The sequence below is a fragment of the Mytilus trossulus genome, chromosome 13 (genome assembly GCF_036588685.1).
Source record: "Mytilus trossulus isolate FHL-02 chromosome 13, PNRI_Mtr1.1.1.hap1, whole genome shotgun sequence".
In the NCBI taxonomy this organism is placed as follows: domain Eukaryota; kingdom Metazoa; phylum Mollusca; class Bivalvia; order Mytilida; family Mytilidae; genus Mytilus; species Mytilus trossulus.
Window position 1 is genome coordinate 34,477,950 of NC_086385.1, and position 111,943 is coordinate 34,589,892.

The window sequence follows — 111,943 nt, forward strand, 5'->3', positions numbered from 1 at the left end:
TTATTACATAGTCTCAGGTATAAAGTATGAAATAATAACAGCTGTCCTCTCAAAATATTGTGTGGATCAAATTTGTGAGCGATGGACAGACCAACAGACAGACAGACCTTTGACCTAGGAAGTTGTGCATACACCATGGCACACCCTCTAGTGTCTGTTAAAATGGATGTCAAGTATAATATTTGAAATCATAACGGTTCTCAAGATATAGAGCGGACACGATCTTCACCACAGGACACGGGGTTGTCAACTGAAACCAAAGTTTTTTTTACCTTGACCTTTGACCTAGGAAGTTGTACATACATCATGACACGCCCTCTGGTGGTGGTTAAAATGGATGTCAAGTATTAACTATGAAATCATAACGGTTATCTAGATATGGAGCGGACACGATCTTCACCACAGGACAGGTGGTTGTCAACTGAAACCAAAGTTTTTGACCTTGACCTTTGACCTAGGAAGTTGTACAAACATCATGGCACACCCTCTGGTGTTGGTTAAAATGGATGTCAAGTATAAACTTTGAAATCATAACGGTTCTCAAGATATAGAGCGGACACGATCTTCACCACAGGACACAGGGTTGTCAGCTGAAACCAAAGTTTTTTTACCTTTACCATGTTTACCTTTGACCTAGGAAGTTGTACATACATCATGACACGCCCTCTGGTGGTGGTTAATAAACATGTAAAGTATAAAGTATGAAATCATAATGGTTCTCTAGATATGGAGCGGACACAAAGTTAAAGTGTTACGGACAGACAGACTGATCACTATAGGGCGACCCGCCTAAAGGCGGGGCCCTAATTAAAGTTAATGCTTGCCAATTCTTATCTGAGTACAAAAGGGCATTAAAGTTCTTATAAAGTACATGTAATCAAAAAGACAAAATAAAAATGAAGATATATCTACCTATAATTCATACCTTTGAAGCCTTCTTCACAGGTTACATGTGTTTGTATTTTCCATCTGTTCGGATAATAATTTTGAGTCTGGTACTTTCTTTTGTAGCTCTAATATGCATTGACGGGTTGTTTAAATGCACAGCACTCTTTTTCAAATTGTTTGTTAATATAAGATAAGGATCTACAACTTAAATATCTATAAATGCATTTTGTGCTCTATCATATTGAGGTGTCCTTTACTTGAATTCAAATAAGCCACTGGTAATTTACACTGCATTGTATCTGTTTTCATCATTTCACTCATTTAATGTCTTCATGTGTATAACACACAATTTATAAAATTGAAAATAGAATGTGCATAAAACACAGTTTATGCAATCTAGAGAAGAAATCGCCTTATATAATGTTTATTTCCAGCTGAATCACAAAAAACAAACAGACCTTAAATAAAGATGAGACCTGTGGAAAAGCACTATTTATGTTGTAAGTCAACAAAACTCTCAAGTTTCATTTCCAACATGTTCAATTGGGAAGTTCTACAGAAAAATTAAACTTCCATGTAAAGGAGACAAATATAACATTTCACAAAACAATTAGGATTAAATTCTCTGGTGGACAGTCAAATGCTATATTTGCAGGATAGACTGAGAATTACATGTCAAGGTCAGAATATTCTATAGATTGGTTAATAGTGCTTAATAATTCCTCTATCTGCATTATATGTTGACCATTAACCTCCTTGTTATAATTTGCAAACTCCTCATTTTTCAACATATCTTCTAAAATATATTTAACTCTATGAATATCAAACAGAATACAGTCCTTATTCAACCAATGAGTTGTTGTTAATGTTTGAGTTATGTCCCCTTTGATTGACAATCTGGTATCCATATGACTGGTTTCAAGTTCATTTTCTACTGAATCAGTTGATTTAGTCTGTTGTTTTAATATTTCAATCCTTGGTAGAATAATTGTTTTCATGAAATCAAAGAATTCTGGATAGTTTATTCCTTTGTCAGCTTTCAACATTATCTGTAAAATAAATATTTCATATTTAAAAAGATACATCTGTCAGCCATCCTCAGTAAGAGATGAACTATAAATTCAGATTTTATTGTGAGGATTTCATTGATGCAAATAATGCAACTGAATGACCATAGCAATAATAAGCACTCACATTCTGAAATCTGAGACATATATATCACTATGCAGCATTTTTTCCTAAAATCAAATTATTAATCTCGCATTTATGCCACTTTGACAAAAATTTCAATGATAAATGCATGCAATACAGTAGTTGTCGTTTGTTTATGTACCGGTAATATATACATAATTCTCGTTTTGTTTATATAGATTAGATTTTTCCGTTGGTTTTCCCTTTTGAATGGTTTTACACTAGTAATTTTGGGGCCCTTTATAGCTTGTTGTTAGGTGTGAGCCAAGGCTCCGTGTTGAAGGCCGTACTTTAACCTATAATGGTTTACTTTTTAGATTGTTATTTGGATGGAGAGTTGTCTCATTGGCACTCACACCATATCTTCCTATATCTAATAATTACGTATTTACAGTATTGTAAAATAAATACTTTGAAAAAATATGTGGTTTAATACTTAAATTACCTAATATTGAAAGAACAAATTATGTTGTTTGTGAATTAAAGCTTATTCATAAAACAAAACATAATAAAGACACCCAGACTTTTGATATAATCATACAAATACTATTGTATTGAACCTACCAAAATATTATACTTAAAATGGCTTAAAATAATTCAAATCAGAGTTGTTTTTAGTAAAGTTTTTTCTGCTTGAAGGGATTTAATCTGATTTGAATCTTGTTAATATGTACTTAAAAATATACATGAAATATGCAGATAGACAATATTTGTTTATTGTAGGAACCGATAAAATATATTTGTATGAGATTTAGAAACAGTATGAAAGATGTGGCTCCCTGTTTCATAGCATGTACAAATACATTTTTTATTTTCTTACAAACATTGTTTTCATCCTGCACTTTAACATTTATGCTCTGAACCACCTATGGACTTTTATAATTAAAAATCAACATGACTTAAAGAGGAGACTGCTATGAGGACCCCAAATTGAACTGTGATGTAGTCAGTAATTTAACAAGTTACTCACAACAAAAGTGGGATACCAGGAGACTATAAACATTCATACTATATGTTTATCACTTTATGTTGCCTGTCAACCTGTACTTTTTTTTAGTAGAAAAGCCAATTACAGGATAAATATGCATTTACATCTTAGTACATGTATATAAAATTGAGAATTGAAATGGGGAATGTATCAAGGAGACAACAACCCTAGAAAGAGCAGAAAACAGCCCAAGGCTCCCAATGCCAGGATCTTCAACACAGCAAGAAAATCCTGCTCCTGGAGGTAGAGACTCAGTCTGAAACCATGGTACTACCTGACAATGCTGGTACCAGTCTCCATCTACCATTTTAGCCTCTTTCACATCTTGTATTTCCTGTTCTACGTCTATAAGTCCCTGTTTTAGGTAGTTCCAACTTATATCAACATTACAACCGTTCAACCAGTTATGATTTATAGATATAGTATCCTCCTGGAAATAAATAAAACCAAAATCTGTGTCATTTAGAAAATTTATTTAGGTAGATGAACAGTTTAACTTATTTCCTATTTCAATGTTGCATCATCTTAATTTTGAAAATTCTTATATCGATTCATCTTTATTTGTGGGTACCATTTTTCTTGGATTAAGGTTTTTGTGGATGTTTGTGTTCTTCAAAAGTCTGCATTCAAGGCTATAGAAAATTTAAGCCCAAACAAAATAATTTTATGGTTTTCATTTACACAAGATATCCATGAAAATTGGTATCCTAGCAATAATAATAAATCCACAGTACTTTTCTTCCTTTTTTATGTAATGCTATTGATGGAGCTTTTATTTCACAATGTTATCTGATTTTCATCGACTTGTGATGTGTCTTTCTCTAATTAATGCTCTCTGTATTGTACTATCAGTGTTCATAAAACGTGTACTTTAGTTCAGGGCTTCAGGCATAGTCTTTTTTCTAATTTCTGATTTCATTTTACACACAAGATAGAAATCTATGCAGTGCTTGGATCAATATTAGGTCAAAATTTTATAAAAATGAAAAGATTTTTTTTTTAATTTAGAACCACCTTAAAACATTCCATATGCTTAACTTGCCTGTATGGTATGCATGTCAACTGATCACGTATTCAACATCCAAATGAAAACAAAAATTCCAGTGAATTCATTTAATTTATGTCTGTAGACATATTTTTTGTAGATTTAGAAAAACTAGAATATTTATAGATACCGGTACATGTATTTAAATGTTTGCCTTTGCCACAGTTTGCATACAAGTCAATACAAAAAGTGTTCTTGGTTGAACAATAAACATCATCAGTCTGCGCCAAAAAAAAATTCATCTACTAGTCTACTAAATATCAAAACTTGTCCCTATATGACTATATAAAATTTTGAAAATTTTCACTAGTCAGAATCAACATTTACTAGTCTGGGGCATCAGACTAGTAGCTATCAGTGCAGACTGAATCATGGTTTAAAAAATTCCACGAGATCTACGAAAATTGGAATCTAAGGAATAATACATTGTAATAATGCATTCAAAGTTGTCAGAATTTTTGAAACACATCATAAGTTATCAATGAGATGCATCAAATAAAGAGAAAAGCTGTAATGACCAAGCTATTTTTTTTTTATTTGTATTTATAGTATAAATAATTTGTATAGCAACACCAGAAAATAAAAATTAACTTACAAGATTGAAAACTTGATGGTGCCAACCACTTGGCACAAATATTACCTCCCCTGGTAACTGTGTCACTTCTATTCTGTTTTTGAGTTCAGTAAATTTGGGGTATTTCTTAGCATTCTTCAAATCCTCAGAATTAACATCAAAAACTAGTTGTCCATGAACATCTTTCAAACATTCTTCTTCACCTGGAATTTTATCAATAGAAAAGCAAAGACATAGAATCGGTATATTCGGTCGGACCCACAATTGTCATGATCCCTTGATTTTTGTTGAATATAGTCCCTAGTGTTGACAGTAGTTTACTTGCCAATGTTTTTTTATCCCGCTTCCAAATTTATTTCTCCATGTTTTATGCCTCAAATTGCAAGTTGGAGGGGAAATTCACTGTAAAAAATGTAAAAAAATTTGGGTCCAGAATTTAAAGGAAAATAGTGATTTGTTCCAGCTGAAAAAGGTTAAAAATTAGCACTTTGGAAGCTGTCAAAAGATTTCAAGACGCCCTTAACATAAAATTGTCCATATTTTGAGTTAGAGCCGATGAAGTTTTCTATAATTTTAATATAATTTGTCCCAAAAGTAGTAAAACACACTGTAAAAATTTCATTGAGAAAGCACAAATGGGAATTTTTTAAATTTTAATATATGTTCTAAAAGAAATGCACTACGAAATAATTGTGGTCTCTGACCATATGCATTAGGTAAATGAATAGTTCTTCTACTGCTGTTCTTAATATCAGAGTAACTTCACCATTTTGGTTTGAATCTGAACAAAGGACATTGATTTTAAACTTGACTTGGAACAACTGTGTAATTTATATAGTCCAGGACTTTAATGAAAGAAAATAATCTGATGTTTTTGTAATTCCATTTTTCTGTACAAAGGGAGATAATTCTTGCAATATTATTCCTAAATATTTCTTTGTGCTACATGACATACTTAAAAGATAAATCAGTGTAGTGTAGTAACTTCTGTTTCTAATTCTTTGACTGAATAAGTTTACATGTCAGAACTATTGCAAACAATGTCCTATATTGAAAATTTACTGCAGTTATGATATTTTTAAACATGCTTAATCTTTATTTATATATTGTTTACAAATAACTGAAATGATGATTATGTTGTACATTTTGTCTTTCATCAAAGTTATAGATAAAACAAGAATGTGTCCCCAGTACACGGATGCCCCACTCGCACTATCAATTTCTATGTTCAGTGGACTGTGAAATTGGGGTCAGAACTCTAATTTGACATTTAAATTAGAAAGATCATATCATAAGGAACATATATACTAAGTTTCAGGTTGATTGGACTTCAACTTCATCAAAAACTACCTCGACCAAAATCTTTAACCTGAAACTGGACAGACGAATGAACGGACAACAGACCCACAGACCAGAAAACATAATGCCCCTCTACTATTGTAGGTGGGGCATAACAAGAAGTATAAAAACAACAGTATATATACTATGTTTAGCAACGCATAACTCACAACCTAGAATTATGTCACCATATGTTGACAAAACATACTTGACATATATGTAGATCATTGTTAAAATAATCATTTTGCAGTAATTTGCAAATGTTTAGGACGTAATTGTTGTTGTCTTTAATTTCATGTTATTTCCTTTATTTTAAATGAAATAGTTAAATTTAATATGTTTGCATTTTTAAACTAAGAAAATGTAAGATGGAACTAGCATGTGGTCATCATTCTTAAAAAAACACTACCTGGAGGGAAAAAGATCCACTTCTTCTTTCCACAGACATTAGCGGACCAACTGAAAGACCTGAACACATCAGCATGAAATGGTGTCCTGCAAGATAAAATATAAACATATCATAGGCATGGAAATATTAATGCAAATAATTTCAATAATGACAATAAAATAAAATTCAGAAAGGTAATGGGGAATAACTTGTAATTTTCTGATTTCCTGCTTTATAATAAAAGTCCTAGTGTTGAACTTTTTGATTCCTGGTTCTTTTAATAACATACCTTTAGATGCTTATTTTTGTTCCTACTGAACAATGTTTTTACTACAACTAGTTGTGTTTATTTCCTAAATATAGTAACACAGCTTTATTTTGTGCAATGTCAATTGCATCATAAAAAACTTTCTCCACAATCAAGGGTTCATCGTGGATTTAAAATAAGCTTGTCATTTGTGTTACGATTTAAAAAGCTATTAATGTATAATTTAAGTTGCAGTATAAAAGCTATATAACTATAAGGTCAGTGTCATAAAGATATAAACTTTTTTATATTGAGAGTAAAACTGTTTCTTAAGCCACATTTAAAAAAGTTTATATTTTTATGACATTGACCTAATATTCTATTTGTATGTTCTACAGATAATCAATTTCAAGTCCATGAATTTAATAATATAATTATTTTACTGGCAATTTATCATTCCACATTTCAATATGATATTCATTATTTATGAGCAAGTTTTTCCATTGATTAAAATATCTATCTCTGCATATTTCTAATTATTAAATAATCTAATTCATGAAATATTTTCTATACCATGTATACAGAGATGGCCATCGAGTAATTAAATGACATAAACTGATATATTTGTATAAAATTTTACCAAGAACCTTTAGGTCCCATGTAAACAAATCTGTAATCATCACAAATCTCATTTCTCTTGTCCCAGTATTCATTCATCCAATCTGAGGTAAAATATTCTGGAGTTTCATAGGCTTTGTAGTCTGGAAACTCTCTAAAAAAGATAAAAATCGGTGCTGGAAAACTTTCAAGATTAAGATTGATTTGTTTAGTTTGTTCTGATGGTGTGCTGTTACACCTGTCCTAATTCAGGGGTTGTTGTTCATGTTGTTGTTTCATGTCTTTAATATATTGTTTTTTTAATGAATTGTAATGTTATAATTTAGAACTTTAGTTTCCTTGTTTGAATTGTTTCATATTTTTCATGTTGGGACCTTTATAGCCTGAACTAAACAGTTTGGGATTTTCTCATTATTGAAGGCCTTACAGTGACATATAATTGGTTCTATCCACCTCATTTGAACTGCATTAGTGGCAAAATTTAGCTAGCCTGCATTTTGTGTCTAGACACATGGACACACACTATTATCAATCATGTATTAAGAGTATGCAGATTTCTGATAGCAAAAGAAATATTCATTAAGTTCCCTTCACAGGGGAAGATCTCAACTTTCTTTGGAATTACTATGGTGGATATATAGACTGTCTCATTTATGACTAAGCAATCTTACCACATCTCCTTATTTTTATAATGATCAGTATTAGCTATTAGATTAAGATGAGGAAAGTATTTTCAAACCTACCGATATGTAGCTTGATTACCGTTATAAATAGAAAAAATATGTAACTGAAAGGTGTTTTAGTACCTGTTAAAATGAAAATCTTTCAGATACAAGCAATCCATGTCCTCAGGGTAACCCCTTTCTTTATACTTCTCCCAGTAGAACATAAAGTCATTTATTGTCATCTCAGACTTTGGATGTGAACCATATTTCTCCATTCTACAATTGGCAACAGGTACACATGCATTTCCTGGAAAAACAATTTGAATATCTTGATGAATAAAAAATATAAATATTATTAATATGCAGTGACCTATTGTCAAGATAATTGTTAATTATGTTAATATACATAATTAGTGTCTAAGTATAATATTCAGAATGCTTCCTTTGCAAATCAATCCGCAGCAACTTTTTTTTTTTATTTCATGAAATTTCTTCTTTTAAATAAACATTATATATATGGCAATAGATATGACAGAGTTGGTTGAGAGGTAGGAGTGTCACGGAATAGAAGTTCATTCATAATGTAAGTTCAAATTGGAAAAAATATTCTGGAATATTACTTCCACAGGAAAAATGTTACAGTAGATGTTCCTAACGGAATAAATAGTATACATTCAGTCAGGGGTACTACTTGTACAAGTGTATTTTATTTACTTGAAGAAGTGAAAAAAAATATACACCTATAAGTAAATAAATAATGTTTGAATAATCTCCCCTTAATTTTCTGAAAAATTTACTTGTATAAGTAAATTTTTCTTACAATCCAACAAAAATCCTCAAGTTTTGAGATGTAAAATCATGCCTTTAATGATTTTTCCCAGGTTTGCTCAATTTTTTTCATTAAAGTTCAATGTTTCATCTCATTAATTCATCAAAGAAACTGATTGAGCAAAGATCTTGTATATTTGCGCAACGCCTTCAAAAATTGCTCCTTTGGGGCTTGTAAATGAGCAGTGTTAAGAAGATAACAGACAAATGGGACTTTCATTGTCCATGAAATTACACTTAAATGATTAGTTAAGACATCTGCAAAGGGTACATAATTTAAAATTCTATTAGAGCAAAGAAATATTCAGAATTCAAGAAAAGAAGAAAGGTTGATTTTTTTACCTATACAAGTAAAAAAATCTGAATGCCGAAGGGACATAACTCAGCCAATTTTTTTTTACCTATACAAGTAAATAAAATTCACTTGTATAAGTATCCTACAAATTTACTTATATGTGTATATTATTTTTTACTTCTTCAAGTAAATAAAATACACTTGTATAAGTAGTACCCCTGACTGACATTGTTGAATATTTGTTCCATCAGGTACAGGTATTATGACATTGTTTATAATAAAGTTTTCACTGGAACTTCTGTTAAATAGGTGGAACAAATATACGTTGACAGGATCATACAATCTTTCTAACAAAAATGTGTTCATTGTACATGGATGCCCCACTCTCACTATCATTTTTTATACATGTTCAGTGGACCATGAAATTGGGGTCAGTACTCTTATTTCATGAATTTGACATTAAAATTTAAAAGATCTGACCATAGGGAACATGTGTACTAAGTTATAAATTGATTGGATTTCAACTTCATCAAAAACTACCATGAACAAAAATTTTAACCTGAAGCTCATATACAACAAGGCCAAAACTTCCAACATATATAATTTTCAAATCTATATTTAATCAAGAACAGTAGGTAAAACTCAATTAAACCAAAGATGAACGACATTATAATTTTCTTCATGCATACATGTGTCAATCAGTCAGTGAATTGTAAAATTAGGGTCCAAACTCTAATTTGGGATTAAAATGATTAAAATTAGAACTTTAGACAATTTCATAGGTAACGTGTGTACTAAGTTTCATGTTGTTTGGACCTCAATTTCATCAAAAATGCCTTGACCAAAAACTTTAACCTGAAGCAGAACAGACAGACGAAACAAAAGAACGGACGGACAGACACACAGACCAAAAAACATCATTCCCCACTTAGGAACAAAATACCTCTTTTGACATCTAATAATGTACATGTATGTCTAAATTAAAAAAAATATTTTCACATAACCTGAAATTCTCCAATTATGTCACCAGGTCAACATCTTATTTTAATCATTAATTGTTAATGAGTACAATGTACGATGTACAGGATGATGTATATATTTTGAAACAGTTTTAGACAACTTATAGTCATGATCATGATGATTGTGCATGCAACAATTCAATTCAAAATATTTTAAGCTTTTGAGTTTGATTGTACAGTCAAAACTGTATTAAACAGATTGTCACATGATTGTACAGTCAAAACTGTACTGAACAATCACTCTTGATGACTCATTGATCGGAAGTGAAAAGGTGATTGTTCAAGAGAGGGTTTGAAATTGACCGGTTAGAGTCAGGCAACAGCATGTGCTGAACCGAGTAATTATAAGGCAGGTTCCCATTGATAGAAACTAGTGCCTGTGGCTTGAACAGGTGATCAAAATTAGATAAAAATAAAATTTTAATTGTGTATCTACATCATGTACATATTATACCAAATCTAGCTTGAAGAAATTCGAAATTTGGGCTTCCATCTGCTAGGCACCATTCTTTTCTACTTTGCCAGTGTTTAGTGAAGTCTGATGATAAGATACAAGGATAATTTGGGAGCAAATAGTTCAAGAAAAAGTCATGATAAGTTTGTTTCACTTCTATTTTCGGAATTTGTTTTAATTCTGTTGAAATGTTTCTCAATTGCACGATTTCCTCGTCTTTGTAGGGAATCATTTTCAAAAATTGTATTTCTGAAAAACGTCATATGTAAATACACAGCTGTTTCACAAAGTTGTAAAATGTTATGGGCGCAGACATCTTTAATTATGATATTCACGTTAAAAAGATTCTATCCATTTAAATATTAAAACACATATAAACTAGTTTATAATGTTCACATAACTGAAAATATATACAATTGTGAATAGGATAGTTGTTATATAATTTCATCGAAATTTTAACTATAAAATTTAGGACTTTTTTCTTACGCTGTACATCATTTTCTCAAAGTGAAAGTAGAACTTGCATTGTGTTGCCACAACAGGCACATACTGGAAAACAGACTATTGTCTATTATATTTGAAGGTAAAACAAGGTAACAAATCCACAAAAATTGTAAAATGGCACAAACATTAAGCTGGATTTTGATAGTTATTTTAGATAGTACAAGCAGAGACATATATTGTATTATATGTCTCTGGTACAAGGAAGTTAAAACTGAATGAAACCTAATGATGGATCATTATACCTTTTATCTTCGGGTCATTAGATAAGCCAAAGGCTTCTACTGACCCCTCATATTGGATTGACGTATATGATTTCTCATCTCATAATTCATAAATTTATATATGATACACTTATTTACTAGGTGTGCGCAGCTGAAACACATATGAATTTATATGGGTTCCAATTTTTCGCCATTTAAAGCAGACTTAAAATTATTCAGAGTCTTTGCCATCACCGTTAAATATGACAGGTTATTCCACTGATCCACTACACTAATTGAAAAAGCATGAATAGGATAGATGTTATATAATTTATATGGGTTCCAATTTTCGCCATTTAAATCAGACTTAAAATTATTCAGAGTCTTTGCCGTCACCGTTAAATCTGACAGGTTATTCCACTGATCCACTACACTAATTGAAAAATATTATAGTCATAGACTTTATATATATATTGTTAATATGTTTGTCTTATTCTAACCTTATTATTCAGATTTGTAGTTTTACTAATAAGTAACAATGTTTCTAGATTTTAATCGAGGAGTTATTTGTTTGATCTAAGTTCTTTTCAAATGGGTCAAAATTGAGTTATGACTTCCCAATTTTTCTAGTGTGCTTTTTGCACCTGTCCTAAGTCAGGAATCTGATGTACAGTAGTTGTCTTAAAGATGTTTATGTAATATTATATGTGTTTCTCGTTTCTCGTTTTTTTATATAGATTAGACAGTTGGTTTTCCCGTTTGAATGGTTTTACACTAGTGATTTTGGGGCCCTTTATAGCTTGTTGTTTGGTGTGAGCCAAGGCTCCGTGTTGAAGGCCTTACATTATACTATAATGGTTTACCTTTTTTTTTTTTTTTTTTTAAATTGTTATTTGAATGGAGAGTTGTCTCATTTGGCACTCACACCACATCTTCCTATAACTATTTAATTCCAATCGAGTAACTAAAAAATGTTATTATGTGGAAACTATGGCAATTTTTCCTATTGTAAAATGAATTCAGACCGTCTTGCTCCATTTTTTTTTACCAACTTCCCCCTTTCATATTAACCAACTCGTCCCACTTATGAAAAATATAGTTTACAATAGACAATATTTTTAAGCACAAACACCATGAACACATTTATATTAAATGATTATGGCATACAAAATTAAGACAATAAACTGACAATAGTTAAATTGATAATATAGGGTTATTGCATGAATATTAGGGAATATTGTCCCGAGTAGAATTTTATATTGCACGAGCTTGCGAGTGCAATATATGTTCTACGTGGGACAATATTCCCCAATTTTCATGCAATAACCCTTTTATTGTATAGCAATATAATATTTGAAAGTAAAAATTGGTTTAAACTAATATTTAAACGTTGATGACGTCATGAATTTTGAAGATTTATTGCACTAGTGCAATATTAGAATTGATTGCACGCTAACTTTTGGTTTCTTTCTGTTGGGAATATTATATTGCTATACAATAATAATTGATATTAGACATGTTAGAGTGACAGTGGTATTCACAGCGAGGGAAAAAAAGACTATAGATATCGACAGTTAACACATTATTAATGTTTATATGAACAAATAAAAAAAGAACACAAACAAAAATTAGATTGCATATTAAATGAAATACAAGTTATACAGATCATCTCAATAAAAAACAATCATTAATATACTTTATGGTGATTTTTAAAATGACTGGTAGACTGCTATTTAAAATGCAGTTACATGCTTATTTTGAGTTGAGCCTACCAAATTGTCCCACTTGCAATGACTTATGAAATGTAGTTTAATCCTGATGTTTTTTGGCCTACCAACTTCCCCCACTTGAAAGAGTGAACCTGACCTTTGGAATTAAAAAAAATAAAACTATATATTACCAAGATTACAATGATTACAGTTCTGCCAACTTCATGAAGCAAATGCGTGAGATTTGGCCAAAAATTGAAAAGACCAAAGAGAAAATACAATAGATCAAAGGGAAATTCCACCAAAAAATCATAAACATGTGTGAGTCTCACGCTAAATGCTTGAGACTTGGCAGCCCTGTATATTATACATACCTGGACTGACTACACAGCCCTTGCATTGACAGTACTGTATATACATTATATATATACATGATATATGCAGAATATTACATTAAAAAGAAATTATTACTAAAAATATTTGATGTTACAACAAACCACACCTGAACCATACACAACTTCTCTTATGTACAAACAAAGGAGATGAAAACAAAAAAAGGCTTAAAATAAAACTGACTTTATACAGTTGTAAAATGTGGTAGGGGTTTACTTCAGCACTACTATAAAATTATTTTTTCCAAGGGACATAATTTTGGAAAAAATAATTGATCATTGTTATTTTTGCAGATTTCTTTTAATCAAGACTGTACAACATCAAAGACAGCAACATGATTGTATTATTCCATGAACTCTATATCATAGTTCAGACAGTAATAAAATGGTTACGACCTAAACAGCTGTTAAAACAAATCAAACATGGCAAACACGTCAAGTTTGATGATGAATTAGATGGAAGGAAAGAAGAAGTTGTGGAGGAAATGGTGATAAAAGATGTATGTGGTGTGGAATTAGAAGGGAGGCCACCAGATTTTAGTGTCGATAAAAATGACAAAACTGTGAACTTTCCATTTCTGTGTGATGAGCCGACTATTTCACACATTAAACACTCTAAAACTATGTTTATAATGAGAGGAGTTTCTGGTTCAGGGAAATCAACACTAGTTAAATTGATTGGTAATATATATAGGGATAGTCGAATATGTTCAGCCGATCAGTATTTTATGAAAAATGGTGAATACCGATTTGACAAATCCAATTTATCAATTGCACATGAAAAATGTGATGAGAAAGCAAAAAAAGCATGTTTAAATGGGGTACCAGTGGTTGTCATCGATAATACAAATGTCAAAAGATGGGAAATGTCCAGTTACTTGGCGCTGGCCTTCACAAATAATTATCCTGTTGTCGTAGTACAACCAAGAACACCCTGGAGTAAGGATGCTGACAAGTTAGCCGAACTCAATAGCCATGGGGTAACTTCAGATATTATTAGACAAAAATTACGAAGTTTTGAAGATGTAGCGCCACTGTATTATGGATGGTTTATTGATGAACAGCAGTCTAACATGATATATCAATTAGGAAGAAAAAGTTTGGAAGAGTGCCTTAGAATTTTCCCCCAGTTTAAGGATTTGTTACTTTTCAAGTCTCCAGGTTTGTTTAACATGTTATTTAAATATAAAAAAAGAAGATGTGGTATGATTGCCAATGAGACAGCTATCCACAAAAGACCAAAATGACACAAACATTAACAACTATAGGTCACTGTATGGCCTTCAACAATGAGCAAAGCCCATACCGCATAGTCAGCTTTAATAGGCCCCGATAAGACAATGTAAAACAATTCAAACAAGAAAACTAACAGCTTTATTTATGTAAAAAAATTAACGAAAAACAAATATGTAACACATAAAGTGTTGTTAAAGTATTAAGTATGTGAATTGTATAGAGATGTTTTAAAACATTTGTTCCACAGAACACTGCATATTTATTTCCAAATGCTGCTGTCAGTGTAAAAGAGTATATACTGCCAAAAAGTCCATTTATTAGGAAATCTTTTGAGAAAGATGAAATTTTATTGTGTCTTTGAATTTTAAAACTGTTGACTGTATTCAACATGTTCAACTGGAATAAAAATCCACTCGATTCATAAAATAAATATGAAAAAATGTAAAAAAGAAATTTTAAAATTTTGATATAGAAACATATTTCAATCATGAAGATTATATTAAAGATCTTGTTAAATTTTCCAAAAATTCAAGGAAGGTTTAACAGAATAATGGTATAAAAAACAAAATTAAATAATAAACTTAACCTTAATGTTGCCACCACAGATGGTGGAATCTAGAATATAGGATCGCTGTGTCTTTCATCCATTATATTCTTCACTGGTAGAATAACTTTTAGGAATGTACTGTAAATTCAGAAATTACTGGGTGCATTTATTATTACGATTTTGTAATTTTTGACTAGAATATGCGATTTAAATTTTTGCAATATTGATACAAATCCTGTTTAATTCATATAAAACATTTCAAAATGCAAGTTTCAATTATTGCGATTATAACCCTGTCGCATTTTTCGCAATAATATAAACATCACAATAATTTATGAATTTACAGTATATGATTGAACAAACAAATTGTAATTATTCCAACTTTTATTTAGAATTTAAATTCATGGTTGATATGATTTCAGATCTATTAGAAGCTGTAGAGAAAGAATTGGATGACTGTATAATGAAGTGCACAGAATGGTATGGTTTGCATTTCCCAGAATTGAAGAAGCTAGTGCCAAACAGTTTGATTTATGCAAGAGTAGTAAAACAGTTAGGTAATTAAGAATTTTTTCTAAAGTACCCTTATTGAAAATCATACAATGATCTTTTCTGAGTTTTTTTTATGATTTGTTACTCTCTGGCTTTTCTTCTTCAGATAATGCTTTAACATTGATTTTTCTGAATAATGTTAACATTTAAAAAACCCACATTATCTTGACCTTATGATGATTTCTTATATAACCATAAGCAAAAGGTGATCTACCGGTATAACATATTTTAGATATAGAATAATTTATGGTGACCTTGAATGGTGACATGGACATTTTTCATTATTATTTGGCCAATATTAAATTTTAGTGATAAGGTCTCCTTCTAAGATTCTTTAAACAAAAGTCAACTGCATTTTAATTTGGTGAAAACAGATGTTAGGAGAACTAATCTTTTTTTGAAAGGTTCATCTGACCTTGAATCTATTTTCATTGTTCATTGCATTGGTCATGTTAGTATACATTACATTTTTGTGATTTTGATCTGTTTCTCAGGAGGGGGTTGGGGGTTGGAGGGGTCCTGATCCCGAAATCCTGGGCTTATAAATACGAAAATAAATTTAAATCCTGACATCCCAAAATTTGAAAAAATGAATTCCCAGATTTAGTAAGGGTCAATCCCAAAATATCGAGCTTAAAAACACTCTATCCCCCCTCCCTCATTAGACCAACAGTATTTGATGTACAGAATAATTGTAAGAGGAACAACTCCTTCAGACATACCGGTTTCCTCTGACATTGACTTAATTTTTCATGGATCATTGGTCAACAAGAGGTTTTTGCAATACGATTTTTTCTCCGATACCATAAGCCTGATAAGTGAAGAGAGCTGTATTTGTTGTATAATATGATTGTAATGTCTAATGTCTGTCTGACTTCTTCTAACCTTGACCTCATTTAGCTTTGATCATTAATAGAAATCAAATTTTATGGTGCCAGTAAAGCAGCAATCAAATTCACAAAAATAATTTACAAGAAAAAATATTTGGAAACCATGATTATTTCAGTATAAGTTTCCATAGATTTTTGTCGTTAGGTTATTTGTGAAAAGAGTCTAGGCAATTATTTCTGCTCTTTAATTAATTCTCATGTGTAGTCAAGGTTGTTAAAATTGAGACCCCCTTTGTGATTGAATGTCATCTTATAGATCAATCTCCGGCGCAGAGTTCTTATCCGTTCCGTACATGCTTGGCAATACTGCACTTAATATGACCTCTGCCTTACATTGTCCGACTCCATGAGGAAATTTCCTCATGGCTGACAAGCATTTGGTATTCTCTGCAAAGTCTGTTGCGTGATACACAACCTACCTAAGAATGTCAAATTTTTTTATGCGGAAGGTTTGGAGTAATCAGGTAAAGTGGCGATGGCGGAAATTATGAGAATCATCTCCTCACCTCATCTCCTTCAACTAGGATTTTGGCCAAATTAAAGTTTTAAAATTACTTATTTAATTATATTGAGGTAAGAGTTACAAAGAATGAATTGAATGGAACGAATATGTGATGTCTGCTTCGGAGAGTGCTTATAGATCAGCTTCTTTTTCAATCCTTTATTCCTTTGTCATAATTTATATCAATTTATTTTTGACAGGTCACAGAAAAAATGCAAACAGTAAAAATTTTAGTAACATTTTACCGAGGAAACAAGAGAATGATGTGAAATTTACAGCTAAACATTCAATGGGAAAAGACATTTCTGATGAAGATTTAATACTCATTACTGATTTATGTGTTCAGGTTAGTTTATTTCGCATGCAAGTAAAACCTAGACAACTGCCAAAATGAATGAGTTGATATTCATCACTTATGTGTTCAGGTTACTAGTATGTTACATGGAAGTAAAACCCAGAGGACTGCCAAAATGAATGAGTTGATAATCATGACTTATTTATGTGTTCAGTTTACTAGTATGTTACATACAAGTAAAACCCAGAGGACTGCCAAAATGAATGAGTTGATAATCATGACTTATTTATGTGTTCAGTTTACTAGTATGTTACATACAAGTAAAACCCAGAGGACTGCCAAAATGAATGAGTTGATAATCATGACTTATTTATGTGTTCAGTTTACTAGTATGTTACTGTAACATACTGACAAAAATGCGTTAGAATGACAAATTTACGACAAACAAACTTCAAATTGTGATCATTTGAGAAATACTGAAATTAAAATGTGAACTATCCGAGGGGGGACACTTTCAAAACTTAAGTGACAAAATTGATTTGAAATACTTTCTTCAATGAGAAAACTATGTTCGTAAATTATGAAAGTGACCATTCGCTAGCAAAATCACTGATGTTATGTAGAAGTAAAACCTACAAAAACTGTCAAACAACTTAATTGAAACCTACATTATAATATTTCAAAAATTCATGAAACCCAGTTAAAGTGGTTGGTTTAGAAAATGAGTGAGCCTAAGGTAAAAATATAAACTTCTTTCATTAATTGACTTGTTGAAGGTCATATGATTACCTACGGATTTAACGTCACCTTACTAATGTTACTTTGCCTCTGGTGGAGAGCTGTCTCATTGGCAATCATACCCCATCTTTTTTTTAAGGAACCTGGCTTGTCATGTTTTGGATTTTCTATCGTTTTATCCATTTGAATTCCTTGAAAAAATTTGCCTGGTGATCCCCATTTTTTTTGGGGTAAATCTTTTACATGTATAATTATAACCATCTGTAAAAGTCTTATAAAATTTTAATTACTTTTGAACAGTTTTTGAGAACTTCCACCTGTCGATGATAAAGCTATGAAAAGTCAAAAGAGAATATTTTCCCTCCAAAATTTCAATGGCTTAAATCTCGAAAACAAGCACGGTGACCTATATATTTTTTTTGCTATTTGGATTCCTTTATTAATTCCCTATCAATATTAAGTAGTGTTTTGAAAAGTAAATTACTTTGAAATTTAGAAGCGAACACCCTTAAGTTTACTCTTTAAGGGATGTATTGATTGCAACTCAGATTTGGCATCTCACCAAATATTGACCTATTTTATCTTTATAAAACCAAAACATATTCATGATATTGTAAGTTGGAAAAATTGTACATATATATCCCCAATAATTTAGACCAGGTACATTTATAAATTTCCATTTATTTGTACTTTATTAATTAAAGAAATGTTTCAACGGAAAAAAACTTCCTTTGGAACCACACTAGATTGACTTTAAATTAAGAAAATACATTCATAATGGTTTTCTCTTTTAAATTGCTTTACCATGTTAACATTTTGCTTTGCTGGTTTCATATGGTATTTTGAACTCCCTCAAGAGTGAATCATGGATTATAAAATACCATATCGAAAAATACCAGTTTTAAAAAAAAAATGGTTGAAAGAGTGACCTTTGTGTACTAATTTCTTTGTCATTTGGTATTTCAGATAATAGAACTAACAGATTTCAAAGACAACTTAGAAGAATTCATAAGAAATCCAATGACAGCAAACTCTCCCAAAGTAACAGAACATGTTGGTCAGGTGATAGGACCACTTCTTATTTCACATGCAGGTAAAATAGTGCAATTAAACTGTGATAGGGGTTCTAAATGTAATTCTTGGCCATGGATGGATATAGCTTTTGTTATTGATATCAAAACTCAGATGACTTTTGATCAATTATTTCTCAGTTTAAAAGTTTCCAACTTCTTGGTACATGAATTTCATCTTTTTTTATATATATTTAACAACTTAATTTGCAATAAGATTAAGGTATCCTCAATTTAAAATTTTTTGGAAGGATTTATTATTGTGATTGTTAAACAAGGGACATAAATGCAAGATTACTAGTAATTATTGCTATTTCAAGTAATGCTGCATACAAATAAGCAATCAAATTTTGTGAAAATTTCCCATCACAAATTTTTTTTATAATTAAAAGTAAAATTACTAAAATACAGAACTATGAGGAAAATTCAAAACGGAAAATCTGTAATCAAATGGCAAAATCAAAATCTCAAACACATCAAATGAACAGATAACAACTGTCTTATACCTGACTTGGTTAGGCGTTTTCTTATGCAGAGAACATTGCGATAATTTATGAATTTACAGTACATAATGTTCAAAATTTGTTATGAAGTTAAAAAAATATCGTAAAATTAATTATGATGTAAAAAACTTGCTACAAGGTTAAATGAAAGTTGCTTTAGAAAACATATTTACATTGATAAATTTTTTTTTTTAGATACTGTAGAGCAGAAAATGTATGAAAATTTCAAGTTAAATTCAACCAAAATTCTACATTGCACAGCTATGTTCATGGGAACCAAAAGAAATCCAGCTCCTAACAGTGATACATATCCAAATATGGACATAGTTCAAAGGTCATATGGGTCAGTGCATGACCTTGAAATCACAAGAATAACAGTCACCCCAAGAACAATAGGGGCCAAAGTGCAGTTGTCAAAGCAATGCTTGAAATTGTATGAAAAACCTCAGGAAAAAGAAAGGGAGATTAATCTGAGAACAATTATGAACCATAACTCTGTTTCTTTGGAATTTGGTAGAGCTGCACATGTTACCATAGGAACGGTACCAGGGATTCCCCCTGCCACAACAAATGAGGATTTGTTAGATATTTTAGATGCAGAAATGAAAAGTAAACTTGAAAATATCCCTATTACTGTACGGAAATGTGCCTTAGGGACAATACAGAATGTAGGAAAAGATTTGTTTATTGTTAATCTTGAGAGTCCAATTACTGTTCAGGGTTTATATACAGGGTTTTATGGAGGCAGCTTCAACAATTCTCCCAAAAAATGAATTGATATATACCTGGTGTTGTTTGATTTGGAATAAGAATTTGAGAAAAGAGCATGTTTGACCTGAAAGTTTGAAAATCAGACGAGGGGAGATTATATGGTGGCTGCTTCAATAATTCTCCCAAAAAATTAATTTGTTATATAACTGGGGTTTGATTTAGAACGAGACATGGACAAAAAAGAATGTTCCTTCTGAAAGTATGTAAAGCAGATAAGGGAAGGTTTTATGGTGGCAACTTCAGCAATTCTGCCAAAAAATAGATGTATTATATAACTGGTGTTTGATGTGGAACAAGACATGGACAAAAAATAACGTTACTACTGAAAGTCTACACAGCAAATATGGGGATTGGTGGGGTATAGAGAGGGTGGTAGGCACTTCAATCAATTTGAAAACATGAAATTTTGCAAGAATTCTAAGAAACAGAAAAAATTTGATGTTTGAGTGGTCAGAGTCTTAAAAGCATTCGTCCCATTCTCTCCATGCATCATGTGCATTTAATTCTTGAACTGCACTTACAGAAATCTTCATAAAATTCAAATGTCTGTCTGTTTTTTTCTGCTCTTTTTTTTCGTCACATTGTTTGTCCAATAATGAATTGAAGTTTTTGTTTTAGATAGAAAATCATGTTAATTATGATGTGAAATTTATATAAAAACATGCTTATACATGTACTAACATGGTTTTCACCTAGATTGTTCAGTTCACATGTACAGAACATAATTATAAAGTGAACATGATAAATGTGAGTGTCCAATTGACACAATTTATTGTAACATGTATATTTAATTTTTTAAGCTTTCTTAAATTTATGCTTATGGGATAATGAAAGCAATTATTTTTTCATTGTTTTATTACATGTATTATTTAGTTTTTATGTATATTTTACATATACTGTAAATTCCTCCTTATCATTTCTATTATTTTCTTAATTTTGCTAAGCATTAACTTGCTTACATTTTTGCATTGATATTAATGTATGTTTTTGTTTAAGAGAAAGCCTTGTATCTTTGACAATCTTTAGATCATACATACTGATGTTTAAGCAATATAACTATATTTTCTTAGACAATTTGTCTAATATGGTAGTATTAAATGTGTTATTGTTTTTTTAGCTCACCTGGCCCGAAGGGCCAAGTGAGCTTTTCTCATCACTTGGCGTCCGGCGTCGTCCGGCGTCGTCCGTCGTCCTTTGTCCGTCGTCGTTAACTTTTACAAAAATCTTCTCCTCTGAAACTGCTGGGCCAAATTAATCCAAACTTGGCCATAATCATCATTGGGGTATCTAGTTTAAAAATTGTGTCCGGTGACCCCGCCAACCAACCAAGATGGCCGCCACGGCTAAAAATAGAACATAGGGGTAAAATGCAGTTTTTGGCTTATAACTCAAAAACCAAAGCATTTAGAGCAAATCTGACATGGGGGTATAATTGTTTATCAGGTCAAGATCTATCTGCTCTGAAATTTTCAGACGAATCGGACAACCCGTTGTTGGGTTACTGCCCCTGAATTTGTAATTTTAAGGAAATTTTGCTGTTTTTGGTTATTATCTTGAATATTATTATAGATAGAGATAAACTGTAAACAGCAATAATGTTCAGCAAAGTAAAATCTACAAATAAGTCAACATAACCAAAATGGTCAGTTGACCACTTTAGGAGTTATTGTCCTTTATAGTCAATTTTTAACCATTTTTCATAAATCTTGGTAATCTTTTACAAAAATCTTCTCCTCTGAAACTACCAGGCCAAATTTAAACAAACTTGGCCGCAATCATCATTGGGGTATCTAGTTTAAAAATTGTGTGGCGTGACCCGAGCAACCAACAAAGATGGCCGCCATGGCTAAAAATAGAACATAGGGGTAAAATGCAGTTTTTTGCTTATAACTCAAAAACCAAAGCATTTAGAGCAAATCTAACAGGGAGTAAAATTGTTAATCAGGTCAAGATCTATTTGCCATGAAATTTTCAGATGGATTGGACAAACTGCTGTTAGGTTGCTGCCCCTGAATTAGTCATTTTAAGGAAATTTTGCCGTTTTTTGTTATTATCTTGAATATTATTATAGATAGAGATAAACTGTTAAGGGAAACAATGTACAGCAAAGTAACACCTAAAAATAAGTCAACATGACCTAAATGGTCAATTGACCCCATAAGGAGTTATTGCCCTTTATAGTCAATTTTTAACAATTTTCATAAAATTTGTAAATTTTAACTAACATATTCCACTGAAGCTCTTAGGCCAAGTTCAATATAGATAGAATGATTGTAAGCAGCAATAATGTTCAGTAAAGTAAGATATACAAACACATCACCATCACCAAAACACAATTTTGTCATGAATTCAAATGCGTCCTTTGTTTAATATTCACATAGACCAAGGTGAGCGACACAGGCTCTTTGGAGCCTCTAGTTTGTTTGTTACATATGTATTAATCAGTCTGTTTATGTTTTATTTAATTTGATATGATGATTCTGTAATGCAAGAAAAATTGTCCATTTGTGTTCATTTGTCACCCCCCTTTTTTTCCTTGAAAATATTGTTTTTACTTTTTTCCTCAATTTACTTTTATACACATATTTTAAGGTGTTGTTTGTGGTATCCATGTGTCATTGTTCTCGCTGTGGTGTTCTGTAAACACAAGAGTTCCCCACAAAATGTTTTTTTCCCTTTTTTATTCTACATTAATTTTATAAATATATTTTCGGTGATGTTTTTATAGCATTGGATATGTCAGTACAATTATCATAGTTTTGGTAATCTGTTTTTAGCTCACCTGGCCCAAAGGTCCAAGTGAGCTTTTCCCATCACTTGGTGTCCGTCGTCGTCCGTTGTCCGTCGTCGTTAGGTTTTACAAAAATCTTCTCCTCTGAAACTACTGGGCCAAATTAAACAAAACTTGGCCACACTCATCATTGGGGTATCTAGTTTAAAAAATGTGTGGCTTGACCCGTCAGCCAACCAAGATGGCCGCCACGGCTAAAAATAGAACATAGGGGTAAAATGCAGTTTTTGGCTTATAACTCAAAAACCAAAGCATTTAGAGCAAATTTGACATGGGGGTATAATTGTTTATCAGGTCAAGATCTATCTGCTCTGAAATTTTCAGACGAATCGGACAACCCGTTGTTGGGTTACTGCCCCTGAATTTGTAATTTTAAGGAAATTTTGCTGTTTTTGGTTATTATCTTGAATATTATTATAGATAGAGATAAACTGTAAATAGCAATAATGTTCAGCAAAGTAAGATTTACAAATAAGTCAACATGACGGAAATGGTCAGTTGACCACTTTAGGAGTTATTGCCCTTTATAGTCAATTTTTAACCATTTTTTGTAAGTCTTGGTTATCTTTTACAAAAATCTTCTCCTCTGAAACTACTGGGCTAAATTATTCCAAACTTAACAACAATCATCTTTATGGTATCTAGTTTGAAAAATGTGTGGCGTGACCCGGTCAACCAACCAAGATGGCTGCTGTGGATAAAAATAGAACATGGGGGTAAAATGCAGTTTTTGGCTTATAACTCAAAAACCAAAGCATTTAGAGCTAATCTGACATGAAGTATAATTGTTTATCAGTTCATGATCTATCTGCCCTGAACTTTTCAGACGAATCGAACAACCCTTTGTTGGGTTGCTGCCCCTGAATTTGTAATTTTAAGGAAATTTTGCTGTTTTTGGTTATTATCTTGAATATTATTATAGATAGAGATAAACTGGAAACAGCAATAATGTTAAGCAAAGTAGGCTTTACAAATAAGTCAACATGACTGAAATGGTCAATTGACCCCTTTTGGAGTTATTGCCCTTTATAGTAACTTTTTAACCATTTTTCGTAAATCTTAGTTATCTTTTACAAAAATCTTCTCCTCTGAAACTACTGGGCCAAATTAATCCAAACTTGGCAACAATCATCTTTGGAGTATTTAGGTTATGAAATGTGTCTGGTGACCCGGCCATCATATCAAAATGGCCGCCACAGCAAAAAATAGAAAAAGAGGTAAAATGCAGTTTTTTGGCTTATAACTCAGAAACCAATGCATTGAGAGCAAATCTTACATGGGGTAACATTGTTACCTGATCAATAACTATCTGCTGTACAATTTTTAGATGAATCTGACAACCCGTTGTTGGGTTGCTGCCCCTGAATCAGTAATCTTAAGGAAATTTTGCTGTTTTTGGTTTTTATCTTGAATATTATTATAGATATGGTTAAACTGTAAACAGCAATTATGTTCAGCAAAGTAAGATTTACAAATAAGTAAACATGACCGAAATGGTCAATTGACCCCCTAAGGAGTAATTGTCCTTTATAGTCAATTTTTAACAATTTCCCACTGAAACTACTGGGCCAAGTTCATTATAGATAGAGATAATTGTAAGCAGCAAGACTGTTTAGTAGAGTAAGATTTACAAACACATCACCATCACCAAAACACAATTTTGTCATGAATCCATCTGCTTCCTTTGTTTAATATTCACAGAGACCAAGGTGAGCGACACAGGCTCTTTAGAGCCTCTAGTTATAGATAGAGATAAACTGTAAACAGCAATAATGTTCAGCAAAGTAAGATTTACAAATAAGTCAAATGACTGAAATGGTCAATTGACCTCCTAAGGAGTTATTGCCCTTTATAGTCAATTTTTTACAATTTTCATAAAATTTGTAAATTTTTACTAACATTTTCCACTGAAACTACTGGGCCTAGTTCATTATAGATAGAGATAATTGTAAGCAGCAAGAATGTTCAGTAAAGTAATATGTACAAACACATCACCATCACCAATACATAATTTTTAAAGATTTACAAATAAGTCTACATGACCAAAATGGTCAGTTGACCCCTTAAGGAGTTATTGCCCTTTATAGTAAATTTTTAACCATTTTTCGTAAATCATAGTAATCTTTTACAAAAATCTTCTCCTCTGAAACTACTGGGCCAAATTAATCCAAACTTTACCACAATCATCATTGGGGTATCTAGTTTAAAAAATGTGTGGCGTGACCCAGTTCACCAACCAAGATGGCCACCATGGCTAAAAATAGAACATAGGGGCAAAATGCAGTTTTTGGCGAATAACTCAAAAACCAAAGCATATAGAGCAAATCTACCAAGGTTTAAAATTGTTTATCAGGTCAAGATCTATCTGCCCTTAAATTTTTCAGATGAATCAGACAACCTGTTGTTGGGTTGCTGCCCCTGAATTGGTAATTTTATGGAAATTATACTGTTTTGGGGTTATTATCTTGAATATTATTATAGATAGAGATAAACTGTAAACAGCAATAATGTTCAGCAAAGTAAGATTTACAAATAAGTATATATGACCGAAATGGTCAGATGACCCCTTAAGGAGTTATTGCCCTTTATAGTCAATTTGTAACCATTTTTGGTAAATCATAGTTATCTTTTACAAAAATCTTCTCCTCTGAAACTACTGGGCCAAATTAATCCAAACTTGGCCACAACATTTTTTGGAGTATTTAGTTTTAAAAATGTGTACTGTGACCCAGCCACATTACCAAGATGGTGGCCACGGCTTAAAATAGAACATAGGGGTAAAATGCAGTTTTTGGCTTATTACTCAGAAACCAAAGCATTTAGAGCAAATCTGACAGGGCAAAATTGTTTATCAGGTCAAGATCTATCTGCCCTCTAATTTTCAGATAAATCGGACAACCGTTGTTGGGTTGCTGCCCCTAAATTGGTAATTCTATGGAAATTTTGCTGTTATGGTTATTATCTTGAATACTATTATAGATAGAGATAAACTGTAAACAGCAATAATGTTCAGAAAAGTAAGATTTACAAATAAGTCAACATGACTGAAATGGTCAATTGACCTCCTAAGGAGTTATTGTCCTTTATAGTCAATTTTTTTACAATTTTCATAAAATTTGTAAATTTTTACTAACATTTTCCACTGAAACTACCGGGCCTAGTTCATTATAGATAGAGATAATTGTAAGCAGCAAGAATGTTCAGTAAAGTAATATGTACAAACACATCACCATCACCAATACACAATTTTGTCATGAATCCATCTGCTTACTTTGTTTAATATTCTCATAAACCAAGGTGAGCGACACAGGGTCTTTAGAGCCTCTAGTTTCATTATACTTTTTTTAGCTTTTTGTTTAGTCATTTTGAAATATTATTTCATAAATTCTTTTAGATAATTAAATGATGTTTTGTGTGTTTCTCAATGTAGCTATGCTTTTATGCTTTACAAAGAATTAAAACTATTCAATTATCAACAAATGATTTAAAGAAGTAAAAGAGGGACGAAAGATACCAAAGGGACAGCCAAGTAACCTTTTGCATATAAACCTAACAAAAGACAAGATCATATATACTAGTAGTAAATTGTTAATTCATGTAGAATTTTAGTGAAAGTAATTCACCCCATATCTCAAATCATGACAAGTGAAATTATTAATCCATGCCTTCATCTAAGTCAGGACTTTTTAGAAGTAAATCCAGCAATACTGATAAGGAATTGATAAGAAAAATGGAAGGTTTTAGCTTTTTTTGTGAGGTTATAAATATCCAACATAGGTAGAATTTAATCTTTTAATGAAAATGTTTTTATTAAGAACTAAAGTTTTTATACGACCGCAAATTTTGAAACAAATTTCGTCGTATATTGCTATCACGTTGGCGTCGTCGTTGTCGTCGTCGTCGTCGTCGTCGTCCGAATACTTTTAGTTTTCGCACTCTAACTTTAGTAAAAGTGAATAGAAATCTATGAAATTTTAACACAAGGTTTATGACCATAAAAGGAAGGCTGGTATTGATTTTGGGAGTTTTGGTCCCAACATTTTAGGAAAAAGGGTTCCAAAAAGGGCCCAAATAAGCATTTTCTTGGTTTTCGCACTATAACTTTAGTTTAAGTTAATAGAAATCTATGAAATTTTGACACAAGGTTTATGACCACAAAAGAAAGGTTGGGATTGATTTTGGGAGTTTTGGTTTCAACAGTTTAGGAATTAGGGGCCAAAAAGGGACCCAAATAAGCATTTTTCTTGGTTTTTCGCACCATATCGTTAGTTTAAGTAAATAGAAATCTATGAAATTTAAACACAAGGTTTATGACCATTTAAGGAAGGTTGGTATTGATTTTGGGAGTTTTGGTCCCAATAGTTTAGGAAAAAGGGGCCCAAAGGGTCCAAAATTAAACTTTGTTTGATTTCATGAATAATTGGGGTTCTTTGATATGCCGAATCTAACTGTGTATGTAGATTCTTAACTTTTGGTCATGTTTTCAAATTGGTCTACATTAAGGTCCAAAGGGTTCAAAATTAAACTTAGTTTGATTTTGACAAAAAATGAATCGGTTAGGTTCTTTGATATGTTGAATCTAAAAATGTACTTAGATTCTTGATTATAGGCCCAGTTTTCAAGTTGGTCCAAATCTGGGTCCAAAATTAAACTTTATTTGATTTCATCAAAAATTGAATAAATGGGGTTCTTTGAAATGCCAAATCTAACTGTGTATGTAGATTCTTTATTTTTGGTCCCATTTTCAAATTGGCCTACATTAAGGTCCAAAGGGTCCAAAATTAAACTAAGTTTGATTTTAACAAAAAATAAATTCTTGGGCCTCTTTGATATGCTGAATCTAAACATGTACTTAGATTTTTGATTATGGGCCCAGTTTTCAAGTTGGTCCAAATCAGGATCTAAAATTATTATATTAAGTATTGTGCAATAGCAAGTCTTTTCAATTGCACAGTATTGTGCAATGGCAAGAAATATCTAATTTCACAATATTGTGAAATAGCAAATTTTTTTTTAATTAGAGTTATCTTTCTTTGTCCAGAATAGGAAGCAAGAAATATCTTATTGCAAGAATTTTTTTTAATTAGAGTTATCTTTCTTTGTCCAGAATCAAGTTAAATCTTTGTTATATACAATATACAATGTATATTCACTTTTTACTACCAACTGATAAATTTAAATAATCTTTACCATTCAGTGATAACAAGCAGTTTTTTTACATCTTAATATTTTATGATGTATTTAAATGAGTAGTTATTGTTGCAAACTCCATTAGAATATTTTAATTGAGATTAGTTTTGGAATAAGGGAAAGGGGGATGTGATTAAAAATTGGGTTCAATTTTTCTCATCTGAAATTTCATAAATAAAAAGAAAATTTCTTCAAACATTTTTTTGAGAGGATTAATATTCAACAGCATAGTGAATTGCTCTAAGAGAAAACAAAAGTTTATGTTCATTAGAACACATTCATTCTGTGTCAGAAACCTATGCTGTGTCAACTATTAAATCACAATTCAAATTTAGAGCTGAATCCAGCTTGAATGTTGTGTCCATACTTGCCCCAACCGTTCAGGGTTCAACCTCTGTGGTCGTATAAAGCTACGCCCTGCGGAGCATCTGGTTATCTAATGGCAGCACAATCAGCATTGTAATGTTTTATGTACTATTTACATTTAAATACATTTTAAGAAAGATTTTACAATTTCAACATAATTTAATCAGTTTATCCCTTTTTTGCTGATTACAGTAATGGACAAAAGATGGCATAGATTTTTATTTGTCCAATTCACAAAAGGCTTACACACACATACAAAAACATTTGAGGCAGGCTATTTATTCCTGTTCTTTAAAAAAAAAAACTGATTAGTTTGCTTTTAAATAAGGAGCAAAAAAGAGAAGGAAGATGACAAGGCTCACCTTAATTTTTTTGGTTAAATCTCTCATCAATGATTATTTTGGCTTTTCAATTTATTTGAATGTTCTTTGAATCGTTCTATTTTCTTCAAAAGCAAAAAAAAAATCATTTTTTCCTATGTTCTATTTTAGCCATAGGAGCTATGTTTCTGACATACAAGGAAATGAAATATATAATTTATACTAGATACTCTGAAACTCATTTAGCCTAAGTTTGGCTGAAATTGATACAGCAGTTTCAAAGGAGAAGATTTTTTAAAGTAAGTCAACATGATGAACAAATTGTGAAAAAAGTATTTAAGGGCAATAAATCCTTAAGGGATCAATTGACATTTTGGTCAAATTGACTTATTTGTAGATCTTACTTTGCTTCACATTTTTGCTATTAACAGTTTATCTGTATCTATAATAATATTCAAGATAATAACCAAAAACTGCAAAATTTCTTTAAAATCATCTATTCAGGGGCATTTTACCTGAAAAACCAGTTCCCAATTCGGCTGAAAATTTCAGGACAGGTAGACCTTGACCTTATAAATACTTTAACTTCTTGTCTTATTTGCTCTAAATGCTGGAGTTTTTGAGATATAAGCCAAAAACTGCATTTTACCCTGTGTTCTATTTTTAGCCATGACGGCCATGTTTTTTGACGAAATAAAAAATAAAGCACAAACTTTATTTTATATACCCTACTGATCATTCAGTTGAAGTTTGGTTGAATTTGGGTTGAGTAGTTTTAGAGAAAAGATTTTTTAAAGTTAGCAAATATGATGAACCAATTGTGAAAAATTGTCATTAAAAGACAATAACCCCTTAAGGGGTCAATTGACAATTTTGGTCATATTAACTTATTTGTAGATCTGACTTTGCTGATCATTTTTGCAGTTTACAGTTTATCTTTATCTATAATAATATTCAAGATAATGACCAAAAACTGCAAAATTTCCTTAAAATTACCAATTAAGTGGCAGCATCCCAACAATGGGTTGTTTGATTCACCTGAAAATTTTAGGGCTGATAGATATTGACCTAATGAACATTTTTACCCCATCTCAGATTTGCTCTTAATGCTTTCGTTTTTGATATATAGGCCAAAAACTGCATTTGACCCCTATGTTCTATTATAAGTAACGGCGACCATGTTTTTTGACGGATCAAAAATCGAAGCACACACTTTGTGCAGGATAATCTCAGGAACAATCATGCTAAGTTTCATCCAAATCCATTCAGTAGTTTCAGAGGAGAAGATTTTTTAAAGTAAGCAAATATGATGAACACATTGTGAAAAATTGTCATTAAAGGACAATAACCCCTTAAGGGGTCAATTGACAATTTTGGTCATATTAACTTATTTGTAGATCTTACTTTGCTGATCATTTTTGCTGTTTACAGTTTATCTTTATCTATAATAATATTCAAGATAATGACCAAAAACTGCAAAGTTTCCTTAAAATTACCAATTAAGTGGCAGCAACCAAACTATTGTTTGTTTGATTCATCTGAAAATTTCAGGGATGATAGATCTGGACCTAATGAACATTTGTCAGATTTGCTCTAAATGCTTTCGTTTTTTAGATATAAGCCAAAAACTGCATTTGACCCTTATGTTCTATTTTAAGTAACGGCGGCCATGTTTTTTGACGGATCAAAAATCTAAGCACACACTTTGTGCAGGATAATCTAAGAAACAATCATGCTAAGTTTCATTCAAATCCATTTAGTAGTTTCAGAGGAGAAGATGTTTGAAAAATTGTTAATGACGACAGACGACGACGGACGCCAAGTAATGAGAAAAGCTAACATGGCCTTTTAGGCCAGGTGAGCTAATAAAAGGACAATAACAAATCATAAACCAAAGAGAAACAATAAACATGATAATAAGCAAAATTGGGAATACAACAAAAATACAAATATAGTCATATGGCTACAGAAAAAAACCCACACTAAAACTATAGACAGAGCAACACAAACAGCATAAAAAAGAGGATGATCTCAAGTGCAAATGGTTTTTTTTGTAGTGACATTTCAACTTACTTGCAAAATAGGCTCATTGAAAAAAAGTAAGTGAAGTTATGTTTTTCCAGATGTTAATGAGCAATCTAGTGTATACATTAGTTCTAAATTATAAGGGTCATCATTTTAGGTCAAATTTGCTCAAACCTTAGTATTCTCTTTAGTGCTTTTTGACTGGTCCTCTTTTTATTGATCATTTTGGTGTATAAAAATGTCACCTGGTCTATCTGTCAATCTCTGCATCCGCCTATGGCTCTGGCACTTATCGTTTTATACCCCTGCCACAGCTGAAGGGGAATATAGTATTACCTTTGCGTGTAAGTCCCACAATTGTTACTGTTCTTTAACTTTAGTTATCCTCAACCAGAAGTTAAAAAACCTGTACACATTACACCAATACACTTGTCACCTTTTACGTTCTTCAGTTATGACCTTTTTAAAGTTATATACAATTTGGGGCATCATATGTGTTTCATGGATACATTCTTAATTTATTAGACGTGTTTCCACTGCTTTATTTAAAAACACTTATACTATTGGAATATAAGGAGAAGAGGTAGTAATTTGTTGGTTTAGCGTGGAAATAAAACGAAAACAAAAGGAGAGGAAATGAAAAATAAAGAGTTACTTATATCTGAACTTTTTATATTTTAACAGTATTTATCTATCGAATTTAGCCAAACGTAATACTGAAAACATAATTTCTTTCATTTAAGAACATGTAAATGGTCCAAAGTGTGCTGGTGGTTGTACCACAGGATTGTGCATGCGTCTAGTGTGGTAGAGCCATAGGTTTTATATCACCGCTGGCTAGCCTGCTTGCAGGTGAAAAAGAAAGCCGAGTGAGTAAGTCTTTCTGCAGTACATAGCCTCTGCACTATTCAAGACTTCTGCAATGCCTCCACGCGACAGCACACGGTAACTAGGGTATAGTACCCTAGGCATAATTGTAGAGGATCTCGGAGCAGCAAGGGCCACAGAGATGCAGTATGTAGGCCCACCGGCGTGTGGATATGCCCTAGCACTCATCAACCTTGCCCCAGCTATGGGTAAATAGTTGGTCAGATGAGGATCATAGCTCTGTTAAAGCAGTTCATCTAAGAGAAGGTCTGAAGGACAACTTGATACAAAACCAATGGCTAGATGGGGTCATAAGCTTTGGTTAGCAGCTCATCTAGAGGAAGGAAACCTTGATTGATAAATCCCAAGCCCTACTGGTAAGGGGGTTTGGCGTCAGGCTAATCACCTTGCCCTGTAAAACAAAAGCTGATTACAGAAACTAATACAGTCGATATACATGCTTGCCCTTCTAGGGTTGGAGCAGAATTTGTTTTTAATGCAACTGACCGCCATGCGATGCAGAGAATGACGTCTAATAAACCGATACCACTGTTTTCGCTCAAAAAAGTCACCAAAGTTGCGCAATGGAATGTACGCACAATGTATGAATGTGGAAAATGTGCTCAGATAGCAAAGGAGATGAGAAATTATGATATAAACATACTTGGCATAAGTGAGGCAAGATGGAACCAAAGTGGAGTTTTGACACTGGTAACGGGTGAGGAGATTCTATACTCGGGAAACCCAAATGAAAATGATTACCACACTAAAGGAGTTGCAATAATGCTTTCAAACATATCAAAGAGCCTGATGGATTGGGAACCAGTAAATGAGAGAATAATGTGGGTGAGACTAAAAGCTAAATGCCAAAACATAACTATTACTAGTATACAGTGTTATGCACCAACTAATGATGCCGAAGATGATGTAAAGGAATGTTTTTATGAACAATTACAACATGTTTGAGACAACATCCCCAAAAGAGACATCAAAATAGTCATGGGTGATATGAATGCTAAGATTAGAAAAGAGAACAAGGACAGAGAGAAAACATTAGGAAAACATGGTATAGGAGAAATACATGAGAATGGAGAAAAGCTAGTTGAATTCTGTGAGATGAATGAGGATGTGATAGGAGGCAGTTTATTTCCACATAAGAACATACACAAGGAGACATGGCAATCACCTGATGGAAAAACAAAAAATCAGATTGACCACATCATGATAAGTCAGAGATGGAGAAGCTCACTACAAGACGTGAGAGTTATGAGAGGAGCAGATATCAGCTCAGACCACCATCTTATCATAGCCAAAGTTAAAATTAAACTTGCAAAAGGGACCAAAGTCGAACAAAAACGTATTAAGTATAATGTGGAGAAGCTCAAAGATCAATTCCAAATCGAGCTCAGAAACAGATTTGAAGTACTTAAAGATGGACCAGACCTGGACATAAATAATGAATGGGAAGTGGGAAGAGATATCATCAAGGAAGTGTACTTGATAGAAAAACTAACAAAAAGAAAGATTGGATGTCACATGGAAGGTGGGATAAAGTAGAAGAGAGAAGGAAAATGAAGGAAAAGGTTAACAATGCAAGAACAAGGGCTCAGAAACAAGAAGCACAAAACAAACACCAACTCCTCATCAAAGAAGTGAAAAAATGTTGTAGGAAAGACAAGAGAGAATATGTAAAATGATCTAGCAACTGAAGCAGAATTTGCAGCATATAAGGGCGACATCTAAACCTTCTACAATATCACCAAAAAGCCTTAGTAGACGAAAAACAGCTAAGTCTAAACCAGTAAAGGATAAAGATGGAAAAGTCCTAACCAATCTTAATGAACAGATGGAAAGATGGAATGAATACTTTGTCAATGTCCTGAATAGACCAGAACCAGACCAACCAGTTATAGTAGAGCCAGCTGGGGTAGATTTGAACATTAAAATAGATAACATCAAGAAATATGAAGTGAAAAAGGCCATCAAAGCACTCAAAAATGGAAAATCTGCAGGCATAGATGAAATACCACCTGAAGTTTTCAAATCTGGAGGCAATGACATAATCGAATACATGCACAAACTCCTGAATAAGATCTGGCAGGAAGAAAAGATACCAACAGAATGGTTAAAGGGTTTGTTAGTGAAGCTGCCAAAGAAAGGTGATTTAGGGCTATGTGAGAACTGGAGAGGCATAGCACTTCTATCAGTAGCTAGTAAAATACTGTGCAGAATTATACTCAGCCGAATTGAAGATGCAATTGATCAGGTACTGAGAGACGAACAAGCAGGTTTCAGATCAAACAGAAGCTGCACTGACCAACACTACGTACCATCATTGAACAATCGGTAGAATGGCAATCATCCCTCTACATCAACTTTGTCGATTTTGAAAGGGCATTCGATAGTGTCAACAGAGAAGGGCTGTGGCAACTGCTAAGGCATTATGGGATACCAAGTAAAATTGTAAACATGATCAAGGCGTTGTATGAGGATTTCACAGTACAGGTGATACATGAATCATCATTCACCAATCCTTTCCATGTAAATACTGGTGTGAAACAAGGCTGCTTACTCTCACCTACACTATTCTTGATAGCTATAGACTGGGTAACAAAGCAAGCACTAGACACTACACCAAGAGGTATACAGTGGAACTTCGCACGAAGGCTGGAAGACCTAGATTTTGCAGATGATCTGGCTCTGTTATCTCACCGTTTAAAAGACATGAGAGACAAAACCATCGAACTCCATGAAACAGGAAAAAAAATAGGGCTAAAAATCAACATCAAGAAGAAAAAAAATTTGAAAGTAAAGACCAGAAAAGGAGGAACAGTGTCAATCGAAGGGGAAGATATTGAAGAAGTAGATCAGTTTACTTATTTAGGAAGCATCATGGATAGAACTGGTGGGACAGATGCAGACATCAGGACGAGAATAAGTAAAGCTCGACAAGCATTTGCTATGCTGATGCCAGTTTGGAAATCAACAGCATTTACAGAAAACACCAAAATTCGTATTTTTAACACAAATGTTAAATCAGTCCTTTTTTTATGGCGCAGAGACCTGAAGACTAACAACAGGGGTACAACATCAAATCCAGGTTTTTATCAAAAAATGCCTGCGCCAAATTTGTAAATTTTGGTGGCCAGAAACCATTAGTAACAAATGATTATGGGAAAGAACCAACCAGGAATCGGCAAATAAACAGCTGAAGAGGAGAACTTGGCAATGGATTGGGCATACTTTGAGGAAACCTGTAGGTACCATCACTAGACAGGCATTAGAATGGAATCCCCAAGTACATCGGATACCGGGAAGACCATTTCACAGCTGGAGAAGATCAAGGCACAAAGAGCTGGAGGAAATTGGATATACCTGGACCGAAGCAAAAAGGATAGCCCAAAATAGAGTAAGATGGAAAGCGACTGTAGCAGCCCTATGTTCCACAAGGAGCGAAGAGGATTAAGTAAAAAAGTAAGTAAAATGATCCAAAATTCGAAATTCTAGACTCTTATATCTTCTTGGATTACAACAGTTTTCTATATGCAAAATTTATAATAATTTAAAAAGTAAGATTTTCCAAAACCCGAAGCTTAAGCTATTTTCGTCTTGCAATTCTCTTTGGCTTTAAATTTGGCCTCCATACTTTTGCTACGAGCGCTGCTGATGAGTCTTTTGTATACGAAAGGCGTCTGACTAATCTAATTAAAACTTCTTATATATTTAATGATAATTTTTTGTTTGACCTCATGCATTTCATTTTTAATACGTGTCACCTGCAGTAAAAACGTTGTCATCATTGTTGACAAAGTAAGTAACAAAATTGACATTTTGCCTATAACTCTTCACCAAAAGAAAAATAAACAAAAGCATAAAATGTCATTTATACTTCTCTATTGTACATACCATGTCTTACTACCGGATAAGACTATTTACCGGGTTTGTTACAACATGAGCAACACGACGGGTGCCAGGATCTGCTTACCCTTCCGAAGCACATGATACCATCCCCAGTTTTTTGTGGCGTTCCTGTTGGATAGTCTTTAGTGTTCTATGTTGTCTCTTGTGTACTATTTTTTTTGCTGTTTGTCTTTTTTTATTAGCAATTGCGTTGTCACGTTTGTTTTCGATCTATGAGTTTGAATGTCCTTCCCGTATATTTCGCCCTTCTTTTTACTAGACACATACAACTCTTCAACATTTATCAATCAGCACCTCATATTTCATCATGGCATCTTTCTAAACCAAATATTGAAACTAATTTAAAAAAAATAATACATTATATAAATTTGTATTAATTGATTTGAAATTAATCATCCTTGTGAAAAGTTTTCTTCCAACAGAAACACTTTGAAGACTTGGAATACATATTTGAATGTGTAACTTTAACATGTCTTCTACTTCCTACTTTATAATGGCATGCATGTTTGTCACTACTGTGCTTGTAAAATTTATCTAGCAAAAAAGTAGATTCCAAGTTTTTTTTTTGAATTTCATGTTCATGTTAAAGAATATAGATTACCAAACTTAATTGAATTGGCATAATGTAGTTATATATCACCTTTATTGGTATATTCCCTTAGAGAATTGCTTTAAAACGTTCAATGGAAGATATTACCTAACAAGTCTGTAGCGACCTACCATCTAACTTTGATTTTGTTTTATTAACTTCTGTGGTGGGATCGTAAAATCTCGAACACCTATGTTTGGCAATTTGCCAAGTTTTTTTTGGCCCTGCAACGAAGTTGTCAGTGCCATATAGTTTTACCCTTGTCCGTCATTTTGTAATTCCGTCCATCCAAAATTCCGTCATTCCGCAACAAACCATTATACAGAGTTTTTTTCTAAACGCCTTCAGATTTTGGGCTGATTTTTAAAATGTACGTTAACTATGATGAGTTACAGATCAAGTATAAGTTTTGTTCCGCTCCGCTAATTTTTGCCGAAATTACGGGCTTTGAACTTTAATAAATTGTTGAAAATCACAATTATACAGACTTTATTTCTAAACGCTTTCAGATATTGGGCTGTTATTTTGTATGTGAGTTACTCATGATGAGTTACAAATCAAGTTTTAGTTCCTTCCGCTCGGCTAATTTTTGCAAAATTCTAGTTTACAACTTTGAAAATTTTTGAAAATCACAGTTATACTGACTCTTTTTCTATACGCGAGATTTTTTTTGCTGATTTTTGACATGTGAGACTACCATCATGTTTGTGTCCACATGTGTTATAATGTCACCCTGACGGAGGTCCGGTGACATATTGTTATTGTTCGATTCTTTTTTATTATTCTTATTCCACACTTTTTGTCCAGCTTAGTTCTCGGAACTGAATGGACCAATGTTGATTGAACTATAACATAATGTTGATCACCATGTCTAGTTGTGCACCAGACTTTGGAATTAAAAACATGGCTGCCATTGCCATGGAAACAGCAAAAATATGAAAAATTCAATGGAACATTCCAGAACATTAGTGTTAAATTAATTCTACAGCCCTTAAATGTTATATGATGGTATAATATTACCGGGAGCACAATATGAAGCAGCAGTATGACTTTGGAATTTTCAAATGTTGCCATGGAAACTGTTCAAAAATAGCAAAATTTTGAAAATTCTTTAAAAATGTATGAAACGTTATAAGAATGTTAACTTGTAATTCTAGATGCGGCATTCAACTTTGAAATTTCCAAAATGGCTGCCGTTACCATGGCTGCTGTTTAGTGGAAATTGGTGGACCAGGGTGACATCCGCTATTGCTTGCAATGGCAATTCTAGTTGAAATTGAAATTGCAGATTTTTCAACTTTTGAGACAGGACCATTCGTGTCGCTTTGAAACATCTAGTTTATTTATATTCAAGCTACATATTATATAACAGTAGAACACTAATTTTCAAAGATTTATACAAAATTTCTTGATTTGTAATGTGTTCATACCTTATCCTTTATTTCTGGTAGTTTTAAATGGCAGTGTTGAACGTGAGTTGACATTTGGGGACTTTCAGTCTTTTATTATTAGTGCATGCACTTTAAGATGAACTTGGTATTCAGTTTTATTATCATTATAATGTCTCATTTCCATGGAGATTGTATGACTCCGTCCATCACTCATGGTTAATTGACTTTGAAATTTTGTGTAGTTTACATAGCATATGTTTTTCTTTAATGTTTGCTAATGCACCGACTTTGTATTTGTTATGTACAGAATTGTAGATTGTAGATTGTTACACACTTGAACACTTGATACATTATATTTTGTTATTGAACCGATTAAACAGGTACTTATTCGATTTAATTAACAACGATATAACTATAATATAGTAGTTGAGTAAAAACGGAATAACGAATCTTTAACAAAAGCTACGTATGCGTTTTCATTGCACAATTCTAATATCCCAAATTCTAGAAAAGCTAATTGATTTTTATTACAAATTCTGAGACAATTCATCATTTTGACATATTTACATCGAACAACAATATTTATACATATTACATATAATAGGGCTCTTCGCGGTCAGTTCGGCCATATTGGATAGGGGTAGATTTTTGTGAAAGAGTTGGAAATAGTATGAAAGTATGGAAAATCCTATGCATGTTTCTAAACAACTGTTCTGGTTTTTTTTTAATTTTGGACCCTCAAAGCTCTTCAACTTTGTACTTGTTTAGGTTTATACATATTTTTGATTTGAGCGTCACTGATGAGTCTTATGTAGACGAAACGTGCGTCTGGCGTACTATATTATAATCCTGGTACCTTTGATAACTATTAATGATGTTTTCTCGTATTTTTCACACCATCTTTACCTCTATCATGAAAATATGACCCCTATCCAATATGGCCGAAATAACAGTGAAGAGACCTATTATAAGTGACAATACAGTCCCTATAAAGTTACTCTGTAAAAATATTTTATTCGAGTCACTAGTTACAGTATAAAACTTTTCAAGCGGTTTTTTTTCAAGTACCTAGTTACTCAATAAAACTTGTCAAAGCATATTTTATTCGAGTCCCTAGTTACTGTATAAAACTTTTCAAACGTTGTTTTTTTTCAAGTACCTAGTTACTGAATAAAACTTTTCAAAAGTTATTTTCTATAATTTTTAATTAGTCGTTAGAAATTGTATGCCAATGTAACAGAAATTTAAAGATAAATGAACAACAAAAGGTATTTAGTCGTTATTTGACAGAATCTAAGAGATATTGTACAATGTTATCAAAAAGTAAAATCCCAAAAATACTGAACTCCGAGAAAAAATCAAAATTGAAAAAACCCTAATCAAATGGAAAAATCAAATGATAAAACACATCAAACGAATGGACAACAACTGTCACATTCCTGAATTTGTACAGGATAAAATGTAGAAAATGGTGATTTGAACCTTGTTTTATAGCGCATCAGAATGATACTTCTCCACCTTAATTTGAACGTTTGAAGGTTATAAATATCATTCTGCAATCATAGCACTTATGGACGTATGACATTTTACATTTCTTATGAATATTCTACAACATATACGACTAGGCTGACTTGTGTTTTCCTTTAAAATGATACCATCAGTAAAAATTCGTGAATTGACATTTTTAAACCTAATAAATATAGTTATTATATATCCGCTATACATCTTCCCATTCACACTATTTGTAAAAGAAGTTTTGAACGAAGATTAGATCTTCTGACTGTATTGAATGCTTTATGAATTTTCCATAATGGAATAACCTCTTCCAAAACGTACCAAATTGGTTTTACCTTTACATTTTTAACATACATATACTAAATAAATGCAAAGTCTAAAAAAAAATCAGATTTGACATAAATTATATTACAATACAGCATAATACACTTATTTTTCTGTAATTCTGAGGTATTTTACTGACCACCTTTTTTTTTTAAATGTTTAACAGTACTAAAGTTCAAGCACCTCTCAATTATCAAATATAATATTCAACAATTTTACATACACTGGCATAACAATTGATATGTTCATTTATACATTTCTTTTGGCAACATTTGACTAAATTCCACAATTAATGTACAACTCATTCGAATACTTTGCACGAAACACACACAATCCTTTGTACTTGAAAATAAACGAAACAGAGAAAAATTAACATATGAAACTACAATACATTACATTGAAAATACAACAAAAAATCTATTAATTCAACTGGCCAAGTAGCTTTCTGAGTGCGTCCTTGTAATAGCTGTCGCGTGTGTAAAATCTGAGAGAGTGAGCTGAATTTAAACCCATTGGTGGTTTCACATTAGCTTTGATAATTACAGGGACAACTAGTGGTTGTGAACCATATAATGCAGCAGTAAGATTTTTCATTTTGGAGATATCAGGCCAGCAACGTTTTGCAAACACATCCGATACCAGAATAAACAGCAGTACTGCTTTCGGCATTTCTTCATCAGTTCTGTTCAGAAATTCCTCAGTGGTGTTTCTTTCAATTATTATTTCATGTACTTTGTTTAATGTAACACTTCGAGGCGCTTCTTGCAAAACGTCAGACTTGAATGATTTCAAATCACTTTTGTTCTCTTCAGCTGCCATCATAAGTATCAAAGGTTCAACAGTTAACTCCTGTTGTACTGAAATAATTGGTGTAAATACATTATGTGTATTTTATATTATTTGTCACATTAGTATAATATACTCGAACACAACCTGCTTTATTTTTTAACATTCCAAATGAAATCATAGAAATTCATTTTGAAAACATATATCAGTATGTTTATAAAACTGTTGTAAAATTTAACAGATCTGACCTTTTGTCCAAAAAAACTATAAATTCCTTGACTTATGCTTATTAAAGATATTGATTTCCAAAAGAATACGCGAGAATAAGTTGGTGTATAGAAATTATATATATGGACTAATTGTATTATGTTATCGCCGATGATTGAGAGATTTACATCAAGAGTGAGATGATCGTTATGGAACATATCTGTCTACGATAATATGTACATAAACAGCAAAACATGTATCACTAGTGGAATACGATCTGCAAACCGTACCAGCTCACATATAATAACTCTTGGGTTAAGAAGGTACTTGGGTTGCTTAGTCTTTAGTGTTATATATGGTTAATCATAGACTTGGTTTTTTTTGTCTTTGATTTGTTTTGTCACCATATTATCAGTTTCTTTTTTAGCTCACGTGGCCCAAAGGGCCATGTGAGCTTTTCTCATCACTTTGCGTCCGGCGTCCGGCGTCGTCGTCGTCCGTCGTCGTTAACTTTTACAAAAATCTTCTCCTCTGAAACTACTAAGCCAAATGGAACCAAACTTGGCCACAATCATCATTGGTGTATTTACTTTTACAATTGTGTCTGGTGACCCGGTCAACCAACCAAGATGGCCGCTATGGCTAAATATAGAACATAGGGGTAAAATAGGAGCAAATCTTACATGGGGTTAAATTGTTTATCAGGTCAAGATCTATCAGCCTTGGAAATTTCAGATAACTCGAACGACCCGTTGTTGGGTTGCTGCCCCTGAATTGGTTATTTTAAGGAAATTTTGTGTTTTTGGTTATTATCTTGAATAATATTATAGATAGAGATAAACTGTAAACAGCAATAATGTTCAGCAAAATAAGATTTACGTATAAGTCAACACGACCGAAATGGTCAGTTGATCGCTTTAGGAGTTATTTCCCTTTATAGTAAATTTTTAACCATATTCCGTAAATATTCGTTAACTTTTACAAAAATCTTCTGCTCTGAAACTACTGGGCCAAATTAAACCAAACTTGGCCACAATCAACATTGGTGTATCTAGTTTAAAAATTGTGTCCGGTGATCTTGCCAACCAACCAAGATGATCGCTATGGCTAAAAATAGAACATAGGAGTAAAATGCAGTTTTTGGCTTATAACTCAAAAACCAAAGCATTTAGAGCAAATCTGACATGGAGGTGAATTGTTTATCAGGTCAAGATCTATCTGCCCTGTAAATTTCAGATGAATCGAACAACCCATTGTTGGGTTGCTCCCCATGAATTTGTAATTTTAAGGACATTTTGCTGTTCTTGGTTATTATCTTGAATAATATTATAAATAGAGATAAACTGTAAACAGCAATAATGTTCAGCAAAATAAGATTTACAAATAAGTCAACACGACCGAAATGGTCAGTTGATCCGATCCCTTTAGGAGTTATTGCCCTTTATAGTAAATTTTTAACCATATTTCGTAAATCTTAGTAATCTTTTACAAAAAATTTCTCCTCTGAAACTACTGGGTCAAATTAAACCAAACTTGGCCAAAATCATCATCGATGTATCTAGTTTAAAAATTGTGTCCGGTGACCCGGTCAACCAACCAAGATGGCCGCTATGGCTAAAAAAAGAACATAGTGGTAAAATGCAGTTTTTGGCTTATAACTCAAAAACCAAAGCATTTAGAGCAAATCTAACATGGGGTTAATTAGTTTATCAGGTCAAGATCTATCAGCCTTGATAATTTCAGATGAATCAAACATTTTGTTGTTGGGTTGCTGCCTCTAAATTGGTAATTTTAAGGAAATTTTGCTGTTTTTGGTTATTATCTTGAATAATATTATAGATAGAGATAAACAGTAAAAAGCAATAATGTTCAGCAAAGTAAGATTTAAAAATAAGTCAACACGTCTGATATGATCAGTTGACCCCTTTACGAGTTAATGCCCTTTATAGTAATTTTTTTTACATTTTTCATAATTTTTTGTAGATTTTTAGAAAATATTTCCACTGTAATTACTAGGCCAAGTTCATTATAGATAGAGATAATTGTAGCAACAAGAATGTTCAGTTAAGTGAGATCTACAAACACATCACCTCATCAAAACACAATTTTGTTATGAATTTATCTGTGTCCATTATTTAATATGCACATAGACCAAGGTGAGCGACACAGGCTCTTGAGAGCCTCTAGTCTAATGATGAGTTTGAAAGCCTCCGTGATATTCTTCAACTCGTATTGGTTTCATCATTTTCAAGTAAAGTAGCTTTGGCATTATCGATTATTATATACTTTATAGCATGTATGTATATGTTACTGTAACAAATCTGTGTGTTATAATTAATTTTCCAAATATACGCAAAAATATAAGAAAACGGAGATTAAATAATAAGAAACCAAGACAATAAACCAGGACATGAAATAACTAAATGACCTTTAAAGGGGAACATACTGTTTATCAATATCATACAGATCCTCTAATTTGTCCCAACCAAAGATCTTTAGTAAAAAAAAACAGTTATAATTTTGATCCAAATAAAGATGCATTTGTATCTGTTTAGATTCTGAACATCAGTTTTCATTTTGATTTTATTCCAATATCAAGTGTTACATAATCAGTTTTTTATTCTTAGCAATGTCTAATTTGTTTGTGTTAAACTGTACTTACGAGGTCTAGCTCCAGCCTCTACAAAGGAAGCGCATTGAGGAACTACTTGTACAGCTACTACTTCGTTTTGTTTGCTTTCGTCTCTCGTTATGTGGCATTCATATCTGCTCACAATGTTTGCTGAATATTATGAATAAAACACATTATCATATACTTAGACTAAATAACATATGATTTTTACTGTATGATAATACCATTAAATTAACATTAATTCCATATTTTTTGAATTGGTCCTTAGCGGGCTGATATGAAAAGTTTATCACATGCTTCGATTGTTATCACATGCCTTTCCGTAACGTTATCACATGGCATTCCGGTGATACTCGGCAAATTCCAGAAAATACACCCTAATGCTACGTTTTCAATGAAAACCATTACAAAATACTGTGCAAAACAATCATTTGGATACTGGAAAGTATATATTGTGAAATAATAATAATAAAAAAAAATATTAAATAAATACATCGTTTAAAAGTTTCAACCATAATTTAAAAAGTTGCCAAACAGTTTTAATTATGTGTATTGTTAATTTTTGTTTGTTTTTGTCGATTCGTCTATATCAAAATGTGTTTCTTCTCTGGTGAGGCAAATGATAGAAAAATTTCATATCGAATGTACTACATATGGGGTCCGACGTCCGTGAACTTTCAATCTTTGAAATTCTAAAGAACCACGTAAAAGTGTCAATGTACGAATCAGTTATTTTCCTCCATTGTTGAGGCATATGATAAAAAGATCATAACATGTCATTTTTCATATCGCATGTATTATCAGCCCTCGGTCAATATCAGCCCTCGAGCCATGCGGCTCTTGGGCTGATAATACATGCGATATGAAAAATGCCATGTAATAACCTGATAATATTACACACTAAGTCTTTTTATAAAATAGATTGTTGCAGTTCAATTTCTAATGAGACAATTATCCGTCAGATATAAAATCACAAAAATGTAATTAAGAAATTATTGTCCACCGTATAAGTATTATTATATGTCACATTACAGCCTACAGTATGATTAACTGATTGAATATTTTATAACGTCACGTTCAGCGATATTGACTATCTCGATTGATTTATTATTGGTTGCCTAACGTCGAGTGACAAATATTTCATGGATGTTTATTAGGAGGTGACAAATAAATAAAAGTTACAATTAAATAGTTCCTTAATGGATAAAATTTGGGATGAAGGTCGTACAATTTTGACTGTCCCTAGAGGGTTAAGTGGAAAGGGACAGTCGTCTTGTCTTGCAGAAGGCCACGATCAGGCAAATCCAAGAGATGATGCAAGCGTGATTAATGGCAAGGTCCGTGACACTCTGTCTACACGAGGCATCGGATTTAACATCCCAATTCTGACCGGACGACCTGACTGCGTACTTTTCGAACGGACGTGTGAGTTTTAATTAAAATCCTTTCAGAATATACCATTATGCAATTGTATACCATTTTCTTTAATTTACATTTAAAGGTCACTATTGTGATAACATACCTGGTTTGTCCTCATTGTCAAAGGGTCCATCTCTTTCTGTAAATTAATGAAAACTAGACTACATAAACAATCCGATTAAGTCTGAATAACTAGTCTCTTAAGATGACCCTATCAGATCGTTAGACAGTGTTAATCCTTATTTTGCTTTTAAATCTTGTTCTGCGTTTTCATTATTTTTGTCATTTAGTAATCGATTACCCATTCATAAAAAGGTGACTTATAAATTGTAAATTGTACTATCCATCTAATTGAATCTATAATTTAAATGATTGTATTGATGGTTATATTTATAAAACGTTTTGTAAATGGTCCTAACTTTTCTTTTGCGGCTTATTATTAGCAACAAACAAGAAAGTTTGATTACATTCTATAATGGGAACGTTGATCACAAAAGTATAACTTTAATTTAAATCATAAAAAAATAATCAGTGATCTTTGGATAATGTATAATATTTTTTATATTCCAAATGTCAGAGGGATAACTAACTGAGAATATTCTATAAAAAGTTAGGATTCTATTCAACGGAAAAACACATTGTAAGGATTTCTAAAACAGTCACAAATTCCTAACGTGTTTGTTTTGTTAAATTTGCGCGACAGAAATGCCACTATTCAGTAATTTACGAGTATTTTATCAGATCAAGAATTTGTATCGCATTCAAGATTATCGTTTTTGCCGCTTTAATTTTTGCAATATTGTTAAATGTTTTTGGTGATAAGTAACATCAAGAGTAGTTTTAAACCAGAATGTGTCCCAAGCAAACGAATGCCCAATCTGCACTATCATTTTCTGTGTTCAGTGACCATAAAATTGAGGAAAATAATCTCTAATTTGGCATTAAAATTAGAAATATAATATCATAGGGAACATGTGTACTAAGTTTGGACTTCAACCTCATCAAAAACTACCTCTACTAAAAACTTTAACCTGAAGTAGGACAAACAAACGGATCAGAAAACATAATGCCCATAAATGGGTCATAAAAAGGTCTAAATAAGACATTTCATCTACACAGTTGTTTTACAAAAAAGAGTTGTTCAGATAAAAAAAACATACCAATAGTAGGAGAATGCGGATTTTCTAGGCATATCCTATTCTGATTTTCTAATTCTTTTTTCTGTTGTGATTGATTTTTTTTTTCATTTTCCAACTTGTTTTCGTATTCTCTTTGTTTTCGTTTATGTAATTGAAATTTCTTTTCTTCTTCAATCTTTTTCAAATCTTCCTGTATTTTTGATTCTTTTTCCAACGCACATTTATAAAGATCTAATTCCGAAGTCTGTTGCTGATGTAGTTCCTTCTCTTTTTTTATCTCAAAATCGAGTGAACTTAGCTCCTTCCCTAAAGACGTTTCTTTAGATTGTAAATCATTTGCATCTGACTGCAACTTTTTTATCTGGGCTTCGATTTGAATGCGTTCTTTTGCACATTTTTGCATCTTCTGAAGACATGATTTAGACGTGGTTGCCAGTTCCTTCGTTCTACAATCAGTCTGTAATATTTCTTTGGTCTTAGCAGAAATATTATTTTCAATTATTCTAGTTGAATGAAAAAACTTTGAGTCAATATCCTCTAATGGTGGTAAAACATGGTCTGTACTTATACATGGTGACAGGATTTGTTTAACAGACAATGATTCTAAAACCGCAGTATAATAAAAAAATAAAAACATTATTAATGTCATGCGTCAAAATATGCGATTCTTAAACCTAAAAAATATCATCAAATATACCATGTATACAAGGATTATAAATGATAACGTCAGACGCCAGTTGCCTTTGAAACAAAACAGTATGAAGCAGAATCACTAAAGACCACAAATTCCCCAAAATGTCCCTAAACATGCTTAACTGGCTTAAACAATCTATATCTCGGGATTAAATATCTTGAGTGTTTAAAACGATTTAAACATATTGGGAACATCGACCTCGTATAAGCATCCGTACGATTCGTCTACATCAGAATCATCAGAATAAAAGAATTAAAAAAAAGTTAAAATCAAAAAAGTTTTAAGAGCAAAGAAAACTATTTTTTGTTTAAAGTTTTAACAAATCAGCACCCGGCTATCAATCCCTGGGATAAAAAACCTATAATATAGTTAATGTTTGAAACGATTGTTAATATCCAATTTACAATTTATTGAAGATAGAAAGTCTTCTTTATATCTTGTTTTTCCCTTGATAATTGTACAGATTGGACAACTTCAAGCTAGTATTCATAAAAACGTAATTCATTAATTTTTCAATTGTCAACTTCCTATTCTTTTACAGTACAAAAAATCGCAAGATACAAAAGGGGACATCCATACTCATAAGTAGACAACAAACCGAAAACGACAGGGCTAATATAGAGGAAGACCAACAGACAAACACACAAATAACAGTGCACAATTCTAAGATAGAAAATAAAAGACTGAGACACATGAACCCCACTTTACCCTATGACCCTTCATATGACACATAATATTTCATTGTATATGTTTGTGTACATGTTTACACTATCATTGTGCTCCTGACACAGTTACTAAGAATAAAGACTGAAAATGTTCTTTTATAAGTTCCGCAGACACAATCGTAAAGTGGTAACGAACAACATGCATGTGTCTCGATTCACTAACGAAATGTTTTCTCGACTTTAGATCTTAAAATAAGATAATTAACGTTTGATCTGTTAATTTACCAATTATATCCGAAACCAGGATGGACTTAATAGGTTTTGTCCCTCTTAAAGCTCATGGGATTTCTCAGGTTTTTCACCTTGATTTGCTCGGATTTATGATATATATATATATATATGAATTAAATCTAATTAATAAATTATCGAAATGCAAAAGTGGAGTTACATTGATACCGTTAATGTTAAATAAACGTCAAAATATTGGTATTGAGATGCTTGATTGTAGCCAGTTAAAGCATCAATAAAAGTGAAATTCGATTGGTCTATTTCAATACTCTAAACGGTCAATGGTTTTACACTAGTAATTGTGGGGCCCTTTATAGCTTGTTGTTTGGTGTGAGCCAAGGCTCCGTGTTGAAGGCCGTACTTTAACCTATAATGGTTTACTTTTTAAATTGTTACTTGGATGGAGAGTTGTCTCATTGGCACTCACACCACATCTTCCTATATCTATCTAAGGTAAACAATATAACAATCATGTCAGATTTGGATAACACTTTTATATAACACACTCGACAATATACAGTATACCATATCAGCAGAGTTCAAGCAAAACATAGCTAATAACTATAGCCTTAACTAGCATTCCTAATCCATATCATTAAACACATTCTTAATAAACTATTCTCTACCTTTCTGAAATACGAAACCTGGTGATTCCAATTCGGTTATCTTCACTATGAGATCATCTCGTTTCAAAAAGTGCAGAATAGATTTTAAATAACTTAAGTCGTCTTCTGTTATCAAACATGTCTCGTGGAGCTTTTGCATTAGGTCAACACCAGTTTGTATTTCTTCAAGTTTTTTTTTAGGGAATTTGTCCTTCTTTGTCTGACGCAAAAATGCCTTAATTTCTTTTAATTCATCTAAAAAGGAAATATCTAACTACATATGTTTCGATATAAGAAAAGTGATTTATTTCATTACATTTCTTAGCTTTTTCCATGGAAGAGAAATGCTATGGTATACTGATTAATGGCATGATAATGAAACCTTAACATATAAGAATGTATCAGGATCTATAAATGCATTATGAAACCTTCAAAACGGAGAAAACGCTCACCGCTCAATTTTGTTCTAAACCGTTCATGCTATAAAAAAGTTTGACGTTGACGTTGTTCCATTTTGTTTCCTCTTATAGTTGATGTGCTCCGTTAGTATTGGTTTGTGACCCGGGTTTGTTTCAGTGAACCACCGATTTATGACTATTGAACAGTGGCTTTATTTGACTAATATTCTCTATGCATATGAGAGGAGAATATTAATATTAAATAACACACCAATAGAATCCCCCAAAAATTGGAATTTCAAACAATCATGACTCAATTCCTGAAGGCGTTCATGTTTGATTGTTAAACGTTTATTATCATTTTCACACATGACCTCAAGTTACTTGATTCCGCTTCAACTTATTCAAATTGAAGTTTCCGCTACTTCCTTACAATTTTAACAAGAGGATGTGTTTAGCAGACGATAATCTTCTTCAGATTGAGTATGATTTGTACATGGTTCAGAAAATGAATAAAATGTATGCAGTTTGATTTAGTTTAGTTTAATTTACTATAGGAAGTCATTACATGTTCCCGCTCATTAATAACAGATAATATCCACCGATAGAAATTTAACACAACAACGTTAATATTCAATTTATAATCTTCTTCAGTTAGATTCTAAGAAAATATTTAGAAACTCATGTTGTTTCAGATCTTACATATTTACTTACCAGGCGTTATATTACTCCAAATATCTCTTTCTACATACATGATTTGTTCCTTTCTGTCTTTGATACAGGTTGTCTTTTCTTTATAAGATAAGTACTTTGTTTAATTAGGATCATTTTATTTTTACTTACAAAACCGATCATTATAATTCGCCGTTTCATAATCTAATGCATTCTGGGTAATATTTTTTCAAATGTACACCGAAACGTCGTGATTGGTTTAAAACGTCCAAAATAATGGAAATTCAACCAATGTAGTGACATTATTTTCATTTTCGGGTACGAACAATGAAATTATCCATAGTCCTTTAGATTCTGAAACGGCCAATCAACAACATAGTATATATTAACTTGATCTTGATATTACTTAATATACAGTTTAAAAATAAGAAACGTTGAAAGTCAATGAGACAACTGCCAACCAAATGACAAAGAAGTTTAGAAACTTTAAGGCACCGTACAGCGTTTCAAAATACGCAAAACCGATGACATATAGCTAGCGTTAAAAGTTCTTGAAATGAAAATGCAAAACAAAATATTCGTCTCTTTGCTATGCCTTAAGATAGATTAAAAGCATTTCTTAGTTATATATATCATATATCATAAGATTAAAAGCATTTCTTAGTTATATATATCATATATCATAACGAGAAAATATCTAGACTTGCAGATTCTTTTCTTGTTTGCAAAGTATTGTCATTCAATGCAGTGCGATTGATATTACTGATTGCTTGTTTAGAAGTCTTTTTTTCGTTATAGATTCCATGGATTGTTAACTGACTTAAGAAAACATGTTTCATTGTGAAAAGAAATCTTTAAATTCAGATACCGATGAGGTATTTATTTCAATGCTTATTTGGCCACTATATCTCATGGATACTCGACCAACTGCTTTAAGTCGAGTAATTCGTCTTAACAAAAAAGAAATGTGCAATTAATTTAAACAAAACAAAATGTATCAAAACTACAAAGCATTATCTTTCGTATTTTGCTGTTTATCTGTCAAACTTACTAACTTACTATTATGATTTGAAATGTCTATTTCAGATAGGTGTCCTTTAATGATCTCAAACTCTTGATCAGATGATGCATCGAGAGAATCTAAACGTAAATATACATATACATGTACATGATTATTTCGATATAAGAATCACACATATAGTCTAGAACGATATCGCCCATCACATACTTTGTTAGCTGTTTTCACAATATATAGTTATGTCATGATACTGGATCTAACTAAACTGTATCGTGCATCTTAATTTTCAAATAAGCCACATTTGATTACAACCAACCCATGGTTTTAACATATTGCAACATTTAGGGATTTTTTACTCGGTTCTGTAAAAGTCACATGTAATTATGTGGACCTTCCAAAAACATTCACAATCATTGCAGTTCGTGAAATGAATTTAAATGCTTTAAATTATTTTATCAATATAAAATATACAACGGTGACTAAACGTCAGGTAAAACGCAGAAAATCACATACAGTATTGAGAAGTCCAGTAGTTGCAGCAAGTTATAAACATGTTTGATAGCACTCGGTGTATGAACATATATTTTGTGCACTGCATTTAAATAATCGGGATAATTGGTCTATTGTTACTAAAGTACCAACTCTTTAAAATATTATCCCTATGGAATTCGTAGCACATCACAGTTAGAAATATAATGCCACCAGGAAGGATAAACGTAATGTTGGATATAAGATCTCCTTTTATTCTTTGAAAGTGTTCCTATCGTATTCCAATGTGTCAATTGTTGTTAATGTAATGCACAATTTATTCAAAAACAAGAAAAGGAACACACAATGTTACATTTTGGCGTTTAAGGATGAAAGTAACTATAAACAGTTAAAATTACGAAATTTTATAAATGCATACTCACCACTTTGAATTTGACGCTTGAATTTATCAATGAGGTCTTTGTCTCGAGTCTTTATTAGTGCTCTGTACATAAATTTAATTGGGTTGAATCCTAGCCGTGTGACTGTTTCAAGCCAATGTAATAAGTATTGATAGAAAAAATTGTCTCTTTGATTTCCTGGCAACTTTAATAGCTCTTTAGAATTGTATCCTAGATCAGCAAGAAATACAGTCCAACTTAAACAAGAAGTAGCCGTCAACTCAAGAAAAAACCTATGAATATTGTCATCTTCATCTGAAAGATAACACAAATAACTGTTTATATAACAAATTCAAAGAATCCAAGAGACGGAAAAACCAGAATGATGATTTCTTTTATTCACTGCTATTTCGTTAGCAAGAACTTTTAAAGCAGATACCGTCGGAACAAAACACTAAGCATTTTGGGGAGCAAAAAGTTAAAAAAAAAAAAAAAAAAACAATTAATCATGTCAAAACTCACTTACATTATTTTGGAATATGAAATTAAATCTATGCGGATACAGGAACACTTTTTAAAGAAGGATAATCTCATTTAGGATTGATTTTTCATCTGCAGTGGTGCATATCTAGTGGTATTTACATTGTGTTACATTGTAAAACTCATTTTTTGTTTTTCATTCCTATGTTGTTATTACGAATTTGGATTTATCAATTTGAAGTATCCAATACAACACATTTATTTTTTCGACCAATTTGAATTCGCTTATCCTGCAAAAACACACGATTCTTCCAACTGACCTTTGGTAATCTGGCTGCTTTTTCCTTTTTGGCAAGATGCACCTGTAAACAATGGAAATTATAAAATACGTGCATGTTATTACTATTGATATGTATAGATCAGTAGCCCTTGTGTCTTTTGCTAAAATGCTTTCAGGATTATGAGAATTGTAGTCCATTCGTTTGATGTGCTTTAGCTTTTGGGTTTGCCATTATATTAGAGACTCTCCGTTTTTTGATTTTTTTTTTTATATAATTTTGAATTTTTGGTAAAGTATTTTGGGGATTTTACTTTTTGTTATTCATGAGAGATATGTGACAAACATTTTAGAACTTACCATTTCATGAAACAAATACATGTACATAAATATGATATTAGCAGAAATTTAATTGGAAATTCTAACATGACGTCCTTCAAACGCTTTGAGTACACACCCGTGGTAAAATATGAATATATTGATAGGGCTGTTCCTATTGTACTCCCACGTCATATGTATTTTAATGAATGAGCTACCCGACGTCATAGAACAACGACGTCAAAATATAGGCATTTTACGGGAAAATATACGCTTGTGAAACCGAAAATCATCACAACTAGAAAACGTAAACAATCGATGCTAAAATGTGATATAAGTCAATTTTTTAAAAATATATAAGACATAAAAGTAAACTATCATTAAATTCACCCAAAACTATCTAAAAAGATTATTGTAAATAGTTTAGCATGTCACTTATTCAGTTCGTTCCGTTCTTTTACGCCAATTGAATGGTGCGTTTATTTATGGGAACGGCAAATATCAGCCTCTACCTAGAGCGATATGATATAACATTCGGTCGGAAACTAATGGTCCAAACAGTAATAATAATAAAGCTCCAAGTTAAATACAAATGTGTATCTCACCTTCCCAGCTTGGCATTTCTCGACTTGGATAACCATCACCTGTTAAGGAAAGTTAAAACAGTAACAGTAATTCAAAATCCATCATTTAATTAAACTTTCATGGTCCATTCCATCGAACATAAATTGTATAATTGTGAAGTGCAGGATACAACTCTGATTAATTGTCGTTTTGTTTATAGTTTTGGGGAAGTTGGACATTTAAGACAGCAGGCACTTTAATAATTTATATTGATTGTTATTTGCTCCCTTTTTATTTCAATTTTTCTTGGAGTTCGGTATTTTTTATAATTTTACTTTGTAAAAACTCTGTTGTCAGTAGCTTACTTGTATGTAATCGTCTACTAGGAAATATACAAATAAGCTACGAAACATAGACAAATGTTATGATACATGAATAGGGCAATTACGATAATTCCGATAATTATAGATTTTAGTTTACAATCTCGGTTAATGAATAATAAAATATCGATGTTCAAGATCTTTTTGTTCCTGCATTGTCACGAATTCAAAGGCTTCATGAGTACGCAGGCAAAGATTTCGATTTCATTGATTCGTGTTAGGATAATTTAAACAATAGCCTATCGAAGATCATTTTCCTGATTTGAAAGTTTGAAGATGCCTCTAATACGATTCTTTTAATTTGTTGTTAATGCAGTAACTCATGGTACAACGAAGTTCTTGAGAATATTTCGATGGTTTATAGCTCACATTTATTTGAATTTTTACTCACCAACCACCTCACCAACCACTGCAGAAGAATCATTGAAACGTTCCAAATACTCTGAAACATATATTAAAATAATACAATTTCAAGAAAAGAAGAAAAAAAAGAAAAGGTAAGATAAGGAGCGTTTTGGGGCTCCAAACTTATGCAATTCTATAAAAAAAGAAAACTGTTCAAACTGTAAAACAATCCTATGTTCAGTTAGTGCCATCTATTATTTTTTTTATGATTCAAGATTCCACTCAAGCAGTTTCCAATTATCTTACAAAATGGGATTTCAGTGGTATCAAATAATGTGAGTGAAATTTCTTATTAGGGGTAAGGCTTTTGCTCATATCTTTTTTTGTAAAAACTAAGTGTAAAACATTTAAAGAATGACTGTAATATGTTTTCCGTCTATGAAGAAATAACATAAAAAATACGATGCACATTGAATAATCTGCGTAGCGGGTTATTCAAAGTGTGCACTATATTTTTTTTTATGTTATTTCCAATAGGCAGAAAGGATATTACAATCATGGTTTATTCTCTAATTCTTAATTCCATTTTAAACCGTAATAAACCACATGAAAAAACGTTAACGACGTCACGGTCACATGAAAAAATTATGTCTATGAGCTGATACACAAAACGAAGTCACCTAATCAAAAGAGGCATTACATCCAAAATTAAATTTTCATAAAATAACTTTAAGTTAAAATATGCCAATTTCATTTCTTTCTATTTAATATCAACGTGACATCGGATGGCTGATAAATCGTTTTCTGTATATTTTATTACCTGCGAAAGAACTTGGACCGCTAGAGTCATTGCTTCTGTTTATTGCTAGATACTCTGAAAATAAGGTATAAGTGACATTAATTAGAGTCAAAAGAGCTCAATAAATATTTTTACAATTGTAAATAAGGTACTGACCTGATAATAGATTTGAAGTTCTAGCTTCAATGAGGGTAATAGAAAGTGATTATATATTGCAAAATGTTGTTGAAAAGATTTAGAAAATATTAAAATCATTATCTTTGATATAAAAATCTAAAAAATATTCTTATCATGAATTTCTTGCTTCTTTTATTGTCCTTTTTCAATTAACGCAATTTTTATCACTTATATTGTATTTGGCTTTCGAAACTTTTGTTCTCGATGAAGGTTATTCCAGAACCGTCTGTCTTCGCTCTGGACAATGTTTTAGAGTAAAGTGTGACGTTCATTTTCGCTGAACGAGTACACAATTTTGTTTAGGAGTAAGCTGAAGGTGAGGGAATTTCTTACTGTGTTGAAGACATATTGGTGGCCTTGTGCTGTTTTCTTCTATTCGTTCGGTGTAGCTGTCTCTTTGACACGCGGATTTCTCGTTTCCATTTTAAGTTTTATCATCTTTTTATTTTTTATCCGTTTTAACAAATTGACTAATGGATGTTACCAAGTCAGGAATAAGACAGTTGTTCCCATTCGTCTTTTTGATCGATAATGTTTAACATTGTCAGTTTTTACGGCCTTCTTCCTTTTTTTAATCTACTTTGGGAGTTCGATATTTCATTTTTTTACTAATGATACACACAGTGTAAATACTTGTTTAGAAGGAATTTGTTGCGTGATTGGATCCCGCTAACATGTTTAACCCCGAAACATTCTGTATGCAATTGCCTGTACCAAGTTCGGAGCCTGTTATTCAGTGTTTGTCGTTTCTTGATGTGTTACATATCTGTTTTTCGTTCATTTTTGTATATAAATTAGGCCGTTATTTTTCTCTTTTTGAATTGTTTTACATTTGTCATTTTCGGGCCTTTTATAGTTGACTATGTGGTATGGGCTCATGGTTGAAGGCTTTATGGTTACCTATAATTGTTCATTTCTGTGTCATTTGGGCTCTAGTTGTCTCATAGGCAGTTATACCACATCTTCTTTTATATAGATTTATATATAGGCTATTAATGGAATATGTTATTGTAATTATGTGACCTACCATTAAACACTGCACTTTCAGTCTCCTCAGGTGAGGGATTTTCTAAAAACAAAAAGATAACGACAAGATCAATAGCACTGTCTTAAAGTTTTTGATTTTATACAAAGCAATAACGTTAACAGAACATTATCCTAAACATGCCTGTTATATAATTGTTAAGGTTTTACACAAAAGGACAAATTTCCAATTGTCATAAAATCCTCATTTAATTTTTATCTAAAAAAAAAGGGGGGGGGGCAATATTAGAGCCATGTCGAACATACTCCTGTGCAACTTTTGAGAATACCTAGCTGACTTAGTTTGATGTCTATTGTCACTTCGTACATGTAGGTTCTGGATGGGTCCCCCCTTTTTTTTTTAATAATTCAACATTACTTATTTGCCCAGTATTCTATCATCTTTCCTTTAAAATTTAACACACCATTATTCATGTTATTCCTTTTTCTGTCTTTTTTCTTTCTTTTTTCTTTCTTTTTTCTTTACTATTGTTTGCCTTTTTCTTTATTCTTTTTTTTTTTTGCTTTTTCAATTCTCTTTTTTGCTTTTTCAATTCTCTTTTTTACCCTTTATTTTGTACATTTTGCCTACCATCCTCTGCTATATAAACAACATCCAGACATTCTCCACTGAGTACTTACCTCCATTTGCCTGTGGCTTGTGTTGTTCTCTGTATCCTGATAATTAAAAATATCAACGTATTAGAATTAAACAATATGTAATAGCAATGCATATATGACTTGTAGAAGAAAAGACAAGGTCGTGCGGTAACCTATTATACTAGAAGCAGTTGATTACTGCTACGTTATTGGTTGTCTTTGTTACTGAATTTCATTTAAAAAAAAATGTTTAAAGTTTCGTACATAAATCAGGACGTTAGTTTTCGCGTTTGAATTTATTTCCATTAATCGATCGGGTCATTTTATAGGTTGGTTTGCAGTATAGGCTTTGGTTAATGTTGGAGGCTGTACAGTTGAATTTGTACTACTATAGTGGTAATGCTTTTTGGTTGTCCGGGGGAGAGTTGTCTCTTTCGCGACCATACTACATTTTCGTTATTATATAACAACGGGAAAAAGGACAAAGGGACAGACACTCGTCTTTATATTTTAAACAGGAAAATAAAAATTGGTCGAAGCACACAAAATCCTAAACAAAAACAGAGAAATAACTCGTGTATTATTGTAAAGCACGGTTGTTCTATTTTATCGACTATATAAATGTAATTCAGACTTATGGTATCTACTGGGGACCTTAATAGTTATCAAAGGTACCAGGATTACAATTTAGTACGCCAGTTAAAGTTTGTTCTTTTTTTATTTCATTGTTATCATTTTTCAATCAACAAGGTATGGACTAAATAATTGAATTTACCATCATCAAACCAAAAACCTAGTGCCTGTACATCTTCAAATACAAAACTTCAATAACAATAGACTATCAATAATTATAATTAATTTATAATGCAAAAGAAATACCGCATCAGTTGTACGATTCATACATTTGCATGTGCATATTTTGAGGCCAAATGTGGAAGTGAAATACTGAAATTAGTGGGATTATCTTATCAAATTCAACAATACAAACAGCTAATGTGGCCTCATACTTCTTGAGTATGTGGCCATTGTCAAAAAAAAGATACCATGCTGGCTTCTGCATGGATAAAAGTTATAGAAATATGTATTTATCTATTTTTTTAATGATTAATGGTCTGAATGTAGTTAAATGCATTAATGAAAATAAATAAAGTCAAAATAAAGGTTAAAAAAAAACATGAAAAAATGTCAAATAAAAATGAAGAATAGAGATATAAAGAGCGCTAAAATATAAAGGATAGAGAATAAGGGGGGCGGGGAGATTAGAGAACACAGAAATAAAGCCCGCTCTCAGTTTCAGACCCTCATGACTAACAAGTACATGGTAATGAATACTCTACCTCTTGATACCGTGTTAGGTTTATAGTTTTCGTCTGAAGGTAAAGCATCAATTGAGATATCATAGCTTAGTGATGTCGCCATATTTACTTATGTCAACTGAAAAAGAGAGAAAAACATCTTTCGAGTTATATCACTTGCTTTCCCATTTGGTTTCAATTCCAAATAGGCAAACAATTATTAAAGATTCAATTTGGTTCTGCTCATTATGCAGTATGTATGGGTTTTGCTCATTGTTGATGGTCGTATGATGAGCTACAGTTGATAACTTCTATGTCATTTTGGTATCAGGTACAGAAATCTTCTTGTTTCTTTTAATGAAAAGATGATGACTTTAACGGCAAAAAAAAAAACACATGAAAATCTACGTGAATTTGCTTCCTTTTATTTCCGTTTTTATTTTAATCAAGTGAACATTTAGTAAAGTAGCAAAAGATAGCAACTATCCACACTGAACTCAAATCCGATATCAGCATAATGGTGTAAATATATAATTAAAAAAAAACAGTTTTTAAGCACAGGGTAGCTAAGTACTTCGTAATAATACAAGTTTGATGTTGTCTTCTGTATAAAAAGATATGTTTATCCTGCAATTGGGTGTCCTACTATACAGATACAGCCCTACATATATCGCTATGCTGTATCTGTATACTATACAGATATCGCTTGAAAGCTCCGCACACTGCCGGACTGAGTATTGTTTGAACCTATGTGACCTCAGAATGTTTATTCCAGTTGCATTCCAATGACGATGAAAATTTAAGAAATAATTCCTTCATGTCATGCTCTATGCTCATTTTAACATGGGTAGGCATTATATTTGTCGATATTTTACACTGAGCGTTAGCGAGGGGTAAAATGTGGTCAAATATAATGCCTTCCCATGTTAAAATGAGCAAAGAGCATGACATGAAGGAATTATTTCGATTCTAACATGACAAATACAATATATTTATAGGTCGAAGCGTACGAAAATACCGTAAGAATGTTTGGCTGTTCCCGTTTCCTCCCCGAGGAGTCTGTGTATTACAGCCCGTAACAGAGAAGTGATCGAATTGATGTTTCTTTACCGTCAAAATTAGCTACGTTATCGACAAACTTAATTGAGTAGTGACCGAACTATTGGTACTTTAACGTTAAAAAGATTGAAAATGCTGACAAACTTTCATGTGTCGATAATCAAGTTTAATACCGATAATATTGAAAATAATTCTAATAATATGAAACAAAATATGTCCATGCACCATTTCGAATGGGCGAAAAGTAGTTTTCAAAGTCAGAACAGAAAAAAAAAGATTTATGGAAGGACTTCTTAATAGTATTATTTCCTTTACAATTTTACCCAAAACTAAAAGAAATATGCTGGTAAACAATTAAAAAGGTGTTTGATAGGCATGAAGTCCTTTATTTTTTTCGGACTACAATGTGTACCGTATGTGTGATGGATTTGAATTCAATCAATAACTTTGAAATGTTTTCTCATATGTATACACAAAAGCGAGGACTAGTATTTGTACTACTGTTAGAATATTATGTCTTCGTCCGTTTCACATGTCAAACTTAATTCTAGTACAGTTTAAACGAAAAAAATTGTTGAGATTTTTTTTCATATGACAAAATAAAGAGGCAGCAGATTTTTTAAGTCAAAATCAGGGTCAGAATATTGTTTTCTAAAAACTACCAGGCCCCTTCCTCCATGAAAACCAAGAGATTCTGGTTTCTCTTTTTGTGTGTCATAAACATTCAATTCGGATTTGAATTTAATTTACCGAAACATTTCCGTACTTAAATCTTAGGACGATCAGAACATTTTAAGGACGCAACAGACACGAAGTACGCGATATAGCCTTTTTGTGCTAATGCGGCGTAAAGCAACCAACAATCAATCAAGCAATCGAAGTACAATTTTAAGTAGTACATAGATGTGCAATAATTCAGCTTCCTGTACATGTTCATGAAGTTTTAAATTTTGAATGCTGATTTTTTTTTACAATAAAAAATCTCAAAATGTCCGTTTACAATGAAAAAGTTTGACCATGAAAAATCACATATCTAAGAAAAGCTGTCGTTTAATTGATTATCAGAAAGTTTCAGTATATCATGTCAAATTTCTTTAATTTGAGAGTTTTCCTTTAGATACAAATGTAGCTCCATGTCTGATGGTGAAATAAAAATGAATGTCTTATAGACAGTGGTGAATTAGGTTCAATAATTGACAGATGAATTGGGCCAGGCTTAGTTACTTACAGTAAACAGACTACTGTAACATTGACGCACTCGTCGAACTGTTTAAAAGATTTGTGTTTATTGCCTAAAATTTATATACAACTTCATTTATAAATTAATCTGAATTTCATAGCGCGTCGTCACAAAAATGAAAGTTATGAAAAAAATCTATAACCAGCAGATCTATACTTCTATAAAGAAAGTATTCTTGTACAAAAGGATATTTATTATAAAATGGTCCTAACTATAGAATAAATAGTTTACCACAGAAATCTTAAACGGAAGTTTCAACAATTTTAAACGGAAGTGATTTGAAAATAGATTTAACTTTGAAATAATTTTAATACCTCGAAGGTGTAAAGAATAAACCAACAATCTCAATCTTTGAAAGTGTCTTCATTGCACTAACCGACGAGTTCATGTTTACAGTAGAAACAGTGGATGTGACTCAAATAAATTCATTATCATTGTATTCATTTATATTTATCGCTTATATTAAATTGATAAAGATTTTATCGAGGTCACACCAACTGTTTCTACAGCTAAAATAAAAAAGAAGATGTGGTATTATTGCCAATGAGACAACTATCCACAATAGACCAAAAGACCAAAAGGACACACACATTGACAACTATAGGTCACCGTACGGCCTTCAACAATGAGCAAAGCCCATACCGCGTAGTCAGCTATAAAAGGCCCCGATGAGACAACGTAAAACGTAAAACAATACAAACGAGAAAATTAACGGCCTCATTTATGTAAAAAAAAAAAGATCAGTTACATGAAACATGATCTCGTCGATTCGCACGACGAAGCCATTGTTTACGACAGAACGCACATTCTAGATTATATATTTTTGTTTCCGTCAGTTCGAAAGTATTTGATCATTTGAACTCCTTTGTATTTCATAATATGTGTCATGAACAACGACATATGTTCGATTGAATAATGATTTCCTCGTAACAAATGATAGAAATTTCGGAGATCCTTTACCGTTAAATGGAAATGCCAATGACAGAGGTTGATTATAAAAATGTTTACTGAGTTAAAAAACTTCGACTTAAACAATGAAAACTTATTGTTGGACATGAAATATTTTGTCGATGCAGAAAATTCAATTATGTCACTTCTGAAATAAGTTTGTCGATAACGTAACTTATTCTGACGGTAAAAAAACGCGAATTCGATCACTACTCTGTGTACATTAGAACACGGCTTTGTTAACAAAGCGTTATAAAGACGTCATATTAGAATGTCAATTTCAAAACTTGAATGTGTATGATTGTGTTACAAAATCAACCATGTCAATTTCAACATACATGTTTAATTAGTGAGTGTCAAGTCTGAAGCGTAGGACAACTCGCACACTTCTGTTTCAAATTTGACAATGTTTTGTTATTTGTTTTTAATGTTGAAATTAGTTGTTATATGTTAAAATAGATAATTGTTCACCTTGAGCGATGTATTATTGTTGACCATTCGAGATTCTTTTTTTTTGCGAACCCCTCTTCAGCGTCATGTGGGATTTTCATATTACTACGCGGGCCTCAGAGAATAACAAATCGAAAATAAATGCTAAATATGTTAGTTTCTGTGTCTTTCAAAACACAAACAATATACAGAATTTATTGCAGGATAAAGAAAATAACTGTTAAGTGTCTTAAAATATCAGCTGTATATGTACTCGGCTCGAAGCAGGTGTAATAGCTTGCTTAAAAAGCTCGCATACACATTGTTTCCTAGCTTCGTACAAATACAGCTGCATGATATTTAAAGACACTAAACAGTTATTGTCTATATAACCCATGATGGAATTAACAAGATACACTGAAACATACCATCATGTCCGTCTTTTTTTTTATTTGTCAATCGTAATGAAATTTGAGATAAGTCGGGACAAAGGTACAGAAAAACGAATAAATTGTAGGCTATCATTTTCTGTGGTACGCACAAGTGCTCCAAGGATCAGTCTGAAATTCCTATACGTTTGTTTTCTGTACCATTCTTTTTTTTATATATAACTTTATATCAACTTTCTTTGAATGAATAAGCCACTAACGCTCCAGCTATATAAATCATCTTTATTCAGATGGAAAACTTGAAAACTTAAAGAAGAAAAAGCAGTCATGTTCTTTTTCTCGATTTTGTCGAGTCGACACGAAAAATCAACATCAAAAGGTCTTTAATGGCTATACTTACTTTTATTTGTGTTTATCAAAAAAAATATTTGGATATTTTATTTGGGTTTAAAAGCGTTGACCCGTGCGATACGGAAGCTCTAGATGCTAACCTATAAAATCACAAAAAAAGATTTTTCTTATAATTACATTCATATCCTACAACCACAAAATGAAAAGTTATATCAAGTTTTATGTGTATATTTTACGCATTGTTGTGACGTTGCACGGGCGAATCCAGACATTTTAAAAAGGGGGTTCCAAACAATATGTCCATATTCAATTGCATTGATCAGCGTACAAAAGGGGTTTTATCCTACAACCCCTCCCTTTCCCCGCAACCAGGATCGTTGCCATTGAAGCACGTGCGATCATGTAGCATTTTATACAGAAATATTATAAAATTCTGGAATAACTCGTTACCAATGTTAGCCGCAACGAAACGTGCGTATTCTAAGAAACATCCATCTCATGTAATGCCTCGATCGTTCACACGTTCATTTAATTCGTATTCAGTTCGAATCGAATGCGAATCGAACTCGCTAATCGCATTCACAACCATACATTTAAATCGAATTAAATGAGCATTAGAGATTTAAATTTTGACTTACATTAATGTACGGTAGGGAACAACAAAAGCCTGAATTTTAGAGGAAAATACACGGAAATTGTCTAAAAACCTAAATCTGAGAGTTCAAGTCAAATCAACCAGCACGAATGTTGCATCTAATTCTGCTTATATGTTATACATGTAACTTATTTTACACCACAATGATAACTCTCTAACAACAATACCGAGACATGTATTTATAACATAAAAAACTTAATCAGCGTGGCATACAACATTTTATAAATACTAAGTGGTTTCCGCAAAACACTTTAGAAATACATTTATATATCGAAACTTATCATTCTTATCATGATTTCCCGAAAAAGTAAAAGTTAACAATCTTAAGAATCTTTGAGTTTCGCGCTATTAAAAGTGTTTATATTCGTGTGTCTTGACAGTTTGCTAGGAGCTCTCGGTGGAGGTCCAGGACTTTTAATAAAGGGGCCAATTGAGTGACATAAAAAGGGGACGATCTAGTCATGCTTCAGTGAATTCCCTATATAATCAGCCAATTTTTTTCCGTCTATGGCACTTCAATCAATAATGATACTTATACTTACCATTTGGAAAGAATTGTAAACAAGAATGTGTCCCGCAAAGTACACGGGTGCCCTACTCGCACTATCATTTTCCATGTTCAATGGACCGTAAAATTGGGGTAAAAATATAATGTGGCAATACAATTAGAAAGATCGTATCATAAGGAACATGTGTATTAAGTTTCAAAATGAATGGACTTCAACTTCACCAAAAACTACCTTGACCAAAACCTATAACCTGAAACTCAATATATCATTTTCTGTGTTCAGTGGACCCGGGGTCAAAAATCTAATCTGGAATTAAAATTAGAAAGATCATATCATACGGAACATGTGTACAAAGTTTCAATTTGATTGGACTTCAAATTCATCAAAAACTACCTTGATCAAAAACTTTAACCTGAAGCGGAACAGTATGACGAACGGACGGATGGACGAACAAACGGACGCACAGACCAGAAAACAAAATGCTCCTCTAATATCGTAGTTGGGGCATAAAAAACTGTCGTCCTGTATTGTGTCTAGTATTAGAAAGACACAAATGAATGAAAATATGGGGTTAAGGTTAATGTGTAAACAAACTCAAAAAAATGTAAGTCTATATTAAAAACTTATTTATATCAACTAAAGGAGATCATAATTTGTTTTAGATCAAATAATCCAACTTCATAAGCCAAACTAAAAAAAAAACATCAATTTTTAAGAGTAAACAAGTATGTATACCAAATTTAAAGCTTTAGATCGTAACGGTAGTATGTACACATGCACTTACTAACATAAAGGGGGCCGGGCCGACAGCCCTTCTGGATCTGACTATTGCGATCGTTTAACTTCAAACAGGGGTGGGGTATAAAAAGTTCTGGGTTCTCTTGTTGCTCCCTAGTGGAGGGCGTTATAGCCCGAATGGTTGTTTCTATTCTACACCACTTTTAAAGATGTTATTGTCAATATTTAGATTGATAGTTTTCAATATCTTAGGAGGGAGTTCCTTTTATCGATTTTAGCATATGTAATTGGAAAGCATGATAAATACAGGGTATCATTTCACGACATCCTTGTGTTAGTCCTTAAAAACACACACATTTTATGTTCTTCCGTCTATAGTTATGTCGGGAACACTTTGAAACAAATAATATTCAGTCTACTTGGAATCGATTTCTCACTAAATAGGACATAGATCTGATCGTAAATTATCCATCACAAACTAACAAAATATTGTGGAAGTCTGTTCCACGAATCCACGAATATGTTCTCCTACCGCCACCACAATACTCATTCAGTAGCTAAATCCAATCAACAAATTGAATATGCCTCACCTATTTTACAAAATCCTCATCCTTCATATGATGAATGTAAAATAAAACTATTGACCATATGACATTAAAACTTGAAATAGCTCTAAAAATACATACCACATTCCCCTTAAATTTATCCATTGTTTAAATTGTTATAAATGAAACAGGAAGTAAATTGGGACTTCCCGTGACATCTAAAAATAAAATAATACATGAACGTATAATATATTTAAATTTTCAATAACACGATTATTTATGATCATTTATAGCTATTGAATTGAAATATTCATTAAAAGGTTGATATGGTGTGGTACTCTTACGTTTTATGAGAAAAAAATAAAAAATAAAACTGAGCAAAAAAATTTATTTTCAATGTTGATTGATAATTTAAGGACATTTAACACGTGAAATTATTATTTCATGGGAAATACCTTCATGTGCCCACCAGTATTTGTATTTTATTTGCCTTTCAAAGTACAATGGGTATTATATTACGCATGTTTTGAAATTTAATACACCTCGTGAACTCATATGATCCAGAATATGATAGTGATTGTATTTTTTTTTTTTGGAACATTCCAAATTTTTTGTTCGAAATATTATTGAAAATTGTCCATTGTTTTACGCAAAAATAATGATTAATTTGAGATATGAAAGAAAGGCAAATGCTTGATGCTTCGATGTCACTTATTATATCAATCCTTAGTAGACGATACTCGCGTCTGGCGCAGCGTACCAATTATAATCCTGGTATTACGTATGTTTGGTGAGTTTATTTGACGCATAGCTCTAGGACGACCATTTGTTATGGGACACTAGGCAAGGGGGGGGGATTTTCTTAATTATCTGATAGTCTTTTTTTTTTACTGGGTTCGGATAAAAGTCTGTGGCGGCCTATTTTTACCCATATGTACCCGAGTCTTGATAATCATACATAGGCTGCCTTAGTTATATAGGAGTTCATCCAACCACAGCCTAGATTTCATATCCTATGTTAAAATAATCGCTTTAACGGAATAAAATGTATTTCATTGTATTTTCTGATCTGAATCAGTCAATCAGATGGTTCATCCTTGTTTGACTTTCAATTTTGACATTCTTTTGAATACATGCGTCCATCTCATGCTTAGGGGTTAAATTGAAGGTCACATGACACAGGCACGGTTCTCAGAAAAAATCTATTGTACCCTTATATTAAGGTATATGGTAAAAAAAAAATTCTGAGATAATTTAAATTCCTGTGTCACATGAAAACGGATTTAATAATGAGATCGAATTATTTAAAATTAATCACGAAAGTTTTTTAGCTTATTTGAGGAGGGATAGGAGGGGTCCTGATCCCGAGATCCCGGGCTTAAAAACTCGAAATCCCGACGTCCCGAAATCCAAAAAAAAAAGATTATCCTGATCCCGAAAGGGTCAATCCCGAAATCCAGAGCTTAAAAACACCCGATCCCGGAGTCCCGATTAAGGTACCGGTCCAACCACCCCAACCCCCACCCCTCTTATTTTGACGACTTGAAAATATTAAACCAAACTGGCTGCTAAAACTGAATTATCATTTCACAATTTCACTTCCATTAATGCATGTAATGATTGAACCAAAAATATAATCATATTTTATTTATTATTAAATAAGTCGTATCTATAAGGCCTTTGAGTATTAAATAAAGTATTGGTTACTTTTATGTCAATAAAACTGAGATTAAAAACGATTAATTGAAAGTGATAATTTGACCGTATGTCCTTATTAACTTCCTTTTTGAAACAGCGCGAGAATTTTTGATAAAGATTATATTTCAAGATTTTACTATATGCATTTAAAATAACAAACTGAAATTAAAAAGTTGTTTAGTAATACATGTACATACAAATAAATCACATACGAAATCAGACAGAACCTTGCTTCTGTGTATTAAACATGTTAAAAAAGTTTTTTTTCCTTCTTTCATCTAGATCTTTTTTTTTTTTTTTGGTTTTTGATAAGAAAGGGGTGTGAGTTGTCTTGTAAATCACGTTTGATATTTATCTCACAATTGAAAAAAAAGTTTAAAACATAATTATGTAAATTGTCCCATATTAAAAAAAAACGTATTCTTTTTACTTTTTACTCTTTGGTCTATGTAAAAATAGAGTAAATAAAACGGAGATTAAAAACGATAAATTGAAAGTGATCATTTGACCGTATGTCCTTATTAACTTCCTTTTTGAAACAGTTGTGTAAGTTATTTATAAATCACGTTTGGTATTTATCTCACAATTGAAAAAAAAGTTTTAAACATAATTATGGAAATTGTCCCATATTAAAAAAAAACGTATTCTTTTTACTTTTTACTCTTTGATCTATGTAAAAATAGAGTAAATATTGTAGAGAGAGAGAGGGACTAATTTGTTGGTATCCTGCTATTGTTCTCTAATTTATCTATAGGGTATATAACTTGTTAGATTTATTTTCAATACAAAGTTCTTTTCTTTACTGTGTATTAATTTTACATTAATAAAACAAATGAAATTCGTCCTCTTAAACATCTCAATTGGAACAATAGTCTTTTATCTCTGAGAATTTTAATACTATCAACATGGGCGTGTGCAAGTTGTTAATTTATTGTAATGCAGTAACATAGGGAACACAATACCTTTTCAAACTTTTATATATACATGTAGTACATGGTTATCTTATAGTAATGTGTGTGTGACTCTAGTACAAGGGGTTGCGGGTTCAGCAATGAAAGTATTTTATTGACAAATCATAATACTTCTTTCGTTATAAACTTTGGAGTGTCAATGTCTAAAACGATTTTATTTTTATTATGCGGAATCGAATTTTACAATAATAACATGTTTACGACAGTAGTATAAAGAAGGTATGAATAGAAATTAAATTAAATCGAATCTTATTGAATTGCAATAATTTTGATTGAATTGAATTTAATCAAATGTTATTCGTTTCATTACGCCTTTTGGACTGGTAATTAAGAACATGTAAGTCGGTTCATTATTAAACTTGAATTACACATTTTTATTACTTTTTTATCATACCAATTTGTTTCTATTAAATTTATTTTTTTCAATTAGTGTCTCAAAATAGATTAAGCATTGTCTTATATTTTATCTTTTTAATGTCTTGTTTTGACATTTTCACCTATAGATACAGCTTCATACAGTTTACAGCAAACTAAACATCTAATACAGAAAATGTGTATTAAACTAGGCATTTCAGACAGTTATTAAAATTATGTGTGCAGTCAAAGAAATATATAAGTATGTGGGTAACGAATTTGAATTGTTTAACATTTTTTCAGGATCAGTGATGGCTTGTTTATCTCCATTAGAAACACATATAATAATTTGTCATGTCCGGTCACGCTATGACACCTTTCATTTAATTGAAATGTATCGGATAATCATATAAGCTGTTTGACCAAAAATCCCGTTTGAAATGTTTTTAGAAATTGAAATCAAAAAAGAGTAGGATATATAACAAGGTAAGTCACAAAAATTGACAATAATTATCCAATGAAATGATTAAATGTGTCTGTCGGTAATGGGTTCTTGGATTTCGATAGTAAACTGTCTGTAAACCATCGTAATTTGATGTGCATGATACTTTAATTTGCTATATCCAACTTAACGGCGAATTATTTTTTTGGCGGTCTCTATTTTAATGGTATTTTTTATACAAGGGAAAATCCAAGTTTCGCATTCTTTCACGATGATTTGAATTCTCGTTATTTTTTTTAAGTATAATATTTGAAAGTCGCGAAAATTAAGTTACGTACAGTATGTATAATGTGATTTTTTTTCTGCATTTTAGTTTCTGAATTCACTCATTTTTATAGATTCAAACAATTATTGTTAAATGTGTGCTTCACGAATTGTATTATTATTATATAGGGAGTTTGATATGTATAAGATCAAAACGATTCAGTTTCTAAAGTCACATGGACAATGCTCGTTAGTTTAAACATATTTATTTATAGTGGATTGGGAAACAAGTTTTTACAACTTATATTAATCCCTTTCCACTTTGCGGGTGTGAGTGCTGCCTTGTAGCGGCATTAGCCTACTCTTTTTCGAAATCTACAAGGGTGTCTTTAACGTGCGAGAGATATGGCTCTCTCTTAACACGGGTCAGCCATTTATCGTCCCCGTCCGACGGACTATATCGTTTCCTCAAGACCATACTCGCAAATGGTGTCAAGGGAGAGCCGAAAATTGAGTTCCTGAAGTTTTCATCCCAAACGGGATTCGAACCAGGAACCTTTGTGTTGGTAGTCCGATGCTCGTTGTCACAGCTATTAAGGACTAAAGACTTGTGATATCTCAGGCATACATGTACTATGTACTATAAACTTAAACACAAAATTTGGATTAAAAACAGTTATTACTTCAGAAAAGATTGTTAAGAGTAGCTTACAACCGTTAACACTTGGTCTTTAATTTTAATTTAAAATGTTTTGCCATCTATCATATTATTCTATATTGCGCAATATTTGAACAAATCTTTATTAGTGTAATAGGAAGGATACGATCTCCTTAATACGATTATGGGTAACAATTATGTAATATTTATTGCTATAAATAGTTTATAAACACTGTAAATAATGTTTAAAAAAAGGTGAAGTAACGAATTTGAATTGAATTGCGAAATCTTATGTTCACAAACCAACCATTTGAAGAGTTATAAATGTTTGAATAATTACTTCAGAATGGCTGATCAATGGTAGAAAATTAGTTATAACATATCGAAATTATTTATTGAAGAATAACGAGTATCACAACCAACGATTTTCACTAAACTTATTAAAGGGTATTTAATGGTCTTGTCACCCATTTTATTATTTTTAATTTTGAGCATGTGATGTCGCGGATAATCCCAGGTCGGATAAAACCATTTGAAGACTTGCCAATTGACATTTGCTCCTTTATTGACACTAGTCCAGTAAGTATGCGCCATTACAGCCGATTGCATCGAGTGTCACGGTAGTTCAAGGTAATATTTTTGGTTAGCTTGCTTGCTAGTCCGACAGATAACCAATCTATCTGTCCGCAGGATTAGGCTATTTTGAAAGGAGGAGAGTATACCTTACATTATACTGAATAACTTCACGGTTCAGTTAGCAAGCAAGCTAACCAAAGATATTACTTTGAGCTACAAAGTCAATGAAATCTGCTGTAAATTTAGGAGCAAACTAAGACTGGTCAACTCATTTTTCACAAAATACAAGAACTGTGATGAGATATGGTGGCATATCTTCCCGTGCTGAAAGTTATCGTCGCTTGTTAACTAAAACCTTAAAAGTATGGCTTTAAATGTCAGTTTAGTAAAAAGAAAATATTCATATTATATTATCTTGTCAGGATCTGAGTGTAGTTGTTGTCACTGGACGCATACAAACGATCCACCATCGTCATACTTTCAATTGAACAGCATTGATTATTGTAAATTTAGAAATTATTGCGATTTTGTCATTTTAGCCTTAAATGCGATTGTGAGTTTTGCGATATTGGGAAAATCCTGTTTAATTCGTATTTTTTTTTAATCAAAATGCGAGTTTAAATTATTACGACTGTAATCTTGTCCATTTTACGCAATAATAAAAACATCGCAATACTTTCAGAATTTCTAGTAATCAAAACACATCCAAATAAGTCCAACTTTTCTTTTTGTCTGTGTTTCAAAAATTGCATCTTATTTTGAGTTGTTTTCCGAAACGTTTAATTATTTTATATTGTCTGTTTACCCACGCATGTATTACTTTTTACTATATATAATTTCTTGCTGTTTGTAACCTTGATACGGAGACGGTGCATTCATGTCTTGGCCTGCTATCTGAACAATATCCAGTATTTAAAGAATACATATATATATGGTAAATTATTAATAGTTATTAGAGTACTTCAATAAGGAGAATTTGCCTTTCAATTTGTGAACTACAGACATCTCGATTGTTCGATAGAAAAGACATATAAAAAAGACGATATGGTATGATTGCCAATCGGACAAATCTTCACAAAAGACCAAAAGACACAAAAATTAACAACTATAGTTCACCGTACGGCTTTCAACAATGAGCAAAGCCCATACCGCATAGTCAGCTATAAAAGTCCCCGATATGACAATGTTAAACAATTCAAACGAGAAAACTAACGGCTTATTTATGTAAAAAGCTGTTTTAAAAATACAACTTTATTTTTTTTACATATTTGTAATTTTTGTAACATACAGAAAATAACTATCATTTTTTTTTGCAGAACATAATGGGGAATTCTGTTTTCATATCTAATGCCAGTTCTCACAACTTGTACGTGAAAGTTGGTTGTGACATCGAATATCAGAAAGGTGCAAACAGAAAATTCGACGCTTTTGGTGGACTTGGAGTGCATGTTAATAAAGAGACTCAATGGAGTTCACCTGATAAATATGGATACACACTAGTGAATAGATATACTTCTATGGAATTTTTCCCTGATTCATCAACAGGCGTCTGCTATGTGACTATAAAATTCGGACTAGATGACCAAAAGACCATTTGCAAACAGCATCCGCTACAAGTGAAACGTGGATTAATAATTGATAAATCCTGCCATGTGCAAAATGTAAAGAATAGAAAGAAATGGACTGATACGGATGGAATTTATCATAAACCAGACCCGAAAAACGAGACAACCTTAACATCTGACGATGATGAGTTTCAAAAACCTGTTGAAGTCACAAGGAAAGGCAGTCTAGCAATAGTGTTAAATAACATCCGTAATAATGACTAACTAAAGATATAAAATTAAAACCAAAACTTCTCTCCACCTAGAATTCATGGGTATTTTAAATTTGTTGTAAATTGCTACTGAAATAAATATTATATCCTTCATATCTTAGAATTTCTATCTTGAGAAAACATGCTGTTTGCAAAGAAAGTTGGTGAAATCTGATCGTATTTATATAATAGTTTTAATAAACGTGTTTACTGAATGAGCATCGCGATTTAATACTAATCTTTACTGTCTCAAAGTAAATATAATACAGCTAATTAGCTTGTAACAAAAACATACAAATTATATAAATCATATATACAACAAAAAAGTCAGTAAAGCAATAGTCTATTTTTACTCGATTCCTATGACAGTTAAAAAGGAACTTAGGCTTCGTACAAGTTTAAACTTGTTGGGTTCAATTTTCCAAATAGTTGGTAGTTTTGTTTTTCAAGTGGAATTCAAAAGTCAGTATTTCGAGCAACAATTTCAGAGAAGTAATGTAGGTCTGACCAATGAATGAAATAAACGTATGCTACTTTAATTAGTTTGCTCGTTTGTATTGTTTTATGTTTGTGGGCATTTTTGTGGGTTATTAAGAGGAATGGGTTTTGCTCATTGTTGAAGGCCAACGTCATTTGGTCTCTCATGACGAGTTTTCTCATTGTCAATCATACATCTTGTGTATATTTCGGAGTTGAGTGTGACGTCCATTATCACTGAACTAGTATACCCTTTTGTTAAGGAACCAACTAGAGCACGACTACGGGTGCGGGAGTTTCTCGCTACATGGAAGACCCATTGGTGGCCTTTGGCTGTTGTCCGCTCTTTAGTCGGGTTGTTGTCTCCTTGACACATTCCCCATTTCCATTTTATCTACTTATTTTTACAATACCAATTGCAATAGCTGCAGATTGAGAATACAAAGCAATATAAACTCTAATGTTGCAACTTTTATAAACATCAGCACATGTCCCTGTACCCTAAGGTTCTTATCAGATGATAATCTGTCGGGTTTACAACAGAACTTGAAAACGATGGTTATTTGTTCATTTTCTTGATTTTTGACGTCTTTTTAGATTTTACTGTGTTTGGTCCTATTCATCCTTATTACATGTGTAGTCCAGTGCCGGATCCAAAGGGGGGGGGGCCGGAGGTTGGAATCCCCCTTTCTTGGGACGATCAGTGCATTTGAATGGGAGCATATTGTTGGAACCCCCCTTTTTACTCTGGGTTGGGACCCCCCTCTTTTTGAAATGACTTGATCCGCCACTGTAGTCCGATAATGTTTGACGCCTAGCGGGGCTAATTGGACATTAGGGCGCAATTAATACAGATACACACACTTACTTGCATGTTTAAGCTTCGAGGACTTCAAGTGTATGCTCACATGCAAGCACTTTTGAAAAAAATAGTAGAAAATGAACTAAGCTAATTTGCTTCAACGGATTAATGTCACATGATACCTGATACGTGATACCTGATAAAAATTATACAAACAAAAGAAATGAACTTCCTACAAGTTGATAAATATTTTTTATAATAAAACAAAACCACCTTTCTAACGATGTATCATAAAAACAATGCAGTGCCATGTTATTATATTTTCTAAATTAATGTGCTTGTTATTTCCAGTAATTCCTCTTTCTAGTTAGATGTTTGATATATGAAAAAAAAGAAGATGTGTACGATTGCCAATGAGACAATTCTCCACAAGAGACTAACATGACACAGATATTAACAACTATAGGTCACCGTACGGCGTTCAACAATGAGCAAAGCCCATACCGCATAGTCAGCTACAAAAGGCCCCGAAATGACAAAGTAAAACTATTCAAACGAGAAAACAAACGGCCTTATTTATGTAAAAATAAAATGAACGAGAAACAAATATGTAACACATAAACAAACGACAACTACTGAACTAGATAGTTTATTCTCATAAAACCATGCAAGTACAAAGGGTACAGAGAAGTTGGACAATAATATACATAAAAAAAATCGGATGAAATAACATATAAAAGAATACACTAACAGTCAAATGGAAACGTTGAAACTGTAAAAAGAAATATCTTTTGTGTATAAATATGATAAATAATGGTTGTATAGAAGGAGTGAGTTTATTATTAATACATCGTATACAATTGCAGAGGTTTCTGAGTGTCTTTGTTATTATTGATTTAAACATTTGTGTTAAATTTGATAATGTTATGTCTCGGTATTATAAAAAAAAGAAGATGTGGTATGATTGCCAATGAGACAACTATTCACAAAAGACCAAAATGACACAGACATTAACACCTATAGGTCACCGTAGTTCATTGTGAATATATCTTCTTCTTTCATCATGTAATGCTGGGCAAACAAAAATATAATGATATTCGTCCCCGATATCTTTATTCGTACATGTATTAAACATGTTTTCCCTTCTGTCAATGGTATGCCGTCTCCCATTTTCAATTCGCAGTAACTATGTGTTCTACATGGTACATGTGTGAGACCCTTTGCAAAACCTCAGGATTAATTCACAAATTTAACCGAGACATTTTCACACAAAAAGTTTTGCTATATTCCCTATGTATTGTGCTTTTTCACATGGGCAACATATATATGCAGTTTGTTGATACCTTCTGGAACAGGGATAGTGGATACTATTCATTTTTTTAGACGTTTAACATATTTATTCCCATATATTCACATTGAAGATAACGATATTTTTTTCACAAAATGTTTGTAATTTAAAACACATTGAATGATACCATGCACGTGCAGTTTAATTGAACTGGTTTTTAAGACGATTTCTGAAAGACAAGATACATTTTTTTCAATAGATTATTGGTTAAAAACGTCTTTTCCATTCAGATTTTGAATTAATACAATTTACCAAGAAGGACCTTTCTAAAACGGGCATCAAAGAGTTCTTGAGGAAATTAGCTCTTTCTCATTATAATAGTTAATGCCAGTTAATATGTTTAAATGAATTCTAACTACAGATTTACATCGGTTGAAAAAATGATTGTCATTCAAATAATTTAAAGTTGTTTTTGTTCACTGAAAGAAATACTGCGTACCAAACACTTGAAAGTAAGGAATAGCTTTCTTCCCTTAATAATGATTTCATAAACACTCATCAGTTGCCATTGTGCATTGAAATAATATTTTTAGTGGGAAAATACAATTGAGTTAAAGTAAAAGAAACTTCTACAAATTCACCCTATAGAGACATCAATTAAAATACAAGAACTAAGGCATACTACAGTCAATTAATCAGAATACGCAAATTACAATTACAGAAGGTATTGACGCATACATGTACCACAGTCAACCAATAAGAATACACAATTTACAAATACAGAAGGTATTGACGCATACATGTTCCACAATCAATCAATCAATCAGCATACATAATTTACAAATACAGAAGGTATTGACGCATACATGTTCCACAGTGAATCAATCAGAATACACAATTTACAAATACAGAAGGTAATGACACATACATGTTCCAGTCAATCAATCAGAAAACACAATTTACAAATACAGAAGGTATTGACGTATACGTCAGGCAATCATTTAGAAAACACAATTTACAAAAAATAGAAGGTATTGACACATACATGTAACAAAGTCAATCAATCAGAATACACAATTTACAAATGCAGGCGGTATTGACGCATACTTTATACAATCCATCAGTGAACAACATTTACAAATAAAGCCAATATTGACGCATCAATCAACTTCATGCAAATAATCAGAATATATAATCACAAATACAGAAGGTATTGACGCACACGTCAGGCAATTATTCATAATACACAATTTACAAATACAGAAGAAATAGATGAACACGTCACGCAATCAATCAGAATATAAAATGATTAAAAACAGACAGTATTGACGCATACATGCACTACATGCAATCAATCAGAATACAAAATTTGCAAATACAGAAAGTAATATTAGCTATTCCATGATCTCTTTCAAAACCTTTCCTAGTGCTTCCTTGTAATAGCCGTCACGTCTGTGAAAAGCAAGACAATGGGCTGATTTTAATCCCATAGGAAATCTGACATTACCTACAATTTTCACAGGAACTACCAATGGATTTTTATCAACTAATGCGGAAGTCAGATTTTTCAACTTGGAGACATCAGGCCAGCAACGTTTCACAAACACATCGGATACCAGAATGAATATTAGTTTTGCTGTCTGTATTTGTTTTTCAGTTTTGCCTAGAAATTCCTCAGTGGTGTTGTTTTCAATTACTACATCAAGTATTTTATTTTTCGACACTGCTTTTTCAACGTCACACTTAAATGATTCTAAATCTTTTGTATTCTCTACGGCTGCCATCACTAGTACCGCTGAAAAAAATTATAGATAATTTTGTATAAATATGATAAAGCTGATTGCCAATTAGACAACCATTAACAAGAGACCAAATGACACAGATATTTACAACCATTGGTCAACGTACTGCTTAAACAATGAGGAAAGACCAAAGCACATAGTCGGCTATAAAAAATCCCGAAATGACAAATATAAAACAATTCAAACGAGAAAACTAACGGCCTAATTTATGTTAAAAAAATAAACGAAAAACGAATATGTAACACATCAACAAACGACAAACACTTAATTACAGGCTCCTGACTTGGGACAGGCACATACATACATAATGAGGCGGGGTTAAACATGTTAGCGGAATCCCAACCCTCCCCTAACCTGGCACAGTGGTGTAACAGTAAAACATAAGAACGAACTATAAACATCAGTTGAAAAAGGCTTAAATAGAAATACGGAGATCGTTTTATTGAAAGGTTTCTCCTAAATCAAAACTCGCATTTGCAATTTAAAAATATTTTCATGCAGCATTTCCTAAATGTGAAATTGTGCACATATTGGTTTCTTCAACAATTGCAATAAAATGCAACAATAGATATTTTTAACATTTTCAAAACAAATTTATTATGTTTTTCTAGAAATATTAATATGTAAACTAAATAAAATAATAAAGTCTTGCTATTGCTTACATCACCGTTATTTCAAAATAAGGGTTGATGTCACATTCAAAGTCATTCTGCATCTATCAATTTTATGAGCAACACCTGGGATAACCCCGGGTTTTCATGCTGCTTAGTTCTATGTTTTTATGTTGTGTTTTGTATACCAATTGTTAATGGTGTTTTTTTTCCGGTTTTGTTTTTGGTCATTGTGCATGCATTGTCATTTTATTATCGAATTAACTCTTTCAGTTGGATATCTCTTGTCGCATTTTTGTAAGGATCACGTTGTGAAAAAATGATAATCTGAAAAAAAGATATATAAATCAAAGAGACATATGTTTGATTTCTTCTTCTGGCAATGGACCGATTCAAAAATCATCACAGTAACGAAGCCCAGTTGCAGCATTTGCAACTATTTACCGGATTTGTTATCACATAAGCAACACGACGGGTGTCACATGTGTAGCAGGATCTGCTTACCTTTTCGGAGCACCCGAGATCCCCCCGAGTATTTGGTGGGATTCATGTTGTTTATTCTTTAGTTTTCTATGTTGTGCCAGGTATACTATTGTTTGTCTATTTGTCTTTTTCATTTTAAGCCATGGCGTTGTCAGTTTGTTTTAGATTTATGAGTTTGACTGTCCCTTTGGTATATTTCGTCCCTCTTTTGCAACAATAAGAATGTCAAGTCTAGTACTGAAGTTCCCATTATTAAAAAAAAAAGAAAAATTACAATTTGGACACGTTATATGATTTTCTTTATGATGTAACAGTGAAACTGCAATTTTTGATACGCTATTTAGGCAAACTATTTTAATTCAAAACTATTTAAGATATAACTGTAACACTAACCTGGTTTCTCATTCACAGGTTTGGGATCAACATTCTCTATAAAATTAATAATGAAATATAACAGATGATATATTTATATATTAAATATTATAATAAATACACTATATACATATTAAAAATTATAATCAATTGCTTTGACATAAATCCGGTATATGGCTAAACAGTAGGAGTTCGTTTAGTCCGATGCTTTTTATTGGTCTCTTTTTTGTATTTCATACTGGCATTCCATATTTGTTAATCAAACCACATGCTTTGACTTTTAATCTAACGGACTGTAGCTTATATTACCTTATTGCGAATGAACGGAAAGAGAATTAAATCTTAAACGTGGTTTGATGTTTTTTTCAGTAGATTTTGCTTTTTACAAAGTCTTTTGTCATGATCAAGTTATTGAAGAAATGTTTGTCTTGGGAATAGAGTTTTATATAACTAGTACCTTCTTTTTCTAAAATATCTCAATATACTGTAATTCAGAAAGTTTTGTAATGTTTTTATAAATGGAAGAATTGTGACGGGATAGTTTTCACTAAAATTAAAACATTCATTTGAAATTAGCTTAAATAAAATTAAGCATTCCAAATTGTAATAGCTTTTATATAAAGCATGTCCTAAATCTTACATCTTGCAATTTTGGTTCTTTGCTTAACAATCGCAATAATAATTGCAACCATATCTTTGTTATAGTTTGTGTCATAGAAATTCAATTGCTGTGTGTGAAAAAATCAATGTTTAAACTTAATAAACGGAACAATGTATACAAAACAAAGACATCAGCGTAGTATTTGATTTTGTCTTCTGGAAATAGACCTGTTCAAATGCAACTACTGTCATTGTAAGTTACGACACGCAGTCGAAGTGTTTGCAACAATCAGAATGTAAAGCTTAGTGAGGTTCCTATTATTTACACAAAACACAAAAAAAATAATAAATTCAATCTGCATAGTTATGTTAAATATTTTTTTCTTCTTTTTTGAATGAAATAACAGTTAATATGACAATAATAGACACTTGTTTGAATTATAATCGTCCTTACTTATAATACAAATTGGTTTCTTAATTGCATCTTCATCAGGCAATATGGAATTAACTATAAAAATATGTTACTTACATCATGTACAGCATTAATACACAATACAACTATATACAATTGTTTCACTTTACACACTTCAAGTTAAAACTATCTTTTAATATAAATATCCGATCTTCCGCAGATCTTATTAGAGTTCTATCTGTGTTTTTTCATTAGTGATATATTTTGTTAGATCTTTGCTCGTCTCGAATTTGTAAAGTGGAGTGGTTTTCCATATATATTAATATCAAACCGCTTACGACATGCTATGCAATTGATAAACAATGTTACCATTTTTTATTTTTTATTTTATTGATACACCAGGCAAATCCAATCTAAATCAATTAATAGGTCTATACAGAGCTACTTTTGCATGGGTACTTTTTTCTGTACTGAATATATATAGTACTAGAAATTTACTTTTAATATCAAGTACTATTTCTTTACTATAGAATTATTGTAAAATGCTGGTACTTGTATTTCCCAGTACTTAACTTGTACTTAAAATATTGATAAAAAAATGATACCAAAATTGATCCCAGTATTGCATGGTGGAACATGATAACTAAAGAGATTTGAAATAGACAAACTTTCAAAATGCTGAAAATGTAACTGTACAACCAAAAATATGTAGTACTTAAATTTCAAGTACAAATCAAATACTGTAAGATACATGTACCTAAATGTTACAATAATTTTGAAGTAATAAGATAGTACTGAATATCAAAAGTAGATTTCCAGTACTACAGTTTTTTTGGTACAGAAATAGTACCTATGCAAAAGTAGCTGTGTATATTGAACTAGGTCTCCCACACATTACATAAAAATCTACGGACTGTCATGTGTTTGTGAATGAGTTTGTCAAGTTTAGACACCAATGTGTTTGATCTTATAATATTATCTTTAAACAGTGACATGAGCATTAATTGTTTCAACAGTTTGATATAACTGGTATTATTGCATAGCACTATAATATTTCCCACAGAAAGTAAACAAAACTTAGCGTGCAATAAATTCTAATATTGCACTTGTGCAATAAATCTTCAAAATTCATGACGTCATCCACGACAAAATCTTAGTTTAAACCAATTTTTAGTTTCAAATATTATATTGCTATACAATAAAAGGGATATTGCATGCATATTGGGGAATATTATTTTTAAGATTCTTGATACTATTTGAATTCAAGATTATAATTGGCATTTATTTTACAATACCTGGTTTCTCATTGACAGGACTATCACCATCAGTAACTATTAAAAATAAACAATTAAATGATACGTACAACATGAATGCAAATTAAACCACATTCCTAAACCGTTTCAAGTTGAAATGAATTCTATATATTATAACATTATGAATTCTAAAATCTATTTTTTGACAACCTTGTTTATTCCTATCTGTGTTTTTTATCAGCTTTTTGTAGTTGGGTTGTTTTCTTTTTTGTACTTTAGAGTGGTTTTCCATATAATCATATTGAACCGCTTCTATTATTTGATTTACTATGCCTTTGTCGGTTCCGCTACGATCTTATGTTTCAAAAAAAGACAACATTGTCTTTAAACAATAATATGAACAGTATTTTGTTAAGATCTTAATATAACTCGTATTATTTTAAGAAAACATTTAGCATTTCAAAAGTGAATTCAAATACAAATGATATGACTTGATCTGTGAGCAGAAAGATATTTTTTGAGATATAACAGTATAACCATTTAAGGAATGACTGTAATATTTTTTCCGTCTTGAGAAATAACATAAAACATTCGGTGCCCACTGAATAACGCGCGTATATACAGTATTATATTACAGTAATATCTTATAATTTAATTTATAATTTAATTCTTAATTCCATTTTAAACCGTAGAAAACCACGAAAAAACGATGATGACGTCACGGTCACATGACTAAATTATGTCTATGGGCTGATTACAAAATAACGTCACCCAATCAGAAGACCCGTTACATCCAAAATTAAATTATTGAAACATGGAACATATGTCTGCATTGTATGTTAAATTCCTGTAATGATAACAATGCAAAGTTCTTAAAATCCAACTTATTTTGGTTTACCGGGGTTTCACTATTCAAAACTATCCAACAAGAAGCAGTAATTTATAATTTGACTCATATTTCAAATATGCTTTAAAAATAATTTCGCAGGTAGGGGATATTTCGACTAGCTTATATTTTCTCTTTTAAAGGCACATTTTTTGGCATTAAAACACTCCCTTCTTCATATATCTTGATATCAAATTGGTTTCTAACGTTGTCTAATGTTAAACATACCGACAATGGCTAATTCCTGTTTAATAACTTCTAATTCTTCTTTGTGCTTCACTAGTAATTCGTTTTCCCTTTTTAATGTGTTTCTGAAAATATCTAATTCATTTACTTGCTTCTTGTGTAAGTATTTTAGGGCTTCTTTGTCTTTTTGAATGGAAATAAATTCACTTCCTAAAGTCTTCTCTGAACATTGTAAAACATCTGCCTCTGACCGCAAGTTTCTAATCTGAATTTCAATTTGCATTTTTTGTTTAGCACATTCTTCCATCTTCTGGCGGCATGATTCAGACTTGCTTGTCAGTTCAGTTGCTCTTTCGTCAATTTTCTGTAAATCTAGAGTCTTATCAGCAATTTTTTGTTTTATAATTCTAGTTGAACTTGAAGACATGGATACAAGATTCTGCTTTATTCTCATCTTTAATTTCAATTTCGATCCTGTAGCCGATAATTCCATGAATCCATTCTCTAAATTAAAATATAAATCAGATTTCATGTTTCTTTGTGACGAAACCCAATCATCAAATAAAAATAATTCTACAGCAAGCAACTGCCAAATGTAATGCAATATTGCGTTAAAATCCCGCAATATAAGTGACATTAATATGTCCACTGTTTGGTCTCATAGTTTTCTATGATAGTAAACAAATAAACAGTATTGCACTACTACAGTTTGTATGCTGACACCGGTGTAATATATATTATTCTTATACAGCAAGAATACTGCATTCTGATTGGTAAACTACATATGTGTAAATACTAACCCGCTATTGCTAAAAAAATTATTACCGTATGTTTAATAGGATTTCCTTCTTGTGAACAGTGATATGAAAATTATTGATACTTATTTGATTTCAAAATAATAATATAAATAACTTTACACTAGCACTATGAAATTATAAATATATATCATGTTAAGGAGGGGTATTTGCGAAAAATAACAGTCGAGAGAACGTTAAATTTTGCGAGACGTAAGGCGAGGGGAATTCATTCTCAAGATTGGTATTTTTCGCAAATACCCCTCAGGAACATGCTTTATCTGTTTAATTACACCGAATGTTAATGTTCAAAAGCGCATTGATGATCATGACGTTACAAACGTCCCGTCGGATAGAGTATTTATTTGCAAATACCACGACATAAAGTCTAAAAAAGGCATATCTTTTTGGCAAATACCCTGGTGGCGTTTTAAAAAAAATAACGATATTCATTTGATAACAGTAAATTCGTGAAAAATACACTGCCTATCAACCAATCAAATCACAAGATTCTTACATAAGGTTTAATTAACAATAAAATATTACATACAACATAAATACGACAACATAATAATGCATACATCCTGAGGAGTAAAATTCTGTATTCTCTTGCTTACATAAAGATAACTTATGGTATACCTATTGTATGGAATAAAACAATTACGATTGTTGCATTGTATCAAATTATTCTTCAAGTTGTACAATGTTGTAAATGTCTTGATTAAGAGTATCATAAAATATGAAATCATTATGATTGATATTCAGGTACCCAGACAGAACATCTGTAAATGTTACAAAAATACCTCCATACTTAAAAAATCAGTCTGCACCTATCAATTCTTATACCTTTACCAAAATAAAATTATAAACACATGTTACATGATCTCAATATTGACTAGTTCAAATCTAAACCTCTTGATTGCACCTGTGCAAGTCCAGGTGACAAAGTTGTTACTGGTGACATGAACCTGGTCAGTAGTTATCAAAGGTACCAGGATTATAATTTTGTACGCCAGACGCGCGTTTCGTCTACATAAGACTCAACAGTGACGCTCATATCAAAATAGTTATAAAGCCAAACAAGTAAAAAGTTGAAGAGCATTGAGGATCCAAAAGTCCAAAAAGTTGTACCAAATACGGCTAAGGTAATCTATGCCTGGGATAAGAAAATCCTTAGTTTTTCGGTAAATATTTCTTTTTTACTCTGCAAAATTTGTTATTCAAAGTCCCGAAATAGTACGACCCTAAATCGATCAATTTGAAACACAACTTCAAAATACTGATCTTCGTATATTATGCCAGACAAGGGCTACAATGCGAGAATGCAGACGAGATACTCTTTCTGAATGAATGAAGGCTATGATGTCGTTGATATAAATCAGAATTAAGAAACTGAATGGGTCTATGAATATCCGAGATTTGTCAATCTTTAAAGACCCAAACATTTAACTTACCTTAACCAAAGAGTAATTGCAACAGAAGATTTTTAAGTTTTAATCCCTAGCATCATATATACCCGAAATATACAGAGAAAAAAGTCCCATAAAATGTTCCTTGAAGAAGACTTTTAAAGAAATCACCATTTAAATTCCTATGGAGATTTGCATTGGAAAAGGGAGATAACTCATGCAAAAATGGCAGAAATATCAATAAAAATTGATACCCAATTATAACTTTACCACTTCTATTCATCAGACTGTACTGATTCTAGATTTTTTAGCAGTCCTTAGACCATAACAAACATTTTTAAAGGTGTTTTCATATATTTTATCAAACTATAATCTAGATGACCATTTATTGAATTTTGCAAAATATCAAGGTAAAGAATCTCATATTTAATAAAAATAATTAAGCATGTATTCTTCTTTTTGTGGTTTAAAATTTCTTTAGATAAGTACGATGCTGAAAACAAATAATATACTACAGATATAAACAATACCAAATTTTCACATATTTTTTTTCAAATTGGTCTCAAAAGCTTCAAATTTGTAATTTCTTTAATGAAAAATGCACAAAAAAAAATAAAGCTACCCATAACACTCCGGTTTTGTATATTTCATAAGCAGAAGTTAATACAATTCAGTTTAATACAAACTTATAACCCATCAAAGTATCATACTGTACATAAATTTCAAGAACATCAACCCAAAATTGACCAAAAAAAGACTCATTTTTGCAGAGTTATCTCCCCTTCCAATGTTAATTTTCATAGGAAATTAAAAACGCTGATTTTGAGTTTTCCTCAAGTAAGATTTATGGGACTCTTTTCTGTGTATCTTAAGGGTATACTGCTATAGATTAGAACTAACACATTTTCTGTTGTAATTAGTTCTACATGTTCTAGGTCAAATCTTAGTTTGACTGGACTATAAAGACAAGGTCGTCACATAAACAACAGATTTTGAGAGGACGAAAGAGCAGATTGATAACTTTGTCCAGCGAGACGAAGCCAAGGTTGACAATATTTTATCGAGAGGTAACAATATGCTCTATCATCCTCTCAGCTGTGTGTTATCTGGTTTATAAGATTAAAGGGTTTGTTTAACTATCAATTAAACTTCGAATTCGAAGAAATACACTATTGGGTCTGTTCATAACCACGATCCCGGTATTCAATAAAGTGCACACTTGATAAATCGTCGCCATGAAGAGTAATTGGGGATTTGCCATGGAACATTATACACCTATTGACTTGGTGTGAGGGTAATAGCAAGTTTGTTGTCCCTGAGATACCAACTATTGCTCGAGGCAAAGCCGAGAGCAATAGTTGCTATGCGAAGGGACAACAAACTTGCTATTTCCCGCACAACCAGTCATTAGGTGTTTTATTATACTGCACAACACAGCCATTAAGTGTTTTTATATACAAAATAATTAATTTTCTAAATGTATATATATATATATATATCATCTGAAAGAAAAGAAAAATGCCACATAACTTTACATGCATATCATATGAACTATATGTTTTTTTATAATTTTTTTTATATTTATAAATATTTCATTAATTTTAATCAAGCCTAGAAATACTTGGTTAAACTTTCCGTGCTTAAAATAAATTCTAGCTAAAGTACACCAAACGCAAATTCACTTTTAATATATGAAGAGAAAACCCATATTATGAATAAGGTACTATATTTTAGATCTTTAAAAAATTTCTCATGAAGATTTTCTTTATCTTTTATAATTGCTTCTTGTAAGTGAAATTACAATCAACATGAACAGATTCCACCGTTTACAATATTAGAGTTTGACGTTGCAAAGCATACCATTTGCATACGTAACCAAGCAGAGTAGTCAATGACATCATTATGGTCCAATGAAAAATAAGCATGAAAAAGTACGGGAAAGATGATTATGAAACTATTAACCGGGGCAATAGTCTTTGAAACTATTGACTGGCAAATGGTTCTGTGGAATGAAATAGCACAACTATTTCATTATTTTTTAGATAGAAAAAACATACTGAGGTATAATAAAGTATATTATTTCCCTCGTATTAACAAATCAAAATTTGGTATTTTGGCATAAAGTATAATAGTGTTATTTGTTTGGTCTACACCTAATGACTTAATTAAAAAAGTGAATGTTATCATAACAAATTTTTAGAAACTGTACCTTTTGGTAGTCCATTAATTCGCGCTTCCAATGCAGTTATCTTTTTTATTAGATCTTCTCGATTCACAAATTTTAGAATTGCTTTTAGAAATCCGAAATTGTTCTCATGTACCAAACATGTCTCATGTAGCTTTTGCATAAGGTCAACACAGGTTTTTATCTCTTCAAGTACCTTTTTTCCAAATTTCTCCCGCTTTTTTGTACGTAAATACGCCTTTATTTCCTGTAGCTCCTCTACAAATATATATTAATGCATTTCAAAACAAACATTAGTAATAAGATTAATGAAGTCCACAAGCAATATCATAATTCAATTTTTATCTGTAAATATGTAATCTTTCAAACAAATAAAATATCAGAGAAACTACAATATCGGAACGTGAAATATTGGTCCTCAATGATCTTCAACTTTGTACTTCATTTGACCTTTTTAATATTTTTTTATTCGAGCGTCATTTGATGAGTCTTTTGTAGAGGAAACGTGTGTCTGGCGTAAATACGAAATTTTAATCCTGGTATATTTGATGATCTTCTCGTGAAATATTGGTCCTCCATGCTCTTCAACTTCGTACTTCATTTGGCTTTTTCAGCATTTCTTTATTCTAGCGTCATTGATGAGTCTTTTAAAGACAAAACGTGCGTCTGGCGTTTATATGAAATGTCAATCATGGTATCTTTGATGAGTTTATATATAAAACAAAAATCATAATCTTAAAAGTCAAAATACGAATGCTAACATTATTGTCAGCGGCGAGAACGTAAAGTTCATAGCTTAAGATTGTATGTCAATATATTTATACATATACTAGTATACATATAGTATAAAACAAAATACAACAATAATTATTTACTCGGGGTGGGGATCTACTTCAATACGTAAATGATAGTGAGTGACGCTAGGGTGTTGTTACCTTACTCTTTTCAGTTAATTTATATTTTGAAAATATATATCTTTTCATGTATTGCGTAAGAACTAGTGTTGTCAACGATTAACCGGTTAACCGGTTAACCGGTCAAACGACCGAATACCGAATACCAAAACCGCTAACCGGTTAACCGGACTTTTTTCCAATTTTGATAGATTTCATATAAATTTGAGATAAAATTATTAAAAGTTATGTTTGGTCGAAGATTTTTAGTCGTGGTAATTAATTTGACAGATCAATTGTCCAGTATATTGATTGCTATTGTTAATCCTATAAACATATAACTAATTAGAACATGTCTATCAGCTCGGAGCAGAATCTTAAAGAAACATCATTAGTATACATGTTTTTTTAACAGTAACTCTAAATCAGTAGTCCGATTAAATTTTACGATTTAATTCATTATTTCGTTTCTAATCTAATATTATGTAAACCTACATCGAAATGTGCAACCTCCGTCGTGCAAGGCTTAGTCTTACTTGTCACCGAAATGCTAATTCAAAAATTGTGAAATGCAAACCAATTTGAATGTAAGCAATGTATACGTGATAGTACGCGTAACATGCAAACAAAGTAAAGAAACAGGCTGCACAGTGACCTATCGATGTTAATTTCTGTGTCATGTTGATCTCTTGTGAAGAATTGTCTCTTTGTCAATCATACCACATCTTCTTAATTATAATTAATCATTCAAATTGAAACATTCCACACTATTTTCAGAGACAACAATTCAAAAGGGAAGAATTATCAGTTTCAGACATATTCAATTTTACGAGATCAAAAATTTTTTTTTATCGTTTAATCTGAAATTGGTACAAACTCTATAGTTGATACGGTGTAGTTGATTATTAAAAGTCAAACTTCGCCAGGAATCGCCACAGACAAGCCTTATAGTACCAAAGGACAAACTTAAATTCTAAAAGCGTAAATTAATGAATTGGATGAAAGGTTGTCAAATTGACACTCATACAACATCTTATATCTATCTGTAGGGTACTATTGATAAGGCTTTCAAACACCAACTAAAACTACCGGTTAACCGGTTAACCGGTCGAACGATTATCCGATTAACCGGTTAGGCAAAAGTGTACGATTTGACAACACTAGTAAGAACAAATGTAACCTTTTCCCATATTGTTTTGGTTTCATGTGTAATGTGAGAGTAAAATACCAAAGTGCAAAAAGAGAAATTGATTGATAAAAACAGTCGGGAACACCAAGAAAGATGACAGATGAAGAAGCTGTGAGAACTTATTGACCTAATCATATGTTTCTGATTGTTTTGCAGACCTATTCACATATTTTCAAGCTTGAAAAGGTGACACAGGAAATGCACCCCCCCCCCCCCCCCCCCCTCCACCCTTCCCCCGAGATAATTTACGATAGCTACAAAATAATTGTAAGATAATACTTACGATCAGTTATATTTCTCCAAATTTCTCTCTCCACACGCATTAATTCTTCGTGAATGTCAAATCCGGTCGGCTCCACTTAAGGAAATAATAATGTTTGATTAACTGACAGTGCCGAATGCAAATTATAATACTTACTATTTACAATTTATATTTTTTTCAATTTGAATGAAAAAAAACCACTTATTGTTTAATCATGATCATGAAGTGTCAGTTCATCAAAAGATATTGGCAGAATTTAATCGTTTGCAGGTATTATAATATGATGTGATTAAGATGGGGTAATTATATATGAATGAAAACGACTGATGTGTGTGTCTATGGTGTTAAATTATAAAATTGTCAAAATTTATTATTTTTACACTAACTAATTTTCTTTGCAGTGTTGCTTGAAATGTTGACGTGCAAGAGATGTCTTTCCACATCCGCAAACTCTTGATCAGATATTGAACCTATAGTACCTACAAGAATATAAAAATGCATATACAATCAATCGTAAACATGGACTTATGCCATTAAAATAATATCATGTTGATTACAGAAGTCTGTTAAAAATTTAATAGAGATGCATACAATATTAGTTACATGGGCGGTAAACGACCGAATACGATACTGTAAACCAACTTATTTTCGCAAAGACTTTATTCCGCGATTTACCCTTTCAAGTCTATTTCGCGGATATTTAATTTCGCGATTTTCTAAAATCTGGATATAGTTTAATAAGGAAAGATCTAAGTTTTACATATTCGCGACGATTTATATTCGCGTTATTTTTATAATCGAGAAAATCGCGAAAATAAATCGCTCGCGAAAATAAGTTGGTTTACAGTATATAGATGGTTTTAGTAAATTCCATATGGGGTAAGAGCGAAGATGGAATCCACCTAGGGATTTTACTGACCCCCTTATATACCGTATTAGGTCACTAGCACACCGTTTAACGAAGTTGTCTTACCGACTGTCTTTACATAAGGTATTTAGACTATCGGCATATTAAAGTGATTAAGTCTTCAATAATTTCCATTAAAATTTTGTCTTTACAAAAAACAAATGTCAATACAATAACAACTTGTTAGCTTTAAATTTGTTTTATAAATTTGTTTCAGTTGTTCAGTATCTATTGTCAAGAGACTTTATTTTAATCAGCAATGTTGCTGTCAATCGAATTGTCTTTCTTAAATGTATTCCGACATGCGAAACATATCTCTGTGTCAATAGTTTATTTGTGTTTTTAGTTTGTATTATTTTTGGAATTGCTGTCTTTTGCATATTAAAATAAATTGTGTTTTGTTTATAAATATTGATTAAGTCGTGACATGTTGAAAAATAAGTAGTTTTTTCTCACCACTAGGAAACTTGAACTTTAGTTCATCTACGAGGTCTTTGTTTTGAGACTTTATAAGGGCTCTATACAAATGTGAAACTGGGTTTTTTCCTAACGATTTTACGGTACCAAGCCAATACTCCAAATAATAACAAAAATGATCATCTTTCTTTTCTTGTGGCAATTTAAGCAACAATTTTGATCTGAACCCTAGGTCAGCAAGAAATGTAGTCCATTTCAAGCCAGGCGTTGTAATTAACTCAAGGAAAAACCTTTGGATTTTTTCATCAATATCTGAGAGAAAAAATGACAAATGACACACATAGGTCATCATTTTATAAGTAGCGGAAAGAAGAAACGACTTGAATAGAGTCAATACTGATAAATTAGTCTTTTAATCTTTTGTCTTTCTTATATATATTCTTTGCAGTTAGAAATAACGTGAAAAGTCTGTTTTTTTTTATATTTCGCTATTCATTTTAAAATAAGACAATCTTAATAGTATATATTAAAAATTGATCTGATTAGATAGTCCGAATTATACAACTTTTCACATAATAGATCTCTCATAACACACTTAATAATGTGCATTATTTTCGTCCAAATCGATAGGTACAGTGAATAACACTATTATCCGCAGAAGTGGTGCCAAATATTGTACATATGACCTGATTTTATCACTTGTACTTACCGGCAACTGGTATATTCATAGGTTCATCGATTATCGACAAAAAGTCTAAAATGTAAATATCAAAAATATTGTTTTATTAAAAAAAAAACAGTGTGCTCAATTAAAAGTTAACAATATTTGTGGCCTGCTAATCGGTAACTTTTCCGCCTTTATAAAATGAAAATCACTTCTGATAATTGTGATGCACCCTATGGGGTACTTCTGTTTATGAAAAAAAATATTATTGAACGCATTGCCTTCATATAATTGAGAAAAGATTTGCTGGAATTCATTTACTCAAGTTTTTACTTTAAATTACTCGATATCCTCTCAGCAACTGTAGCGATTTATTCCATATCTATTGAGAAATACGGAGACATACTACATTTCTAGTTCCTAACAATGATATACGAGACAGGTCTACATACCTGCGACGGAAATGTGGTCATTGCAATGTATTTGATATAGTAGAAAACACTGTTGTCCTAAATAATGACTCCAAATTGAAATTTAAAAAAATCTAATTTTTGTTTTTATTATTTTCGTTCTTTCATATACTAGTAGATTTAAATTCTCTGACCTATTTGTTTGACAATTTTCAAGTTGTTAGTCATGGCGTTGTCAGTTTATTTTCAATTTATGAGTTTGAGTAACCCTTTACACAACATTCCAAACTAAAAGACATATTGGCAGAATAGGTATTGTTTTGTTTCTTCAAAATAGAATTACCAACGTAGAAACAAGTCTCTTGTCTTAGGTAGGGATGAATCCTACTTTGACAAGAATCACTCTTATTCAAACAAAAAAACCTCTGAAATCGACATTATGAAGATGCTTTATTTCATGATTGACAACATATTTTTTACGGTCGGTGGACGTGTTTTTCAACAGACTGTCGGCATTCCAATATTAACCAATTGTGCCCCTCTTCTTGCCGACTTGTTTCTTTGTCATTATTAGTCTGACCTCATACAGAAACCTCTTACGCAGAAAGATAAAAGTTAGCAATATCCTTTAACTCTACTTTCCGCTATATAGATGATGTACTTTCACTTAATAATTCAAAATTTGGGGATTATGTTGAAATCATCTATCCCATCGAACTAAAGATAAAGGATACAACAGATACAATTACAGTTACTTCGCCCTTATATCTTGACTTACATTTAGAAATTGACAATGAGGGTCGGTTGAAAACAAAATTTTACGACAAAAAGATGATTTCAGCTTTCCAGTTGTGAAATATCCATTTCTAAGTAGCAACATTCCAGCAGCACCTGCATACGGGGTATATATATCCCAATTGATACGATATTCCCGTGCTTGCATTTCCTATCATGATTTTCTGGATAGAGGGATATTGCCCTTAAGGAAGCTTTTAAACCAAGAGTTCCAAATGGTGAAGTTGAAATCATCCCTTCGTAAATTTTACGGACGCCATCATGAGTTGGTTGACCCTTATGGAATAACCGTTTCGCAAATGATATAGGATATGTTCCTTACGTCGTCACTACAATCCCCTTCCCTTTCATGAATGTAACCTATCCAATTGGACTTTTTACCGGATTTGTAATAACATGAGCAACACGAAGGGAGCCACATAAGGAGCAGAATCTGTTGCACTTGAGATCACCCCTAGTTTTCGATGGGGGTCGTGTTGCTTATTCTTTATTGTTATATATTGTTTCATGTGTTCTATTGTTTGTCCTTTTCATTTAAGCCATGGCGTTCTTATTTTTTTCCGTCCGTCTCTGTTTATTGTAAATGTTTTGGTTAAAGTTTATGATGAAGTTAGTGTCACCAACTTCAATGACGTATGTGGTTTCTTAAAAGGTATCATTGTAAAAGCGTAGAGTAAGTCAAATCCACTGAAAACTGAATACACGTACACGTTGTTTTGTTGGTTTTTTGGTTGTTTTTTTTTATTAAAGGTGACTATGTTTGATCATGATTAAGTACGGTTCTCACCAAAGATGTACTGTTCGTTATTGAAATATGACGGTGTGTTCAGTCTAAAAAATTCACCATGAAGTTGTGATCAAATAAAGATAAAACTGGGTACATACAAAGCAGAAGAATCAATATGAGTGCCAATGTGACAGCTCTCCACCCAAGTCATAATTTATTAAAAACTTTAAGTTAACAATCATTGGTTATATTACGGTCCCTATCACGGAGCGTTGGCTCACACCAAACAGCAAACTATACGGCCCAAAATGACTATAACAAAACGATAAACAGATATGAACCATACCAATAAAAGACAATCACTAAATAACAAGCTCCTGAAATAGAACAGTATGCTTATTATGATTTAAATTAAATAAAGCCTTGTATACAAATGTTTCAGGTCAAGTTATAGTTTCATTCTGATTAATAGAAGAGGACAATAGGTCACTTATAGTATCTATTTTTGATCGCTTTCATTATAAAATTTTACGGTATGTTGTTCGTACTCATTATGAAATTGAAATGTTACGAAACCATTTAGGAATAGTCAAAGAAATTCCTCAGTGAAATATTTTGAAAACAATCGAAACAATTATGATTCATTTTTTCCAAATATGGTCCGTTTTGGGGTATCATTTATTCAAAATCTTTAGGCCCGATTGATCGCGATCGATCGAAAGAGACAACTACAGTATATACATATACACCATAGCTCATACAAATACGGGTAATATTCTTCTCATATATTTTTATGATGGTATGATACTAAACAAAAAGGATACTTGGATAAAAAAGGAAGAGGTGGTATGAGTGCAAATGAGACAACTCTCCATCTATAAGTCACAATTTATAAAAGTAAAACATTATAGGTCACGGTACGGTCTTCAACACATAGCTTAGGCTCACAACGAACAGAAAGCTATAAAGGGTCTCCAAAATTACTAGTGTAAAACCTTTCAAACGGGAAAACCAACGGTCTAATCTATATAAAAAACGAGAAACGAGAAACAACTGTTAAGTTGTATGACGTCCATTATCACTGAACTAGTCCATATGTTTGTTTATAGGCCAGCTGAAGCACGCATTTGGGTGCGGGATTTTTTCTTGCTGTATCGAAGAACCAAATGTATCTGAGAAACACCACTTATATGATTTGCGCGCCTTATAATTATTTTGTACATTAAATAAAGTTTAACTATACCTTTATCATCGTATCTGAAAAACAGACCAATTCTGGGATATTTAACATTAACAAATAAACCATGAAAACAAAGTCAAGGTCAGATGATACCGACTAGCCAAATATATATACATAAAAATCATTCCATAAAAAAATATTGTTAATTTATTCTTTATAGTATCTGAAAAAAATACCAAACAAGAATCAAATAACATAGACCAATGAACCATGAATATAAAATCAAGGTCAGATTAATATAATTGCAAGATAGACAATTTCACCATACAAACATTCTATACCCCAAATATATATCTAACTAAATACTTATAGTATCCGAGAAATACACCAAAACACAAACATTTCACTTTGCTGGACCACTTAACCCTAAAAATGGAGTATGCCAAAGTCAGATGACACCTGTGAAGTGAACATTTAGCCATTAAAATCGTTCAATACAACCAAATATAGAAGAACTATTGAATTTGGTATCTGAGATTTTGTCTAAACCACGAACACTTTACATGTAAAATGAGGTCATGGTCAAGTGAAAACTGTTTTCCGAATTTTGGGAGCACACCATATTATTTGAGTGCGCACAGTATATTATATTGTGCGCACAATATATTTAAGTTATGCGCACAATATGTTTAAGTTGTGCGCACACTATATTTAAGTTGTGCACACACTAAATTTAAGTTGTGCACACACTATATTTAAGTTATGCGCACACTATATTTAAGTTGTGCGCACATTATATATAAGTTGTGCGCACACTATATTATGTTGTGCGCACAATATATTTAAGTTGTGCGCACAATATATTATTTTGTGCGCACAATATATTTAAGTTGTGCGCACAATATATTTTTTTTTTTCTTTGTATGTCCCTAGCGGGGCTCCGTAGTTAATCAATTGTCTCGTGTTGATTTTATATTCATTGGTGCTGCCATGTAAAATAGAAAACTAATTGTAAACGTTTTCATTTATTTAATTTGGCGTAAAATAATCTTGCTCTAAAACTGATGATTGTTATAATTAATGTAAGCGTCAAATCAAATATTCATCGTTTATTGGTATGATCAGATGTATCATATTTGTCTAAACCACGAACACTTTACATGTAAAATGAGGTCATGGTCAAGTGAAAACTGTTTTCCGAATTTTGGGATGTATCATCGTTTTGTTGCAATCATTGTACATACTTGTCGATACTGTCCTTTCATTCGCCATCTCAGAAGGAGTATTTTCTACAAGAAAGATATATTAAAAGATCAACAGCGTTTATTGAAAATAACTTTTGTATTACATTATATCGTGTTAATATTAGGTGCATAAACATTGTTGTATATGTTGTAAATATGAAATATATAATATTCACAAACCACAAACGAAATACTTTAAAGAAGAATGTGTCTATGGTAAACGGAATCCCCCCCCCACTAGCACTATCATTTTCAACCGTGAAATTGAAAGGCTAATATGGCCATATAGCGAAAATGGATTGTAGGATATTAAAAAGGATGAAGTATTCTTTGTGTTACCATAAAAGAAAAATTCATCGATTAACAATTGATAAAGAAAAACAAAAAGATGGGTTTTTTTTTCAAATTACTGTATTCCATATCATAAAATAGTTGAAACGTAACCGATACAATGTATTTTTGAGTTGTCTCATTTATATCTTCTACCTTAAAGTCAAAGGCATTTGCAACGGATTATATGTTAAATTTGATTAGAAATAAACAGCACATTATATAAATTTCATCTGTCCGAAGCGCTTTTCTGGATTTACCTTCCTCAGGATCGCAGAAATCCAGATTTACTGTAAACCAACTTATTTTCGCTGATACTTTATTTCGCGTTTATCTCCATCTAGTCTACTTCACGGCGATTTAATTTCGCGATTTTCTAATTAACTTGATTTAGTTTAATAAGGAAAGATCCAAGTTATACATATTCGCGACGATTTAATTTCGCGTTATCTTTCTACTCGCGAAAGTCGCGAAAATTAATCGCTCGCGAACTTAAGTTGGTTTACAGTATATGAAAGCCTATGATTGATAAAAAAAAAGAATGAAACAATTGATGATTTATAATTACAAAAAATAACCTAATAAAATAGCTATGTATGTCACATATACTAAATGTTCAGCATCCGATCTTAGTACTTGATCATTGTTTATTCAAACGTCACCCCTGTAGTCCATCAGCTGGTAGGGCAAAATTTCAATTCTGTGTTACACCCCAGGGTACCGCAATTTTTTGGTATAAATTTAAAGAGTAATATTTGAAGAATATTTTAAGAGGTGTTAGACTTTTGAAAAAGTGTCCAAAAGGGTTAAAAGGGTACTTATTTAAGGGTATATCAAAAATTTTGTTTTGCACATATTTACAGAAAAATGTAAAAATAACCAATAATTCAGTACTATTCTTTTTATTAAATGGAACAAATCATATCTTATTAAAACGCAGGCTAATTTTTAATTAATTTTTAAATCGTAGAGGACCAAGAAAAAAAGGGGGAGGTTAATTTCCAAAATTCATGATTTTGAATGAAAAGAAGCAAAAGTACTAATTTTCTTGATAAAATGGTTTATTTTTTTATACTGAAACATAGAGCATAATGTAACTACAATTGAAAGGCTGTTGAAAAAAACATTTAAAGGTAAGACATCAAAAACATAGAATCAACGACAAACACAAATATAGGCAACTAGAAATGCACGATTCTGTCACAAATTTTTACATCATATTCATGAAATAACTTACATATTAAAACACACAAAACTGTCAGGGTTTCTAGATCTCTATCTTTTTAAATTTTTTTAAACAACCGAATCACTACATTTTAAGGTCACGCAGAAGTTCAATCCATAGAATCATCATCAGTTTGGTCACCTGCATCTACCGAACTATCATTATCATCATTTCCATCATATTCGTCGTCATCGTTAGCAATATCAACGTTTTGATAATCCTTATATCTACAAGCTTTCGAGCATTTACATACAGGTATCTGTTCAGGATAAACCTTGTTGAACACACGAACATCTGTTGTTGGCACAACCAGCTTTAAATGAACAGCACTTCAGAATTATTAAAGCATCTAACGCTGGTGGTTGGTCTAGCCAATTGATACTGATCAAATCGTTCTAAACAATCCAACTATAGTTGTTTAGCAACAGACCAGTGTTGTGTTTAAGAGCAGATTTCGAAATCTTCGTCTGAAAGTTGGATGATTTATTGTACTTAAACATTGCATCTTTTGTTCGGGGCAGTAGATGACAATAAATCTTTTTTTGGTTGCATTTCAAAACGTTCTGATCTTTATTCATCGATATTTTTTATTTCGTAGCCATATATAGAACACGAAAACCTCTCGAGTGTTTTGCCAACTCTTCGTCAACCTCTTCTAAGGTTTCACCACGATGTAATAGACCTTCCGAAAACACATAAAGTGTCAAAAAGCCGAATACTTTGCCTTTTTTCCTTTACCAGACAAAACACTTACTGAATCACAACCTGTACTGCCGTGAAGTCCTGGCAATTTTCTACAAACATTATCACCAATCTAACAATGTAAGAATTGATATGCAACTGTGAAAATAGTAAGCCAATACTTCCACATCAATGTCAAGAGGTTTTATAACAATAGAGTTGTAACTTTTGTCAGCTGCATATTTTTGCATTAAGAAACATTTTGTAATCGGCTTCTTCCTGTTTGATTATAAGATAAAACCATTCTACGCTCTTTCATTTCCAACATTTATTTTGTGGCACATCCTTCCATGTGATACAAATAAATCAATACATTCAAGTGTAAATCTGTTGGATTATTTACTCTTTTCCGAACCAAAGAATTCAACAAGAGCAACTTTGTTTTCCCTAACTAACAAACATTTCTTCCATTCCCAAGAACACGATTGTGATGGTCTAGAACTTATCGTAATGATTTGCCCTCCCAAGGACCTGCTGTTTTAATTTTTTTATGGATATTGTGGGATACTAATCAGTCACAAAATCAATGCGGGACCTCTTTTCGAAACTAAAAGGATGGTTTTTAAAATAACAATTGCCAAATAAAAAAAAGTGCTTGGTTTCCTAGTAATGGGTTGAATAACTGCCATGTCATCAAATATCCACATGCTTTCCTAAGGAATGACCATTTTCTAAAAGACCATCCAGGACAGATTTTGATTTTCATTACATGTGTACCATCAAAGTTTGCAAGATACATTGGAAGAGGACCTAATTCAAACTGGAGAGCCTTTTGCGCAACCAACTATCTTGTCTGGGCTATGACAAGCAGGCGACATTTTTTTTCATCTGCTCTCAATGTTTTGTTGTTCTTATCGGCCATTAACTGTTTGTTTTTTATTTCCTTTTTTTTAAATGTAAGCAATGATAATCTTTTAATTGTTTTGAAGATATTGGTTTACTTTTGTATAAGCCGTTCATTCATGAACATTTTTGAAGCAAACTTTCCCTTTTCATACGCGTTTAGAAGGTTGCACATTAATTCCGAAGAAGCAACAGAACCCGAGAACACGCCATATAACTGCTCAGATGTTTCAAATGGATTTGGCCAGCTTTGCAGTGTCTGAAACAATTTCATAACATCGGTTTTGTCTCGCTTCATTCGAGTTTTTTATAATTCTTTTTGTGCGGATGTTTCAGGGTTACCCATTCCTACCAAATCTCGAATTTTAAGGATATTGAAGCTCTTTCCACTGCTGGTGGACGTTCCCGAGGGTATCACCAGCCCAGTAGTCAACAATCTGTGTTGACATGAATATCAATAATGTGTTCATTTATATAAATTTCCTGTTTATAAAAATTTGATTTGTTCGAAAAACTAAGGGTGTTCTTATCCCAGAGATAGACTACCTTAGCCGTATTTGGAACAACTTTTTGGAATTTCGGATTCTCAATGCTCTTCAACTTTGTACTTGTTTGGCTTTACAAATATTTTGATATGAGCGTCACTGATGAGTCTTATGTAGAAGAAACGCGCGTCTGGCATACTAAATTATAATGTTTGTACCTTTGATAACAATTTCATGTACATTTAACAACCAACGCTTAACAGAATCTTTATTTAAACTGAAAACAACAAAGCCATTTTTTTTTTGTATCTCTTAGAAACCTAAAAACGTAAAAAGTATGTCCAATTCTCATAACTGACTATTTGACGTTCATTCAAAGCGATGTTTGTCGATTGAATGACTTAATAATCTTAAGTCAATCACTACATAGCTAAAACACAAAATGTAATCAAGCACACTTTTATTGAGTTCGATAGAGTGCACCTTTTCTGAACGCAAAAAAAAACACCTTAATTTGTACTTTTTCAGTAATATTTTGTTACACATTCACTTTATAAAATAATTTGTCTCACCAAAACATCATAAATCGACATTTAAATGTGTGTTTTCAGTTGCAAATTGATAATGCTTATGTGTGAATGCATTGTACATGTTGTATACTGAATCAAAGATGGTAATTTGATGATTTCCGTAATTTAACGAGTATTTGCACGTACATTTATTTTATCAAATATTTCATATTTTAGACGATATATAAATACTGCAATTGATTGAAACATTATATAATGATTAATTCTAAAGTTTAATTAACTAAAACGGGTAAATATATAACGAATTTCTTTATGAAAGGAAAAAATATGCCTTAATTTTAACCCAAAAAATCGGATTGTTTGTAATGTAAAAAAAACTTTTTTTTTAAACAAAAAATCTGCAGAGTAACATTAAATATGATAGTTTTGTATATGTTTTAGTTGTTTACACCTATACTTTATTTTTTTTTTGTCGCTTTATATCAAAATAAATAATTAAAAATTACTTATTCGTGATTGCTAAATGAGGGGACCATTGAAAGGGACGTTTTTAAACCTCTTTTGGACACTTTTTTTTTAGTCTAACACCTTGTATTTTATCAATTAGATAATGAAGTTGAATTCTATCAAAAAAAATCGCGGTACCCTGGGGTGTAACACAAACTCCTTAACTAGAGCGCTTTTGAGAACTAGCTGATGGACTACTGCTAAATGAAGGATTTTGTGTTGTTCATTCTTTCGTGTTGAACGTTGTGGTTAGTGTACTGTTTTGGGTATTTTTTCCATCGTCTTACCTCCGTTTCCTAGTGCTTATAAGCCAGATGTATAAATTTATGATATTCATTGTTATCATTAGTGATATTAATAGTAAAGTAATAACCAATATTATGATTATTCATATTTTTGTTTATCTATTCACCTATTACCTTTTTTTTATAATAGTATATCATGTGTATATAAAATGAATTTAATAATTTCTTTGTTATTTCTGTTCATTACCAATAGATAATTTTCAATACTATAGCACTGTATGTTAAATTTCCCTCAGTTTGAAGAACTAAGGATTTCCTTATCCCAGGCATAGATTACCTTAGCCGTATTTGGCACAACTTTTTGGAATTTTGGATCCTCAATGCTCTTCAACTTTGTATTTGTTTGTATTTATAACTATTTTGATATGAGCGTCACTGATAAGTCTTGTGTAAACGAAACGCGCGTCTGGCGTACTAAATTATAATCCTGGTACCTTTGATAACTATTGAAGAGCTATAGAACTCTACATTTATTTATTTATGTAACTGGTTCGAAGAAAACGTCATGAAAGAAGATTATACCGTTGCTGCTGCTCTCATGCTACTCTTAAAACCCTTTCCATGTGAATCTAGCGCCCACTTAAATGCCTCTCAGAGTTTAACAATAAGTTATTTCCAAATATTAATGAATACCAAAGATACAAAATCTGCTATCTTGTGTTTATATTGAAAAACACGTTGTATGTATTTAATATAATATTATAGGCGTCCAGTCTATCCGATGCACTTTTTTTGCATCCTTTGGTAGACTAGAGTTATCAATTTATTTCCATGTTATGACGTGGGGTTCTGCCTGGTATTGATAGATAGGAAGACCAGGGTTGCACATGTAGTGAATGAACCCCCACGACTCGTGTTGCTTATTCTTTAGTTTTCTATGTTGTGTCATGTGTACTATTGTTTGTATGTTTGTCTTTTTTAGTTTTAGCCGTGAGTTTGTCAGTTTATTTTAGTGATTTATGAGTTTGACTGTCCCTTCGGTATCTTTCGTCCCTCTTTTGTACAAGTTTTTCGAAATTAGGAACGTAATTTACAAAACAGAACCTTGTCAATGATATTTTGTGGGAAAACAAAGTGATCGGCAAATTTTGAAACTATACAGAAACGAAGATTTCCATCCCCTCAGACTAATTTAACTTTAGATGGATTTATCTATCTTTTATACCCTTTTTCGTGTAAAGTTCTAAAACGTGTTTGGTCCTTATAAATATACATCCATCCTAGGATTACAAATATTCGGCTTTCAGCGTTTTTAATGCAGGCAAATCCAGAAAAGACGCATTGGATTTATAACGTGTTGTTTTCATTCTGTTCACAAGATTACGTATCAAACTATTTAAAAGCATAAGCTTTCTACTTTTATATATTGAATAACCTACCTTTTGACAAAGCGTTGAGTGAGTTGCTTTGTTATGTTGCTACAGCATCCATTGATACATCAATTTTAAATGTCGACGCCATATTAACTAGTTTTTACGGGAGGGGGGAGGGGGTAGAAAATAGTAAAAATAGGTATAGTTTTAATTGATATTGGCATGCATAATTTTAATTAATGAATGTGGTCGTTTTATCTTTTGGTTCTATTCTAACGTTAATCTAATAAAATCTTAATCAATTACAATAACACAAAGGCTAAAGAGATTGAAAAGAAGTAACGGAATGTAGTGACTGTCAATGAGACAGTTATCCACCACAGTTTAAGGAGTTAGACTTTGGTTCAGGGAGATAACTCTTTAAATCAGTTATGTGTTTGTAAAAGTCAAGTTTCATCAACATATTTAAAGCATTTAACTGAAACAGATTGAAAATAATCTATGTAACATAGAAGCTTAGAATATATTTATGAAAATGGTTGACACAAACGTACTGATGATTTTAAGAGTTATTTCCCTTAACATAGGTCTACCTCCTTAAATGACGTGAATTTCCTATCAATTTATTTGATTTGCAAATTGAATACATCAAAAAAGGAAAATCACAAAAATACCGAACCCCGATGAAATTAAATATAGAAAGTTCCTTATCAAAATCTCGAACACATCATACGAATGGATAACTGTCTCTGTACAGGCATTTTCTTACGTCAAAATGGTGGATTTAACAATGCATATTATTTGGTATGCCATATTGAAAATTACGACGATACACATTATGTACCTATATGGTGAATATGGCCGTAATGTCCATCACCACATGATAGTTATAGAATTACAATTACATTGATAATTATAATGAACAAATTAGAATTTACAACAATACACACGAACAATACGACGCCAACGACAAAAAATGTTGATCATCGCATACCCTCATATTTTCCGGATGATTATCCTGGTAAGAAAAGCTTACAAACAGATTTTATAAATTGAAGACTAACAATTATCTAATTTTGTTAGATGATATTTCGTTTGCGATAAAAGATAACCCCACCATACCTATATTGTCAAATATAATAATATTCATTATTTCCGTATATTTAAATGAAGTACTGAAACCTGTTACTTTTCCCCCGAAAAGGAAGTTTTTAAAGCTTTCTGAAACATATATATTACACACAACTTAAAGTGCAAGTTTCTTATAAAAAAAAAAGAAAGAAAGAAAACGAATTCAAAACTGGAAAGCCTATAAAACTAATAAAATCAAATGCCATACACCAACGGAATAACAGAAAAAAACAGAAGTGATAGTCCTGAGCTCGCACATATTGACAAATTGGTTGAACAACCAAAATATACAAATAAGTTAATTTAAAAATTATTGGATCCAGCAGCAAAAATCTGTATGAACATATATCACAGACTTGCAACACAAATTACTAAAAATTTCAACAAACGCGTATAAAGCTTGTTCTAATTCGCCGTTTCAGAATCGGGTGCATCCTGGTTCATATTTTCAAAAGTGTACATCAAAACGTCGTGATTGGTTAGAAATGTCATAAACAATGTAAATTCAACCAATGACGTAACGTTATTTTCATTTTGATGCAAGAATGAAATGAAATTACCCATGATCCTTTAGACTCTGAAAAGGCGAATTATGAATCACTTATTTCCATTTGAGCAATATGCGTGATATGATAAAAGGGACGGGTAAGGAATACGCTCAGGAAACACGAAGTGTTGAGTTAAAGTTCTATATGTATTAGCTGTAAAAGAAATGAAGAACATTTCAAAAGGTTAAGTAACCTACATTTAAATTTGTGGTTCACATGAAACCCATGAAATCCATGAAAGATGGTTTTCAAAGAATTATGTTAGATTAAAATGTTATTAAAACAACTGAACAAAAAGAAAGGATACATGTACAACTAATATGGCAGAATACCAATAACGTTACAATAAAACCTATTTGTACTTTATTCATATGAAATAAGAGCAGAAACTTATCAGTTAAGACACTAAATAAACAAACATTCGCTTCTACTCCAATAAGTTGTGTTTACTTTCTTACTCTTTGAAACTGTATTCTTTTATTAGCTATTCAACTTTTCACATGTTTTATTCTGTTTTTCATTATTCTTTGCAATCAACACACTTACCGAAAAAGGTGAATTCTGTCTCTGCACTTGGGTCAGGAATCTCTCACATTTGATATTATAGAAGCATTCACATCATATTCGTGTATTAGTTTGGTTCTAATTCATATAATTTCACAACAAATAATTGAAAATTATCACAAACAAATGGGAATATCTGTTAAAATAAACTTACGATATTACACGTATAATCCTATAATTTTTTCATTTTCAGTTATGTAAATTGTAAAAGGAAATAAAATTTTGGGATTCCACATTATTTAAATAAATATGATATTTAATCATGTCATGTCAAGTTTAGAATTTAAATGAATTGATGAAATCTTATATAAAAAAGACGAGATACAGGAAGATATATCAGCGACACAGATATTGACGAATTAAATTTAAAATGAAGGGACTGTGTCAAAACACAACAGTGATTAACTGTGTATCAAAAAGTAAAATCACAAAAATACTGAACTCAGAGGAAAATCAATACGGAAAGTCCATAATCACATGGCAAAATCAATAACAAAACGCATCAAAAACGAATAGACAAGAACTGTCATATTCCTGACTTGGTACAGGCATCAACTGATTAGTATATCTTAACTGTACATATATATGAATAAATAGTAATGATGAAGTCCGTTTGAAAACATTAATATAACTTAGAGAACGAATATTCCGTAACCTTTAAATCGTGCGGAAAAAAATTGTGAATTATATATGATTTCTGAAAAACATTGTAAATTATATATGATATCTGAAAAACATTGTAACGTACCCAATGGATTGAAGAAAGGAAATGGATCATAGGGAGATGAAAAGGATAGTTAATATTAAGGAGTCGGCATGATTTTGATTCTTTCATTCTGTATTGTGATTAATATATTTTTAATTAGCATTCGTGTATATTAACCCCTAAATGAATTATTAAAACAATTATCGTTAACATCATCCAACCCATTGTTTTAGTAAATTGTGAATTTATATTGAACAATTTTGTCATCGCAAAAACTAAAATATATGAACAAGTAAGTGCGTCCGAACGAATTAATTCCGATAAATTCAATAGAGAAATAAATATTGTTGTATATTTCAAAATAACAGACAAATAGATAATATATAAAATCCGGTGAAAGGCAGGTTCACCTGGCCGTCATAAGATTTGCCGCTGATTTTCAAAATATCATATTATAGAATAATAGGTGAACTCAGAGCCTTGTTTTATATCGAAAAATGAATTATGCTTCAATGAACTAATTTTAAGAACTATTCAGTACAATGCAGATAGTACAATTTATACAATACAAGATAAGTCGAAGATTGTTTTGTAAAATGTTGATGCCAATTTGAAATGATTTGGAAATGAGTTCTCGTTAATAGTTGCATATCAGATAGTCGAAATAGTATGATATTTTTTATTTATGTGAAACAACATTTGGATGCGACTATCATACAAGTGAGAGGTGTAATAACCAGGGGTTTCGTCTTAAGTCACATTCTAAGACCAATTTTATGATCAATTTAGGACAAGGTGGGTCTCGAAGTTATCTCAGACGCATCTTATGTAAGAACTTCCTTAACATATCCTTAGTGCGAATTGTAAATCGTTAAAGTTATTTTTTTATAAAACATTTATCAATGACGAAACTTATTAAAAATGCTGTTTACAATTTTTAATTATTTGCATTTAATTAAAGGCACGATTTCATTTTTAATTATGAAATTATATAAAACACGATTGAAAATTTCATCTGGAAAACAATTTGTTTTGAAATGAGAGTTGAATTTGTATTGTCATCGTGTCGTGAAACAGGAAGTTCAAAGTTTAAAATTATGCACAATTTCTTTATATACGAGTTAATAACCGATGGTGCGTTTTATTTCATGTTCATCTTCACGTTAAATAATGAGCAAAGTTAGGATGAAAATAGTGTGATTTTAAGACAACTAAATATGTGTCCTAACGTTGGAACGAACAATGCGATACATCCCAATTTAAGAGAGCTTCGAGAACACGACTTATGACAAAGTCTTGTCATAAGATGGTCTTATGACACGTTCTTATCCTAAGGTAGCTTCGACAACACCCCCTCCAGGTTTAATCAACCGTTTTCTACATAAGAAAATGCCTGTACCAAGTCAGGAATATGACATTTGTCATCCATTCGCTTGATGTCTTCGGGCTTTTATTTTGCGATTTGATTAGGAACTTTTCGTTTTGAATTTTCCATAGAGTTCAGCATTTTTATGATTTTACTTTTTATTAAAAGTGTTCGTTAAATTTTGACTGCCTTTCGATTAAACTCATTTGTACCAAACGGAAACAAACACAATTACATGCCAAAGAAAAAATACAATATTATGTATATTTATGCTGAAAAAAAAGGATATCTGTATCGTTAACAGACTGATGATAAAAATAATCATGGTGATAGCATCATGATATGAAAGATTAAATCTTTACAATATTGAATTAACAATTATAGTGTAGTATACTTTTGTTCATTGTACATGTTTTTGAAAAAAATAATCATTAAAAGATACTTAAATCCATTACGTACAGGCTTGCTTAGTATATAACTAGACCCAGCAAAACTAATTTCGGTTTTGGCTATAATAATTACAAAATCTTATTTCTAAATGCAAAACGATAGGCATAAATAGATTAGACCGAATTTTAACATTTGATTTGATCTTTCAGACTTTTAGTGCTGCATGTATACCAGACTCTACATATATTGATTGACTTTCATGACTGTTAGTGTCTAATGTAAAAACAGAATGCCCGGAGAGAACCACATGCCTTATATATTATAAAAGCGACGTGTTTTAATCTGCAAGTAATGTGCATGCTATTCGTGATATCTATAATTACAAATTCATGGAACTTAAATTACATAATTGACGGTTCGTATTAGATATACCAATAAACAATATTTTTCAATAACAATATAAAACATCAACATGGTCGATTATTTAAAAAAAAAAAAAAAAAAGTATTACCTTTATTATACCGTTTTTTTGTTTGAAATCACTAAGAATTTATAATCTACGTAATATGTGCCTAGGTTGAACCCAATAAATCTAAAACCATATCTATATAACATATCTCGTATTTTAGTCAAATGCACTCTAATGCGTTGCTTTTTTGTAAAGTCAAGGCTAGACAAAATCGAAACTTCGTTGTCAGATTTCCAGCGTGTTATGAAGGTAGGCAAGAACATTTTTTTTAATTGCGTCCATTGCTGGTGCGCCGGGGTGTATTTATTCAAAACAATTTTAAGTTATTCATGGGTTTGAAAGTAGTAAATAGTTTTGACACAAACAGAACTTCAATTTAATGAATAAGAAATAAATGAGTCTTATATAATTGTGGTAGCTTGCTGTTGGTAATTACATTGCCTGGCAATTGAGTTTGCAGATTCGGTTTTCCTTTCCTTTATCTCATGTATCAATATTAATTTGGTGGGCAAATAATTGGTCATGGGATTAATTTGTTCAAAATTTTTGTAGATACTTCAGTACGGTACATTTGCCTATGCATACTTCGAATAATTTATTTATTATGTTATGAATATTGCTTTAGGTTCAGGGATCTAAAAAAATGTATACGTATTAACACTACTAATTAAATAATCAGCTAGCCTGTATGTATTGACTTTTCTTAGTACTAAGTATTTCATCTACTAATTAGGTATCATACTGACAGAAATTAATCCCAAACCTTTTGTTTTGTTTAACCAACTTATTTTTACCTTTCATCCTTTGATTTTAATCCTGTAACGTATTAAACATATGGTAAAAATAGAACCATTGTCTATTTTAAATCTCTCAAAACGGTTTTTAAAATCAAATATTTTAAATTAGGTAGAATTATAAATGATGTAAATAGCACATGCATATAAAGTTTTTAAACATAAGTACCCCACTTCATTGTGTAAATATATGTGCAAATATTTGATTAAACATTAAACCCATATATCCCAAGTGGTAGTGCTCCGATATGTAACGGAGGAAAATCCCTGTACAGAACAGAACAGAACAAATATACAGGTAGCTTATAGCTTGTATTAGTAGAGCGGCGGCGGGGACAATTTTGAGAAGCTTAAATTACCTAAATACCTTATCAACTGAATGAAGACCCTGCTTCTTGCAAATACATGATGCCTGGTACAATTTTTCTCCTTACACGAACAAATAAGATCTTGTAGAAATCCTTGTGTCATTTGTCCCTCAAAGAAACCCGGCTTCCGCTTGTCATTTCCAACAAAAGGCAAATGATGAGCCATTATTGGCGATGGCCAAAATTGCCGACGTCCAATCTTTCCTTTGCCACATTTCACATGGTACATGTTGTTAACATACTGATTCAGATGGCGAAAGCGCTATACGACTTTAATCCTTATTTGAAGTCAACTGATGTCTCAGAAAATTTTAATTGCTGTGTAATATAGCAGTAGCAAAGTTTAACACCCTAGCAGCAACTACAGTTCTGTCAATATCATCCTGTGTTAATGCTACAAGAGGTTCGGTTTCGTCATGATGAGGTTGATATTATCTTTTTAACGATGGCAAAAAATAATTGATGTGGAATCACATCCACTTAGAGCTTGAACGAACGGCAGAATACCGGTGACTACTTTATCAAGAGATGAAACGATGGCTCGAACTTGTATACCTCGTATGTTATCCTCCAAGCTGTCAATTATCATTCTTCATTGACGTTATTTGTGGCCTTAAACAGCGTCTCCAATATATATATATATAAATCGCTAGCAAATCCAATGCTAGATTAACACAGTCCTTGTTTAGCATAGAACACAATGACTACGTAATGTTCGAATCTTTTTATGAGAAAGTCTCAAATAATACACTTTGAAATTAGAGAGGATACACATTATTTTCAGACAGCAAAGAATTTGATAAATAGGTCTTTGTATCTGGTGCTTTCTCTTCAGTCGAAGAATGTGCTACTGATTTTAAACTCAACTTAATACGGTTGATTCAGTTTCTGTAGCATTACAGAATTTATCAAAACAATAGCCAAATAATTATCTTATCACGAATAAACTTTGAAAATTGAACCGGACCGATTGAATTATTATCCGGCGGTTTTACTGTTAAACCTTTAAAACACATATATACTGCACGTGCGAATAATGCTAAGTGCATTTTGCATTACATATAGGACTACAGAAAAATGATCTTATAGGTATGAGGTTCAACAGTAGCTGTTTCGTTTACATATTATTTTTAGAATGAGTAAAAGATACCAAAGGGACAGTCAAACTCATTAATTTAAAATAAACTGACAACGTCATGGCTAAAAATGAAAAAGACAAACAGACAAACAATAGTACACATGACACCACTAACGAATAAACAACAAGAACCCCACCAAAAACTTGGGTGATCTCAGGTGCTCCGGAAGGGTCAGCAGATCCTGCTCCACATGTGGAACTCGTAAGTTATCTACCGAATCAGCAGTGGAATATTTGTTGTAAGTTGGGTAACCATAGTTTTAACGTCATTTGTACCACATTTGATATTTACGACAAACATTTTTCTGCAGCTGAATAATCGATCCACATTATGTATAGACAATTTAAGACATTAAAATTCTATAAGGTATTTAGGTAATTTAAACTCGTTAACTAAACGACCTTTTCAACATTGACGTTCATTCTATGTATTTTAACACTTCTCGTTGGATATTCAGCTGCGTGTTTGAATTGACAGATACAGAAGCCGGGGAAAGGGGATGAGATATATATTTCCAAAATTTTTAAAAATAGTAACAGCCGTAGTGAGACGGAAAATATTTTTTGGGATTATAAGCAGCATAAATTAAAACCGCTATCAATATTCTACTCGCTATTCATGTTAGATATATCCAAATATGTTTTATGTTTTTGGTCATTTTCTATTCTAAACAAAAGATTCGCGATCAGTTTTAAGTTAATTTCCAAAAATGTTTACATTTTTTGCAGATAAAAATGGCTGATTCTATTCACATATCTAATGCTAGTTCACACAATTTTTATGTGAAAGTGGTTTGTGATATTGAATACCAACAAGCTGGGACAATAGCACTTGGTGCCATCGCTGGCAATGTCGTTGGCATTGGAGTACAAGTATCGCCTCTCTTTGACAGATTTCATTTTTTTTCATTGTATAAATATATAGGTTCCATGTCTTTCACCAAAGTATTACCCAATCACAACGTTCTTGAATTTAAGAAATATATACGTGACCTTCACATAAACTGTAAATACATAACATCAATAAGAGTTATGTAGATAATAGAAGATGTGGTTGGGTGCCAACGAGAAAACTCTCCATCCAAGACATAATTTTTAAAGTTTAACCATAAGGTCAAAGTACGATCTTCAACACAAAACAGTAAGCTATAAAGAGTACTAAACATGACATATAGTGTAAAACCATTCAAACAGGAAAACCAACGGTATAATCTATATCAAAAACGAAAAACGAGAAACATTTAAGAACCACATCACCAAACGACAACCACTGAATATCTGGTTCCTGACTTAGGACAGGTGCAAACAAATGCAGTTGGTTTAAACGTTTTTAATAGGTATCTTAAATAATTGCTTTTACATCACAACATAGAAAGACACGCTGTGAAATATCAATTGCAATGACTTAACTCAATCAAAAGACCTATTAACAAAAACAAGTGAACATATTTATTTAAAAACCAGTTGTTGGCATAACACGGGTTATGCTCTTCTCATATATTTTATGATGGTATGATACTAAACCCCTGACGGGAGAGATTGTGCCTAATATTCATATGATGAAGACATAATCTTTCAATCAGTTTAATTGAGGTCTGGAGCTGGCATGTCAGTTAACTGCTAGTAGTCTGTTGTTATTTATGTATTATTGTCATTTTGTTTACTTTCTTTTGTTACATCTTCTGACATCGGACTCGGACTTCTCTTGAACTGACTTTTAATGTGCGTATTGTTATACGTTTGCTTTTCTATATTTGCTAGAGGTATAGGGGAGGGTTGAGATCTCATAAACACGTTTAACCCCGCCGCCTTTTTGTGCCTGTCCCAATTCAGGAGCCTCTGGTCTTTGTTAGTCTTGTATTATTTTTACTTTCAGTTTCTTGTGTATAATTTGGAGTTAAAAAGGGGCCAGCTGAAGGACGCCTCCGGTCACAGGCACTCGTCTCAAGATTTTTTTCCCCTATATACCTTTATATAACGAGTGCTTGTGCTCCGGGTGCGGAAATTTTTCATTTCCATTCTCAATTTTATATACTGAACGACTATATTTGATCATTGATATAATGTAAATACAAACTCAATAAAATAAGGGATGAGATGTTGCACAATATCAGAAAATCAAAATGCCGCCAAATAACGTGCACAATTAAATAAAACATTTATTTGTAAGATATACAGTTATAGAGTACTGAAATATTTTTTTCCAAAATAAATAATTTTGAAGAACTTCCGTATAGTATATGCGTCCCACCACCACTACATTATTGGCTGCTTTGTCTGCAGGTACGAACACAAACAGCTTTGCAAGTACCTGGATTTATTTTGTTTATTTTGTTTATTTTTTTTATTCTAGAAATGGGTATATCATGGACCCTATTTTTAATTCCAAATTGTTTTCAAAATGAGATATACCTATATCAACAGTATTCACAATTTACTCAAATAACTGTCTGGAGATTTTTTATCAGATTTTTCACGTTTACACCAATTTTGACAGTAGGCAGACAGAGCGCCTTTAATGACATGATGACAAGTTGTTTCCAATCTATTATAGATGGCGGACGATATCTAGGTCCTTTCGTAAGAAATGTTTTGACCTCACAATCTTCGACGATGTTGAGGTTTTCCGTAATGACATGACCATAAGGAACATATCTAAAACTAGATGTTTCACAGACCCAAGTGGAAGGAACATATTATTTTCTATGTTGACGTCTGATGTTACTGACGTATAATTAAAAATCGGTGTTCTCGAAGCTATCTTAGGATTAGGACGTGTCCTAAGACCATCTTATGACAAAACCCCGATTTTGTTTTTTGTCCATGGATGTATGAGTTTTTAACAGCGGTATACTACTGTTGCCTTTATTTGTCATCATTTGTGTTCTCGAAGCTTTCTTAACTTAGAATATGTCACATTTTTAGTCCTAATTTTAGGACACCCAATTAGGTGTCTTAAGATCATCATATCTTCATCCTAACTTTATACATGCTTTTTTCTCATTTTTTACGTGAAGATGAACGTGAAAAGAAACGCACCATCGGTTTTTTACTCGTATATAGAAATTGTGCATGATTTTAAACTTTGAACTTCGTGTTTTTACGATACGATGACACTAGGAATTCAATATTCTCATTTCAAAACAAATTGTTTTACAGTTTATATCAAAATGATATTTAATATTATTTTATAACATTTGAAATCATGCATTTAATTAAATACATGTTATTACAAATTTTTGTAAACAATTTTATCAATTGGTTTCGTTTATAATAAATGTTTTATCAAACAATTACTTTAACTATTTAGAACTACGCACATAGGATATGTTTAGGACGTCCTAACATAAGATGCGTCTGAGATAGCTTCGAGGCACAACTTAACAGTGTCCTAAGTCGATACTAAGTCCATCCTTAAATCGGTCTTATCTATGCCGTTTAGGATTTTCAGGTTTATCGATACCAGGAAATAACCTGTAATGACAAACGGCTGTATACGTAATAATACGGGCGTATTAATACAACGGGTTACAAAAAGAAATTGTATCACACTCCTGAAAAATAACATATAATTTGTCTATTGGTATATATGACCGAATTTGCATAATACTTGATTTCACCATTATTTTTTATTATAGATAACAGATCAGCAAGTGTATAATTTATACGATGTTTAATACGTTGATTAACAGACATTTGACAAACACATGGCATTTCGACACAGAGATGGTAAGAAATCTAAGCAAAACCATAGCAAGCGCGGATAAGTATTTTAACATCCAAACACCATAATATTTGATTAACAATTAAGAACAAAAAAGATATAACAAACATGTGAAAGCTCTTTCACAGGCAAACATATGTGTTTTGTGTTCTGAATCATATATGTTTCACTTACAAAATTGGTACCGTTGATTTTATTACTACCACTGGGTCGATGCCTCTGCTGGTGGACTATTAGTCCCCGAGGGTATCACCAGCCCAGTAGCCAGTACTTCGGTATTGGCATGAAAATACGGATTTTTTTGTGTTATTAAAATTTGCTGTTACAAAATATTATAAATTATTATAAATTAAGGAATGTATCTCCCTCATGCAAAGCTCTGATTCCTTTCACGAATTTGGCTATACTTTTGGACCTTTTGGATTATAGCTCTTCATCTTTTATATATGCTTTGGATTTCAAATATTTTGGCCACGAGCATCACTGAAGAGACATGTATTGTCGAAATGCGCATCTGGTGCAACACAATTGGTACCGTTGATTTTATTACACCAACCCTCCCGGAGCAGTTGAAATTGGAACCGTTTACTTAGAGTGTCGATTGTTCATAATTTAGATTTGATTTTTGTATGCAAAGGTTTTTAAGACAGTTTCGATGCTGGGCCTTTCTGTCATTTTCTTTCTTTCCTTTGGGTGTTTTGTCAAAGTCTTAAAAAGTTTACTTGTTGAAACAAAAACGGGAAACGTCGATACATTTTAAAAAATAAAGTATTCTTAATATTATTTCTATTTTATTTTTACATAACAATCAATATGTACTTTGGATTTTACAAGTTGAAAATATTCCTCTCCTTCTTACTCTTTACATCTTAAATATTCAAAGCAATTATTCGAATGCTTAAAATGACCCAAGGTGAAACATATGAAGTTCTTCAAAACGAAAATATCAATTCTTCTACATTCAGGTATGTACGCTCCACAGAGAGTCAAATTGCCAACAATCATTTCACGGGCACTACCTAGCTTATAACCTCTTCTGAACATTTGAAAGTCTTATTAAGTTTGTAACAGTGATGTGTGATGTGTCTTTATTGAGTCATAAACTGAGATTCATAGCAATACATGCATAAATCTGCTATTAAAGGGGCGCAGTTAGTGTCCATTGGAATACCTACTATTT

At 31.9% G+C, this 111,943-nt stretch overlaps 5 protein-coding genes and 1 long non-coding RNA gene across 8 annotated transcripts; 3 read left to right on the forward strand and 3 right to left on the reverse strand.

Annotated features, from left to right (window-relative positions):
• Positions 1–1,556: 1,556 nt before the first annotated feature.
• Positions 1,557–10,817, reverse strand: LOC134694310 (2-oxoglutarate and iron-dependent oxygenase JMJD4-like). The gene is made up of 7 exons (XM_063555315.1): positions 10,539–10,817; positions 8,084–8,249; positions 7,300–7,431; positions 6,434–6,519; positions 4,708–4,889; positions 3,342–3,497; positions 1,557–1,937 (listed from the first exon to the last, which is right to left on the reverse strand). Exons 1-7 carry the CDS (start codon positions 10,768–10,770, stop codon positions 1,557–1,559), a joined length of 1,335 nt encoding a protein of 444 aa, XP_063411385.1. The 5' UTR covers positions 10,771–10,817.
• A 217-nt stretch (positions 10,818–11,034) lies between these two features.
• LOC134693918 (2',3'-cyclic-nucleotide 3'-phosphodiesterase-like) lies at positions 11,035–21,556 on the forward strand. Of its 2 annotated transcripts, none has more exons than XM_063554854.1 (6): positions 11,035–11,131; positions 13,638–14,504; positions 15,549–15,683; positions 17,271–17,416; positions 19,070–19,196; positions 19,872–21,556. In XM_063554854.1, exons 2-6 carry the CDS (start codon positions 13,679–13,681, stop codon positions 20,447–20,449), a joined length of 1,812 nt encoding a protein of 603 aa, XP_063410924.1. In that variant the 5' UTR covers positions 11,035–11,131; positions 13,638–13,678; the 3' UTR covers positions 20,450–21,556. The 2 variants fall into 2 exon arrangements, with proteins under 2 accessions (XP_063410924.1, XP_063410923.1); XM_063554853.1 differs by having other exon boundaries at positions 11,035–11,121.
• An 11,449-nt stretch (positions 21,557–33,005) lies between these two features.
• Positions 33,006–33,563, forward strand: LOC134694311 (craniofacial development protein 2-like). The gene has a single exon (XM_063555316.1). The coding sequence runs from the start codon at positions 33,006–33,008 to the stop codon at positions 33,561–33,563; it is 558 nt and encodes a 185-aa protein (XP_063411386.1).
• A 6,603-nt stretch (positions 33,564–40,166) lies between these two features.
• On the reverse strand, positions 40,167–64,472 carry LOC134694312 (uncharacterized). The gene is made up of 16 exons (XM_063555317.1): positions 64,401–64,472; positions 57,439–57,535; positions 56,144–56,179; positions 55,506–55,547; positions 54,323–54,376; positions 53,549–53,599; positions 52,819–52,857; positions 51,939–51,980; positions 51,181–51,453; positions 50,311–50,391; positions 49,294–49,371; positions 48,203–48,436; positions 45,951–46,532; positions 44,894–44,929; positions 43,402–43,521; positions 40,167–40,603 (listed from the first exon to the last, which is right to left on the reverse strand). Exons 2-16 carry the CDS (start codon positions 57,518–57,520, stop codon positions 40,167–40,169), a joined length of 2,187 nt encoding a protein of 728 aa, XP_063411387.1. The 5' UTR covers positions 57,521–57,535; positions 64,401–64,472.
• Positions 64,473–67,204: 2,732 nt separating this feature from the next.
• LOC134694618 (uncharacterized) lies at positions 67,205–71,580 on the forward strand. 2 transcript variants are annotated; one of them, XR_010102566.1, is made up of 3 exons: positions 67,205–67,265; positions 67,586–67,768; positions 70,539–71,580. XR_010102566.1 is itself a non-coding variant. In XM_063555652.1 (2 exons), the coding sequence occupies exons 1-2, from the start codon at positions 69,145–69,147 to the stop codon at positions 71,049–71,051; spliced, it is 594 nt and encodes a 197-aa protein (XP_063411722.1). In that variant the 5' UTR covers positions 69,113–69,144; the 3' UTR covers positions 71,052–71,580. The 2 variants fall into 2 exon arrangements, 1 of the variants encoding a protein (XP_063411722.1); XM_063555652.1 differs by lacking the exons at positions 67,205–67,265; positions 67,586–67,768 and adding an exon at positions 69,113–69,225.
• A 17,395-nt stretch (positions 71,581–88,975) lies between these two features.
• LOC134695428 (uncharacterized) lies at positions 88,976–102,019 on the reverse strand. Its single transcript, XR_010102763.1, has 3 exons — positions 101,963–102,019; positions 93,287–93,331; positions 88,976–89,020 (listed from the first exon to the last, which is right to left on the reverse strand). It is a non-coding gene; the product is annotated as an uncharacterized LOC134695428 (long non-coding RNA).
• Between the last annotated feature and the right edge of the window lie 9,924 nt (positions 102,020–111,943).

What these genes read in the sequence shown, in the direction of transcription:
- LOC134694310 (XM_063555315.1), bottom strand. Translation starts at nt 10,770, where the DNA reads ATGATTCCCTACAAAGACGAGGAAATCGTGCAATTGAGAAACATTTCA. An exon ending in AAAGATTTTCATTTTAACAG is followed by an intron (nt 7,432 to 8,083) that starts GTACTAAAACAC and finishes TATCTTTTTTAG; the next exon opens with AGAGTTTCCAGACTACAAAG. An exon ending in ACTGGTACCAGCATTGTCAG is followed by an intron (nt 1,938 to 3,341) that starts GTAGTACCATGG and finishes TTTATTTTACAG; the next exon opens with ATAATGTTGAAAGCTGACAA.
- LOC134693918 (XM_063554854.1), top strand. Translation starts at nt 13,679, where the DNA reads ATGATTGTATTATTCCATGAACTCTATATCATAGTTCAGACAGTAATA. An exon ending in GTTACTTTTCAAGTCTCCAG is followed by an intron (nt 14,505 to 15,548) that starts GTTTGTTTAACA and finishes ATATGATTTCAG; the next exon opens with ATCTATTAGAAGCTGTAGAG. An exon ending in TTACTGATTTATGTGTTCAG is followed by an intron (nt 17,417 to 19,069) that starts GTTAGTTTATTT and finishes TTGGTATTTCAG; the next exon opens with ATAATAGAACTAACAGATTT.
- LOC134694311 (XM_063555316.1), top strand. Translation starts at nt 33,006, where the DNA reads ATGGGTGATATGAATGCTAAGATTAGAAAAGAGAACAAGGACAGAGAG.
- LOC134694312 (XM_063555317.1), bottom strand. Translation starts at nt 57,520, where the DNA reads ATGGCGACATCACTAAGCTATGATATCTCAATTGATGCTTTACCTTCA. An exon ending in AAGCAGCCAGATTACCAAAG is followed by an intron (nt 51,454 to 51,938) that starts GTCAGTTGGAAG and finishes GTTATCTTTCAG; the next exon opens with ATGAAGATGACAATATTCAT. An exon ending in CAAGCGTCAAATTCAAAGTG is followed by an intron (nt 50,392 to 51,180) that starts GTGAGTATGCAT and finishes ATTTACGTTTAG; the next exon opens with ATTCTCTCGATGCATCATCT.
- LOC134694618 (XM_063555652.1), top strand. Translation starts at nt 69,145, where the DNA reads ATGTCGCGGATAATCCCAGGTCGGATAAAACCATTTGAAGACTTGCCA. An exon ending in CCTTTATTGACACTAGTCCA is followed by an intron (nt 69,226 to 70,538) that starts GTAAGTATGCGC and finishes TTTTTTTTGCAG; the next exon opens with AACATAATGGGGAATTCTGT.